General features: G+C 41.2%; 1 protein-coding gene across 2 annotated transcripts; it reads left to right on the top strand.

The window, feature by feature from the left end:
• Positions 1 to 20,005: 20,005 nt before the first annotated feature.
• Positions 20,006 to 114,899, top strand: LOC142436784 (thyrotropin-releasing hormone-degrading ectoenzyme-like). Of its 2 annotated transcripts, none has more exons than XM_075540228.1 (2): positions 20,006 to 20,922; positions 114,697 to 114,899. In XM_075540228.1, exons 1-2 carry the CDS (start codon positions 20,021 to 20,023, stop codon positions 114,758 to 114,760), a joined length of 966 nt encoding a protein of 321 aa, XP_075396343.1. In that variant the 5' UTR covers positions 20,006 to 20,020; the 3' UTR covers positions 114,761 to 114,899. The 2 variants fall into 2 exon arrangements, with proteins under 2 accessions (XP_075396343.1, XP_075396344.1); XM_075540229.1 differs by lacking the exon at positions 114,697 to 114,899 and adding an exon at positions 22,695 to 26,236.
• The last annotated feature ends 27,330 nt before the right edge of the window (positions 114,900 to 142,229 follow it).

The raw sequence follows: 142,229 nt of genomic DNA on the forward strand, positions 1-142,229 counted from the left end.
CACCCTTGGAAACCCATAGGAGCAGTTCTACTCCCTCTGGATAGTCACCATGAGTAGGAATAGACTTGATGGCTAAGGGTTTACTATAGGAGCCCTGGTAGTGCAGTGACTAAAGTGCTCGGCTCCTAAGTAGAAATACAGTGATGTTAACGCACATACGGCAGCCTGCTTTTTTATTTTTTTAAAGGATTTTCAACCTAGGCAACCCTCTGGTTTCAGTTCTACAGGGTCCTAGAAGTCAGAGAAGACTCCAGGCAAGTGAGTTTAAAGGATAGGTTCCCAAACTTCTTTGGCCTACTGCCCTGTGTTCAGGAAAAAACAAACCAAAAACAGCACCCCCAAAACCAAAGCAAACAACTCCTGCCACAATAGCACACAATCCAGGATAAAGTGCAGGTGTCTGACTTTTCCAATCACTTGCAGCAGTCCAGCATCCCCAGGGGATGTACTACCTACTTCGGGAAACACAGATTTAATGCAACAAAAGGCTTGCTATCTTTCCAATGCCTTCAAGTGGCACATGCAGCAAATGCAAGCGACTGTGATGAAGAATTTGTTAGAGGTCTGTGTAGTTGGCTTTGTGTCAGGTTGTTAACCGCGTCAGCAGTTAAAGGTACCAATCTGTGGAAGAAAGATGAGGTTTTCTACTTCCTTAAAGATTTATAGGTTCAGAATCTCAAGGGTTGGTACGAGTAGCAGTTGACTCGATGGAAGTGAGTCTGGCGATTTGTTTTAATGGAGAGGTTGGCTCAACGGTTTCAAAGCAATAGCAAAATTATGTAACATTAAAATGTAAGTAGAAGTAGTCCATGAATCCTAGGTTAGTAAGCCAGTGAGCATATTTTTAAATTAAGCTTTCTGTATTAGCAAGTTATTTTGACATCATACAACTACAATAGTAAATTAGCAGCAGTGTTATTTAAAAAGGGAGGCAGACTAAATGTTGTGAAAATATCAACATTTTCAAAATACTTTACAAAGTCAGTGCACTTGTGATCCAAATTCCATCACAAATTTTCAAAGAAATGGAAAAACTAATTACCAAATTTATATGAGAGAGAAAGGAACCTAGGACAAACACACACACCCACAGACACTATTCAAATTTTTCACAAAGCTAAGAGGGTCTTTCACTCCCAGCCTTTCAAACCTACTTTATTGCCATGCTAACACGCAGCCTGGGACTGGCACAATGGCAGGAAGACCAATGGATGATAATAGACACCTCAGAAGAAGAACCACGTATATACAGACACCTCCATTTTAAAATAAAAACTACAACCTATTAAATGAGTGAGAGACAGCTTTTCAACGAATCATGCTGGAAAACTGGATCTTCACCTGCAGGAGAATGAAACAAGAGCCAAACTTCATCCCATGACCCCAAACATTACCAAAGATGACCCAGAGGTGGCCAAGAACCATATGAAGAATTGTTAAGCTCATTAGCAATGAGAGAAATACAAATGAAAGCAATAAGTTTCCATCGCACACCATCACTTTTCAAAAAATTCAATAAACTAGAAATTAAGAAGTGCTGCAGAGGATGCAGAGCAAGAGGAACGCTGTAACCCTGCTGGTGGGAGGGGGGCGCCGTGCCGGAAGCCAGCGCGACGCGTGCGGCCATCAGCACACGCAAAGCCAAGTCCCTTATGACCTGACCTAGCAATCTCTCTCCTCTCTCCAACTTCTACGAAGAAATTAAGAGGAAAACACAAACAGACATAAGTACACCCATGCTTCTTGCCGCGATTTCTGCAATAGCAAAAACAAAGAACCAAACCCCCAACCCCAGAGCCATGGCTAAACAAGTTCTGGTACATTCATACGATGGAATCTTATACATCAACAAGGAGCAGTAACACTCTTACGCACAGAAAGACATGGACAAATCTAGAGATCTTAGGCTGTCGATATTACAAATTGACATATTTAATCTCCATTGTTATATGCAAAACTAAAGGAGCAATGTGGCTTGGGCACCAAAAAACGACTTGATGCCCGCGAGGAGGCCAGCAACAGGCGTGGGAAAGGGGGAGGGGATACATAGGAGAGGGCAGGTTAAAAAAAAAAAAAGGTTTCCATTAGAGAAAATAAACGCACAAAACCCCTCCAGACTCCCCAGTCTTTAGATGTAATAAACATTGGTCTGAGTGGCTAAACAATGAACATTGAAGCGAACTTGAAGTCTTCAGTGACATACGAGTTCATTTCAAGCATATGGCGGGGTGGGGGAAAGGTAGTCAAATTACTTGAGTGTTTTATTGACCCAAATTTAACGTAATCTAAAATATTGTTTATGTATTACATGTGGCATTTAAACATACATATTGGTATAATGAAACAGGCACACAAAGCTGACTTACCAATTATTGTAGTAAGTCTGAGGTACTGTTTAGGAGTAAATTGCACCGCAGGTGCCTGTTACCTTATAGTCTTTATTTCAGAGTTTAAGTCCCGTGTGAAGTGTAGCTCATTTTGTAATGCCTAACGTGTTCCAACATCTAGTCACATCCTCCATGTGGGAAAACACATTCACTTTGGTTTCAAAATTTGAAACTTCGAGGATCTGATACTAATTTAGATCCTACTGACTTACTGGCTCATTCAGGGACAATGCTGTCATTTCTGTTAGCTTGTCTCCTCCCAAAATAGGTGGAACTGCTTTCAATAAATATTCTGGTGCCAAATCTCTGACGGGGTTGGAGAAGAGGCACCTTAGTGATGAGATCGCCCCCCAAAGGCGGTTCCTTGGGACGGGCGGTAGACGTCCGAGGTGAAGAGCGCCTGCAGCAGGCACGCATCCCGAGAGGATGTGGCAAAGCAAAGGCAGTGAAGGAGCCAGAAGGCCAAGGGAACTGATGATAAGCACTACTGACTTCACTCATGTAACGTATATGTACTAAGGGCTTGGGATGCCCTGGAGTGCTTGCTTTGTGCATACATAAATAAACATGCCTCTTTATTCCATTTTCCTACGAACCCCTGAAGCCCCTTTGACATATTCCTCACCCCTGAACAGCCTGCAGTCTAGTAAGTGAGGTTTCTGTTAACATTTATGATACAAGGTGTCTCAAACATCTCACTGCAGCTGTTTACTTTGGCGAATTTGACAAGCATTTGCCAAACTACTTTCCATAAGGTTTACATCACTCTATAATGAGAGTTGGAAAAGTAATTTCTAAATATTACTTAAAATCCCCACTCCACACAGGATCTTGTGTATTGGGAAGGCAAAGTGGAAGAAGGGTTTTGTTAACAATTTTAGACTTCCTCAGGACATTTTTTCCCTGCACATTTTCTTCTTCTTCCGAGTTGCTTAACAGGTACCAGGGAAGTGGTAATGCTTTTCTGAGAAACAGTGGCTAGTGGCTACATTTTTCTAGATGTTGACGGTACAGGACTGAACTCCAAGGGGTATGGAAATGATCTTCTTGTCCAGAGGTTGGTAAACTGTGGAGACAGAACAGCCAATCCTGTTCCACACCATTAAAAATCAAAGAGCCAAAAAGATACTTTTACAAACAAATGAAATCACAATTATCTGAACCCTATCCAAAATCCTTTACAATTTTCTGTTACTTCAGAGCCACACATGCCTACTCATAAAACGACATATGGTTTGAGAGGCGCAGTTTGCTGACTCGTTCTAGTCAAATCACTATTGGGTTGTTGGCCTGTTTATTGCCTATTAACTATATCCCAAACCATCGAGTCAATTCCAAGTCATAGTGGCCCTGTGTAGAGTAGGATACAACTGGTCCTCTGGGTTCATGAGACGTCAACTCGCTACAGTAGACAGCCTCAGCTTCCTGGATGGAGTGGCTGCTGGTGTCAAATGGCTAACCTAACGGGCAGCTGCCCAACTCAGTCATCATGCCGTCAATTGTTCAGCGACTGGTACATGAGAGGCATTCAGCTTAAAGCTCCCGGGACTTTGCAAAAGCAGGTGATCATTTCATAACAAACGCTTCCCTGAGAGATTACGTGGCTGAGAGAAACCCATTTTGAGGTTATGGAAGAAATTACAGATTGCTCTTAAGTGATCTTCAATAAATAAACGATGAAGTCTGACATTTACACCTGTGCCTATGTATCTTCATTTTTCCCTCTAGAGAAAACACTGGAGAACATAGCAGTTTGGGGGAAAGTAATTAAGGAACTCAGAAGTAACACCGGAATATAAAGGTCCTCAGGCCGGATTACTGTTGGAGTTGGGGAGCAGACAGTAGGGAAGGTGTGCAGTGGGAGTCTGTCATTCTTCGTAGCAGAAGCTCCCCTCTCAGCTAGGAAGGTGCAGACAAAGCCTACTGAAGAGAGGGGAGATGCAGACCATAATTAATTCTCATGGTTAATGCAATTTCAACTAGCTAATAACAGACAAGGCAGTTCAAGAACATTAACACTTTGAGCCATAGGCAATCAAAACGGAGGGCTCATTCTGCTCAAGTCATAATACAGGTTATAGATTATAATGTTGCTGGGAAGCAACTATTTGCATACCCTAAAAGGTATAGCTTCTGCTTAGAATATTTCAAGAGAACTGCTATAGAATTCTGAACATTAAACAGAATTACCAGAGGTAAATCTCATGGAGCTAGAAAGAAATGATTCTACAATCATGGTTTTACAATTATATATTTGGATGATTATCACATCAGTTTAATTTGGCTATCTTGGCAAAAACTGAAAATGGAAGAGTGGCGCAGTATTTTATAATACTACAGGTCAGCAGAGTCTCTATTCAGACCCTATGGAAACATGTATTCCTTTCTCATCAAATGATACCTCTCTCTTATTCATAGATTTAGATACATAAAGTAATATATACGCAAATAAGACACAATGATCACAGAGAGGGTTTGTAAGCATTGATGCTAACTTGTGGGCACACATTGATTTTAAGTGTATCTTTTACTTTAAATAGCTTTGATTTTCTGTCTAGAAGACAAAAGGGAACATTAATAGGTGTCACTTACTGAGTTTTCCTAGTTGAATGTTAGCGCTTTTAAGAACAAGTCAAAATTCATCACTTTCCACTTTGGAAGATTAAAGGAACCAAGATGCTAAAGAATGTCAGGAATATATTTTGTGCAGCCAGACTTTAAGAGGAACTGAACAGAGACCATACATGCCATTTGACTTTAAAGTAGAAGTCTGTTGGTCTATAATGTAATCCAATTAGGATCTGTCCAACTTGAAATCTGTAACAGAGAAGATATGAAATATGTTTCCTGTATCTATTTACCATAAATAAAATAGAACTTCATCACTGCAGTTCAGCAGTCCCTATCTGCTCAATGGCTTTTCTAGATGGCTTACATAGCAGTTTCTGAAGCTTAGGGTATAATTTGCTGAGAGATTTATATCTGTTCCTAGCTGGTCGTAAGGGCGAGAAAGAAGATAGGCTTCTAATGTTAATGCTGAAGTTGAAGCATGAAGGAAAAACTGCTCAGCACTCTTCTTGGTCCAAGGTATAGGAGTCTAGCTCCGGGGTTTTTGATTTTAGGTTTGGATTTCAAAGCAACTTTCCGAGCACAGGATAAATCGAGAACAACGTAACTGACATCATTTGAAGGTATCTTTAAATTTGTTCCTGTATGAAATCTGTGGGAAACAATGAGGGCAAAATGGAACAATTAAAGTTCCTGAAATGGAAAACACAATGTATTAATTCTGGAAGCACAGTGTGAGACTTGATCAAGATCAAAGGTGAGTAGGGAGTTATATTCGAAGGGTTTGCAGTCTTACTGATAGTGTTTGACTGGACTGTGTCCTAGTTCTGTAATTAGACTTTAGCAAGCCTAGAAAAATACTTACATTTTCTTGTTTTGTTGGTGTGCTTCCAGCATTGATAACCAGTAGCTTAAGACATTCCGGTTATAGGTCAGGTCCGAGGCCTTATTGCAGATCCAGGGAAAATTACTTTTTGAATAATACATGGCCCAACCTTCAAATGTTAATAGGTTAGGAGGAGTTCAACTCTGAGCATTTACACATTCCAAGTAACCAGACTATACATGATTTTTACTTTCTCTTAAATGACTCCAAAAATACAATTTCAAAAAGTGTCCACATACACCCACAGCAGTAAGTTCAGACACATTCACTTTTTTTTACGTTTGTCTTTTTTTTTTTCTTTTTTTTACATTTTATTAGGGGCTCATACAACTCTTATCACAATCCACACATATACATACATCAATTGTATAAAGCACATCGGTACATTCTTTGCCCTAATCATTTTCAAAGCATTTGCTCTCCACTTAAGCCCTCTGCATTAGGTCCTCTTTTTTCCCCCTCCCTCCCCGCTCCCCCCTCCCTCAGGAGCCCATGATAATCCACAGATTGTTATTTTGTCATATCTTGCCCTATCCGGAGTCTCCCTTCCCCCCTTCTCTGCTGTCCATCTCCCAGGGAGGAGGTCACATGTGGATTACATTCACTTTTTAAAGAGGATAAGCCATGGATTTTTCTTTGACAATTTAAAAGATTATTATAATATGTAGAAAATGTTATGCCCTCAACCTTCCTCATGCCGCGACCCTTTCATACAGTTCCACATTGTGGTGACCCCCAACCACAAAATTATTTCCGTTACTACTTCATCACTGTTATTTTGCTACTGTTATGAATTGGGCGACCCCTGTGAAAGGGCCGTTTGACCCCCCAAAGGGGTCACAACCCACAGGTTGAGGACCGCCGTGTTAGGGAATATATATTTCCTGTATGTCTGAAAAAAGACATTCAATATATTGTGCGGAATATTTCCTTCTTCTCTCATAGCAGCAGCATAATTGAAAAAAAAACCCTGAGTATGATAACTCAATGCAAATGCAATCTCATGTTAGAAGTAAGCTGCCTTAGCGACGAAATCAGATACCAGAGCTTTTCTACAACAGGATTAAGCAGCGCTGCGAATTACCTAGAATCAATTCTCATGGGACACTGTTGGAAACATCATGATACTGAATTGAGAAAACACTTTTCTTATGGAAAAATCACGTCCAAGCTGGCCAGTTATGTTATCCAAGATAAGTTTGGTGATTATCCTGTAAATTAACATCGATTTTTGTATAGACTCCAATATTGCCGATCTCTGAGAAATCATCCTGGTCTCCAGAAGGGCCAGTTGCAGAGGTATGGCACATACCTTCTGGTGCAGAGGCTGTCTGAGGACACGAATGGCCGAGTTTACCACACCACGATGAAGACTAGCTTAAACACAGCAGAAGACAAAAACTTCCCCCAAACCCCAGAGACTAAAAACTACGTATTTATTGTTACTGGCGAACCCACAAGGTGGCACTAAAGAGAAAAATGACTAAAGTGAATATACAAGGAAGACTTACATAATAAATCCTATACTGAGAATTAACCAATTTTATGAAAGGGTCAACTTTTATTTAATAATTCACAAATCGTCTCCTTCAGGTGCATTGCTTTTCCCCTCCCACAAACTGTTGAGAGGAAAAATGCTTCATTTTATGACACAGTTGGTTATTTTTCAAGAGTCAGCAGTTTGCATTTTCTGTGGATCCCTTTTGCAGGGACGACTTTGTACAGATATAAACTGGTCAACTGTTTGGCATATAAATGATGATCATTGCACTTTTACGTTTTGTATAGTCCCCAGCACTTAGTTTCTTAATATAAAAGGCAATCAGTGTAACAACATATTATATGAGCTGGGGGCCTTTCAAACATTCCTGGGAAAATTCCATTATTTCTCAAGTCCATTTTTTTATGAACTTTTTGAAGATTCTTTTAGTGAGATTTTTAATATTTGTAATAATACCCCATAGCCAAAAGTCTAAATGTTCGAGTTTCAAGAATATTTCTGCATTCCCAAATTCCTACTTTCTTTTTAAGCCATTGAAAAGTGCCTTCTGGGTGTGTGGAAATGTTCTCAGAAAACAATGTGTGTCTCAAACAAATTTGGTGTAGTCTTAGTATCCAATCCTGAGACTGAAGATGGGTTCTGAATTAGGGTATCATGAGCTGAAAGGAAGAGTTTCCCTTTACTGACTATGCACAAGCTTTACTGACTATGCGCAAAGAGATGGAGTGAACCAGAAGCTGCTCTTCAGTTCCGAGGGAAGGAACTATGCTATTTGCACACAGACCTAAAACTGGAAGAGGGAAAAAACACAATAATTCATTCCTGTTTTAGGCTGAGTTGTCTAGAGAAACAAAACCAGTGACACTCAGATATTTATAAAAAGAACTTTCTATCAAGATAAAATTATATATTAAGAAATCATTCCAGCCCAGTCCAACCAACGTCCGTGGTCCTCTTCAGACTCTGGTAGCCCAAGACTGATGACACCGAAAAGTGAAGCGGGACGCAGGGACATCAGCCTGTGAACACTGGGATCCAAGGTCGACGGAAGCAAGGTGGGGCGCCAACAGTTCTCTGGAGAACCACAGGGTGCTGCCCTTGGTGGCAGGCAGAGTCCCAGCAAGGAGGCCAGTCAAGGGCAAGAGAGGGAGTTCTTCCTGCCTCGCTTGCAAAAGGCCATACCCTAATGAGGCATCCTCAGGCTGTGACCTGAGGGATAGGTTGGACTCCACCTCTGCACCTTCACACAGACATAGTGGACTGACATCTAAGCACAACTCCTTTGCCTAGTATCCCGGTAGGAATTTAGTGTAGTTGACAATGTGATTTAAATTTTTAGCATTATTTTGCATGTTCGTCATGAACTATTTTCTAGCAGAAAGTCTGCTTCTGACACAGACATTAAAATGTCCTTGACCAGGAAGCTGACTATGCAAGAACAGGGTTTAATATTACAATATTAAAAATAAGACACCGTGTGCCAAAATCAGCTTTTAAAAAAATCACACCTAGGCATATGACTTCCATGTTAGCTGTATTTTAATACTACACTAATTCACCATATTTTTGTCAATTTATCCACAATGATCATCTGATAGCTAGATTTAATATTCTACTTAGTATAGTTATATTTATATATCAAATAAGGGGCTGTGATGATTTTTTTCTATTAATGTAAAGAGATGGGATAAATTACTGTAAGAAAGATTAACATTTACAGATTAGAGTACGTGGAGGCACTAAAGCAGGATGTGTTTCACCTTTATGTGCGTTTACACTCAGTATGTCTTTTATGCAGATACTGACTGTGGTTTGAAAGTGGTGAGGCGCCGTTCAAATCGTGTAAATTTGATCTGTCAAACCATCTTGGGTCAAAGGGGAATATTTTTAATGCATCCACAAGTTAAGATTTGTAAAGCACATAAACTGCTTGTTCTGCAGTATGAAAATAAGCTATCGTCAACTCTTTCAACTACTTAGTTCTCAATCCAGGATGGATAATGCTGTGCTTTCTATAATCATTATTTTATAAAATTATAATTATTCTGCGGAGGGTCACACTACACTATTCTCTATTTATTCACTTCACGTAACAAACACCCAGGTAGCACTTCTGTACGCTAGTAAGAGTAGAGCTCAGAGCTGTCTGGTTCTGCCCTACACTCCTAGTTCAGTGTCTCACCAACTTCATAACTTATATAAAGAGTTTCAGCTATGCACTCAGACTTGTTACAGTTGCTTACCTTTCTGAGAACAGGATAGCATTATGGTTACCTGTAGAAGTTACAGAACAACATGACCTGATTTGGAATCTGAGCATTGCCACAGCTGTTGATTGAAAAGGGCTCTCACAAAGGTATGTTGCAGTTCTAACCCTTGCTAGGTATGACGGTAGCTTTTTAGCACATAGGATTCTTGCAGAAGCCCTCGGTTGGCATGAGGTCATCCTGGAGCAGCGTGGGTTCTAATCCTGTGTGGCTGGTGTTCTCGTAAAAGAGGAGCAGCACGGACTTAGGGCAGCCATGTGAGGATGCATCTGACAACCCGTGAATTTTTCAATTTTAAAAATGTTAAATTTTTAAAAAATTTTGAAAACTCATGAAACAATATTTATTGTAAATTAGGTGCGTGTTTAATTTTCAGATCACTAACTTTGTATTCAACAATTTAAACTACTAATCAAAGTCCCAATAGTTCACCCTTCATCCACTCGATTTCTCTTCTCCCTCTTGTGGACCGCCTTATTCCATTTCACCTAATGAAACACCTGTTAACAGCCTAGCCCATTGCTTTGTCTTTCCTCCATGGCCTCCCAAATTCCAAAGCCTGTTCCCTTTAGCATGGAAGTCCTCATCTTGGTTTCCCCCCTCGTTATAAGAGTGGTCTCATATCACACTTCTCCGTTTGTGACGGCTAATTTCATGCATCATCATATTCTCTAGTTCCATATGCCAGGACATGATTTGTGGTTTGGTGTTGGTAGTTTTAGTGATGCATACTATTCTATTGTGTGTTTGTGTCAGTTTCTTTATCCGTTCTTCTACACTTAGGTTTTTTCCATCTTCTTGTTCCAGCTTACAGTGTTGCATTGAACATGGATGTGCTTATGTCTGCTCCTGGTACGGCTCTTACTTCTTTATGATTTACACCCAGCAGCGAGATTACCAGGTCCTATGGAATTTTTATTCTCAGCTTGATTTCTTACCGATGACTTTATGGCTCTGGGTTTTACTTTTAGGTCTTTGATCCATCTTAAGTATGTTTCTGTTCATGGGGTGACAGGTCTTGTTTCATTCTTCTACAAAATGGAAATCTAATTTATCTAATGCCATTTGATGGTTTTAGGACCTTTTTTGAAGATAAATTTTCTTTAGGTGGAAGGATTTATTTCTGGCATCTCGATTTGGTTCAACTAGTCTATGTACCAGTGTCATTGTGCCAGTACCAGGACGTTTTCGATAATGTGGCTGTACAATGGGTTGTGAGGTCCAGAAGGGCGAAGCCTCCTCCTTTGCTTTTCTTAAGTATTATTTATTTTTATACCTCCTGGGTATCTTTCCTTACCACATGAAGTTAGTAGTGTCTTCTTCATGTCGTTAAAGAATGCATGTGGAGTCCGGATCTGAATTGCAATTGTATTCATAAATATTCTTTAAGTGGTTCTCTTTCGGCTTCTTGTAGAAGCATAGTTTCGCTGTACACGTCCTAGGTTTTTCTGGTGAGGCTTATCCTTTATTCCTAAGTACGTCTCATTGTTTGTGTGGATATTGTAACTAGTATTGTTTACTTGATTCCTTTTTCTCATATTCTTCCCGTATTGCTCTCATTAGCACACAGGGATCAGATTATGTGTATGTTAATCTTGTATCCTGCCACGTTGCTGAGTCTCCTCAGATTGTTTCTAACAATTTTCTGAATGTTTGGGGGATTTTCTATGTATAAAATCATATAATCTTCAAGTAGTGAGACTTTGACTTCTTCCTTGCCAATCCACATTCTTTGATTTCCTTTGACTGTCCAATAGCTCTGGCTAATCATTCCAGCACAAGGTTGAATAATAAGAGTGATGAGTCTCTGTCCGATTCCCACTCACTAGGCGGGGATCTTTGCCGCTTTCCTACATTGACGAAGAGAGTGGCCTTTGGTTTATAATCTATGGCCTTAATTGTGTTGAGAAATTTCCCATCTAATTCCCATTTTGTTGATTGTTTTCATCAGGAATAAGGGGTGGATGTTGTCAAATGCCTTTTCTGCATCAAACGATATGACCATATGGTTCTTAACAAAAGATCTTAAGAGTAGCAGTTCGCAACCTGTGGGTCGTGACCTTTTTGGGGATCAAAGGGCCCTTTCAAAGGGGTTGCCTGGTTCGTAACAGTATCAACATTACAGCCATGAAGTAGCAACAGAAATAATTATGTGGTTGGGAGGGGGTCACATGTGAGGGACTGTATTAAAAGGTCGCAGCCTTAGGAAGGTTGAGAACCACTGTCTTAGAGACTTGGAGTGGGGGGGAAGGGCTATGGCCTGGTCTACACATTGAATTAGACTTCTAGCTTCTAAAATTATGGGATAACATTTCTGTACTAATATGTTAACCACAGTTTATGATGTGATCTGAGCCTTAGAAACCTAAGACAGTCACCAACTAATTAAATTAGTTTAGGCACATTAATTTCTTTCAGTCTCATTTTTTTCAAATAGGGATCATGGTAGCAATGATCCTGTTGGGGTCATTTTCACGATAAATGAGATATTCTAAAGTCGCTCAACAACCATAGGGCACGTGGCAAGTTCTCGGTGTTGTTAGTTGCGGAGCTGGTTCTGACACACAGGGACTGCATGTACAGCAATGCCGCACCACCTCACAGCATTGCTCTGTTTCACATTAGTGCTGCGGCTGGGGCGCCGCTTTATCTGAGGTTCTTCCCATTGTCTTGCTGCCTCTCTAGTTTACACTGAAGTTCGAAGTTACCATTGATCGGGTCTCTCCTGATACCATGTCCAATGTGCGTCAGGTGACATTTCACCATGCTTGCCTCTAGGGAGCCTTCTGGCTGCACTTCTTCCAGGACCGGTGTGCTTCTTCTTATAGGCCACAGTATGATCTTCACCAAGACCACAATCAAAGGTAACAATTTTCCTTCGGTTTTCTTTATTCATTGACCACAAGGGACTGAAAATACCATGGCTGTGGTCAGGCTCCCCTTAGTCATCAAAGAGGAACCCGCCTTTTGAACACCTTTCATAGGTCTTTTGCAACAGCTATTCCCAGTTCGGTATGTCGTTTGGCTCCCTGCCTGCTGCTTCCGTGGACATTGACGGTGCACTCAGTTAAAATGAGATCGTTGGCACTCCCATACTGCTCTCTTTATCATGGTGTTGCTTATGCTGCGAGGGCCTGTGTTTTCTTGATGCCGAAGGGAAATCCACATTGAAGGCTGCGTTCTTTGTTAGTCATCAGTACGTGCTTTCAATCTTCTTTACTTTTAACCAGCTAGGGTACATGATCTGCACATAGCAGGCTGTTAACGTGCCTTCCTGTAATCCTGAGTTCAGTTTCTCAGGTTACTGGCTGAGCACACAGATGGAGTAAGGATGATGAAAGCATACAGCCCTTCCAGTAACTTAGTCCTGATTTTAAACGATGCGCTATCCTCTTGTTCTGGTACAGCCTCTTTGTCTGCACACAGGCTCAATAGGAGCAATATGAAGTCTTTTGGAATTTCCATTCTTCGCAAAGTTATCCATAATTTGTTATGATCCACACAGTTGAATGCCTTTGTGTAATCAATAAAACACAGGTTGACTTCTTATTTGTATTTTCTGCTTTTCTGTAAGCTCCATCTGCCATCAGCCATAATATCCATCATTCTCCACCTTTCTCTAAATCTAGCTTGAATCTCTGGCAGTTGTCTGTCAATGTACTGCTATGCCCACTTAAGGATATTTCCAGTGAAAGCTTACTTGTACTAATATATTGGTGGATAGTTGCCAGAGTGAGCCGAATTACCTTTCTTGGGAACTGGCACAGATGTGAGTCTTTCCCAGTCAGTGGAGCAGGTGTCTCTCTTTCCCATTTCTTGCTGTAGGTGAATGTGTGCTTACAGTATTATCTGTTTGACAAAACAGCTCAATTGCTATCTGTTAACTGCACAATTCCCAGAGCCTTGTTTTCGCTGATGCCTTCAGTGTAACTTGGACTTCTTTTTTCAGTACTGTCAGTTCTTGATCAGCTGTTCTCTCCTGGCGTGAACTGAACATTGGTTGATCAGTTTTTTTGGCTCTCGATTCCTTCCTTATTATTTTGTTACTTTGTTTTGTTGAATTTTTGTCCATTCAATCTTTCAACATTGCAGTTGGAGGCCTGAAATGTTCTTTCAGCTTGAGAAAGTCCTCGATAAACCTTTACCATTACCTAATTCTTACATAATTAATTCTTGTCATAGTTATGTATTTGAACAACTTAAGTTCATGACAAAAATATGTTGGTATCTTATAGTTTTCCTTTCTTCAGCTAGTAGACTAGTTAGTTCAGACTAGTTCAACATAATGTATCCCTAGAAAATGACCCAATTTCTGTTCTGTGTGTAAAATCTGGTGCCTATTATGCTTGCAAGCTTTATAAATATATAAGATTTCCACAGTACATACTTTGCCTTTTTATAGAGTTTGCCTCCTGAGCTTATAAAACAAAGAACCCAGAGCAAACACTGAAGTTTTAAGTTGTCATTGATCCAGTGTCAGAGTGGAACTGAGCTCCACAGTGCTTCATCAATGTTTTTTTGGGGGGATGGTGGTGGTGGAGGGGGTAGTATACATTAACAGGCCTTTCTTCTGCTATGCCTCTGGAGGATTCGCTGTCAGTGATTTGGTTAGCAGCTGTATCTGTAACTGCACTACCCGGGGACTATAGCCAACTGTGTGTGTTACTGAGTTGATTCCAACTCATAGTGATCCTGTAAGCCAGAGCAGAACTGCCCGATAGGGCTTGCTAGGCCGGATGCATTACTGGAGCAGATTCCTAGGTCTTTTCTTCTGTGGTGTTACTGGATGGGTTTGAACCAAAGAGCTTGCTGTTAGCAGTGAAGCATTTAATTGTTGTGCCACCAGGCCTCCTTGATTAGGACCCCCCAACACCCCACCTTGGTGGAAACATAACTTTCCAGAGATCCCAGTTATCTCTTCTGTGCGTATAGTTTTCAATGCTTGATTGGGAAAAACCCTGGATATTTGGTCAGATTTTTCCTTACATTTCCCATCTATTTTCTGCTTAGACTTAACCTTGTTTTGATGTAAGAATAATCAGAAGACTTTCAATAATTCTATAGCAATGCTAGTGGGGGTGGGGTAATGACAGCTTGAAAGTTATTTGAAAAGTTCAAACCTACCTTCTGCTCCACAAAAGACATGGCAATCAGATTTGCTTCCCCAGAGATTATAGCTTAGGGACCCCGACCACGTGTTCTACTTGGCTCCATGGAGTTGCTTTGACTTGACTTGAGATTGATTCAATGGCCTACAACAAGTAAACATATTAATGCATTAAGGGATTAAGGGACAATTCCATAGTTTCACCAATGTTTATGTGAGGAACAAAAGACAATGACATTTAGATGTAATTTCTATTCACATAGATCTTTAAAAACAAACAGAAGTCAGACAACTCCCAGTTAAATCAAAGGCCTTATCTATAGTGACAAACTACTCACATCATGGACATTTCCATGTTTCCATATTAGGGCTAATTTTAACCAATTCTCTTTCCATCCTCAAGATGGTGAGGAACGTTCTACCCACCAGGGTCGTTCTTGTGGAAATCCCTCACCACTGCTGACAGGTGCAGTGGCGCCACATGTGAAATCAACAAGTTGTGCAATATGAAAAGATTAATAAACCAGACAATAATATGAATTTTTCCAAAATAAAAATTTCATCGCAATTTCACGAAAGGCAGTTCATTTTGATCATTTACAGGGACAAGGTGAAGTATAAATTTAATTAAAAACAACTTCTCTTTGGACTCATGAATATTAAATATTCAGACTGTTTCCATTTTTACAAGTCAACTAGGGCCACAAAATTGACTTCACGGAAAAATCATAATATTATTCAAACAAATTTGTGTTTTCATTTTTCTGTTGTCACATGGCGGTAACCAGCTTCTCCATATTCATGTCAGCATGGTCCCCAATTGCGTGTGGTCTGCAGGACCTCAGCCCTCACAGCACACGCATCGACCCTGTTTGACTGCCAGTGTGGGGAAGGTTTGATCCTTCCTCTCTGCTCCACTGCTCCATTACATAGATGGCTTAAAGAACAGAGATTGTCTTGAAGTTAGTTGTGGAGGTTAGGAGTTCAAATCCAGGGTATTGGATGAACCATGCTCCCTCAGCTCTAGAGCAAGATCTTTCCTTTCCTCTTCCAGTTTCCGCAGGCTCTGGGCGCTTCTCAGTGACTGGGCTTTGAAATGCATCTTTACATGGCGGCCCTCTTCCTCGAGTGACTTTATCCTCTCGCCTGCTCTCCTCTTTTAGAAACCGTCTCTCAGATGGAATCAGAGTCCTCTCTCATTCCTAAGTGACAAACCTCATTTCCAAACAGGGTCACATTTCGATACAAGGATGAGGGCTTCCACCTTTTAATTCAATCCATATCATATTTGCTATTAAACATTTTATAGTGTCTCTTTACCCATTAAAAAGGTAAAAATTAAAAATTTCTCAATGGAGATAATTGAGAAATCTATTGAAAGCAGAGAGGGTAATATATCAGTTTCTAAGTCTTTCATAAAAGTTAAGAACTAGTAGCGTTTGCCTAGTCCCACTTCTCCACAGTCAGTCACCCCCAAAACTGAGCTCATTCAGTCACTGGACTTAGGTTGTGTAAGCAGCTGGGGCTGACTCGGGCTCTATCTAGCTCTTTCTCCTGAGCAACAGCTGCTTCTGGATGAGAAGCAGTAATCGCACTTGAAGGGGCCGAGAATCCAAGGGCACTTAAATTGCACCTCACCATACAAACCAGTTTCCAAAGGAGAGCAAAAAGAGCTCAGGTGTAAACAATTAAAGCATAAAGTCTCTGCTCTGAAGCCAGCACATTCACGAAAGGCAGTTCATTTTGATCATTTACAGGGACAAGGTGAAGTATAAATTTAATTAAAAATAACTTCTCTTTGGACTCATGAATATTAAATATTCAGACTGTTTCCATTTTTACAAGTCAACTAGGGCCACAAAATTGACTTCACTGGAAAAATCATAATATTATTCAAACAAATAAATGTGTTTCTGAGAAAAAACACCATGTACTTGGAAAGCTCGATATTTCCCTAGGGAAATGCATGGCTCCAGAACTGGCCCAGTCAAAAGTGTCTTTATCCCAGTGACTCACAACACAGAAGGCCCATAACACCAATATTCCTTGGTAGAAATATCAGGGTATTATTTCTTGATATTTTTGTTGGACATACAATCTAACAGAAACACAGGATAGAAATAGCAGGTTCTAAGAAGATATTACTATTTTTCCAAAGACCCTGCTTCTGAGGGTGAGGGTGCTAAAACACTTTCAGAAAACACAACACCATAAAATCAAACAAAACCTCACTAGGATGCTTTTATAACATTGATATGAAAGGCAGAAATATCCATACACTTGACCTTGATAGTCAATTTATTGAGTGAGGCTACATTTGGGGAATCAGTGCATTAAGAGGTCATGTCCAGTCTACTTGAATTTCAAAAAAATCATTTATTAATTCAGTCACATTTAGTAAAGCCTTTACTAATTGGTACATATATATTCTTTATCTCAAAATATCTGAGAGTTTCCTTGTTGTAGCACTGAAAAGAACATGAACACATTGAAAAGGCATAAAGAACGGAAATGTGCCCCATCTTTTCATGACGACTAGCACTTCAGAGCAATACTGAGTGTGTAAACTTCTTCATTAGGTGGCGGCTGTCAGACCCCAGCGAATGGTTCCAGACCTTTCTGATCAACGTGTGATGAATCCATGGACTTCAGATCAATAACCTGAATTGGCAGATTAAAACCTGAGGTCAGGTGATCTGAGAAGGGTCCCACCATTCCGTTCCCCTGCTGTGTGATGCTATGAAAGCAAAATAGGTAACACTGCGCCTTGCTTCTTCCAATGCATTTAGCCAGATACATATGGGCAGCAAGAGCACAGCGATGTAAAAACAGAGCAGAAAAAAGTAACTTGAACAGAATGTGGCATTTTCCCTTGGTTTTGCTAACGGCCCACATACAACATGCTTTTAAAAAGCCACCCTAGAACATTTTCTCTTCATCATTTTCAAGCAGCTTAAATGGACATTTAGAATGTATAGCACTGGGCATGTATTCCATCTGGGAAAAATGGAAAAGAGATTTAGCACGATGGGTTGCATTTCTATAATTGTTGTTAGGACAAAGTTGATGTGTACTTGATCTCTTGTCTTTTGGTCATATTTTAAGGTCATCGTACCTTTTCAGCTCTGCAGTAGCACTACATGTTGCTTTTTGTAAGGAAAATAATTTTGAACATAATCAGTACACTTTATATTTAATTATAAATATCGATTCATTTTAAATGCCTTGAGGATTTGAAGACTTGAAAGACACATATAAGAGGAATTCTCTCATTCTCTTTATATTGTGAAAACTATTTTTATGGACTCTAAAGCCAGTAACACTTCGCTTTATTAAACACCAGTCCCCTGCCTCCTGGATGTTAATTTTATTGGGGCTGTCCTCTGAATATTCTTCCAATTCGAGCTATTCCTGCACAGCCCATGCACACTCATAGAAACTCTGCACCACCGTTCAGAACTTCCCCGTGCAGACATGTGTCCACAGCCAGCCAACGCCGCTCCGTGCCTTGATAAATATTGGCCTATTATAACCATTCTTAACAAAGTTTATTTCCAAACACATTTTTGTAACAATCTTCAAGATAACACCGAAAAACTGCACAAGAGTCATCTTGACTGGGTGAAGCGGGGAAAAAATGCCGACCAATTATAGCATTGCTTTGTTTACTCCTCCAGCAAGTCTGAAGTATTGGGGCTCTGAACCCTGTTGTTCTGTCTCAAGTATATGGTCCTGGATGTTATGTTTAGGTATTATGTTTTTATCATTTCTCAACTCTAAAGATACGGGAGGGAAATTCTCTCTCTAGCTTGTACAGCCAGAGGACTCCAATGCTTCCTTGCTAACCACAATTTAGTACTGCACACCTGCACACATCATACTGTATAATATATGTCGACAGTCTATGGAGAATTTATCTCAATTTACATACAGCTCTCCAAATCCTCTGGTGAGCCTGATGTGAAATCTGAGACAGGCCAAATCTCCCCAACAGGATCTTCTTTTCCTCCAGGGGGTTCACCGCCAAAGGCAATACAGATCCTTGGACAGCGCGGTGGGGCTCGAGATTCCGGGAGAGGAGTGGCTGCGGGGCTTGTTTCGCTGAAGATTTACAATGTAGTTCTTGCAGGCGGCTCAGCAACCCCCTCTGTGGCGGTGGGTGTCTGCTGTGACAGAGCGGGGAAAAGCTCTCTAATCTCCCGTGCCTGCCTCTGCCTTTCAGCCGCTCCCCTCTCCTGCCTTCCCTGCCGCCGAGCGCTCTCGCCTCCTTTGCCTTTCTAGGGGAGGGGGGGATGTTCGGGTGGGGTGGGGGGGGTAATAGGTGTTCAGTCCCTGAAGGCAGCTAGAGTAGCTTTGGCAATATAGACCCGAGCCTGTGTGCGCGCACACACACACACACACACACACACGCGCGCGCGCGCGCACACACACACACACACACACTCACTCACTCCAGCTCTCCCCACGGGGATACCAAGCCAGCCCGAAGCTCCAGCTACCTGCAGGGGGTGGCCCGGCCGGGCGCTCAGCGCTTACTTGCCATCTGCGGAGGGCAGAGCCACATCCAAACCAGGGAGGGCGGTTGGCTGTCCGGTTGGCAAGCTGGAGACGTTGGCCGCCACCGCGGCTTAAAGTGTCCAGGGTGGCGAAGAAGGAGTCTCCAGGGCAGATTCCCGGAAGGGCTCCGAAGCTCCCGGACTTCCTCCGGCGCCGGCGCTCCAGTCGGTACCTCCTGGCCATCCTCTCGGGCCCTTCTGCGGGGTGCTGGTCTGGGGCGCCCCGGGGCCGCCGCCGCCGCCGCCAGCGCAGCCCACCCGGAGGAGCACTGAACGCCCCGGCGACACCGGAGTGGGGGGCGAAAGCGGGAGCCCTAACTTCCCCCCGCGGGACCCTCGCTCTGCGTCCGCCTCGCAGTGGCGCGCAGCCCGGGGCCGGCGGACGGGCTCCCGCGGAGAGCGCGGCGCAGGGGAGGGCCCGGCGGGAGCGGCGGGCGCGCAGGGGGCGCCCGGACCCCGCCCAGGAAGTAGCGCGCCGGCGGCCGGCGGCGGCGCCTTCCAAGTTGGGCGCGTCCGCGAGCCCGCCCCGGGCGGCCTGGCCCGGGGGGAGGCGGGGCTCCCGGGGGCAGTCGGGGCGGCCCGCGCCCCGGGCCGGCGCCCGTCCTGCGAGAGCGCGGGCCGGAGGCTCCCGGCTGCCAGGCGGCGTCGCGCCGCGGGCCCGCGTGCGCTGCCGGATGCCCGCGCCGGAGGGGGCTCGGGGCGCCCGCCCGCGGGAGGTGCTGGGGAGGGCGGGGGAGGAGGCGGCGTGATGGCCCTGGACGGCGAGCGGGGGGAGCAGGAGGAGGAGAAGGAAAAGAAGAAGAAGAAAAAGAAGAGGAGGAAGAAGAAGAGGGCAGAGGAGGGGGCCGCGGAGAGCCGCTCACCCTCGCAGGCCACCATGGGGGAGGCCGCCGCCGCCGCGCCCCGGCCGGGCGGCAGGGGGCCCTCGGACCCGTGGGCGGACTCGGTGGGCGTGCGACCCCGCACCACGGAGCGCCACATCACGGTGCACAAACGGCTCGTGCTGGCCTTCGCCGTGTCCCTCGTGGCGCTGCTCGCCGTCACCATGCTCGCCGTGCTGCTCAGCTTGCGGTTCGACGAGTGCGGCGCGCCCGGCGCCGACGGCGGCCCCGCGGGCTCCCCCGCGCGTGACCGCAACGCCAGCCTCCCGGGAGCCGCCCCGCGCAACCACCCCGCGGGCGAGGGCTCGGCGCCGTCCGAAGCGGCCGGCCAGGCGACGCCGGCGACCCCGTCCGCCCGGCCACCATCGGAGGAGGAGCGCGAGCCGCGGCGCCCCTGGACCCAGTTGCGCTTGTCGGGCCACCTCAAGCCGCTGCACTACAATCTGATGCTCACCGCCTTCATGGAGAACTTCACCTTCGCCGGCGAGGTGAACGTGGAGATAGCGTGCCGGAACGCCACCCGCTACGTCGTGCTGCACGCCTCCCGGGTGGCCGTCGAGAAGGTGCAGGTGGCCGAGGACCGCGTGGCTGGGGCCGTGCCCGTGGCCGGCTTTTTCCTCTACCCACAGACCCAGGTCTTGGTGGTGGTGCTGAACCGGACCTTGGACGCCCAGAGGAATTACAACCTGAAGATCGTCTACAATGCCCTCATTGAAAACGAGCTCCTGGGCTTCTTCCGCAGCTCCTACGCGCTCCACGGGGAGAGAAGGTAGGGAGGGGCGGGGCCCCGAGGCGCGGGACCCTCAGGACCCTCTGGGCTGCCTGCCACCCACCCCCCAGACTCGGTCCCATTCCCTCTGGGAAGCAAGGGGTGGCGGCGTAAAGTCACCAGCCCAAACCCTCTACTCCCCAAAGCCCGTCCCCAAAGCCCGTCCGCTCCGCAAACTCACTCACTCACTCAGTGCCAAACAGGGAATTCCGCCCCCCTTGCATAGTTGGGACCTTCTCCTGGGGTAAGCTTGCTGGGCCTTAGAATAGATTCCCACTCCCAGTGCTGCTGCTTTTCTAAGGGGAATGTGTAATTTGAGCGATGCCAGATTGACAGTAAAAGGCTAACAAGTTATCCTCTAAAGAAAATGACTGAGCGCTTAAGGCCAACATAGCAGAGCCTCTCCGTTAAGGTATTGGCAAATTCTTCTTACCAGGTCCACCCTGTCTGACTCTTCGTCCCCTGGCAAACGCTTGGCAGAAGATGGGCTTTGGCTGCGTAAAGTTTTCTAAAAGTAGAACGTCAAGTTCACAGCCCTGCCTAGTACAGCTCAAGGCCGGAGAGGCTGGAGGGGTGGTTGGCATGGTACACGCTGCCAAGAGTGCCCTGCCGCCGGGAGCTGCAGTTTGAGGATCAAGGCATGGTCATTCCAGTGGCTTTTCCTAGAGTTATTGCCCCTGGAGATGTCTCTAGTGGTGAAGGGGGAGAAAACACGGCTAGTTAGTCTTCAAAGCCGAGTGCCTTTGATGCCTTTTAGATTGGTCAGTATTCTACTTATTAGTGCCTTAAAAAACTTTCCTTCACTTGTTTAGAGTTTGTGCTTAAGAATCCAACAGAACAGGTGCGAATTGCACCAGTTCCTCCAAAACTTTATGGTTTGGTGAAGTTGTTTAATTTAGCTAAGCCAATATTTCTGAACCTGATGACCTCTATCTAAGTTCTATCAACCCCACAGCAGCCCTGTAGGATAGGAGCTGATATCCCGAGTTTGACAGATGGGAAAAGGGGAGCATCGGGAAGTCAGGTATCTTGACTGTGATTACATGATGAACCGACAAAGCAGGGATTTGAGTTCAGGCAGCAAGGCTTGGTAGAGCCCATATATATCCCCTGACTTGGGAATAATAACAATAATAAATCCATAATGATACCATACTCTCACAGTATTGCATCAGGTGCCCATGACTCATTCACTTCCAGAGACTCAAGTCTGACTCACAGAGACCCTGCAGGACAGAGTAGACAGAGTAGAACTGCTCCTGTGAGTTCATGAGTTCATGAGACTGTAACTGTGTACCAGAGTAGAAAGCCCTGTCTGTCTGTCTCCTCAGAGCACTGATTCGAACCGTTGACCTAGTGTTTAGCAGACCAATGAGTGAGTACCATGCCACCAGGGCTCCTAGGTGCCTATGAGTAAATGTGTTAAACAACACTCGACCACGTGCGGGGAATATAATCTACCATAAATAAGTGTCTGGTAGTACGAGGTTCTTAGGTATATTTTAATGAAAGAATAAGATTCTTGCTCTTCCCCTGACTCATTGCGTTTAAAGCAAATGATTACTTAAATGACTAGAACAGGTGAGAGTTAAAAAATAACAAAGTAGTAGAAACATAACAAACTTAAAAATGCAAACAACTTGATTAAAGGTGTGCTGGAAAAAAAAATCAAAGTGGATGTCTGGAGAGACATACAAATTTGCTCTATTTGTAGAGTAACTAAAGCAAATGGAAGAAATGAAGAAGTATAATAACTAAATAAAATTTTTCAGGAGACAACTTGAGAAGAAAATATGAAATATGAAATCCGAAAAGAAAGACACCCTCAGCATATCTTAGACTGAAATAACTAAAGAAAAATTCAAGCCTCAACTTGTCATATTGAAAGATTCCATTGACAAAATACAGCACGTTGCAGGAAGCATCAAAAGAAGATGGAAATAATATGCAGAATCCTTTACCAAAAATAACTCGTCAATAGTGAATCATGTCAAGAGGTAGTATATAAGCAAGAACCAGTGGTACTGAAGGAAGAAGTTTAAGCTACACAGAAAGCACTGAAAGACTTCAGGAATTGATGGAGTACCAATTGGAATGTTTCAACAAGCTGATGAAGAACAGGAAGCACTTAGTCCTTTATGCTGAGAATTTTGGAAGACAGCTTCTTGGCAAACTAACTGGAATCAATCCATCTTTCTACCCATTCTTAAGAACTGAGACCCAACAGAATGTGAAAATTATACAGCAATAAAATTGATATCACCTACATGTGAAATTTTGTTGAAGATCATTCAACAGTGTTGCAGCAGGACATTGACAGAGAGTTCCAGAAATTCCAGGAATTCCATAAGTTCTGTCTGGAATTCTGTCAGGAATTCTGGAAATTCTGTCAACAGGATTTAGCGCCAGGGTTATCATTGCTGATGTCAATGGATCTTGCCTGAAATCAGAAAACACCACAAAAATGTTTACTTGTGTTTTGTTGACTGTGCAAAAGTGTTTGGCTGTGTGGATCATAGCACATGGGACCACGAACAGGGGCACACTGCATGCTTTGACATCAAGAAAGTTGTGCCCCAAGGTTGTATCCTCCCATCGTACCTTTTCAGTCTGTATGCCAAGGAGAAGAACGGAGACGCTGAGGAAGAATGCGGTATCACCATTGGAGGAAGGCTTGTTAGCGACTTGTGACTTGCAGATGACACACACCTTGCTGGCTGAAAGGGAGGGGAACCTGAAGCACTTGCTGATGAAGATCATGGATTGTCCCCTTCAGTCTGGATCACAACTCGATGTAAAGACAACCGAAACCCTCCCACTGGAGCAATAGGCAACATCCTGATAAGTAGAGGAAAGATCGAATTGTCAAGGATTTCATGTTGGTCGACTCCGCAATCGATGTTTATGGAAGCAGCCAGCAGAAATGCATTGTGGTCAGTAACTCTGCTGCACGAGACCTCTTTAAATTGGTGAAAAGCAAAGATGTTACTCTGGTGACGAAGGTGCTCCAGAACCAAGCATTGGGATTTTTAATCGACTTCTATGCATGTGAAAATTGGACATTGAAAAAGGAAAACTGAAGAAGAATCTGTGCATTTGAATTGTGGTGTTGTCAAGGAATATTTAAAATACCATGAGCTTCCAAAGAAACAGATAGATTTGTTTTGGAAGAATTACAGCCAGAATGCCCCTTAGAGGCAAGGACGGAGAGAAGTCCCATACTTTGGACGTGCTGTCAGGAGAGCTCAGTTCTTGGAAAGGTGCCCCATGCTTGTTTGAGTGGAGGGGCAGGTGGACGGACACAGTGGCTGCAACAGTAGGTGTAGACACACGAGCAACTGTGAGGTCGGCACAGGACTGGGCAGTGTTGTTTTGTTGTACGCACGGTCACGATGGATCAAGACTGATTGGAACATCAGTGTAAACAGTAACGTGACTTCAAAAGTATCCCTTATCCTTGAAGGGGTAGGAAAATGTATTCATGCATAGCATAGTTAAAATGATTTAGATAATGGGAGAGCTGTATTTATAAGACATTTTCAGATAGCAGTCACGGGTCACCTAATGCTTAACAACTCATCTTTCTGAGAGAAATACCCAGCACACTCTTGTGCCTATTTGCAAGTTTTATTAACCCAGAAATAGAGAGAGAGGAGATGCAGATTTTCAACCTTGGGGATTCACAAGACATACAGAGCCAGTTGTCTAGAGGACAAGATTTCTAGTACAACATATTAGTGTTGTAGAAATAATTAGTCCTAATGTCAAGAACGATAAAGAGGGAAGCCAACCTTCAGTGGGAGCCTATAGGGACATAAGTGAAAAATGGATTGGGTGGGATTGAAGAATATAAGTCAACATGAGACTAAACTGTAGTTTCATGAAATAGAGAGATGAAGTGGATAAGGTAGGAAGATTGTTATAGAGAGTTTTCTAGGTAAGGTAAGCAGATTTCTAAGTAAGCTGGAGGGATTTTAAGTTCTACTGCAAATTGGGTGAATTGGGGCAATGAAGATAAGAGTTCTGGAGTGTACATGGAGAGGTCAGATTAGAACAGACAGTATTATTGAGAAGGGATTGATAAGAAATCTGTAAGCTAGACTTCAGCTCCTTGAAGAAATGCACGGCCAGGGGGCTGGCGCAGAAAGGATTTGTGAATGCCGTGAACTCCATCCAATAAGAGAGAAGGTTTTCCATGAAGTAGAAGAGGAATAGCATAAAGCAGCAATTGAGGGAGCTGGGAATGTGCCCACCCCTGTCTGTCTTTGAGGGTAGGTGAACAAGCTGTTTTCAGTGGGCACAGAAAGGAAGAGGAGTCAGAGGATGAGAACTGTCGGAATGGTAGACTAGAGGGACATATTTGCAGAACAGGGGAGGAGTAAGCAGGCAACATTTCGTTAATGGAGGCGCTGACACAAGCATCAAGCCCCAAGGTTTCCATCGGGATATCGGTGTAATGGAGTGTGCCTCCGCAAATCGCCATCCCCTGGTGGCGGGCCTCGGCTGATGGTGGCTTCAGTGATGAACAATAATGGGTTTTGTTATATAATCCACAATTTATCAACAGCCTTAAGGCTTAGAAGCATATATATTGAGGAGCAGAATAGAAACTAAGGGAAAGAGCTTGAATTGAAAATCAAACGTACAAAACAGAAGAGTTCAATTAGTGTAGAGCATTCATGTTTATGGTGTGTTTAGATATGATAACGCGATAACGCGTGTGCTAGATTGTATAGCGCACAACCAGGTTATTCTCCTTCCTTGTACAAACTGGGAAATGATCCTGGGGGTCTTCCAGCAGGATTTCAGGTGTTTACAGAGGGGACCATCAGTTCCCTTGTCTTCTAGTGTAGTCTCGGCATATCTAGACTAAAGAATAGTTTGTGTCCTCCCTCTCACTCACTGCCATCCAGTTGAGTCCAACTCCTAGCGACTCTTTGGGACAGAGTCAGATAGCTCCTGTGGGTTTCTGAGACTGTAAATCTTCATGGGAGTAGAAAGCTGCATTATTCTCCTCGCTTGAATCCTGATCAGTTTTAAAAAAGAGTCTTGGTTGCCCACTGTTAGGTACTCGGCTACATACTAACATGGTCAGCAATTTGAACCCACCAATTACTCTGGGGTGGAAAATGTGCCCCTCTGCTTCTTTTTTTGTATTTTATTTTATTTTATTAAAAAACATTTTATTAGGGGCTCATACAACTCTTATCACAATCCATACATATACATACATCAATTGTATAAAACACATCTGTACATTCTTTGCCCTAATCATTTTCTTTTTCTTTTTTAATTTTTTTTAAATTTTAACAATTTATTAGGGGCTCATACAATTCTTATCACAGTTCATGCATATACATACATCAATTTTATAAAGCACATCTGTACAGTCCCTGCCCTAATCATTTTTTTCTCCTCTTTGCTCTTTTTACATTTTATTAGGGACCCATACAACTCTTATCACCATCCATACATATACATACATCAATTGTATAAAGCACATCCATACATTCCCTGCCCCAATCATTCTCAAAGCATTTGCTCTCCACTTAAGCCCCTTGCATCAGGTCCTCTTTTTTTTTCCCCTCCTTCCCCTTTCCCCCCTCCCTCATGTGCCCTTGGTAATTTATACCTCGTTATTTTGTCATATCTTGCCCTATCCGGGCAGCGCGACTGTGTCTTGTTGGGTACATGCTGGCTAGATCAGGAAATAATGATTTAATGGCAATCGCGTGCTCATCTAAATGTGAGGGGTACCAAAGCTGGAACGGCGCTGGGCAGAGGGCAGCTCGTGTAGTCTGCATTGTTCCTGCTAGGAGAGCATGGAGCAACTCGCTCTGAGCGAGTTTACCCAGTGGTGTCCCCTGGGAAGGCTCTCTTTGGTTACAGTGAATTTTTTCTTAAAAGCAATTTAGCTCAAACCTCGGATTTTTTTTTTGTGACGGTTGATTTAAGAGAACAGTGTACGGCTGTGAAATTTTGTTTCCTGCTTGGGAAAAATGACACAGAAGCTGTTCTGATGTTGAGCACAGCTCATAAGGACAGTGTTATGGGAAATACTCAAGTGTATGAGTTGTTTTCTCATTTCAAAAAAAAGATGAAATGTCAGTTGATGACAAACCTCATTCTGGATGTCTGTCAACTTCCTGAATGGATGAAAATGTTGACTGCTAGTGCATTGGGAGTTCATTTCACCAGATCAGACTGTTAATCAAGCTTTCCATTTAGAGGTCTGAAAAGATTGCATAGCAGGGTGCAACAGAAAAGGCCTGATTTGTGGCAGAAGGGGACCGGTTTTGCCACCATGCCAATGCTCCTACTTACAGAGCTATCTCAATGTGCCAGTTTTGGGCAACAAAACAGCATGTCTGTCTTGTCCCGTGCCCCTTATTCACCGGGCCTCACTCTGTGCAACTCCTTTTTCTTTCTGCAAATGAAGAGGGACATGAAAGGACAGCAATTTGCTAATGTAGGAAGGTGAAGAAGATAATCAAGGAGGTGCTGTCAGCCATCCAAACAGATGAGCTTGAAAAATGTTTCCAAGAATGGAATTGCAGATTTGGCCAATGTATTAAGTGTAATGGAGAATACTTAGAATGTGATAAGGTTGTTTTGTAAAAAAATTAAATACCTAGCTTTGAAAACAAAATTCACTTTTTCAGAGTACCTCCTCATAGACTTGATTTTCTTTCCTTTGCAGTTGCGTTTATTTTCCTAATTTCAGATTTATTTTTCTTCTTTTTTACCTTTAAGTTCTTTAAGATTTTCGCTTTAAAGGATTGTTTGGCCACGTCTTTTTTCACCCCTGCCTGGGATGGGTGGACTGTGGAGCTCAGCAAGACATGCAGTTGCCAGGAGTTGGTCTCCACTTCACGGCAGCGGGTTGAGACAGGTAGAGAGAAGGGTGTGAGGAGAGATGAGGTTGATTATTTCTGCACGGTCGGGATTGCAAAGGGATTTGTAGGTCATATAAGGAGTTTGGATTTTATCTTTAAGCAGAGAGGAACCATTAAAAGGCTGTGCCGAGAGGCATTCAGATCATATCTGGAGCTTTCTGGAGAAGCACAGGAATAATAGACAATGTCTTATCACCTTTGCCCACATACTTGCAATAGTTCATTTTCTCCATTCTTACTGACCAGTATCTGTTTTCCTATTTGGTTAAGGCTACTAGATTAATCTAGTTTAAGGCTCAAGAAAAAGATTTATTGGCCTTGTGGACTTTCATGTCAAAGCTGACATGAAAACAAAGCCAAAGTTTTGCATCTGATCTCAGACACAAATTGTGTTACAGAGAAAATTTTCTGGTAGGTATCCTATAAAGTGTATGATGAGGCAAAGTCATAGTCTAAAGTTCAATATTACCTAGGTTCAAAAGATTCCTAGAGGATTGGATATTAATTTTTAGGAAGACTTACAAGTATATTTGGTGGAAGGTTGTTTAATATTTCTGGGTCTGGAATTTCCAAGGGGAGAAAAGAGAAAAACCATTTGCTGAAAGATCAAGGAATTATCTTCCTGGAAGGCCTTTCTATTTCAGCAGATAAACAAAGCTGCACATTCAGTGTGGAAGAAGCCATCAGAAGTACTGACAGTTCTGCCTGTCCTCAGCCGTTGCCACTTACTAATGTTTCTGCATGTCCTTATCAGACCAGATGGCAGGCTGGAAACTTACTGGCTCTGTGAGATGCTGCTGTTCTCTGATTAGATTTAATTTAGGGAGGAACTGGCCAGTGTTTGAAACTAATCATTATTCATGTGTACTGTTGACATTAAAATAAAATTATATATTGCTGACCCTATATATTAAAACCACAGAGAGCTATTAATTTATTCACAAACATAAGTTGAACAACTATAACCAATGATGAACTGAGATATTTGGAATACTTTAGCTTAATTAAGCATATTAAAAAGAGAACAGCTTGGGAAGAATTCATAAGCTGTTCACATAAATATAGGAATTTGAATGATAAGAAATGGAATAATTTTGATTAACCTTAATCAGTTGACTAGCAGACACCAGTGTCTTCTCTGAGTGTACTATGTGTAGACCAGCAGGACAATATAGATTTTATGTTTATTGGTTCAGGAAGTAGTTGAAGACACGATAGGCACGCTGCCACTCATGGGGCTTTCTTTACAAGGCACGTAGAAAGGTAAAGTCAGTAGACTGCTAGATGATGAAGAACAGAGAAGAAAGTCAATGAGTGCGGTATGATTACTGAAGAGTCTTGAAGCCTGGGAAGTGAGTGAACATGAGGTGTTAGAAAGCGAGTCAGAGAATGGTGTTTGAGAAGAAGAAAGGGTCAGGAAAGGGAGGAAGGATCATAAGGCTTTCCTCAGAGGGTGAACAGGTTGTGTCAGGACCTGCATTATCTCTGTTTGCTAGACGAGGACAGTGAGACGCTGAGAGAGTGGTGAGGGTACTTGGTCCTGGTTACGTGGTCCATAAGTGGCAGGGGTGAGGTTCCGGCCCAGGTAGTTGAGCTCCAAGGTGTGTACTTTGGACTATGCTGAAGAAGTTGCAGAATGGAGACTCAGAAAATAAAGTTGAGTACGTAGAGGAGCCAAAAACACACTTTTATATTGAAGTGGGAGGAAATGATCATCATAGAAGAAAAAAGATAAATACTTAAAAAATGTTATTTTTTATCTAAGTAGAGTGTCAAATAATATGGAGAAACTAAACTCTGTAGTCCTGAAAGCCCATGGCCGAGTGAAGGCAAATTCATTGAATGCCTGTATACCTTTTTAACATGGCAATGAATTATTTTTAACACACTTTAATTTAAGTGAAAATTAACATAGCAAAATAATCTCCTAAGCATTAATTCATACACACATTGTTCTGTGACATTAATTGAAATCTCCTAATTTCCCCTTGGGTACTCCTTTCCATTGATCTGGCTTTTCTGTTCCATCCTTCTTTGCCCCATTAGTCTCAATATAGAGCATGCTCTTCATGGCTGTTATTTATTTTATAGCCCCGTATTGAGTTTCAAGTTGGAAGATTGCCTTCGGGCAGTGGTTCTCAACCTTCTTAATGCTGGGGCCCTTTAATACAGTTCCTCATGTTGTGGGGAACCCCAACCATAAAACTTATTTTCATTGCTACTTCATAACTATAACCATAGCTGTAATTTTGCTACTGTCGTGAATTGGACAACCCCTGTGAAAGGGTCGTTAGACCCCCCAAAGGGGTCGGGACCCACAGGTTGAGAACCACTGTCTTAGGGAACTAGCCTTGCGGTGTCTTCCAATACCTTTCAGAGCAGTAAGCTGGTATTTTCTATTTTTGTTTTTGAATTTGCCCTACTTTTTAATCATTTTAATCAGGGTCATCTTCCGTGCTCCTAGTCAGCGCCAACTGTGGTGGCTGGGCACCACCTGGTTCTCTGGTCGCACATTATGGCTCATGTGGGCCGTGCGTCCTTTGGACTGGACTACTAATTGCTTCCTTGAGTCTTCAGTTTTCGTCTTCTTTCTAAACTAATTGTGATTAATACACCTATCAAACCAGGCCACAGTTCAATCACATCTAGCAGAATTGTACATTTGCTGCCACGGTCATTTTCCACACAATCTTTTTCTGTATGGACCCCCTTGATAACAGCCTCCCTTTACCTAATCTGTGGCCCCCTCCCCCACAAAACTCATATCCTACTGCTGATGATATAGGTTCATCTGTCCTGGTTTTCATAACCTGAAAAATGAAAAAGACATATACTGCAGCTTCCAGAGGGTGACTGCAATGATACTGCACTCCCAAGATACCCCTGAATATGCACAGTCAGAAACCCAGCCAAACAATACAATCCCCAATGCATACGATTTTGGAGACCAGATCAGGTCCAGCGTGCATCCTAGGGGGAATCTGTTGACAAGTTTTAACTTTTTCAGGCAGGCTTCTGCCTTTGACCTTCTATACTCAACTCACCAATGCCCTCCGTTTAGTGACCACTTTCCTCCTGTCCCTCGATTCTGGATAGAGTCTTATTTCCTGCATAGTTCCACCAATGAATCTCGGGCTCCCATGTCATCCGTAGCATCTGGCAAACCAGATTCTTGGGCTTTAGGCTCTGATACTGAGCCCTCCCTTCAATTTGGATTATATGCTTCACAATCCTTTGGTGACTGGTGATGGTGTGCTTCTTCCATGTGGACTTGGTTGACATCTCACTTAGATCGCTGCTTGTTTGGAGACAAGATTTAAGACCCCAGATGCTATTTTATCTGATAGGTGGCACCATCTAATTTCTTTACCACATTTTGCGATAGCACCCGTCTCCTCCATGTTCCTTTCCTGGAGACGAGTATTGGAGTATTGAGCATGGCCATGATGTACGAACTAATTATTTTTAAGTTGGAACTGGGATTTAGTGTATGCCCAAACCAGTCCTGGATGTATGTTTGTTTGACGTGGTCTTTCAATTTATTCTTACTTTGGAATTAACCCAAATATCATACCACTTAATCTCATCAAGCAGAATTTTACCATTGCTTCCATAATCAGTTCCCAAACATTGGATTTCTCCTGGGTACTCTGACATTATCTCCCTTTTATTGCTATCCCCCTCCCCCACTTTCCTGGGTTTCATTTACCAAAAAAAGGAAAAACTTATTTCACTTCTTCTGAAGGCTAATTCCCTACTCCATAGCACCTGAGGTATGCCCTGCTATGAACAAACAAAAACCAAATATAGCAGAACGATCATCACATATTTGCCAGAACAATATTTGATCTTAGCACAATCTATGAGGCATTGATGTAGCAAGACCTTATTTGTCTACCTGCCAACAATTCTCCAAAATTGATACAGCTGTTTTCTGCTTCCTTGGACACATGTATTTTCCGGTTTAAGTCCACAAGTTCTAGGTGCGTCTGAGGTGGGATTCCTGCAAGGGATCTCTTTGATTCTGCCTCTGGGGCATGCCGTACGACGTAAAGGTCCAGGATTCAGTGTCCCAAGGCCCCGTGACACCCAGCCTGAGTCCCCAGGATACAGCCAGCAGCCTGCGTCAGGGTGACCCATCTGGTGCTCCAGGCTTCTGTGATGGCCAGTCTCAAGCTTTGCAGACTCCAGTAGCTTCTCTTCAAATGAGGATGTAGAAAATTATCTTTATGAGGTATGTTATGCCAATTAACCCAGATGTCCCTCGAGACGACGGTCCTTAACATTCAAACCCAATAGCTCAGTCCTCTGAGGTGTTTGGATAGGTCTAAGACGTTTCCCCAAAAGTGCCCCTATTTGTATACATACGCCCAATTTCCCTAATGATATCTACACGTGCATGCATGTGTACTCTCAGATGCCCTCCCACACTTAGCTAGTATACATGTTAAGAAGGTAACCACTCACAGATGTTTGGTCAATATTACTGTTCTTCCAGAATTGTATATGTTACAGCATTTACATACCCAAGCCAAATTAACTGCCACAGAGCACCCTATTGGACAGGATCGAATTGCCCCATAGAAAGCCTACGGCTGACCTTGGGGCAGCAGCCCGACTTGTACCCATGAAGCCCCTAGAGCCCCATAGCATTTACCACCGTTGTCCTTTCTGCTTACGATGTTCTCAGTGTCTCCCTTTGCCTTGGTCACATTGCGCCGACTTCCTCCATGTTGTATATTGCTTTTTCTTCACCAGAATCATCCTGTTTGCTGTCTAGTAAGTGATTCCCCTTCTTTCCTTGGTAATGATCAAATGATGTTTCTAAATCTGTTCTGGACATTTTATCATGGCAGTCTCATACAATATTTGTACTTTGGAGTTTGACTTATTTCACTCACATTATCTCTTCAAGATTCACCCGTGTTTTGTGGATTCGTCATTATCATTGCAGAATATTCCGTTGTATGTATGTGCCACTGCTTATTTATGTTTCGTCCTCGGTGGGCTCTTTTGTTGTTTCCATCTTTGGTTATTGTGACTGATGCTGCAGGGAACATGGATGTGCTTTTGTCTATTGATGTAATGCCTCTTATTTAGGATCTACATCTAGGAGTTAGATTGCTAACTCTTATGGCATTTCTCGTCCTGGCTTTCGGAGAAGTGTGGATTCCCTTTTTCACAGTGGGTGTGCTGGTTTGTGCCCCGTCATACTGACAGTGTCTGAAAGTCCCCGTCTCCCCAAACCGCTCCAGCATTTGTTGTTCTGTGTTGCTGTTTTTGTTATTGTTCTCCTTTTCTATCAGTGCTATTCTGACTGGAGTGAGATGATATGTCATTGTAGTTTCAATCTGCATCTTCCTCTGGCCAGTGATCCTGAGCATCTTCTGATGTTTGCTAGCCACCTGGATGTCTTGTTTGGTGACATGTCTTGTTCACTTTAAAATGGGTTGTCTTTTTGCTTCTTTTGGATTGAAGTGTTCTATTGAAAACATTAGCGATCAGACCATTTTTTCAGATACGTTATTGCCAAAAAATAGTACCCGACCTTAGATTCTCTTTTTATTCTTTTGGGGAAAGTTATTGATGAGCATAAATATTTAATCTTTAGGAGGTTAAAGTTTTCTAGTTTATAGTCTGGTGTTTGTGCATTTTTATTTATGTATGATAGTGTGTAGGTATTACATTTAGGTCTTTGCTCTATCTTGAGTTTTGGTTTTCTGTGTGATATGAGATACGGGTCCTGTTTCATTATTCTGAAAATAGAAACCCAGCTTTGCCAGCACCATTTAATGAAGAGATGACCTCTTCCCCACTGAATGTAGTTCAGCCTTTGCCAAACATCAGCTGTTCATAGGTGGTTGTGTTTACTTCTGACGTCTCCAGTTTGTTCCATTAGTCTTCTAAAAAAATCACAAGAACACACTGTCACTGCTGTTTACTGTCACGTTGGCTTCAGCTCATGATGCCCCACAGTTCCAGGAAACACTGTGTTAAAGAGGCAGAGACTTCTTAAAAAATGGTCTAACAAGGAAGAATTATTCTGGCACAAGAACTTCGAGGGAAAATTTTCAGTTTCACTTCCTCCTTGAAGCCTTGTGATTTTTCCCATTTTGATTCTTCTCTTTTTATTCATAATTTTTCTCTTCAGGAATGATTCTCATTGGATAGTTATCCCGGTTTATTCATTTTGTAGTTTGAAGATATGCGCTGTTACATGCGATAATATTCCCAGTCCCAGAAATGGTATACAAACTAGCTACTACTCACCGCATGGTCCCTAGCCCAGTGCCATGCCCTCGCTGTCTCTCAGGAGGCATCCAGAGCGCTTAGGAATGGGGCCAGGTACGATTTGAAGGGAAGTCATGTGGACGTGATGAGTGCCTTGATTTCGGTGACAAAGGGGTAAAAAGGGAATCAAAGAGAACTTAAAGATTTTAGACCATTTTTCCTGAGAGGATGGCAAATTATTACTGTCCCTGCACTTTAGGTTTATTTTTTTTCCCTTTTGCTTCCCCTGCCTCCCTTATCTCATACTTTTTCTTACTACTCTTGTCTGTGAAGCCTCAGGTAGAGGGCCGGTCAGAATGCGATACTCCTTTCTCTCTCTCTCCACTTCCAATTTAACACAGCGCAATCCTGTCATGCCAGTGAAAGAAAATGAAGAAGTATGGCAGGTTATCTTTAATATGGAAAACTTATAATATGTGTCTCTGATCAAATGTAAATCTTTCAAATGCCAAGTCAGGCTGAAAGTTAGGTTATTTCCACACATGCCTAGAATTAATGCCGAAGTCTCTCACAGAATTTCATATATGTATATAATATATATATACACATACGCGCGCAAACACACACTAACTGTTCAAAATCAGATTATTTTTCCAGAGTGAGTTTTATTTACATATTTATTCAGTAGTTCATTAGACAATGAAAAATTCTACCAGAAAGGCCTTTATATGAACATAGGAGAAGTGTGTGGTGGAGACAAAGAAACAGAAGATGCAATGTCCAGGCTCAGTATGTGGCTCTGAAAGAGTCCTCTGTAAAAGAATCAACTGAGCATACAGTGAGTCTGTTCAGTGCTGTGGGGTTTCTGGGGGCCATGGAGGTTCCAGTGTAGATTGGTGAGAGGCTCGTGGAAATAGCGTTGGCTTTTGGCACAGTGGGGTTGGACTTCAGATTCTACCATGAACCAGCATTGGGTCTCAGACACCAGAAACTCACTCACTGCCATTGAGTATATTTTGACTCAGAGTGGTACTAGAGGACAAAGTAGGACTGCCCGTGTCAGTTTCTGAGACTGTAAATCTTTAGCGAGTTGAAAGCCTCATCTTTCTCTCTTGGAACAGCTGATAGTTTTGAATGACTGACCTTGTGATTTGCAGCCCCAAACCAGGACTAGAACCTTAGTCTTCTCTTACGAAGATGAGGATAACAATAAGTACTCTGTAATGCAGCTGAGAGGCTTAAAGAGAGACCAAGGAAGCGAAGCACCCATCCAAGTGCCTGATATGTAAGGGCTCTTTCTCAATGTGTAGCAACTATACAGACCAGAGTGCGTGTGTGTCTTGTGAGTGAACAGGGTAGAGCTGTGCATGGAATAGGGGAGAAAGTGCACAGGAGGCTCAAATGGGGAGCTTTGTGGGAGCAGGTTTAAAGATGGAGTTTGCAAAAGGGAAGGAGGCATAGATTGAGAGGACAATATACCCAGCATAATGCATCTGTGGATAATGCTATAAAAATGCATAGTGCTTATTATTCCTATGATAATCAACCTCGTTATTGGAGCAAATGAGCTAAGTTCTGTCATATGTTGGATGATCAGATCTTCTTAGGTTCAAGGCACTTTGTTCTCAGTAATATACTAGAGACGAAGTATTTAAAGAGATGGAGATTTGTAATGCTTCCTCCCCCCGTCCCTATCATGATCCAAATTCTACCTTATAAATCTGGCTAGACCAGAGGATGTACACTGGTAACTGGAAACACAGGGAATTCAGAATAGATAAACCCCTCAGGTCTAATAATGAGAGTAGTGATATCAGGAGGGGAAGGGTAAGGTGGGGTAGAAAGGGTGGACGAATCATAAGGATCTACATATAACCTCCTCCCTGGGGGATGGGCAACAGAAAAGTGGGTAAAGGGAGATGTTGGAGAGTGTAAGACATGAAAAAAAATTATCAAAGGTTCATGAGGGAGGGGGATGGGGAAGAAGAAAAAGAAAATGAGCTGATATCAAGGACTCAAGTAGAAAGCAAATGTTTTGAGAATGATGATGGCAACAAATGTGCAAATGTGCTTGACACGATGGTTGTATGTATGGATTGTGATAAGAATTGTTAGAGCCCCAAATAAAATGATTTTAAAGGGGGAATAAAAATAAAGGACATGAGGCATGGACAAGAACGAGGAGGACGGGGTTTTCCTGCTAATGAGTGTGAGCTTTTCCATATAGGTAATTTGTAGTGATTATAGGACTTTTATCAGGGGGGAAACAGGAGAATCAGTACTGCACAGTGACACCAATATCCTTTAACCAAAGCCCATAAATAATGCGTCTGCAATGGAATAACCTGGACTTATTCTTACTGTAGAGTATGTTAGAAAAAGTTAAGATATGATTTGGTGATTCAGGGTAGGTCAAAGGAACCAGAGTTTCACCATGGATTTGATGTTATCAGGAACCAGAGGTAATTCTGTAATTTGGTAATTTTATAAATTGGATTTAGTAGGAGTGCTGAAAGAAATCTGACACTGTGATTGGTCTCAGAAAAAGCAGAAATTATTCATATTAGCTGGGAGAGGGTGTGGTTGGCATTTTTTAACGGAGTACACGATACATCTGTTTTTTTATATGCTTAGGCAGGATTATGAAGTAGACTTGGCTTTGCTCTCCCTTCATCAAAGTCATAGTGACCTTGGGTGATGTTGGTGTTCCCTGGGACTGTTTGTGCCCACAGGACAACACTGCAGCTGTGCTGTGAGGGCCAGTCCGGGGTGTCTCTTCAGCCAGATTTTAGTGGTGCAAGCTATGTATTCAGACTCCACTGTCTTAGCTGAGTGAGCTTTGGCAAGCTATTTAGACTCATTATGCCTCCGTTTCCTTTTCTGAAAATAGGATTAGTTCATGGAGTTATGATGGAATATATGGGATGATAATATATGTAGTTAGAATCATGTCTGGGAGATAGTAAAATTTCAGTAATTATAATCGTTTCTATTATTTTGGAAATATTACTCCATCAGAATTGGAACCAAAGGCATGAGGAAGGAAATGCTTAGGAGAGCTGGTTGACTGCTCGGCCAGGGTGCTAGAAGTAGGCTCTGAGAGAGGCAATCCAAACGGACGTTAGACAAGACTCGGCCTCAGATGGTGGCGCGAAGACAAGAAGAGGCTATACGACAGTCTCCCTATGTTTATCCCCGAATGTGCGGTGGGAGGTGAGATTCTCACAATAGATCTGGAACACAGGAATCGCAAGGAAGATTAAAGGGCAAGAATGATAGCCAGCTGGAGATGTTCAGCAGCTGCTGGTGATACATAACCGAAACTCAGGGACAGGCCAGGCGCGCTAACCACTGTGCTTTCTGCTGTCTTAGAGAGGGCCTAACTGTCCACAGGTGAGAAGTGCCACTCATTTCATCCTTGCCCCCCTCCCCCCTTTGCTCTCTGCAGGTCTGAGGGAGGAGGTTTCCATGATCTCATATATAATACCAAACAATCAGCAGACTGTCAAAAATGATGGATTTGCTTTTTGTCAACAAAATGGAACATTCTTTTTTAAAAAAAAAAATCATTTTATTGGGGCTCATACAACTCTTATCACAATCCACACATACATCAATTGTGCAAAGCACACTTATACACTCATTGCCCTCATCATTCTCAACATTTGCTTTCCGCTTGGGTTCCTAGAATCAGTTCCTCATTTTCCTTTTTCTCCTTCTCTTTCCCTTCCCCCGCTTCCCCCACCTTCATGAACCCTTAATAATATATAAATTATTGTTTTATTTTATCTTACACTGCCTGGTGTCTCCCTTCACCCACTTTTCTGTTGCCCATCGCCCAGAGAGGAGGTTATATGTAGATCCCTGTGATTGGTTCCCCCTTTCTACCCCCTTTTCTCCTAGTATCGCCTCTCTCACCCTTGGTCCTGAGGGGTTAATCTGTCCTGGATTTCCTGTGTTTCCAGTTCCCATCTGTACCGCTGTGCATCCTTTGGTCTAACCAGGTTTGCAAGGTAGAATTGGGATCATGATAGTTGGGGGGAGGAAGCGTTTAAGAACTAGAGGAAGGTTGTGAGTTTCATTGTTGCTACATTGAACCCTGAGTGACTCGTCTCCTCCCCACTACCCCTCTGCAAGGGATGCAAAACAGAACATTCTTATGCCAAGAAAATCTTGTCTGGGGCTTTTAACTTTGAATAATTCTGCATGATACTTTCACAAATGCTTAGATGGAAAACATAAGGTGTTCTTCTAGATAGTTCCTTAGATAATTTTATATATCTGTCTACACATCTGTCCTTCCATCCATCTATGGCCATCAGGTTTGCTGAGTAATGGACCGTATTACTTTGGTTCTTAATAAGGTTGCTTCTACAAACCATGATTTGGCAGGGTGCAACCAATTTTTACTGAGAGATGTTATAAGGAACTGGCAAGGAACCATGGTTTATTTTTTAATTCACTTTTGGTTTTGTGAATAATCTGGTTCTCGATAGTGTACTAGGTAGACTACATGAGGACTCTGGGAGAAAAGTAACTTCCAGTGATCAATGACAGGAAGTGCTCTACTTCTCTTGAATATTCACCGCCCCCCTCCCTTGATGGTGAATTATGTAGCTGCTGTTATTTCCTTCTTTGAGTTAGTCACTGGGAAACTCAGAGGAAAGCATATGGTTCTGAATGAAGTATCTGTTACCAATAACAGTAATTATAGTGCTAATCAAAATTCTGGCTTTATTCTCTCCTCTTTTTACTTCCTGTTACACACCTTTTCTCAGTTCTCTTTAGTCTCATTACTCGAGTAAGGTACTCGGAAGATGGTAAGGCGCTTACATTCTTGTTTGTCCTATAAATACCTGAGTGTGTATGTGTACCTACACGACAGTTTTGTTGCTACTTATAGGTGTTGTGTGTTCCACGTGACAGAGTAGAGCTGTCTCGTAGGCTCAATCTGTATGGAAGCAGATATCTGGCGTTTTCTTCTGTGGAGCCACTGTGGGGACCGGGGAGTATTGCATGCTACAGATATTTTCGTTGGAAGCTAAGCTGGAAACCATTGTGCCACCAGGGCTCCTTTGCACAGGCTTACACACATGTCATTGTAAAAGCACTAACAAGGACCTGACAAACCGTCTCTTTATTCCACTGAAATGGGCTCTTTTGTGTGGCATATGTAAGAAACATCCTAATTTCATAAGATGGGAGTTTTATCTTTATTACAAAGATATATATATATTAAAGAATAATGGAAGCAGGGTAAGAGGTTTTCTAGAGTTAAAAGGAACCAGAGGCAAATACTACTATAGACACCATCGTGCAATCGTGGAGATCTACAAGTACATGCTTGTGTAGACACAAAGGCTGAACAGCTATGTGAGGTGGAGGGGGAAGTAAGCCCATGTACATACAGAGATTTGACAGAGGTTATTTGTATATGTGATTTTACCTTGAATTCAATGACAGAAATGAATGTGGCTGAGTGTACAGGGGATCAAGCTATCAAAACTTTTTAGACATAACCAAACAACCTCAGGGAATGGACCTGCTCTCTCAAGAAGGTAGTCTTGGGAGATACCATGGTCAATTGGCATGACAAAGACAATGTTCTACATCCTACTAAGGTGAGTAGTGACTGGGGTCATAAACACTATCAGCATCCATCTAAGGTGCAAATCTTGGGGTCTCCTCACCTGAGGAAAGAAGAGTGATGAAAATCAAGAGAAACCATTAGTCCAATGGACTAACGAACCATGCAGACATCAGTCACTATAATTCTGAGAGCAAAAGAACTAGATGTTGCCCACCACCACTGCCAACTGCCCTGAAAAGGATTATGTTCGGTCCTGGATGGAGCAGGAGAAAAATGTCGAACAAAACTAAAAATCATAAAAAAAGATCAGGCTTTCTAATGGTTGGATAGATACAGGTGGAACCCCCGTGATTATGGCCCTTAGTCCTTCTGTGTGTTTTGAACTGAACTCCTTTGTTAGAATCATCAACCATTTAAGAGCAACAGGAAATACTCAAGGCAAAGCTTAGCTGACGGGGAATGAAGAGGAATGGAAATAGGACACACAGGAAGGCAATGGTGTACGTGAGAGTACCTTGGGGGGAATTGCAACAAAGTGTGTAAGAATTGAGTATAAAACTGATTTCTGCTGTAAATCTCCATCTCATGAACAGTAAAAAAGTATTTTAAAATGCTATATGCAAGAAAAATGAGTTAGCTGTGTAACTCATGTGTAGATTGTGTTAGGAAAAGCTATGGATTTGAAATCAGAAGGATTTCATCCTTCTTGGTCTTTTAATAGCTGTGTGGCCTTACACAGCTACTTAATCTGTGTGAGCTTTGAATTTCTCGGTAGAATGAGAATAAAAATATCTGTTCTACCTACTTTTCCTTTATTGCAAAGATTACACTGGATAATGCATAATCCTCTGTAAACTGCAAAGAGCTAGAGGTAATATTGTTATCCAAGTTTTGATTTTCACTTCTTAGAAGAGTATCTGTCACAGCGTTAGAACAGGAGCCACCAACTTAACACCAATGTGAACGATCAGGGGTCAAGAAAACGAATCCTGTGATTCTCTGCCTTTTTCTCATCATCGATGGAGGCATTAGTAAAAGAAGTACTTCTCTCAATATTAGAATAGAAAACTCACTGCAACATCAGGGGTAACAGCAAGTAGCAGAGAAACAATACTTAGAAGAACCATCTGCCCTGTTCTGTAGGAGTTCCTGGGTAAAGCAAATAGTTAATGATCTTGGCTGCCAACCACAAGGTTGGCAGTGAAGGTCCACCAAGTAACACCCCCGATGAAAGGGCTAGCAATCTACCCTTGAAATAAACTTGTGGGACATCATTCCACTATAGCACACACAGGGAGGCTTGCCGTGAGAGGGAGTCAACTCAGTGGAAGATCGTTGATGCGTGTTTCTGTATGTCCTGTACAAGGAGCGCAAGTGGGGCCGGTAGGTAAGCATTGGACTGCTAACTTCCAGCTTCTCAGTTCAAACCCACCAGCCAAAGACAGCTGAGGTCATCTTGTCGCATAAACACACACACAATCTTGGAAACTGACTGGAGGATGACTGTGAGTCTAAGTTAGCACAGTGGCAGGAGGTGGGTTAATGTCAGATACAGCCAGCAGCCACGAGTCAGTGACTCCTCGTGGTTACCAGGCATACATGGGAATGGTTTTGTTTTTAAAGAGAAGGCAGAAAAAAAACCTTTAAAAAAGTCTTCCCAATATAGTTTTTGGTAATTAATTCAAAATTTTAAAAATACATATATTGGTGAACACTGTTCAGGGAGGACAGGATAAGTTGTGGTTACTAGGTCATGACCTCATTACAGAAAGTATTTCTGAAATTCGGCTCATGTGTGAGGCAACACGGACCCAAAAAGGAATAAATTTTTAAGTTCTTTGTAGAAAGCAAACGCACATCTATTTTTTAAGTGTTACAAAGCATTTCTCTGGTGAATATTCATTAAATTCTATACATGGTGTTCTAAAAATATTCAAATTTGTTTCTAAAAGGCACTTTTTACTATGAATGCATTACAAAGGTATATTTTTAAATGCACAATTAATATATTCATGCAGCATACAAAGGAAGCAGTATTTATAAATAATTATTTGTGAATAATGTACAGTTTTGTTAGGTGTTGCTGTCTTCTGCCTAGTTGTGGTAACATGCTGATATCAAACAACAGGTATTCCTAGGGACTGTATTCCAGGAACATCAAAGGACTGTTGGCTGCTTATCTTATTATAGTAGGTCCCCGGGGTAAGATATCAAAAAATGAAATTGAGAAACTAGCACATTACCCAGATTATATATAAATATATGAACACCAGATAATAGACTAATTTCCACCATGTATTAGACTTGTTATCACTACTTTAGAATTAAAAGGGATATCTGAAAACGTCAGTAATCACCATATGATAAATTATAAATGAGCTTTTGAGCTTGAATTTATCAGGTATGTCTCAAAAAAAAAAGTAGATCAAGATTTTCTGTAATCGCCACACACTAAGCTGGGAGTGAGTTTTAAAAACCTGTTGCCCTTGAGTTGATTCCGACTCACATGACCCGTTAGGACAGAGTAGAATTGCACCTTTGTGTCTCCAATCCTGTGCTCTTTATGGAAGCTGATTGCCACATCTCTCCTGCAAAGAAGCTGATGGATTCTGTGTTTCGGTCACCACCTGAGAGCATTAACCTGTGTCCCTAGCACTCCTTTAAGTGAGCTCTAGGACCTGGGTTCTCCAGGGCTGGTACCATCAGCAATGGATGCTGGAAATACACGAGCACTGTTTGGAGCCCTTGCCGACCTAGTGCTAATCTTTGCCTCCTAACAAATTAGCCATTGTCAGTTTCTCAGGTTTCATTTTTAATCTTTAAAAGGATGGCGTAAATGAAGATTTTCAGAGTTCTATTCTTACAATTATATTTGTCTGTGAAAATATTACCACTTGTGTTTCCCCATGCTCTAGGAGAAGGGAAAAAGAAATTCGGTTACAAAAATGTTTCTATAGAAAGCATAGTACTTACAGTGAGGAAGGTCACCACCAGTTGTAAGAGAACATACTGAAATTGAAACACAAAGATCAGAGATGATGTAACGAGATCAATTAGAGCCTATGGAGCAGTGCTTTCCAGCCTAGAGGAGGAGGAGGGCAGAGAGTAGCTTGTTAGAGTCATCTGGTGAGAAGCAGAATTTTTCGCATTAAAAACACACACCGCTCCTGTCGACTCTTTATGTTGGGTTTGAATAAGGTTGAAAACCATTTGTAATGAATATTGTATGAATTGCTAGAACAAAACAACAACTTACTTGCTGTTGGTTCTGAAGGCGCTGTGCTCATACAAACTACAAACAGGTTTGTTCCAGGTGATCCCAAACCCATCCTATTGCCCAGGTACACAAATAAATAACTGAGCTATCTGTCAAAATCTGACCCAAAGGAAACCATTTTAAAATAATTGACTATGATGGCTAATAGCATGACATGGGTCAAAAAAGTGTACTGGGCCAATCACATTGCTTCATCGTAAATTTTAAATAAGCCACATGGAGTTGCAGCTAAAAGGCGTCATGGTGTTGAGAGAGGTTGGGTTTGTTATGATGGGTATTCTGCAAGAAAAAAGTTATCAGAAAAACATAAACACAGAAAAATGAGGGTGGTGGGGAGTCTGGTTGACAGAGGATGAGAGAATAGACAGAGTGGGCGAGTCACACTGGCGGCAGGGTATTTACCGCAGACCCCATGACTCATCTCTGCCACTGATTTTGTTTTTCCCAGATCACACATTGCCCATAGTCATTTTACCAGTCTTTGGTACAAAAAATAAACAAAGAAATTTTCACACCTATTTTTATGTTGACTTCACAACATCACATTGTTATAAAAATGGTTTAATTCCAATTTAAATGTTATCTTTTTCCATTTAAGCCTGTTTATCCAGTTTTATTTGCACATAGTCACCATTTTTTCTCCGAACTATTTTTTTTACATAATTTCAAGTACTGTCCACTAAAGAGATTTAGACTTCATCTTGAGAGATTTATATATCTGTATGTTTCTACTCAAATCTCAGGGGGAAAATAGGAAAGAAAGCCTGTAAAACAAATGAACATTTCTGTTGATCAAATAACTTTTGTGAAGAAAGAAAACAAGGGTGATTTTGTTTTTGTAAACAGAATTTTGTATTTTTAAGAGTAGAGTAACTATGCTAATAAGAAAAGTACAGCAATCAACAATCCTTTTTTGCTGGAGAGGAAAAAGTAATAGAGAAGAATGTTTTACTTATATCACTTGTAGTGCCTTTCGCACTGTTTTGGATGGGTCCAAACTTGGTGATGAAGTAAAAGATACTCGACTTTTAAAATTTAGTGGGATCTAGAATGCGAACAGGCATTGGTAAAAACATGGTCAAAGCATTGGAATGGCAAGTCTCAGAAGAGGCCTGATGTTGTTACATGAAATGAGGCCAGTTTTGACTCAGAGCAACGGTTTGTACAACAGAACGACACACTACCGGGTCCTGCTCCAGCCTCACCGCCGTTCCTTTGTGTGCCCATTGTTGCCAGCCACTGTGCCAATCCATCTTATTGAGGGCTTTATTTAATTTATTTATGCATCTCTACTGAGTAGGATGCCCTGTGGCAGGATCTTGTCTTTCCTGATAACATAGCCAAAATACTTGAGACGAAGTCTGACCATCCCTGCCTCTAAAGAGCACTCTGGCTGTGCTTCTTCCAAGGCAGATTTGTTTGTCCAGTTAGCAGTCCACGGTACCTTCAATATTCTTCCCCAGCACCACAATTCCAATGTGCAGATTCTTCTTCAGTCTTCCTTATTCATTGTTCAACATTCACATGCCTATGAAGCAAATGAAGAAGATCATGGCATGGCGCTGGGGCACCTTATTCTTCAAAATAGCAGCCTTGCTTTTCACACTTTAAATAGAACTTGAGCTGCGTATTTACTCAATGCAATGTGGCATTTGATCTCTTGACTAAGCTGCCCTCAATGTTGATTATGGATCCAAGCAAGATGAAACCCCTGGCAACTTCAATGTTCTTTTATCATGATGTTGCCTATTGGACTAGATGTGAGGATTTCTGTTTCCTTGACACTGAGTTGTAATGCATAGTGTAGGCTGCAGTCCTTGAACTTCATTTTCAGTATGCAAGGTTGTATCATCTGAATATCATAGGTGTTAATAAGCCTTTCTCCAATCCTGATGCCATATTCTTCTCCATACAATCCAGGGTCCTTAATTATTTGCTCAGTTTACAGATTGAACAAGTGAGGTGAGAAGACCCAACTCTTGACACACACCTTTCTTGATTTCAAATCATGTCATATACAAAGGGATACCCCCTAAAACCAGAATTGGGCTGGCAGAGCTTTCTTAGTATGTGTTTTCCCCACTGGGCAAGCATTGAGCAACTCTCTCTGAGTTAGTGTATCCAGTGGTGTCACCTGGGGAGGTTCTCTATGGTCTCAGTGGATTTTTTTCATAAAACCAGTTTCTCTCAAACCTCATTTCTTGTGATGGTTGATTTAAGTGAACAGCTTGTGGCTGTGAAGATTTGTTTCCTGCTCGGGAAAAATGACACAGAAACTGTTGCGATGTTGAACACAGCTTACAGGATAGCACTATGGGAAAAACTCAAGCGTATGAGTGTTTTCCTTGTTTCAAAAAAAAGGTGAAATGTCTATTGATGACAAAACTCATTCTGGACATCCATTAACTTCCCAAACAGATTGAAACATTGACTTGTAGTGCATTTGGAGTTCATTCCACCACGTCAGACCGTTAGTCAAGTCAATCTTTCTATTTAGAGCAGTGGTTCTCAACCTTCCTAACGCCACGGCCCTTTGATATAGTTCCTCATTATTTTTGTTGCTACTTCATAACTGTAATTTTGCTACTCTTATGAATCGGGCGAACCCTGTGAAAGGGTCATTCGACCTCCAAATGGGTCGCAACCCACAGTTTGAGAACCTCCGATGTCGAGGTTCTATAAGGATAAATGTAATTACTTTGAAATGAAGGTTTATTTAGTGAAATTGAAAATATGACTGCCAGTTCTTTTTAATGGTACATTTTATTTGCCTTAACTACCGTATATACTTGAGTATAAGCTGACCTGATTAACAACTGAGGCACCTAATTTTACCACAAAAACTGCATAAAAAATGTGCTGAAAAATTTGGTTTATACACGAGTATATAACTAATTATTGTAACATGCATTTTGCCATTTACAGAATATTTGATTCTTGGTTATGGGACTACAGGCTCAATATTGGATGCAGTGCATACAAGAAAATAATTGTCTAGTTTTGGAGGGAGAAAATGTATTCTTGCTGACCATTAAAAACAAATGTCAGTCTGGGTGTCAAATTGTTCCTTGTTACTGATGAAAGCCATCTTTATTAATATTGTTATGTGAAGTGTATATGGATGTAATTTAAATAAAACCTTCCAACCTATTTTTTCTGGTTAACCTCCTGTTGAAAATTTCCTTTTTTTCCTCCAGATAAATTGAAACTGACTCTATAGTTGGACAAGATATTCATGTGATTCTTTTAGACCCTATTAAAATGTAGATTCTGATTCAGTGTACGTGAGATGGATGTTGAAATTATCAGCAGTGGGTTGAACTGGAATTCCCGATGTAAACACCCTGATTTAGACCTCCACCCGATTGTTAGTTTGCTGTGCTCTGATGGCTGCGTGTTGCAGTGATCCTAGAAGCTATGCCTCTGGTCTTTCAAGTACCAACTGGGTCATCCGCAGTGAATAGGTTTAGCAGCGCTTGTAGACTAAGACAGAGTAGGAAGAAAGGCCCGATACAAACATTAACCAATGAAGACCTTAGTGATATGAACTGATCATTTTAAGACTAGTTTGATTTGAACTGGTCGAGTTATGGAATAGAACAGCACTTCTGGTCAAGTAGAAGACCACTAGAGTATCTAAGGAACAATTTGGCTGTACTTCTTTGAATACTTATTTATTTGTTCTTCTCACAGTCCACAATACTTTCAGTATTCTTCTCCAACATATTAATTAAAATGCATCAATTCTTCCATCTCCCTTATTCATTGTCGAATTTTCACTTGCATATGAGGAAATTGAAAACACCAGGGCCTGGTCAGGCACACCTTAGTCTTCAAAGTGACCTGCTTGCTCTTCGACACCTTAAAGTAGTTTTGTGTGGCAGATTTGCCTAATGAAATACTTCACTAAATTTCCTGGTTACTAAACAGAAGGCAGCTATACCAAGATTATTGGACAGTCAGTAGGCTGACAATCATTGTCTTACCACATCAATGCCCCATATGCTATAGGAAGATATATATTATTCTAGCAAACCTGTGACTGACATTCTCAGTGAGTATTATTTTAAGTTTTCCCTGGCAGCCAACTCCCATTGTTTGTATAAGTAGCGTCCAGCCATGAAACGATTGATTCTGTACAAGCGAATAATTCAGGTCCTGCGATAGGGAGTTAGTCTACATTGGACCGATATCTCTATTTAAAAAAAATTAGGTACCAGGGGCTAATCAATGACAATATTAACAGAAGATCTTTTTGCCTCAAGGAGGTGATCAATAAGACTCTCTAACATAAATTGACAATGCGGTCTCTAAAGGGAGCCAAATGCAGATAAAAATCCATACATCCAGAAATAGATTTTGGGTTCATACGATATCCTATAGAGAACAATTAGTGCTTACATCATGGCCCTGCTTGATAGGGAACCGAGGATATATGAATGCTATATCAAAGTGTGGTGAAGAAATTAGATGGTGCTTTACTATCAGAAAAAAGATAACATCAGAAGTCTTAAAGGATTGTTTCCAAATAAGCAGCCATCTAAGTGAGATGTCAACTAAATCCACTTAGAAGTACACCAATATCAGTGACCACCAAAGGATTATAAACCATATCATCTGAAGCCAAAGGAGGTCAACAATATCAGAACCTAAATTGTGAGACATTAGTTTGCAGAAGGCTATGAGTGATGGGGGGCGCCCAAGATACGTTTGTGAGTTCTACATAGGAAATAAGTCTTCCTTGATTCCCTAGATCCATAATTGAGTGATGGGACGAAACTGGTTGCCAAACCAAGTGCATGGCAAGATGACTCTAGGGAGATCAAAATGATAACCTAACTTGAGCAGTGAAAACCTTGGCAGCTGATTTCCCCTCTGTTAAGCCTGATCTGGTTTTCATCATTTTCTGTAGTTTCTTTCTTTTTTTCATTACGGGGTTTATCTTCGATGTATTTTATCATTGAGGGTAAGCTCCTGTGATGAATGTTGGGCCTGATCTGGTTTTCAATATTTTCTGTGTTGTGTGTGCGTCTGTGTTTTTATACTGGGTTTTATTTTAGATGCAATTTGTCTTTGGGGGTAATTATCTTGAATTTTTGTTACATTTTTCTGTTGATCAGATCCAGGAATGATGAACCTATAGAGACAGCAGGCAGAATAAGGGTTTCTGGGAGTATGATTGAGGGTGATGGGAGAAGAGAGAGAGATGATGTCAGAGTTCAAGAAGGAAGCGAATGTTTTGAACCTGATTGTGGTAGCAGTTGTACAATATTGCGCCATGTGATTGAACTATGGGATGACAATATATTAGCCCCCAATAAAATGGTTTTTGGGGGGAAAACCAACAAAATAAAATTTTTGCAAACACTGATCTTTCCCCTGTTTATTGTGATGTTACCCATTGGTCCAGTTGTGAGTATTTTTGTTTTCTTTGCATTGAATTGCAACCTATACTAAAAAGCGACTGTCCTTCATCTTAATCAGCAAATTCTTCCTCCTCCTCACCTTCAGCAGGTAAGGTTGTATAATCTGCATATCACAGGTTCTTAGTATGCCTTCCTACAATCTTGATGCCAATTTCTTCTTTATATCATGCAGCTTCACAGATCTTTTGATCAGCATGCTATTGCATAAGTATAGTGAAGGATACAACCCTAACACACACCTTGTTTGATTTTAAACCAATGTGTACATCCATTCATGTTCCTATGGCTGCCTCTTAGTCCATGTACAGGCTTTGCATAAGCACTATGATATCAGTATTTTGGAATTCCCGTTATTCTCAATGTTACCCAGAGTTTGTTATGATGCACACAGCTTCATGACTCTGCATAGTCCATCAATAAAACACAAGTAAACATCTTTCTGGGATCTTCTGTCATTGTTAGTCTTGTTGCATGTCCTCTTCTGAATCCAGCTTGAAATTCTGCCTGGTACCTGTCAATATGCTGCATTGACTATTGTTGAATTATCTTTGGCAAAGTTTTACTTCCATGTGGTACTTATGGTTTTATTTGATAACTTCCATCTTCATTTTGGTCACCTTAAGCTCTTACTTTATCCTCTCTGCAGTTTTCTATAGCTGTATATGTTCAGGAGTTAGCTTTAGAGTCTATTCTGATATGGATTTTGATCTCTTTTTGCTTCCTGTCTTTTAAACACCTTTTGTTTTCTTCATGTATGAGCTTCATGTCAACCTACAGATGACAGATTTTCTCTCATTAGTTTTCTATGGAGCATATCTGTTCCACAGGTATTCTTGAAATTCAGATGGGATATACTCAAAGTTGTATTTTAGCGATGTCAATTTGTTTTCATTTTCTTTAGTTTCAACTTGAACTTGTGTGTGAGCAATTGGTGATCTGTTCCACAGTTGGCTCATGGCTTCACTTTGGCTGCTGATATTGCATTTCTCCAACTTCAAAATGTGGTCCCTTTGATCCCTGTGTACTCTACCTGTTGAGATCCATGTGTACAAGTCACAGTTTATGTTGTTGAACAAGGTATTTGCATTGCAGAATTTGTTAACTCAAGTCCATAGTAACCCTGTAGGATAGAGTAGAACTGCCCCTTTGGATTTCTGAGACTAAATCTCTATAGGAGTAAGACAACTTCATCTTTATCTTTCAGGGCTGCTGGTGTGTTTGAACCACTGACCTTGTGGTTTGAAGCTCAATGCATAGCCCACCATGCCTACAGAGATCCTTAAGGAGTCATTGTTCTTGCAAAATTCTGTTACTGTTTCTGTCAGCAGGGTCATAGTTCCCAATGACTGCCCCTTTTTCTTTGTTGCCAGCTTTTGCATTGCAATTGCCAATAACTGTGATGGCATCTTGATAGCATATTTGTTCAGTTTCATACTGAAGAAATTGGTACAGTTCTTCAATGTCTTCACCAGTAGCTTTAGTGTTAGTTTGTAAATTTGGATACAAGTTGTATTAACAGGACTTCCTGTAGATGTATAGATAATATTTTATCACGGACAACATTGTTCTTCAAGGGAGCGCTTCAAGTATTCTCTTTGATGATGAGTTTGACACTATCCCACTTCCCATAGCCAAATCACTACCTGATTCAAACTGATCAAAACCATTCCATTCAGCTCACGAATATGTAGGATATTGATCTCTGTGTGTTCCATTTCATTTTTGGTGACTTTCAACTTTACTAGATTCATACTCTGTTGTGGGGGAAGCCAGCCCCCCACAAATAATCATGGGTTCAGTAAGCACAGTTGTACTGTTGAGCTATATAAAGATTATAATAAAGTCATAGAGAAATGGGAGAGAGTAAAATAAAGAAGTCAGACACATTTCTTGGTAGCATGCTCACCTCCTGGATGGCCATGATCTCAACAGCCAGGTCCATGCACAGCGCGGGCAGAGAGGGCAGGAGGAAGATTTATTACTAACCAAGGCTTATATATCTTTTGGGGGTGTGCAAGCCCCCTAATTACAGGTAAAGACATATGTCACAGGAAAGGGTTGTACTATAGGTACTACAGTAATGAGGGAGACAATCTAGGGGATACGCACAATAGGAAGGGGAGTTATTGGGGGTACACATGTGACAAGATGGGCAGATCCTAGACTCATGATGGTGGGCTAACCTTGATTGCCCTTGAGCTGCAGACTCCAAGCTTTCAGGGGAAGCATTCCATTGTCCCTAACAGCAGGGAGTGAGCCCCACCTGTGGTGGGACCAGACAGTAGTCTGATGGCTGAATGCCTTCAGGGCGGATATCTCTTAAGCATCTGACCTCCCACCATGTGCCTGCAAACAGCCTCTAATGTCTGGCATATCTTTGGGGGAGACAAAGCTGGGGAGAAGTCTTTTTTATATCCCACACTCTGTACATTCTATGTTCTAGTTATTAATTGATATTTGTAGCTCCTTCTTATTTTGATGCTCTGTCTGTAAATGAAGTTTCCCAAAGCTTTCCTCTATCCACATTATTATGGTGGACTCTGCCTTGAGAAGGCAGCTCTTCCTTATCTTATTTTAAGGGCCTTCCAAGGTGAGGGGCTCAGCTTCTGGCACTTTAGCGAGCAGTGTTCTTAATCCCTCAGCAGTGGGAGCCTGGTCCCCTTCAGGTACGCAGCTAACAGTGTTCCCCTCGTTATAGTGGTCAGTGGCTAATACCTGATTTCTGCTTTGGGGTCTCTGTGTGGGAACGCTCGCTGAAATGCGTTTCCTTTGATGGCCCTGGCTGCATTTAAAGTACAGTGTCACAGCCACCGGTGAGTCGTCCATTATCTCAAACTGACACGCGAGGGGTGGGATCGCTCCTTCGGAGGAGCCTTATTCATTTCCTCGCTTACAGAGGCAAAGATGTTTCATAATGTGCACTGACCAGATGTGTCCAGTGAGAGGAGGTGCAAGAAGGTGGAGACCTTAAAGAAACAGATTTTAATTAGAGGGAATAGAGTTCGGAGGGGAGGGAGTCAGGGGCAGTGTCCGTATTTCTCCTTAATTCACATTAAGACTTCTATTGAGGAAGTGAGAATATGATGTGAACTTGAGGGTGGGACCCTCACAGGGGTAGGAGAGTTTCTGAAAAAATAAGTAGTGCTGGTCAGGCAAGTGAGTGAGTGAAAGAATGAACGATTGTTCTTATACCATTAACCCGTGCTGTTAACAAAAGTAATTAGGTTATGTGCACGAGTGATATTCTAAAATTATTAGTCTTTGGGAAATTGTCATTATTTTTTTGATCACCTATTAGAACACACTTACCAGAGATATTTCTTCTCAGAATTCAACGTCTACCCATCATGAAATTGCCAGTGTGGGAAACTGCTGAGACCACAATGAAGACATATCGTACAATCTCCACCCCTTGCCATTGTTAACACTATTTATTTTCCTTTTAAAGCTCCTTAAATCCAAGATGAAGCTAACTTTTAGCAGTTATTCTCTTTTATCGGATTAATAGTAGAAAGAAAGAAAATGTAACACATAAAATTAACACCTAAGCTATTTGATTACCTATCAGGGTGAAATATAAAAGATATAGCTTTGACTTTCAAAAGATTGTTTGGGGAATTCGTTCTGCTCAGACTTCCCTTTCTGCTTGTCTCCCACACGTTTTCTCATCAGTTTTCTTGCTAGGAGTGTATGCAGGGCAAGCAGCCCAGTTTTAGTAATTGTGCGTGTTTTGGCTTTTGCCTAATCAACACCAGGCACTCTGGTTTTTGCATATTGACATACATTGTAAATTACCCAGGGGTATCAGAGAGGAAAAAACTGCTCTACTAGGTTTGAACAATGTCAGGTTATGAATTATATCATTCGAAGCCGAAATACTCCAACCCAATCTCGCAAATTCCATTCTGAATTTGATATGATTATAGTATGCTTTTGTGATGCTGTGTATAAGGAGGCTTCAAAAAGTTTTTTGACAAAATGGAAGTGAAAAATAATATAAAATTTCCATGAACTTCTTGGATCACCTCATATGGACACCTACTAAAATTAAATTCCTGTGAAGGCAGTCACTGATTGGGTGGGGTGCAGACTCAAGGAGATTTAAAATAGAAGCTGAGTGTTACTGACGCGTTCCAAGTAATTTCCTAATTTGGAATTTCTTTTCTGAAGTAGGGTCACTTATTACACATTAATGGGTCAAATTTAAGTTTGATCGATATTCTTTTCAGAAACAACGTTCCACTCATTTTCTTTGCAAATGCTGGCACTAAAGTGTTGTTACAGAGATATTTGTATATTTTCTTTTAGATTATCAGTGATTTAGTTCATTGTAATCATGGACAGACACAATAGGAGAATACTTTTTACTTTTATGACCTGGAGACTTTCATAGGCAAACAGACAATCTTTACCCTAGATACTTGTGAAATTTTATTAAATTTTCACCATGTTATATTTTAGAGAGAAATGGTACTACACATGAATCATAAGTGGTCTGGGTGAGAGATAAATTTGTTGAAATAGTTTAACCAGGCAAGATGAGATTGTAAGTGGGATGAAGTAATTTTACAGAGAGGAAAATTGTCCTTCTTTCTGACTTGCTTGCATTGCTATACTACGGTTTTTCAAGTGGCACAATCTCTAGAGTTTTTGCTATTGATGTAGCTTATAATTTGTATGAACATGTTTAATAATATCTAGTGTATTTTAAAACCTTAATTATATATGCATCTATATATGAGTCATAATCAACTGACAGTAAGAAATGTATGTATGTATATATATTTATATCATATATATAATTTCTGACATCCTAATTTTATGTCACTGGAAATATATATGAAAATATGAATACTAGTTTCAAGTTCTTTTATAAAGTTCACATTTCAAAAATATTTATGGAAAGCTCACCAGATTCTTGTCTTTTGTTAGGCTTTGAGGTGCTAGCCCATATTTCCCTACTCACAGTTGACTGATTGGAAGTCTGATAGGAAACTAGAGACCGTTGTCAACTCTGCTGAAGCCAGCAGAGGGGATTATGGGAGGTTAAAGGTTAAATAAAAAACAAGGACAGAGTCCATCTAGGTCAGATAAATCCTTAGAGGCTTCAATTAATAAAAATAAAGATATTCAAGTTTTGAAAATTATGAAAATACCATTTGATTTAGAAATACATATTGGGTATGACTCAAGCAGAGTGGGAAATCAGAGTGACTGTAATTATAGTAAAACATTGAACCCATTTTTCCTTACAGGTTGGTAATGCCTACCTTTACCTACCAATTCCATGATAAGAAAGTGTATTACATTAAAACAAAGCATATAGAACTTATCAAAGAACATCAGTTTTTGAGGCTATTGTACGTTGTTTCTGTTGTGCTTTACAGCTACATCATAGGGTGCAGCGCTAGTTGGTAGCATGTTGCATCTCCATTTTAAAGGAAAATAAGTAGTGGGAGTGAGTGGAACAGTCTCTCTGATTATCATTTGTTCCATTTGGATGGAAAAAGGAAGTTCTCTTCTGATTTATGCCTTGAAATAATGTTTTATTTATTCCATCTGTTTATCACAGAGGAGACGGATAGCTTGGGGCTTGTTACCCAAAGGAATCACTTGTCCTGCTTTCCCCCAGTTTGGTCTCATCAAAATTCAAGAACACTGGTGCGACAGGAGTAGGGTGTGGAGGGGACAGACAAGGGAAACAGGAGGGAAAGAGGAGAGATGGAAGTGGGGCTGTAGAAAAGATAAATGGTTTTGCTGTCAGTGCAGTGGAATGAAAATGAAATCAGCGTAGGCCATGTCCATTTCCCCCATCATTCCAAACCCCAAACACTGCTTTAAATAAAACATATTTCTTTTATTTCCCATTTCTTGCTTGCTAACTTAAAGATAAATGACTTGCTTGCAAGTGCAGTGAAAAGGAAATAAAATCAGTAACAGGCAGTGCCCAAAAATGCCCCAGCTGCTTAACGGTCTGGCCTTGAGCAATACACAGTTTTTATGGAAAAGTTTTACTATTCGGCTGTTAAGGAAACAAAAGCAACTCTCCCCAACTCAGGCCCCTAATCCTCAAAAAATAAAAGCAAAGACAAAATAAAATCTAAACCTCAACAAATCCGAGCAATCCAGAACCCTGCATGTCGTGTACGTAGGGTGGTGACATTAAGGGTACGAGAGGAGGTGTCCAGCCTGGAGCTGCGTGAGCACCATTCTGAGGCCACTGGTGCTCGCCCCTGTGATGGGCTAGCTGATGGTCATGCGCCTACAGCCAGAGGTCAGGTGCTGTAATTAGACCCAGGGGTGTTCCTAGGCAGGCAATTGGATATCGTTTGTGAGCAGCAGTTTGGAGCAGCCTCAAAGGTTGGTAATTAGGCAGCGAGGTAACTGAATCAACTAGAGAGTTACTGATATACAGGCCAGGACATGTGTTCAGAAGTAGAGTGAAAGCACTTTTAGATTAAATATATCTTAATAAAAATAATAGGAACCATTTAGCTAGTATCTCTTTGCTTGTCACTAAGCGAAGCGGTTTACACATATGATCTAATTCTTACAACTTGGTGATTTTCTGGGGCAGTATTTAGTGTGTAGTAGATTTATCTGGAGGGCTTTTCCCAACATAGATTCTTTGGTTCCACTCCCAGGGCTTTTAATTCAGAAAGTCTGGGATGGGGCCTGGGGGGTTGCCTTTTTAGATGGTTCCCAGGTGATGCTGCCACTGCATCTCTCAGGAGTGTATGTGGAGAACCATTGCCTACATAAACTTGTCTGTGGTTGTCGTAGCCAGGTTAACATTTGAGGAGTTTATATGCAGCATGTATTCTGTAGGCAGCTCGCATGTATTTTATCTCATTTACTATTTATAATGGCTTTGTGAGGTATCATGTGCTCCTTTCAACAGAGCCTCTTGGCTTTACAGAAGCTATAGGACTTGGCCAAAGCTATCGATCTAATAAGTAGGAAGCCGATTGATCTTTAAGTGCTGGTCTCTAAAACCCTTGTTGTAAGTACCACACCTCAGAATTTTGAGTGTCTTTTAAAATAAAAAAGAAAATACTTAAAAGAGTTCACCTGCCCGTATAGCCCACGCAAGGAATGAAAAACGCTCGGATGGTTACATTTCTTTACTCTGCATGGACAGTGCAAATACAAGACATTGAACTCGCAGGGAACTTTTTACACCAATAGAGCGCATTTCATGACTTTGCTCCTAAATAGACTAAATGTCTCTGATCTGAGATGCTTCCCATGCATTTTGCTCTCTTAGAGTGCCCTCAAAGACTGATGAGGTACACATTTCCTGAGGGGCAGAATAATGTCTGGTATGACTGAAGAAACTGGGCAAGACTTTATGGAGGAGGTAGGACTTGAGCGAGTGTAAGTGGGAAAGGGAGCAGGTGTGAAATGCTCGAGAGATGAACGGGCAGTTCAATAGATAAGTGCGGTGAGAAACATGGCCCCAGCTAAGGGAATGGTGTAGAACAATGCAAGGGGATAGGGATGCGGAGTTAAATGTGGGTGACCTTGATGGCCAGCATGGGAAATTGGATGCAGAAATGATTTGATCAACCCTCAAGTTTCAATCTGTATGCTGAGCACATAAGTTGAGAACCTGGACTCTAAGAAGAAAAACTTGCCATCAGGATTGGAGGAAGACTCATGAACAACTCTTGATATGCAGATGACGCAACATTGCTTGCTGAGAGCGAAGAGGACTTGAAAATGTTCACTGGTAAAGGAAGACAACGCCCTGCAGTAGACTGATGGTTGCCGGGGGCAAGGGAAGGGGCTGTGGGATGGAATAGGGAGTCAACAACAATGGGAACGAGAAGGAAGGAAAGGTTCCAAAATTGACTGTTGTCAGGACTGCACAAACCTTCACGTGGCTGAGTTATTGAACTGTACGTTAATTATAATGAAATGAAATTATAAAAAAGAAAGACAAAAATACTCACAAACAGGAAAAATCATAAGTAGAGAAAAGAGAGAAGTTGTCAAGGATTTCATTTTACTTGGATACACAATTAATATTCATGGAAGCAACAATCAAGAAATCTAATGACATATTGCTTGCATTGGTGAATCTGCACACGACCACTTTAAAGTTTCATTTTGAGGTCTAAGGCGTGACTTTGCGGTCTAAGCGATGGTCATTTCAGGTGGGTCCCATGCATGTGAAAGCTGAATGATGAGGACAGAAGATTGATGCCTTTGACTTTTGATATTGCTGAAGAATATTGAGAGTACCATGGACGGCCAGAAGAACGTACACGTTTGTCCTGGAAGAAGAGTAGCCATAATCCTCCTTAGGCCTTCATCTCATGGACGTTGGGCATGTTATCAGAAGAGACCAGTCCCCGGAAAAGGGCATCGTTTTTGTAAAACAGTGAGTCAGTGGCAAAGAGGACGACCCGAACAAGGTGGATTTACACAGTGACTGCATCAATGGGCTCAAACAGCAAACACGCGACGATGGAGCAAGACTGGGCAGTGTTCCGTTCTGTTGGGTGTAGAGTTGCCTCAGCAGCGTCTAGCAGCAGCACACACAGGAAAGAGCCCTGGTGGTGTAGTGGTTAAGTGCTCACTGTTAACCAAAGGTCACAGACTGAACCCACCATGTGGTCTGCAGGTAAAAAGACTTGATCTGTTCCTGGAGATGTTCGGTTCAAGGAAGTAATGACCGTAGTCAAAGGCTTTACTTTCTTCACAGCCTCATTTGTTTCTGTTTACTTTGCTAGTTCTAGGGGAGCACGTCAATTATCTTTTTTTCCTTTAAATAATTTGCTTTATCTGTTTTTAATTTTTTTTGAACAGTTTTATTGGCATATAATGCACATATCATACCCTTCAGTAATTCAGCCATCTTAAGAGGAGTTGTACAATCCTCATCACCGTTTTAAAATATTTTCTTTTTTGTTGTACTCATTGTCATTAGCTTCCCATTTGCCCCAGCCTCTCCAGCCGTACCCTCAAGAAACTATTAATACTGTGTCTATAGATTTGTATATCCTAGATTTCATATGCAGAAAAACATACAAAACAACACCGCCAAAGCTAACAACAATAACAAAGGAAAACAGAGAAAAACTTCAGTTGAAAAGGGGATAGAAAATAGAACTAGAACACAAAGGAGCTCAAATGATAAGGTGTTTTAAATGACCATTTTAAGTGAGCTTCATCTGCGCTGACCTATTTCCCATTGCACTCTGGATGAGAATAAGGCTGTTCACAGCCCTGATCTGTGCTCTGAGAGGATTCACTGGCAGCTCTGTCCATGAATATTGTCTCTTCACTTAAAAAAAAAACAAACTGAAAAAACTGGACAATGTGTCAAAAGGGTAATCAAATGATAAGATATTACATTTTAACCTAAATATACCCACCATAATCAACCTTACGATGCTCTTTGTCGGATAACAAGTCTATTCATATCCCTCGACTATGGTCAGAGGGGACTCAGGAGAAGCTTATTCCACACGTGGGCTCTGCAAGTGGATTTGGACTTCTACTCTCAGCACAGCCTTCTGCAAACCAGGCAGGTGTTCAGAACTTGGCTCTGAGAACAGGAGGGGAGGGAACACCTTTAGAAAGATTTGAGTTTTATTGCTTACCATTTTTTTGAATCACACAGCCTGGTTTGCTTCTTCTATGTGGACTTCGTTGGCCACTTACTTACATGGCTGCTTGTTTGAAGACAAGCCTTTAAGACTCCAGATGTGAGTCTTTCTGATTGCCAGACACTATCTAGTTTTTTCGTTTTTACCACACTTTGCTCTTACTTCCTTATCTTCAGTGATCTCTTCATGTGGATGAGCATCCAGCGGGGCCATGTCATAAAAGCTAATTGTTCTTAGATCCGGGCTGGCATTAAGTGCAAGCTCCAGATCCATTTATGTCTCTATGGTTAATACATGTCACTGGTTCACCTTAGAGACATCGTTATCATTTTATGATACAGAACAGGGGCATCAGACAAATCTATTAATAGTGTCATTCATTTGTTCACTAGAATCAAAAACACCATCGAGCAAAGGAAATTACTCAAGTATAGGCTAGCTAAGACCAACAGTACATAAATTGTTGATTTGCACATGTTGAACTCTTAAGTGACTGGACACTACATACTCAATGGAGGTTGGCACCAGGGTAAATTTTCAATAATATTCATTCCTCACAGCATAACCAGGGCTACCAGATTAATGCATGTCATAATCATGAAAAGAGGACATTAAAATAGTAAGTATGCGGTAGTCTTGGACCACCGTTAATTACACACCTTCCTTTTTTATCTCTTCCTCAGCACCTACTTCAGAGCAAAGCACTTTAGTTGAACTCTGAGCAGAATGAAGATTATTGGAATCACGGATACACCTAATACAAATTACATCAGAAACTGTAGATTGTCTGAATATTTACCAAATATATTGGTGCTGTGCTGAACCTGGCGGCACATTGGTGGCGCTTATAGTTCAAGCCATGCAGTTGCTCCACAGGAGAAAGACGAAGCAGTCTGTTTCTGTAAATCTTTCCACCTTGGAAACCCCGTGGAGCAACTGTCCTCCATCACTGTTAGTCCGAATCAATAGCCCCAGGTTGAGTTTTGCTCTGTGTTTATCAGAAAGAAAGTTTTAGCAGATAGAAAGTTATCTGAATGAGAGAATGTTAAATCATAGGAATTTGAATTAGAAGAGAATGAATCAAAGATGATTACACATTGGGATGCTAACCACAAGGGCTGCAGGTCCACAGGAGAAAGCTGAAAGTTACTATTCCCGTGAAGGCTTCAGTCCTAGAAACTCCCAGGGACAGGGACAGCTCCACCCTGTCCTAGAATGCCATTATGTGTTGGAGTCGACTCAGTGGCAGTGAATGAGAATCAGAGTGAACATAATTCAGATCCACTTAGGAAACAAGGCAATTTGGAAAGTCTCTGGAATTTGTGACATTAAGAAGGTTAAAACAGTAGTGTGGTACTAAAGCATTCTTGCTCTAGGCATTAAAAGCAGAAGGATATAGATTGAAGGGCCCAGGTAATGGGGAAATTCACAAGCATTAATTATTAGCTCCGTTTGTGTCCTTAGTGAACCATGTCTGACCCTCTTGTCCATGTAGCCTAAATATACTTCAAGTGATGGGAAATAGGGATAAAAATATCTTCATACCATTTTTTAGGGTCAGTGATTTTGCACTGAGGTATAGATGAAATGTATCTTGTTCATTGTTTATTTACATCATATTTTGAATAGACAATATTGGAAAAATTTTCCTTTAGGAACAGGTTTTTTTATAAATAAAAAAAATGAAAATATTGCATTGGATAATTCAAACACAAGTGTTGATGCACATAGAGAAATAGTGTTTTATGGTTCAGTTGTTTGGAGACTAAAGTCAACCTTTGATTTTTTTTATCTAGTGGAATGGGTACAATTCTGGGTTTACAGAGGCCTCTGGGCGGTTTTCCTAATTATTTTCTCTTCTTCTAATCTTTGTAAAGGAGAAGGAGAACTGAGGTCGTTCGCTCCGCCTCTCCAGCGTGGATTGTATCTCAAGGGGTCTGGTATAAAATAATCACATTCCGATGCTCACAGAGAGCAGAAATCTCTGTAACGTTTGTTGTTCAGCAAATCATTTGTCATCCTGATTGCCTCAGTCGGCACTTTGCTCATTTGTAGATTTTTCCTTTCTTGCCAGAATTTTGCCTTAGTAAAAATGACTTAGGGTGTAGTTATAAGGTTCACTCTGATTCTTCATGATAGAACAGGTACAAGAACTGTGTATTTCCAAATCCACTCCCACTCAGATTCTGTTATTGTGACTATGTGTTGCTTAGAGCTTGCCAGTCATAGAGTGTTGACTTTATATTCTGCCGAGGACGACATCTGTGCTCTGGCAAGAAAGTTTAGGGAACATTAAGACTGCACAGCCCTAAATGACATTTTATATTTACTTTATGAGGAATTAATTTTTTGGACTACAGATATGAAATCCAGATAAACTGATGAGCACATATACATATGAAATGATTCTGGCATCTAGAGATATTTTATTTCAGCGCCTTTTTTGTTGGTATTTTGAAGTCTTTTGTGAAAAATTGCAAAATTTTGAAAGTATAATAACTTTTGGGGTTTCATGATAACAGCACCTATGTAACCATTATCTATAGTTCGGCTTTTAGAAAATTAAAACTGTTCATTGAATTGAGTTAAGAAGCATAAAAGCAGAGCGAGTGCAAAGAGAATGAGGAGGAAGAAGCAGTGCGCGCGTGCCCCTGTTCATTCCCCAGAAACCGGCTCAGTGCAACCACCCACCCACCGCCCTTGAGTCGCTCTGACTCAATCTTATGTAGGTTTTCTGAGGCTGTCAATCTTTATAGAAACGGTCTCAACTTTCTCCTGTGGAGATCTGGTGGGTTTGAACTGCCAACCTTGTTGGTGGCAGGCTAACTCTAATGTGACCCTGTTCAACGAACAGTGAATAAATACAGCATGGATGGAAGCCCCAGAATTCTGGGCTGCAGCTAAGAACCTGGGAGTTGGGGTGACTCCAGCAGCAGGGACGATGAGGACCAGCGATGGCAAAGCAGCCGAGAGAACCTTCCCACTAACGTTGTATGACTCCTTCTTCACAGCCATTTTGAGCTGGGATTGGGCAGTCCTCCAGAGAAGGGACATCAAAGAGAAACTCACCTGAATAAGCTGTCACCTGGTATGTTAAAGCAGTGTGGCTTGGTGATAGGAATTCATAGGCCTTGAACCTGAGAGGGGTTAACAGGAGGCTGTGCCGCTACGAGAGAACACTTGAATCTTGCTGAGGTTCGAGACAAATGGACAGCAGGACAGGGAGGAACTGCAAGCAGCAGGGTCGGGGGAAGAGTCCACACCGTTACTGACACAGAGAGAAGGAGCCTGTAAAGGGGTACTCGGAGGGTAAAGGGGCACCCATGAGGGAAAGAAAGAGCCCTCTAGTCTTTGCCCTGGAAAGTCAAGCCCTGTTGCTTACATCACAGTCCAGGCAGCTAAATATTCCCGCCATTTCCATATATACCTGTTGTCTTTCTGAATTCAAGCATCCGGAACTGAATCAGCACTGAATAATGACTTCTTTCAGGAAAAGATAGCTAGTCCATGGCTGCTCTCTTGATTCGGATACACAGGGACCTGTGGACAGAGTGCAGCACCCCGCTGGTTTCCAAGGCAGGGGTCTTTCCCCACGCAGAGGCTGTTGAGTGTGGACCCGAGTCTTTTGATTGGCACCTGGTTATTTGACCTTGGTGCTACCAGGTCAGTCAATCAGAGACAGTTCCCACCGAAAACTAGAGTATGACATTTAAAGTTAAAAAAGAAATAGGAAAATGACCAAGGTTTAACTAAAAATAGTAAAGCACGCAGAATTACAAGAGAAGGATCAATCAAAAGAAAAGCATGGAGGAGAGAGATTTTATCCTATGAGGTCAGACTACTGCCAAGAATCAATCATTTTCAGACTGTGGTGCTAAATGTGTTTGGAGGAAGCAAAAGTCACAGAAAACAATGGAAGGAGTGTATTGGAAAGTGGATTATTAAAGATACAATTAGGTTAAAAATGTATCACCTTACCACTTGATCTCTCTTTTGAGCCTTTTAAAATTAGAACAAATTTAAACTAAACTAAGTACAACAAGGTTTTTTAATATTTCGACTGAGATAGAAATATATCAAGTAAGTAATTGGATGAATGGTTTCCTCATGGCACAGTGGGGGAGGTTGTAGGGAAATGGCGAGCTAATGACAATGGATACACGAGGTAAATGTTCTGAAATTGATTGTGGTGATGATTGTATTACTTTTAAAAAATATGATTGAATTATTGTATTATATGTGAATTATATGCTAGTAAAATGGTTAAAAAAGAAAATGGAGGAACAAAATGAGAGATTCAACAAGGAAACTGAAACTTAAAAAAGAAAGAAAATTGGAAAACAAGGCAAAGTAGTAATATAATAGGAGAGAGACCATAGTAGAGGTCAACAGACAAACTGTAGAATGAGTGAATTAAAAGACAAAATAACAAGCCTCAAGAACAAGAAACAAAAGAAAAGGTAATATTTGATTTAATTAGGAATCAGTCTAATATAGACATTCCAGAACTCTATAGTAATAGTAAAGACATAGATATTATTTTTCAAGCGATAACCATAGAGATGATCAGAACTGAACAGAGAAACAAATACGAGAAGCTACATGAGCAGAACTTTGAGCAGGAATCAGAGGAGGGATGACATTGATGTTGCTGGATCTTAGATGAAAGAAAACATCCTTACCAGTAGTTTACTTGTGTTTTATTGATGTGAGAATGGCGAGACTTAGTTTTGTGTACTCTGAACATGTCACCAGTAGAGACTGGTTCCTGAAAAAGCACAATGTGATAGTTAGGGTTTTTTTTTTTTGTTTGTACCTGGCTCCTGTAAGAAGATGTGGGTGGAGGATAGCCTGCCAGCCAGGTTGCAACTTGATGACCTCCTTAGGAGGTGCGATGAAATAAATGGCTGCCTGGAGACCGGGCGCCTCTTTCTCTATCCTTTCACCTTCCTGCTGGTGAGTCACTATGAGAACTCTCGGATCCACGGCCATTGGAACCACGAGACTTTGCACCCACCGGCCTGTGATCTTCTTGCATTCTGCATCATGGCATGTGACTGCATGAGTCCAATGAGGGACTTACGGACTCGTGTCGGCACAGTGAAAAAGCAGAAGGCCCTCACAGAGATTAACTGACACAGTGACTGCAACAATGACCTTGAAAAGAACAATTGTGAGGACAGTGGAAGACCAGGCAGTGTGTCCTTCTGTTGTACACAGGTCACTCTGAGTGGAATTTACACCACAGCCAACAACAACAACCAACAGCCACAACCGCCCAACTACCCAACCACAACCAGTCACCCCGCCCAAACCAACTGCAACCAAACACAATCCATGGATGTCAACCAAAAGAGACAAAGATTAACTCCCAGCCGTCTTCTAATAAAACTCTTCAAAACCAAAGCAAAAGAATTCGGAAAGCAGCAAGAGACAAAGATCAGTGTAACTTACTGAGAAGCATTCATAGAATCAGTGTACATACCCCCCAGCAATTTTAGACAATGGAACAAAATGTATAAATTTTTAAACAAAAATGATCTCTAACTAAGAATCCTCTACCCAGAAAGATGTCACTTAAAAACAAGTGTGGAAAATCAAGATATTTTCCGCAACCAAATGCTCTGGGAATTCGCCACTACCAGGCCAACGCTGCAAGTATGAAGAGAATGCACCAAGGGAACAGCAAGGCCATCACATAATTGCCTGGATTTATGCACTGCAAGAGGCAACATGAAACAAACTTCTAACTAGGATCACAATACTTTGTTCCATGTAGAATGGGAGAGAAATGGGGAGCAGAATGCCTAGACTTTCTTTGTTTGGCTGGCAAGCAGAAGATGGAAACCAAAATAAGAGAGTCAAGTGTTGTCTGTGGGTCACTGGAAGAAATAACTGCCTTCAGCACACAAGAAGGTGCCCTGGTGGCATAAGGGTAATCCATTTGTTGCTAACTACCAGGTCAGCAGTTTGAAACCAACAGCCACTCTGTAAGCGAAAGAAGGGGCTTCCTTCTCCCATAAAGAGTTAGGGTCTGTGAAATGCACAGTGACAGTTCTACCCTGTCCTTGTAGGGTCACTGTGAGCTGGAATAGACTCAATAGCAGTGAGTTTGGTTTGGGGTTTGGTATTATGCAGACCAATTCCAACATTGTGGCAACCGGTTTTGCAGACTCACCCCCCAACCCCCAGATTATACACAATCTGAGTACAGGGTTAATATGGTAATCATGGAGGTTTACCCCATCATACCTTATATGTTAGGAATTGAAGACAAACATTAGAATGAGATTATTAAAAAAATTTTTTTTTAGTAAAACCCTTCCGCGGACCCATGGTGGCAATTTATTATGCTCTGTTTTATGTCAGTGGTAGCCATTTTTTAAACCAAAAATTGGTGATCATTATTTAATGAGTGGGCAGAATATTTGAAATCCAAGCTCCCTTGAAAAACTTAAGGCAGATATACGATGACCACATCTTTACTTATTTTGAGGAATAGGCTTATGAACTATTATTTAAAGAATAATAACAGTGAGCAAGTGGAATAATACATTTAACTCATTTTTCCCTAGAAGACAGAAAATTTGCAAATTCAGTGTTTTTTTAGAGACATAAGCACATTTAGAGCAATCAGAAATGAAAGTAACTATAAAGGATGGAGGGTGGGGAGAGCATTTATGGTGAGGTTGGAGTTGCCATTGATTTTAGATGCCAATAAAAGGGGAGAGAGCGTGACACATGTTAAGAGCTCACATTTGTTATACCTTCTACAACCCCAGAGACAGGTTTTATTGTGCCCATTTCCCCATGGGAAACATTCGTTCAGAGATGTTACCTGATTTGAAAGCCCGTGCTGTTCTGCTCCATACTGTCTTCTGTTCAGTCACTGTAAAATCCCAGGCCAACCAACGTCAATCAGGATCTAATTGAATCCCTCTTATTCCTCAACTTAGTCATATTAACTATCTGTGAATGGAAATGTCACGAGAATTTCTTGAGCGTCCTTTCAAGATCTTTAATAACATCATTTTTCAGAACTGAATGAAGAGTTTTCTTCTCTGGGAAACTGCACTTCCTCAGGCTTAGTTAGTGACCTATAATATGTTGTTGCTGTGCTTGTTATGTGCTACTGAGTCAATTGTGACCCACAAGGACCTCACGGGACCCCGTAAAGCTGTCCATACAGCGTTGTCTGTCGTCTTTATAGAGCAAATGGCCTGGTAGTTCTTTTGTGGAGCAATGGGGTGGGTTCAAACTACCGCCCTTTCAGTTAGCAACCAAACCCCTCACTCTTTTCATTACTAGGGCGAATTCTATTATTTGTTGCCGTGTCGTTAGATTAGTTTTATCTCTCTGTGCCTGTCTCTCCCACAAAACTCTCAACTCCTCCGATGCTTACTATTAAAGAGTGGCCCATAACACGGCAGCCTCAGGATCATTTAGGAGCACTAAGAAAAACAGACTCTCAAAGTCTTTCCCGGATCTGTTGTTGGTATTGTGGGTTGCCAATTTAATGGAGCACAGAGCAACCTATGTACAACAGGTGAAACGCAGTCCAGTTCTGGGTTACCCTGAAACACTGTTATCTTGGAACCCACTGTGTAGACTTCTGTGAGAATCGGTCTGTGTTGACCAGGGACCGGACCTTCTGGATCACATGTCCAGAGTACGCGAGACAAAGCCTTTTCATCCTTGCATCTAAAGAGCATTCTGCCTGTACTTCTTCTGAGGCAAACTTGTTTTTGTTCTGGAAGTCCATGGTTCTTTCAGTATCCTTCACCAACACCATGATTTATAGGCATCAATTCTTATTTATTGCTCGGTTTTTACATACACGAGCTAATGGAAAAGAATATGGCTTGCGTCAGGCACACCTTAGTCCTCAAAGTTAGCTCTTTAGCACTTTAAAGAACTCTTTTTGCAAAAGATTGCCCCAATGTAATAGATCATTTGATTTTTTGATTGATGCTCCGATGGACATTGATTATCGGTACAAATAAAATGAAAGCCTTGAGAACATGAATCTTTTCTCAGTTTATCATGATGTTGACTTGGGTCCATTGTTTTCTTCACATGGATTTGCAGTCTGCTGAAGGCTACACTCTGATCTTCATTAGGAAGTGTTCCAAGTCCTCTTCACTTTCAGCAAGCAAGCTTATCTCATTTATATATTGCAGGTTGTCAATCTACTTCCAGTCCTGACGCCATATTCTTTAAAACATCCAGAATCTCAGATTACTTGCTCAGGACACAGATGGAATAGACACAACCCAGACACATTTCCCTTCTGCTCTAAACCTCACAGCATTCCGTTGTTCTGTTCTAACAGTTGCCTTGTGGTCTCTGACAGCTTCTGCATGCCTTCAGTGAAGTGTTCTGCAGTGGTCATTGTTTGCAGTGTTCTCCATAATTTGTTAGGATGCTCACAGTCAAATGCTTCTGTGTAGTCAATAAAATACAGGTAAATAAGCTTCTGGTCTTCTCTGCTTCTTGCCAGGATCCCCCGACTCCCCCAATGGCGTCTCTAATTCAGCATCGTCTTTGGGACGCAGCTTGAGCTTTGGCAGCTTTCTGTCCACTCACTGCTGCAGCCATGGTTGAATTATCTTCAGTAAAGCTTTAACTGCATGTGATACTCGAAGGGGCACTGAATGATTTAATGTGGTTCTTCTGGCCAAAGTCTCTAACTCCCATAAACAACCTTTCCATGCATGGGTCTGGTAAGAAGGTGGGGATAATACTGATCAGATTCACTTGTGAGTCATTGAAAACAGGATTCCTGGGAGTGCCATCCTACTGTGTATCACCTGAGAAGGAAGAGTAGGGATGTCCTTATCAGCAGGACGCAAGAGTGGACCAGAGATGACTGCATAGGGTCCTTCTGGATCCAGATGACAGTTATCGCAGCAGAGGGGCAGCTGTCACACCAGGAGCTAGAGCATGAGAGGGGAGGGCTGGGTTTCCGAGCTGAGATTAGGGCTGTTGTTCAGGAGGCAGACTTCTCCAGTGGGGCACCTCTGGGTTCTTAAAAGAGCTGGGTTGCTGATCCATAGAGCTTGAGCTGACTGCCTTTGGATTGAGGGTTACAGCAAAAGGGTACGCCAATTTGGCCGTATTAACAGACCTGTGACTTTGTCACACACATGTCCTGGTTAGCAACTACCCTGAGCACCTCTTATGGGCATTACAATTTGTTAACTTCTTTAATAAATCATTTAATCGTGGATTTGGTCTCTGAGTTGCTGTGTAGCCACTTCAATGGATATTGGAATCTAGAGAAGTAAAATAGAGAACGCTAAGACAATTCAATATTAAAGATATTGTTTGATAATGTAGGTACAAGGGGGCTTTAAAAAGTTAGTGGAAATTCATTTTCCTAATCTCTTTTCTTTTTCACAAACTTTTGAAAAGCCTGGTATTCAATTGGCTCACCTTTCTTTGGAATGGGAACAAATAGGCATCTTTTCAGGCTGTAGTCTGGTTACTATCTTCCAAACAGATAGCCATCTTCTAAACAGATGTGTGAGTGTGTCCAGGGTTGGAGCCATTTATTGAAACTTCTGAATGGGTGTGTCATTAGTTTCTTAGTGCTGTCAGTTCTTGATTATATTTTTGTTGTTCAGTATCTGGTCTATGATGTTGGTGTGATATTGCCAGGTCATCTTTGATTTATTACAACACTATATGTAGCAGAACACTATCTGGTCTTGCACCATCTCCATAATTGTCATGGATGAGCCCATTGTAACAGCCATTCTGGCAAGCCATCTTTTGTAGGGTTTCCCTCTTGTTTTGCCGAATCTTTCAATATTATGACTGAACCCTTTCCTTTTCAGTTCTTTCAACTTGAAAAATATTGGGTATGTTTTTCCTTCTTAGTTGTTTATTTCCAGGTGTTTGAATTTTTCATGATAACAACCTCTAGGTTTTGAAACCTTCTGTGTAACTCTTTTGATTCAGCATCTCTCTATTGGCTTTAGCTACCATTCTGTGCCCCAAAGCACATTTCCGGGTCCCCTCTGTTTTTAATTTTTAAAAATTTTTCTGACTTTGCCTTTTTAATGTATGGTATCCTTGATATGATCCCACAACTCATCTGGTCTAATGTGTCCTATCTATTTTTGAGATGGCCTTTTAAATCCACGCTCTATTTTGGCTTTCATGGATTTCTTTTTTCAGCTTCAACTTGAACTTGCATATGAGCCATTGATGATCTCTTTTCATGGCTGTTCCTTGACGTTGTTTTGTCTAATGAAATTGAACTTTTTCCATCTTGTCTTTACACAGATAAAGTTGATTGATTCTTGTGTATTCTAACCAACCATTTCCACGTGTGTAGTTTATTCTGTTTAAAAAAGGCATTTCAATGAATAGGTAATTGGTCTTGAAATGTTTTATCAAACAATATTCAGCATTTTTTCTATGACCAAAGTCATATTTTTAAACTGATTTTTCTTTGTTCTCAACTTTCACATCTAATCCCCTCAGACCTACTTAGAATTGCACTTTAATGAAATCTCTAGATGTTTTACCTATACTTTACAGGTTGCTAAATGCCATGTTATTACATGGTGAGCACTCATTTGAGCAAATAGAATATATATACATATATGCATATATATACATACATACATACATGCAGTAGACCCACTGTTACTGTGTTTCTTCCTTTGGATAGTTGTGGGCAGTGCTATTCTAAAACGTTGGTCACCTGGAGCTCAGTGCACATTAAGTCCTTACTTTCCTTCCCCCCCCTCTGAGCCTGAGGACCACTGATATACATTCTACGCTGTACATTTGCCTACTTTATTGCTTATTTAGGTGGGATTGTGCAACACCTGTCATTTTCTCTCTGGGTTATTTCACTTTGCAGAATGCTTTCTAAGTTCATCTATTGTAGTATGTGTATGTTAACTTCATTTATGTGTATGGAGTAAGTAATATTCCATCGTATGTGTGTACCTTCTTTGGGTGAGACACATAGTTGTCAGTTAATAATTACAAGGCTGGCTGTCTGAAATTATCAAGAAACTCTGCAGAAGAAAACCCTGCCAGTCTATTTCTGTAAAATTTCAGCCATGGAAAACTCTATGGAACAAACTTCCCCTCTGACATCCACGGGGTCCCCATGAGCCAGCGTAGATGACAGCAGATTTCATAGGTATGCACAGACATTTTGCTTATCCATTCATTTGTTGACAGGCATTTTGGTAGTTTCGAGTTTTTACTATTATGAACTAATGCTACAATGAACATTGGTATATAAGTATCAGTGTCCTGCTTTTAATTTTTTGAACATATGCCTAGGAGTGGAATTGCTGTCTTATGTGGTCATTGCATTTTTTAAAATACTTTTATTGGGGACTCTTACATCCCTTATCACGATCCGTACATTCATCCAGTGTGCCAAGCACATTTGCACATATGCCGCCACCATCATTCTCAAGGCATTCTATTCCCAATTGAACCCCTGATATCAGCTCCCCATTTCTTCCCCTACCTCCCCTCCGCACCCACCCTCACAAACCCTTGATAAGTTATAGATTATTATTTCCATATCTTACCTTGTCCCCCGTCATTCCTCACCCACTTTTCCATTATTTGTCCCCCTTGGAGGGGGTTCTTGTTGATCATTGTGATTGATTCCCCCTTTCTTCCCCCACTATCCCCTAATCCTCCTGGTATCGCCACTCTCATTGTTGTCCCTGAGGGTTTATCTATCCTGGATTCCCTGTGTTTGGGGCTTTTATCTATAGCAGTTGGCATGCTCTGGTCTAATCCAATTTGTAAGGTAGAATTGAGGTCATGATAGTGGGGTGAAGGAAACACCAAAGAACTAGAGAAAAGTTGTGTGTTTCATTGGTGCCACACTGCACCCTGACTGACTCATCTCTTCCCTATGACCCCTCATTTTTAACTTTTTGAGAAGCCACAAATCCAATTTCTTTTTCTTGTGTTTAGGAGGGTTGGACACTGGCTCCCTGGGGTGGTTAGAGGCATGCTTCAGAAGTGTTGATTGGCAGAGGTCTAATCCCTCCACTGCTGGGGGGTCTGAGCTGTATGGTCTGTGGGACAAAGGAGAGTCCTTCTTCTTATGCAGGGCCGAGTAACTATAGCCACATGTTAACTCTTCTGCCCCAATGTGTCCTGGGCAGGAGCAACCAACTCTCAACACAAAGCTGTTTTGATGCCAAGAAGTGGGAATAGAGAAGTAAATCTAAAACTTCATTTTTAGAGCTCCTTCAGAGATGACGAATATTTCCTCTCCTTAATTATTTATGGTGTTACCTTGGTGGTATTTATAGAGTGTGATCAGCTTCCCTCCTTGATGCTCATTCTGGAGACTGTGTAAATTTAGTTTCCCCGAGTGTGTCTCATATGTCTTTTCCATGGAGCCAAGACTGACATGCATTCTATCTCCCTTTACTGACGCTGTGATTTATCTTCATTGTTACTAAAGTGCTGGGGTCAGAAGAGCTCCAGCTTATGGTCTTTGGCTGGTTTAGATTCACGGCTATCTGCCTGATTGTTTTAAATGCCTTTCATAAGAGACATATCTGAAAGTTGCATGCAGATTTCTTTTATTATTTTCTATTGCCAGTCTATGCAAACTTTGAAATGTCATAGAGTGGGTAAGTGTACCATTGTCCTGCTGCATGCACTTAACTATGGTTAAGCACAACACTAATAAGCCTTTTAGGTAGGAACTTGAAAAATGTGAAAACATCAACAAAATCCAGTAAATTCTCAAACCAACACAGTGAATAGAGTAACTTGCAGACATTTCCAATCTGCAGGATTTTCTACTAATTGGATTTCCAAAATATGTTTTATATGACTTTGTGAACAAGTGACACTGTGCCTGCTTATGTTTTCACACAGTGTTGGAAAGCAAAGCTTTCTCTCTTTCTTGGCGATACTTATTTATTAGCTTGATGCCAAGCTTTCTGCTGGAGCCTTTTATTGCCAATTTAAGGCTTTATTTCATCATCCCTCCTCAGGCAAAAATCCTGTTATTTTCTGAGGATGGCAGTGATGATGGTGTTTTTGCTGGGAAATTATGACAAAGGTGAGTCGGTGATGTAAATAGAGTGTCACCTCCTCAGTTGGATAGTTTCTCTCTGTAGCTTTTATCTAGTATATTTTAAAGAATTCCAGGAAAGTGAAGCGATAGATGTTTACTCTTTAAGTTGGCCTTTAGAATGTGGAATTATTGTTAGTAAAGAAAAGCTTGTTTGAGAATTGAAGTGTGGTGGGAAGTGTTAGACTAGGTGTTAGACAGTATAGGTTCTCCCTTTAGATCCCCAAGTTATATGACTTTGCCCAGTTTGTTGATACCTGAGGATAAGTTTTTTCTGGTTCAAAACTCAGTACATAGAATTTACTAATTGATATATGTAAGCCCTAACCAAACAAAATCAAACCAAAATGACAAAACTAATTGATCCCGACTCAGGAACACAGGAGCGCAGAGTAGAACTGCCCCATAGGGTTTTTCTCAAGGCTGTAAGTCTTTGAAAGTAAGGCGGCTGGTGTATTCATGTTACTGGCTTCTGAGTTAGAAGCCCACCCCTTCATGTACTCACAGCCTTCTGCACACAGTGATGTGTGGTAAACAAGTGGCAGATGATGATGAGGATGTTCCCGATGTAATTTATTTTGGTAATGTAATTGATGCCCCACGAGAAAGACATATTCTAAGTAATTATTCAGAATGTACAACTTATCTTTGGAAAGATGAGATGTAAACACAAAGAGACTACTAATGTATGCCCCACTCCCACTCCTCACCTGTGCCCAGGAATTTAAGACACAACAGATAAGATACTGAAAACTTTTAAAAGAAGAAGTGATGTTGAAACGTTTTCTCTTTTTAAGAAGGTTGCATAACTTCTTCTTGACCTTTGGCAAATATCAAGAATAATATCTGTTCTTAGCAGTTTAAAAAGACTGTCTTTAGTTGGAGAATATATATTATAAATCTTTTTATTGGGGGCTCATACAACTCTTATCACAATCCATACATCCATCCATTGTGTCAAGCACATTTGTACATTTGTTGCCATCATCATTCTTAAAGCATTTTCTTTCTACTTGAACCTTTCGTATCTGCTCCTCATTTCACCCCTCCTTTCCAAACCCCTCTCCCTCACGAACCCTTGATAATTTACAAGTTATTATTATTTTGTCATGTCTTATACCGTCCAACATCTCCCTTCACCCACTTTTCTGTTGTCTGTCTCCCCAAAGAGGAGATTATATTTAGATCATTGTGATTGGTTCCTCCTTTCTCCCCCACCTTCCCCTTCCCCTCGTGGTATCACCACTCTCACCACTGGTCCTGAGGGGTTTATGTGTCTTGGATTCCCTGTGTTTCCAGCTCTTATCTGTACCAGTGCACATCCTCTGGTCTAGCTGGATTTGTAAGGTAGAATTGAAATCATGCTGTGGGTGGAGGGGGAGGGAGGAGAGAATCATTCAAGAACTAAAGGAAAGTTGTATATTTCATCCTTGCTACACTGCACCCTGACTTGCTTGTCTCCTCCCTGTGACCCTTCTGTAAAGGGATGTCCAGTTGCCTACAGATGGACCAGATGGACTTTGGGTCCCCACTCCACACTCCCCCCCATTCATAATTATATGATTTTTTGTTCTTTGATGCCTGATACTTGATCCCTTTGACACCTCATGGTCACACAGGCTGGTCTGCTTTTTCCATGTAGGCTTTGTTGCTTCCGAGCTAGATGGCCACTTGTTTACCTTCAAACCTTAAAGACCCCAGACAATATATCTTTTGATAGCCAGGCACCATCAGCTTTCTTCACCACATTTCCTTATGCATCCACTTTGTGTTCACCAATCATGTCAGGAAGGTGAGCATCATAGAATGTCAGTTTAATAGAACAAAGTGTTCTTGCATTGAGGGAGTACTTGAGTACAGGCCCAATGTCCATCTGCTATGTTGATACTAAACCTATAAATATATGCACATAGATGTATTTCCCCATGTATAAAATATATATTTACATATTTTGAGAGAAAAACTCTATGGATTACTTTTGTGAGAATTGGACATTGTAACAAATTATTTTATTTGAACTTTCTGCTTGTTTGAATAACTGCATGTGGAAGAGTGTACTTTCTTCATCTCTCTCAATAGCCTAGGACAATCAACTAACAATTTTTATAAACTTTTGCCCTGTGGAGCTCATAAACACCTTTATTTGGTTTTTGCTAATTATTTTAACAACTAGTTTAAAGAAAATAGTGAAGCTTTTAGTCTTAAATTTTTTTAGTTTTATTTTTCTATCTTATTTTCTATTCTGCTTAGGACCAACATTACCTATTTTGTGATTAGCCCAACAAATGACATTTCATTCTTTATATTTAAGCTCATTTTCTGAGCATTAAGTCTCAACTTGCACTCCTACTGTCTAGGTCATTTCACACTGAGTATGAACCTCAATAATGTCATTTAACCTCTTTGAGGTCTCATTTGCCTCATTTTTAATGAATGTCAGACTGAGACATATATGCTGTTTCAACTTTGATGGTCCTTTTGGCTATAGCAGTTATTTCCCTCTCTAGTCTTCTAGCTTTCACAGATAATTTCAATTTCTTCTTAATTAATATCATCCCCTTTGCTTGAAAAATATACATCCTTTTTCATTCATCTCTATTTCTGTCTATCTATTCACTTTAAGTAAATTGTTTTAACTATACAAGGAATTTGTTTCTTGAAAAAAGAACAAGACATGGGTGTACAATCTCTGCCGGTAATGGATACTGACTAATTGATATAAAGATAGCAAGCCATGTCTCTCATCATAACTGTGACAATTCTGAAGGGCATCCCATCTCCCGAGCACCCCATAGGATAGCCTGACACTTGATTTACAACAGCACTGCAAGGGAAATTCTTCTTCAGACCAATTCATTTATCTCACTTCTTTTCAATTTGTCTTTTGAGAAGACATGCAAACAGACCTCTTCATTCACCTCTCCTTCTCAGAGTTGGTTTCTAGAGAAACCATTCTAAGATGGTACCATTCAGAAGTTTACACTTCAATTAGGATTGTAGACAATAAAACTAGTGTTTAGTGTACACTGAGCTTCTGTTATAGGTAATGGGGAAATTTGAAACTAGATCCACTCAGTTGTGATCAGTCGAGCAACTTGGCGTATTTTGAAAAGAGACAGGGAAAAGTTGGTTGTACACACACACATGAGTGAGTATACATATATGCCACTTTTTTAAAGCATGGTAAGCACAATGGTGAAATTACATTTGGTTTTATGGGAATTTGCATGGGGGAGTGTGAAAAACATACAGCAACTCATCTTGGGACATGAGGATTCATGAGACAACAGGGGAAGTCCTGACCATTGATATATGTTGAGCTAGCCACTCCAATGAAGGGATAAAAGTACTTTAGTAGCCAATTGCTTTCACCAAGAGAACTTGAAATGATTCTCACTGAAGTGAATTCTGGGTGGAGGGAATATGTGAACAGATTCAGAGCCATGAGTGGCTCATGTAGAGGACATCTGCTGGTTTGCTTGTTTTCCTGTCCAGCATCTGTACTCATCTATACTCTTCCAATATTAGCACTTTGATTCCAATTAGATTTAGCTACAAAAATGTGAACTCCACAAGTAAGTCAATTGGAAACGGACCTCACTCTCTTACACACACGCACACACAGTGTAGAGGTGCTCCTCTATTGTCTGAGGCCTAGCTTCACCTAATGCTGTTACTCTACCACATATGATTTCCATTCCCAAAGCTACTTGATGGGTGCACTGGCTGCTGAGCCTACAAATAGTCCTTCTGTGTTTCAGCCAGCCATTGGGAGAAAGAGGAGGAAAAGACATGTCATCTGTTGCTAAGGATACTTCTTATATAACAATGTCCATTTAGGTACCATTGGACAGAACCTACCTATGAGGGAGAGTAGGAATATAGTATGTATGCAACAGATCATCTAGGACATTAAATAAGTGAAAGAGAAAATATTGGGAAGTCTTTGCCGGAGAAACTGTCGCCTCTCAAAAACACAGTCTTGCTAGACTCCAAAGGGTAGGCATGGGATTTAGACCTGCTAAGCCATGCTCCGTCCACGGGATTTGAATGCAAGTTGAATGAATGAAGAGTAGTGTGGTGGGTGCTCTGGGGAGATTGTCCATGGGGCTCTGTCAGCTGGAACGCTCTGTTTTCACCAGTTTCCCCTTTGGCTTTTGTCAATGAACCTATATCTTTCTTAAGTTAGAAAGTTTTTTCATCACTTTTACCTACACACACACAAACCTCTAACACATTATGTTATCTATATAAAATTGTGACATTTTTGATAGGAAGAATGCACTGAAGAGTTTTAAGCAGAAAAATAATATCAATTTTTCTGTGTTAGAAATTAATTTTTTTTTAAGTGGAGCTCAAAATGAATTGGAAGGAGTTAAGTTTGAATGAATTGGAGAGTCCCAAGATTAGTTCATGATCTAGATGAGCGGCAGAATCTATGATAGCAATGTGATTAGATCCATGAAGTATGATTTGAAGGTTCTTGGGAGGTAGTACTTATTGACAAATATTATTCATTAGCAAAAGATGAATTTGTGTTTAAAAGACACTTCCAATAGAATCTCCTAAAAACAAGTGCAATGCTTCTTTCAAATCTTTGTCTAGTGAATAATAGATGTAGAATGTGAAAACAAATTTGAAAACATTTTTGGAACAAGTAGTCTAGAGAAATGGCAAGCTACAAAAAGACAGCACATATTAAGTAGCAAGGAGGATTGAAACAATTCGAAATCAGTTTTCAAGATATAAATAAATATCTTCTACGTAAAATGAAAATACCTTAAAAAGTCCCATGTTTCTGTGAATATGGAAAATTTGAAATAAAATCAGAGCTCATTTAGAAAAACAGTGCCAAAGTTTAACAATTCTTCTTCTGGATTGTCAGTATGTTTTATTGTTATATTTTGATTGTTTTTCTTTCTTTGTGTCATTACATAAATAAATGAAAATTTAAACTTATGAACATAACCTTTTTGTTAGATTGGAAAATATTTGAGGAAAGTGGTATAAATGAAAACAAGCTAAATCTACCAGAGCTAAACATTTCTCAGAACTCTTTTGTCTTTAGATGTGTTCTATAGATTTTAGTGTTTTGAAGGCACAGAAACAAGAAGAAAGTTTCCTGCCCTTTCTGAAAATGCAAGTGTATTCCTGTTCAATCAGTGATTTTGAATGAACTCTGTTTCCTAAAGAGGGCAGTAGTATAGAGTATATGGTTACTCTTGGTGATTGAGATGAAGAACTAGAAAAATCAATTTTTACTTTCATTAGCTAGGTAAATAGCAGTTAATAAACTGGATACTATTGAAGCCTGATTTTATAGTATTTATGTCAAACTTTCTCAAATTTAGTTAATAATTCGAAGGAAGAATTAGTTCTATTGTATTTTTTAACATTACAGGATGATGAAATAGTTGTATGTATAGAATTTTGAACACATTGTTTTTCTTCATTTGAATGGCATGGAATATAGTTATGTCAAAAAGATTCCTGGATTGAGGTTTTTATTTTCTTTTTCATATTTTTTAACACAGCCATTATAGCGGCTAGAGTTTGAAATCTTATTTAATTTTAATGACAATACTAATAATCACAGCCAACATAAAGATTTTCTTAAAATTTTCCCATTCTTCTCCTGGTATTTGGACAATCATAAAAACAATAAATCAGTTTTTCAGTTACTGATTTTTGTGGGCCACATCTGGTCGCCAGGGCCATCTTCAAGTTCCTGTGGTGATGCCACGGTATGTGGAGTCCAAGATACATAGAACACCATTGTTCATATGAAGGGGCTTCAAAAGTTCATGGAAATATTACCCTGCCTTTTATGTTAACGATTTCATAGGCCCATAATCCACATAAGCATACGATCTGGTAGTTCCAGCACATCTACATTATCTTTGAATTCACATTTTTTCAATAACTTTAAGGACATAAATCATGGTGGACTAATGAGTACATAATGTTTTTTGTATTTTTTATCTTTGTTTTAAATATAACTTAGTTGTACGTTTATGTAATTTTTAATAATGAGCACATTTACCATTAAGCTTCCAGAATTTATAAAACTCTAAGTGGACTTTTTCAAAGAGTAGATTTGACCTCAGCAAACTACTGCCTGGGTTGCTGGCCATGAAATGACAGTCATTGAGCTTTGGGGGTGCCTGGGTGCCAGGTGAGCAGAGTCTCTTGGCCCCCAGAATTCTCACACCTGTGAGAAGTGGAGCCGGAGGAGCAGAGAGACTCCCGCACTCCCCCTGCCGCCTGTATCAAAGGACTGCTCTGGGAATGAAGTAACAACACAGAGACTTCTTTCTGGTCTGCCCAAAGTGACAAGTGTTCCCTAGGTGGGTGAAGCTATAGAATAAGCATAGCACATCTTGATGGAAAATCAATTTTACTCATATATTTGATAGAAAAATCCATGATTTTTCTATTAAAATAAGAAGAACTTAGCATGCAAAACCTTATTTTTCAAAAGAAAATGCCAGCCAGCCTCAAAGTCTGCTGGAGGAGGGGGTGAGGTTTGGGATGTGTCGGCGGAAAGGGAGAGGCACTGCTGAAGGAATCTGCTCTAGTTGCCGACTAGTCTGGGCCGTTTGTGTTCTTCTGTCTCTGCAGTTGGTCAGGATTCACTGAAGGACGTTCGCAAAGGTCTTTAGGGGCAGATAGGTAGAACCCTTCACTCAGGGCTGCCAATTGGTGTTTCAAGTGCAACTTGTATGAAAACACTGAGTCAAGAAGGCACGCATCCAGGATGAAAGCCAGTTGGCAAACCCTGTGAAGTAGAATTCCTCTGGTCAGATGGATGCGTTTGTGGGTTGTCTGCCCAGGTGAGATGCGTCCCAATTGTTTCTTCCAGAGAATCATCTTTATGTCACCTCACCCTTCAGGAGGGGGTGCCATTTAAAATGTGGGTGCTTAGAATTGGGTCCCCTGTTTCAAGCACCTTGTTGGCAACCTGCGTGCGAGTAGGTACTGCAGCTATATTTCTTATGTGTTGTGTTGTGTGTCCAGTGTGCAATTCAGAGCCTGTCACAGAGGAAGCACTGAGTATATATTGAATGAATGAATGAATGAAAAGGTGGAAGATGGATTTGGAGGAGACAATAATAAAGGAAGACACCAACTTTAAATGAGCGAAACTGGAGTCCTACAGTTATGTAAGACTAAGAACAGAATGAGGATCTTCCTATTCCCAAATCAGTAGAATGTCCTTCTGTAGCTAGGAGGCTGTGCAAGCAGCATAGTGTGATTATTATCACCTACTCGGTAGTAAATTATCCACCCATCTTGTTTCTAGTTGCTGCTGAGTTGCTTCTGACTGCTGGTGAGCCCTCGTACACCACGGTGCAGCACTGCCTGGGTCTGCGCCATCTTCACAACTCCAAGTGTGCTCGAGTTCATGGTTGTGGTCATTATGCACTTTTGAGTCCTTTCCCACCGAGGAACTTACCTTGCAGCACTATATTGGGCAATCTTATACTGTCATTCTTAGTATTTTCTTTGATTTATTTTTTCAGAAGTAGCTTACCAAGCCTTTCTGGCTAGTCGGTCTTATTTTGGAAGTTCTGCAAAAGCCTGTCCATGGTGGACGACCGCCTCATGTTTTAAACACTAGTGGCACCGCTTCCGCATCATCGCAGCAAAGGAGCCACCCAGGATGACAAGTAGATGGGTACCTGCTGTGTAACTTAGTAGCTGAACACAACATTTACTATTGCACATTTTCTCTGGGTCAGCAAAATAATCATGGCTTAACTGGATCCTCTGGCTTATGGTATCACACAAGATGACAATCAAGGTGTTTGCAGGGACTGCAATCATTTCAAGGCTAGAAAGGGGAAATTTACTCATATTGTTGGCAAGAGTGTGTTCACCGTGAGTTGTGTTGACTGAGGGCTCTGTTCCCTGCCCTCATTGGTTGGAGGTTGCCTGTAGTCAGAAACCGTGAGATTCAGTGATGGAGCCACCACGCATCCATTTGTCATAATGGGTGACCTGTTTATTGCCATCATGCTAGAAGCTAGGTGGCCTCTCCACAGAACAACCCCAAACATGGTAGCTGGTTTAATGAGCATGAGCAAGTGAAAAGAGCCAGAGAACCAGCAAGCTAGAAAGCAAGTGTGAGAGCTAGATAGATGGAAGAGGGCGGGGCTATAGGAGAATGATCGAAGAGCCAGTGGCTTTTCTAACCGAATCTAGGAGTTGACATTCTTCATTTTCACCAGACTCTTTGAAGGAGCTCTGATGGTGTTTTTAGATACACCTTGGCTGGTAACTACAAGGCCAGTGGTTCAAACGCAACAGCTATTCAGTGAGAGAAAGCTGAGGCTCTCTGCTGTCATAAAAATGTACAGCCGTGGAAGCCCTGGGCAAGGTGACTAGGAGTGGAATTGACCTGATGGAAATCGGTCCGTCCCCCACCCCCAAGAAGCAGTTTGATAGGTATAGCTAATATGGGAGAAGAGGGGATTGGACTGGGGCAAATACCAGCAGGCAGGGTTCGTTGGAAGCATTGCAGAGGCTGTCTACCTCGTGTGCCCCATTGTTCGTGCGAGTAAAGCTTTGAACTTTAAGTAGTTGTTCAACTTTTAAAAAAGTTGCTATGTGCCAGTCATCTGGAACTGTGTTTCTTTAATCCTGTTAAGGCCATAGAAATCCTCTGGTTCCTGGTCCAATTCTCAGTGTGTGTATGTTTCTCCCCCTTCTTCTGCATCACCCTGGACCACTGGCGAGGCTGCTAATCACTTTGATCCCTGACTGTGACCTTGATCTTTTCCTTTGGGGAGTTAGCTATAAGAACAACTTCTTAATTGATTCAGGCCATCTCTTTTCTTTTTGGTGTGAAACATTTTTATAAGATTATTCTAGGAGTCATATTAAGTCTTGGCAAGTAGAAGTACAAGATTGAAGGAAAAATCTATTACTTCTTTCTCTTTTTCTGTTGGTGAGACAGAGACTAACTTTTCAGATTAAAAGTCATTTGAGTGATTCCAAAAATGGAAATAAAAACTTGTGGTGGCTGCAGTGATACTGTCTTAAGCTAAAACAACAACAAAAAAAGATGAATATGCCTGAATGCCGGTCAACACGCACTCTTTTGAGTTCCATGCTCTCCAAAGAAGTGTGTTAGCACGTTGATGCATGTACGTGGCCAAAATAATATAAAAGAATGAAGTTTCTGCAAATTTTCTTGACTTGAAATCATTTAATTTTTTTTATTTTTTAGCTGGAAACATTTTATTTGTTTGTTTGTTTTTTACATTTTGTTTGTTAAAGGTCTTTTTCACTAATAGGTTTTTCCTAGTAGGATATGGTATATGGAAAGTTTGATTTTTATTTTTTGTTTTCCTATTTCATGGTTAATGGATTTTTCTTTTTCAAGTTGAATTGTATGTCTTTCCCCTCTGACATGTTTCTAGCTTCAGGGAATTTAGTCCCCTCTGGTCCATTAATATTAGCAATCATAAGTGATGTAATCCTGTTTCATTTCCACTATTGATTTGATACTGTAGTGGTAACTTCTCATACATAAAGTTGAATTTATCTAAGCATGCATTTCCGTCATTTTTCCTATGAATATCTTTGCATTCTTAAAAGTGTTAACCATATATATATATATATATATATATATATATCAGAAATCTGTTTGCTCATGCAGTCATCACAGAAATACTTTGCTTTATTTCTAAACTTCCTTTCCTTTCTTTTCTTCTATGACCCACACTAGACAACCAGGTGTTCTTTATGTTCCTGAAAGGCTGGCCCATTATAGGGCAATATAGTGAGGCATGTGGCCAGCAAAGCAGTTGTCAGAGTGACTTGATTTGATACCTGGGAGCAGTGGATTGAAATATGGCTGTGCTTTCCTTTCCTATGTTTTGCTTCTAGCGAGAAGATTTCCTGAGAGGTAATTGGCATGTCTTTTGGTTCCTTTGGGTCTTTTTTGGCTTCTAGATAAAATACCCTTCTAGTGTCCTGTGTAGCAGACCCGGCTTACTTTCCACTGAGGCCAAATATCATCCACTTCTTATTGGGAATCATGATTTATGACAGAAATTCATTGCACATACAGCTTTGGAGCGGAGAGGCCCAGCCTTGTGGTCTTGGGTTTACTTTGGTCTAGAAGAGCACACCTGGGTGCTGAACATGAAAGCCTGGCTTATGGAGGCATTGCCTATTATTTTCTAAATATGTGATATAAATAAATCATTGAGCATGAAGTAGCTCCTCTGTAAAATCGTAACAGCAAACACATGTTTTTCATAGGGTTGTGACGCTCAAATCAGTATTTAAAAAAAGTTTTACGGGAAAAAAATGAGGAGCTGATACCAGGGGCTCAAGTAGAAAGCAATGTTTTGAGAATGATGAGGGCAACAAATATACAAATGTGTTTGACACAATGGATAGATGGATGAATTGTGATAAAGAGTTGTATGGGCCCCCAATAAAATAATTTTAAAAATAAAGTTTTAAAAATACAGATTAGAATATGCATATTCATGTGAAACGCTGAGTGAGACTAACCAATGGAGCTATTGTTTGTAAGTCTGCTGTCATCATTTGGTGTGCATGAGTGGTACACCACAACTACTTCTGTTGTTCACACACGCTCCTCTTCAGGACGCAACTTATCCCTTCATATTCCAGCACATGGGAGGGCACTGCTCCCTTCCTTCCCCTCTCACCATGTATTTTTGTTGAATTCACAGAGTTCTTAAAATGTGCAGCTGCTCTGTGACTTACTCCATCTTGAATCTTTGATGTGCCAGAAGGCAGGAATCGTTGACAAAGCCTCTCCCTCTTAACTATCTCTGCTCCTTCAGTGGGTGATCAGGCTTGGAGGGCAGCAGGCCGATGACAGTGATGGACATCTGTGCTAAGCTTTGTTTATACTACATGTGCGCATTATTTATGCTATATGTCATCTTGTTATGTATTTTAGGTAATATTGTTTGCTATATCTTTATATTATTTTATATAGTGTAATATATATTCTAACCTGCCTTTTACAATTGAGGAAAAAAAGTGTAAGTAGATTAAAGGACATCCCCAAGTCTATGTAGCCGATCTATATGAAGATCCATGTTTTTAACCAGAGCCAGCCTTTGCTGATGTGAAACATTTTGATAAGATCATTTATCTAGGAGCCATTTTACGTCTTTTGGTGTCATGGTTATGCATTGGGTTGTGATCTGAATGGCCAGCAGTTCAAAACCTCCAGCCGCTCAGCCCGAGAAAGACTGGGCTTCTTACTCTAGTAACAGACACCGTCTGTTATGTTATGTCGCTATGAGTGAGTCAGCTTTGGCTTGATGCTAGCGAGGTTTTCTTTAAAAAAAATTTTTTTTTTTGTTGAGTCCAGAACTCGGGTAGAGGATTGGCATAGCTAATTCTAGTTGACTAGGTTTGGATCTTCTCCCTTTAAACTTTCTTCCAGGGATTGCTCATGAAAATAGGTTCGATAGGGGAAAAATGTACAGTACAGAAATATCCTAAAGGAGATTAAAAATAGGTGTGTTTTCAGAGCATATGCCCGAATGTGAACAAATAAATCAGAAACTGCAATTGGCGGAGAACATGGCACACATTTACATATAGCTGCTTGCGAGCCTGAAGGGAAAATTGTAGCAAAATCTTAAATATGTTTGCATTTCTGTCATTCACAGTTTGTTAAACTGATGGAAGCTGCAGAGAAAAAGCTTAGAATATTTTTTAAAATTTCTACAAGTTTTATAGACTTTTCATAAACGAGAGTAAATCATTAAGGAAGGCGTGAAGTCTGGGGCAGTAGACATCCTCTCTGTGATAATCCAATGTGCTGAAGAATGAAATGAGGTCAACAGCGATGAAAATAGCTCATGTCTCACAGGTGAAATAGGATCCTATTCCGTCTGCAAAATTAGTTCTGGCCTCTTACAGAAGTGTAAGCTCTGGACAGAATATCTACAACTGCAGGAGTTCTTTATATTGTAAATGGCATTGACCCTCCCTCTTTAATGAAAACATGGGCAACTCTGCCTGGTTTCCAGTTTCAAGAGAGTGGCGCCCTTTTAACCAGCAGGGATGTGACTACCTGGCAGCCAGACCAGAAATAAGGGCACTGGAAGAAAACATTGTTGGAGAAATTATGAAAGAGGCTCTTGTTAAATCTTTCCTTTCTTGTCTAATCATATTGATTTTGCCCTTTCAATATCGCTTACGTTCCTGGATCGCTCTCTGTCTCCATCACCACATCAGCCCAAGCTACTATCTCTCATTTGAATGGAACTGTGGGAACATCCTTAAAGTGCTTTCCATTGCTGCTGTCCCACCTTTCATTCTCTCCAGTAGAGTCTGTCATCGAAAAGTTCGTCATTATCCTTCCAAATCATTCAAAGTAAAGAATTAACACTTAATAAAGAGCCAAGTATCCAAGCATATCTGGGACAGACCTCTGTCCCCACAGCTTTCTCTTGAACTGTTATTCTTCTGTCACAGCCACCGTTTGGAACTCACTGCTCTTTCTTGAATTGTGGCTTCCAACTTGCTCTCTCTGGATTGATCATCAGCTCACCTCTTCCTCTTCCTATAGACATTGACTTAAAGCAACATTCTAGAACATTCCACATGCATTCAGATTTCTTCTGTTGTACGCTCTCAGAACCATAATGCTCAGTGTTCATTCATGGTTTTGCTATTTTAAAAATTAATGTCTGCCTTCCTTGCTAAATCATGACCACAAACATGGCAATGTGTTTTGCTCATTATTTCAACTCCAGAATGTAGTCAAGGCTCATTAAGTCTAAACTGAGAAGCTTTGGAACAACTTATATCCTAAGTTTGGAATTTTTTTAGAAAGGAAAGATTTGGCTAATGTTTTCTTAATTGTGTCCATTTTATCTACTTATTGTGAATATAGTTTAAAAACATATTGTTCATCAGGGTACAGACACTGTTATATGGATTGTTGCCTCCCTCACCTACGCTTGCCATGGGAATTAAAGCATAGTACCATCAGGCCATAAAAAGCCATCTTGGTGAAATATGGAACTGGTGGTGTTTGCTTATCATTTCCATTTGAGTTACAATTACTTTGGGTTAAATGCCTAAAAATCTGAAATGGTAATTATGGACTTCCTATGTAGGACTAAGGTTAGGCTGTTTGCTTGCTGCTAGGTTACCCATTTGAATGTTGTTTTGAGTTGGTAGGAAAGTGGTCATAAACTTTTGGGTTCTCTGTATGCATTTCCCGGTTCTTCCCACCAACCTCACTTGTATCAAATGTTTGTTGGTGGTGTATTATGAACTTTTCAAAGACTTAAAAAAAATAGATGATTCTTAAGGAGCACTTACAAGTGGCCTTTTAACAGTAATAATACTTAGTCTTATAAAAGGAGCCCCATCCACACAGAACTTAAGGGGCACAGCTGAGTTTTCAGTCAAACAATAGACATGTCTCAGGAGAACAGGAACCCTAGTGAGGCAGCAGCACAGTAGAATATCCATCCATTTCCGATCAAAAGGGCAGCATTTGCTCAAGGCCTAAGGTCAGAAGGGTTAGTTAGAAAAGGAAGAAGAATTGAAATAGGAAACGGAAGAAGTGAGATGAATGACATACTGCTCTGATTGTAACCAATGAAATGAAACCAAGTATGTATGCATGGTGGAATGTAAAACTGACCCACTCTGAGTCAACCAGGGTGCAGTAAAGCATCGATGAGACACACTATCTTCCTCTGGTTCCTTGAGGCCTCCTCACCCCCCACTACCATGACCCCAGTGCTGCTTCTCAATTCAGACTAGAGCGGAACATACATGCAGGTAGAGATAAGAGACGGGAGCTCACGACACACGGAATTCAGGAACAGGAGTGGGAACTATGATATCAGAAGTGGAGAAGGAAGAAGGGGAGAGGAGGGGAGAAAGGGGGAACCAATCACAATGATCGATATATAACCATACACCCCTCTCCAGGTGGAAGAACAAAAGAAAACATGTGGGAGAAGAGACACAGCGGGCGGTGTAAGATATGAATATATTAACAATGTACAATCTATCAAGGCATTATCAGGTGCATGGGGGAATGGAGGGGAAAAAAGAGGGGCTGGTACCAAGGCCTCAATAGAAAGTAAATGTCCAGAAAAGAATGAAGGCAACATATGTACAAATTCTCTTGATGCAAGCTATGTGTGGATTGTGACAAGAGTTGTAAGAGTCACCAATAAAATGAAAAAAGAAATAGTAATGTTTAAAAATAAAACTTCAAGTCAAGGAAAACAAAGCAAAATGACCAAAAATAGGAACGGGTCCGCTCTGTAAGCTATCACCCAGTTTAAGGTAAGCCGTTTAAAAAGGAAAGCGCCGCGCTGTTCTTTTAGGGAGGTTGAACCTACCAGGTGCTGCAGGGTCAGATCCCAGTGAGGAGTCCTGCTCTGCCCCGTGAGGAAGGTCCTTCTGTGTCAGAATTGATTTGGTGGCCGTGATTTTTGCGTAGGCTTGCAGAAAACGATACTGTTTGACAGCACATTTTCGGGATTGTTCCAGATGAATAATGAGTTCGAAATCGAAACAGATTACTTATCACCGAGAAGATTTGGTGGAACCCATAGCTCTGTACATGCTCTCTCTCCCTCTCTAAAAAATTATCCCTAAAACCCACAGACAGACTTATTTTATGTTTTCAGTCCATAGCTGCGATGGTTTTTACAGTGTATTGCTGACTTAGAAAAAATGGAATACAAATTTAATTTTATTTAAAGCATATTGACCAGATTAAAAATATATTGAGATTTTTTGTGAACAAAAATCACCCAGCAAGGCAGAAAAAGGAAGTAATCCGAATTCTGTGAAACCAATCTGGCATGTTAATCTGTGATCACTCACCCTGGTCTATTTAGATGAAACTATACTAGGAATCGTCAGAGGAATGATGGTGAGAATATGAGATAAAGGGTAAAATCAGTAATAAACCGTGAAACAGAAGCAGTAACTTTCACAGGCCACTGTTGAAAGCATGACATGACATAAGCTTAATGTGGGCAGAAAGTTAATTGGTTTTGTTTACTGTTCTGTCCCTAGTGTTTGAATCAGTACCTGAGAGTTAGCAGGTACACGGATAAGTAAAAGGTCAATGAAGATCTCTACGTTCTAGGTATATGGCGTCTAATCCTAATCCCCTCCCACAGTTCTTTCCTAACAATGAGGTTGCCTATTACAAGAGGGTGTAGGCCAGATGCTGGACATTTAAGCATATATTAATTCTATTTCCTGCCCTCTAGAGACTCATAATTTAGTTGGATAAATTGAATGGAAAATTGATTTACACCAATGATGGTAAATAGTTTAAGACAGGAATTTACAGAGCCGGGTGGAAACATAGAGACTGAACCCCTAGACACCATTCATGCACTCCCACATTCATTTGACCAGTAATAATCGAGTTCCTTCTTTGTGCCAGTTCTAGATACTGGGATGCAAAAGGGAGTAGTCCTCGTTGCTTGTGGCAACTGGCATTATTAAATCGCTCACAGCCAAGTAAGTGGAAGGTGCCGCGCTGCAGTTGTGCCATCTTTTCTCTAAAAGTGACGTAGATTTAGATTCGAGGAGTAGGTTTCCTAAACGAAGGATTAGAAATACACAGTTGAGTCAAAGTTCATTATAAAGGGGTTGTAGGGTACAACAGGGTGGTTGGGGAACTGTTGAATGTTAGGTGAATCGTTTATATGTAACTGCTTAGAGATTTACCACATAGACCTCATAGGCTTTTAAAATTTAACCTGAGAACAAATGGACCAAATAAAAGTAGAAGTTACATAACCAAAATTTGTATCTACAAAGACCCTCTGGCTCTCTAACGAGGAGTTTGTGAAATGACTGTGAGAAATTCCTATAGGTGACCAGGTGAGAGATGGGGGTCACAGGACTGGGGTGGTGGCTCTAGAGAGAAGTAATGGGTTCGAAAACAAAGAGGTAAAAGAAAAAGATTGTGATTGGAGTAATTTCTTGATCTGGGGTTAAAAAGTATCACAACCTAGGCGGTTAAAAACAACAGATAATAGGTTTTTTTTTCCTTTCAGAGTTCTGGTGGCTGAAAGTCCCAAATGAAAATGTTACCAGGTTGCTATCTCCTTGTGAACGCTCTAAACATACAGTTCTCTGCTTTCTTCTTTCAGTGCTTGAGATTTCTTGAGCGCTGGTGTCTCAGTAGGTTAAACATCGGGCTGCTAGCTGTCGGGTCAGTGATTGTAATTCACTGTTTCTAAGGAGCGGTCTGCTCCTCAGGAGGGTTTACATGACAACCTGGGAAACCCTGTGGATCACTTCTAGTCTAAACCAGCGTTCCTGTGGCTTAGAATGGACTCGCTGGCAGTGGGAAAGTTGGGAGGGTTCACACCATCTTTTATTTGAAGCACACACCTCTGCCTCCATGTTTGTAAGGCCCTCCTTACTGTATGCTCCCCCTATCTTTGTGGTTCCAGATCTTACGAGGACACCAGACATTGGATGTTGGGGTGTCCTGGTGTAGTATGATCTCTTCTCAATTATACTACGTCCACAAAGACTCTGGATCCCACTAAATTTACATTCTCTCTCTCTTTTTTTCTCTTTCAGTCTCTCTGTCTCCTGTTCTCTGTCTCTCACTTTCTGTTATTGAGTTGATTCTGACTCATAGCAACCCTTTAAGAGAGAGGGGTACTACGTATGTGGACTTCCAGGGGTGTAAATCACTATGAGGACCAAAGGCTTCATCCCTCTTTCTTGGAGCCTCAGGTGATTTGAACTACTCACCGTGCAGTTAGCAAACCAGTGCATAATCCACTATGCCACAGAGCCCCTAAGCTCACATCCACAGTGTACTTCATGAGGGATCGAACCCGCCATTGTGTTCAACAGTGTGATACGCATGAATCAAATCTCCAAAATGTGGTGATTGGTCAGTCCTTACCTTCTCACATCTCTAGCCCATTTGCCAGCGCCCCACAGGGCCTTCTCTCTGATCCTAGGCACTTGGAGCTGGGTTAAAGCTCACCGATTAGAAAACCAGCATTCTGCAGACAAACTGGTTGTAGCCACCTGGAGTGAGGCTAGAGCTCACAAAGGAAGACACGACCAACTCTTCAGATTACCAAACAGGCAGATGCCAAGTGCTATGTTAAGGAGTTCACTTTATTTCCCAACCTAAAGCTTTGCTGACTGCAGATTCTGGGCTCTCTGTCCCACTTCTCCTTCAGGTTGCAAGCCACGAGCTTGGGAGGGCACAGGACACCCTTTCTTCCGAATCTGCTGGCTCCTACTGCCCCTTTATTCCTTTAGGCTTGATAATTTGCTGAAACAATTCACAGAATATAGGGGTGAAATGGAGGCTTTCCTATAATTGCAACAAAGGTTTTGTTTTTTACCATAAAGGGTATGAGCAAAGAGAGGCCAGGGCAGGGTCTGGAGGGTCTCAATGGAGAATTACCAAGGGATGTATGCTGCTCCTGAGAACTGATGTTCTTGTCAGCCAGAACACCCTTTGTGTCTGAGGGTCGCAGACTCTTATGCATGCGCTCACCATGATGAGTTAAATCAGGCTTTCTGTGCTAGTGGAGATCAGCCTCCCAGTGAACGCTAACTGGTATGGCCAGCACCCATGGGCCACCTCCAATCATCAAGTGTGGCCTGGAATGCCAAGGCTCCACAGTTTCTCCGAAGGTTATTTCTAAGAAACCAAGGAAAGAAAAACAACGCAGCAAAACTATCAGAATTATTTCAGAACCTTGACTTGTTTCAAAGTCACTTTGAAAAAATCAATAAGAATTTAATATCAGTAATAAGAGATTGAAAATGCTTTTTCAAATTCCAATCCGAGTGACAGCAAGCAAGCCATCAGGTAACTAGAAGTGAATCTAGATACAAAAGCTATGGGAAGTATATATGGAATATAAACTTGAATAAAATATATGGAGGAAATGATAACATTTTAAAGTAGGACAAAGATGGTCATGAAAGAGAACTATTCCATGGGCATACATATTGAGATCTAATATTGCAAGGATGTAAAATTAGTCTATAAATTCAATGAGAGTTGAGCAAAATTTCTAATAGGGCATTGTATAAGTGCAAAAAATGACCTTAAAACTCATACGAAATCTTAAGGAATTAGAAATGAAGCTGGAGATCACATGACAGGATTTTGCATGATCAATCAATTAATCATATATGTATTTTTCCCTTTTAAGTAGTGACTATACATTTGAACCCTCCCAAATGGAGTACATGGACAGCCAATTGACTACCTCTGTGAAAAGAGATGATGGAGAAATTCTAAATAAGGCAAGAGTAACGGTAAAACATAAATTATCCATAATCAAGTTCTGATTGAAACTGAAGAAAATTCCAAGTCTTTGAGAGCGAAACCCATGATCGTGTGTGTTTTTAGATGCCATCAAGTCACTTCCAACTCACAGGGGCTCGATGTACAACAGGAGAAACGCAGTCCGTTCCTGCACCAGTCTCACAGTTGTTCTCATGGTTGAGCCTGCCGTCACAGCCACTGGATCATCCATCTCATAGAGGATCGTCTTACCCTGGCTTTTCTCCTTTAGAAAGCATGGCTTCCTTTTCCAGTGATGGTCTCTCCTGATAATATGTCCCAAGTATGTGAGGAAAAGTCTTGCTACCCTCGATTCTAGGAAGCATACTGGTTGTACATTTTCCAAAACAGATTTGTTTGTTCTTTTGGAAATCCATGGTATTTTCCATATTCTTCACTGGCACTGTACTTCAATTGTATCAATTTTTCTTCTCTCTTCCTTATTCAAGGCTGCGGGAATCGATGAAATGCCAATAGAAATGTTTCAACAAACTGATAAAGCACTGGAAGCTCTAGGCCTAGAAATTTAGAAGTCAGCCTCCTGGTCAACTGACTGAGATTATTGAACAATGTTAAAATTATTATGATTATTCAACAACACTTTCAATAGTGCATCAACAGGCTCCTGCCAGAAATTCAAGCCAGATTCAGAAGAAGACAAGTGGGGGATAACACTGCTGATGTCAGAAAAATCATCAGAGTATGTTTACTTGTGTTTTATTGACACTGCAAAGACATTGGTTGATGTGGATCATAGCAAACTATGGATAGTGCTGAAAAGAATGAGAATTCCAGGAAAATTCATTATTCTTATGTTGAACCTGGAAAATGAACCAAGGCACAGTCTTTCAAAAAGATCAAAAGAATATTGTATCCCAATTAATATTTGAAGATTTCCATTTTTTCCTAGGTTTATACTTAATGCACTTTGCATTTCAATTGTTATTGGATGTTAGCAGGTTTTTTGCCCTTCTCATTTTAAGTAATGCCCATGCAGAAATGCAGGACTTAAAGGCCTAGCTCTACCCGCATTATGGTTATGGTTGCCTCGACTTTCGAGGATGCAGCTCTCCCCCAATTGTATTTTGAGTATCTGCTTACCCGACTGGTTCATCTTCCAGCACTGGGGAAGTTCCATTGCTATTCACAAGCTTTTCAGTGGCTAATCCTTCAGAAGTTGAGTGCCTATAATTTCTTTATAATTTGTTCTTGGCCTAGAAGTTCAGCTGAAACCTGTTCACTTGGCTAATCCTGCTTTTACGTAATATACAGGTGACATAGCATTCAGCATTGCAACAGCATGTAAGTCACCACAGTCTGGCAAAAGGACAGAAAAGCGGGAAGAACATTGTGATAAATGGAGAAAAGGTTGAAGTTGTTAAGTCTTTCACTTTATTGAGATCAACAATCAATCGTCATGGAAGCAGCAGTCAATAAATCAAATGGTTTACTGCATTGGACCAATCTGGTATAAATGCCCGCTTTAAAGTATTAAATAGCAAAGACATCACTGTGAGAACCACTGTGTGCCTGAGTCTAGCCATGGCATTTTAATTCATTTTAAATTCATTGAAGAAGACTCTTCATATAGGCAGCGAAAGAATCTCTGCCTTTGAAGTACGGTGTTGGTAAAGAGTATTGGATGTACCATTGACAGTCAGAAGAACAAACAAATATGCCTTTAAGGAAATAAGACCATAATGTTCCTCAGAAGTGAGGGTGGCACTTCCATTCTCACTTAGACTCATGTAGCTTGAACTTACCATGAGGGATCTACCCACATCCAACCCACTGCCTTCAAGGCCATTCCAACCCATGACGGCCCGAGGCTTCGGGTAGCAGAGGCTGTAGACCTTTATGGCAGTCGATAGGCTCCTCTTTCTCCTACAGCGTTGCTTTGGGGTCTGAATTGCTTACGTAGCAGGTAGCAGTCCAGCACGTACCCAACAGCACCACTTCTTTTTATTCTTTATTAATTAAGAGTTAATAGGTGTATCATAGTCCACAGTTCAATCACATCAAACAGAAGTGTACAATGGCTACCAAAATCAGTTTCCTAACATTCCTTTCTTCCTGGACTCCTTGACATCATCTCCCTTTGACCTTCAACCCCTGAAGTTCTTCATCTACTTGCTGTCCTCGTAGGTTCATCAAACTGGATTTCATATACCAAAGCACAGAAAACCATATAGCAAACTTTATTAGAGTAACCTCCAATGACGTGACACCTCTGAGATATACCCTAATACGAACAAACAGAAACGAAACAACAGTACAGAAAAGCTTGAAAACCAGATCAGATCCAGCATGCATCAGAGGGGGGATCAGGTGACAGAAGTTTTAAGTGTTCCAATCAGATTGATGCCTTTGATCTTCTAGACTCATCTTTCCCATGCACGCTGTTTAGTAACCACTTTCCTCTCATCCCTCAATTGTGGGTAGAGGGAGTTCACCAGAGCTTTGTGAAGTTCCCACAAATGAATCTTTGGCTCCCTTTGCCATCCATAGCCTTCTGCGCGCCTTTTGAATTTAGGCTCAGATGTTAATCCCTCATTTGATTTTGGATTATATGATTTACAATCCTTTGGACAGCTCCACTTCTTATCAAAGGGGCCAGAGAGACCACTTGTCTGAAAGGGACGTCATGCTTGGTAACGCAGAGGGTCAGTGACGACGAGGAAGACCCTTAAGAAGATGGACGGCTTGGGTGACTGCAACCATGTGTCACAGTCATGAGGAAGTGCACGTCTGGCACTGCTTCCTCTGTCACGCATAGTATGACTGTGAGTGGCACTCAGCTTGATGGCACTTACAATACCAAGAATAGCCGGAACTTCTGGGGGATGCACAAGGTCAGAAGAAAGGTCCATTGATCTATTTCCTCAGAAAATTAGCCATTGAAAATCCTACTCTGATACACACCTGGTTACCATAAATTGGAATCAACAATTGGTTGCTCGTTATAATAATAATAAAAAAATAAGAATCGCACATTGCTCCCACTAATTTTACGTTACATTACTTACTTTTAGTGATACAGAATGTTTTATTGACTTACTGATGGCCATACTTAACAAAGAAAAATAATATGATCCTATTATATATGGGAACATGGTCATGAGAAAAGAACATTAAAATTAATGGGCAAGGTCAGACTTCTCAATAACTAGTACTAAGACAATGACTATCCACATTAAGGAGAACGAAATGAGAGCTTTCCTTTCCAACTCACAAAAATATATCCCGTATGGATTAAATCCCTGACTTTGAAAAGTGAACTTTTAAAACTTTCAGAAGAAAATATGAGAAACGTATCCTTTTGGCCTTGAGAACAGTGAAATAAAGAACTTTTTTTTTAAACACCCAGAAAGCACAAACCCTAAAGGGACCTTTTGATCTTTGAGTACATCCAAAGTTAAAAAAAGGAAAAAAAAAACCTGTTTGATCATCAACATACTGTCCAAGACTAGCACAGCCTGGGACAGGGCTGCTGCAAATCATACATTGGCAAATGATTACTCTTCAGAATATACAAAGAACTGCTCCAAATCGTGAGAAATTGATCAGTGATAGGATGGAAGACTAGGCAAAGGAACAGAGCAGTCTGGCAGAAAGAACTATTTGAACGAATGCTCACCCTATGATCACAAGCACAGAAGTTACAGTTAGCTTTAAGACACCATTTTATGCTCATTGATTAACAAAAAAAAAATCAAAATAGAACATTTAATGAAGATGTGGGGAAGCAGGGACTCTCATTTGTTGCTGGTAGGATGTATATTGGTATAATTTATTTTTAAAAGAGCTTGATAATATTGAGTAAACTGAAGGAGAAATATTGCATTAATTGAAAATATACTGCACAAATGACTACAGAAACTCTGAATATAGAAGACTCTGATGTTGAATATAGAAACCATTATCTTGTCCACAGTGGTACATATGGAGGGAGGGAAAATGATGGAGACGACATGCTACCTTAAGGGGAGGTGTAGTCTTTTACATACTTAATGCTTATATAAAATAAAAAATTGAAAAAATAGCAACATTATGAAGGTCATGCTACTAGCTTCATACATGCATACACATCTAAACATGTCTTTGATGCTTGTGTGACTGAGAAGAATCTCAATGTCTCCAGCCTTCCCAGACTAGGTTCTTATCTCACTTGAGAGAAAGATTTTAGGCAAGAGATAAGAGTCAGAACAGAGTCAGAGAAAAGGTTTTGACAGGAAGAGTGAGTTTATTGAAGGCGATACTTTGAAAAAGAAATCCGAAGGACCCTTCGTTAGTTTAAATGGCCTGGCAAAATGTAGGGCTGACCCTTAGAGTTTGCTTACGGTGGACCTCCCACCATTGCCTGGTTTCTGGTACATCTTCTGCTATCGGCTGGTCTTCTGTAGTGCACCTCCTCTTTCTAGGCATGTGCACCCCGCACCCCACACCTGGACTTCTTGTTGGCCTCTTCTCTGCGCTCACAGCCCGAGTGCCTACTCAGTCCCTGTGGGCATAGTGTGACTAGTCTGTCTTGTCCAGAAATGTCTCTTATTTGATCTTCCTCTTCCTTTGTGCTGGAGGGGCCTGTGAGGAAATATGTCTCTAGTGCTCCGTTGTGTTTCCATTCCTGCCATATTCCTGCCATCATTGCCTCTTCTCCCTTTGCCAGCCTCTGTCGGGCTAACATCCCCATCCTCAAGTGATACCATGCAAAGTCTTTGGTAAGTTTTGTTAGGCTGGGTTGACTAGAGAAATCAATCCTGTGACACTCATATATGTGTAAGAAAGAGCTTTATATCAAGTATTATATATCAAGCAAACACCCCAGCCCATAAGTCCTCTCGCACATAAGTCCTAGAGTCCAGAGTCCTGTAGACTCATGCGGCCACATGCCGGGTTGCGGACTGCAGGAAGATCACAGGCCGGGTGGATGCAAAGCCTTGTGAATCCACTGACAGTGGCTCTGGCCGCCATCAGGGTCAGCAGGAAGGTGAAGTCAGAGAGAGAGGGAGCGGTCCCCAGGCCTCCTTATGAGAACACCATTGCCACAAGGCGTCACCATCAGCCTGTGACCTGACTGACAAACTAAACTCCAGCCTACACACTTATATATCTTAACGTTGACAGGAAATTGTGTAGTTAGCACAGCAGTTGAGTGGTGAAGATCGTCCTCGTGGAACTACTTCATGCCGAACACAGACGTAGAGCTGAGCTGATCCAGTTGCCACCACTTTTGTTCCTTATTTGGGCATGGGTTTGGAGCCTGGTAGCAGCCTGATCTAGGTGGGTGAGCTGCAGGCTGGGCTCCATGATTATCTTAGCCTCACAGTTTCCACCTGGAGAGACCAAACGAACAAGGGCATTAAACCTACAAGGTCCAAAATGAAGTAGGAGAATAGTAGAGGCCAAGAGGTCCACAAAAGGGCGTCACAAGCCCATGACCAGACATATGATCAGGAGATCCATCCTTGTGCAAAAGAGCCTGCAGTTCCCGTGCCCAACCCAGGAATGAGCAAGCATGTTCTTGAATGCGGTCTTGTCTGACTTACCCAGAAACGGCTTTCTTCTTTGAGCATGGCACAAGTTCTGTGCTGAGCCACGGGCAGCTGGCCTAGGCCCCGCCGCGCTGGAAGAGAACTGCCACGGGGAACCAGTCTGTGCCTGTGTGGTCACGAATCCGCAGTCTTGATGCTGAGTTGTGCTAGTTTGGAAGAAAGCTGAACTGTTTTCTGCAGAGACCACTCCAATGGTTCCAACAGCATCGCACTGATCCCGAGGAGAGGTGTGTGTGTGTGTGTGGGGGGGGGGGGGGTGGAGTGTTGGGGGTGGGGTGGGGGCACTCAGAGGCCCTGCTCTTTCGCTTAAGGGAGCAGATATAGGTGCTGGGGCCTTATCAACAGATACAGTAGGCACAAAATAAGATGGCTGCAGACAAGTTCTCTCAATGGTACACTTGTCACCTTAGGGTTAGAGAGATGGAGACACTGCCTTCAGAAGTGTATAGACCGAGATATAGCTCCCCCCCCCCCCAATAGCTTTCCGTTTTGATAATTTTATTTAATAATTTTTTCTATGATTTTGTATTAATACTGGAGAGGGTATAAGAATACTGTCGCATTATTCCCTCTACTTTTGTATGAATCTGGATCGTTTTATACTTAAAAATAATTGAATAGAGAAGTTTAAGGAATTAAAAAAATAAAGATTTAATGGACTTATTAATAGCTAGTGCTGAAATGCATGTTCCATAGGAATATATGAAAGTGCTTTCAAAAGTTTGTGGAAAAGAATAATTAAAATACAATGAAGATTTTCCACAGACGTTTAGATGTACCGTCCATCTTGCTCGTGTTCTCGCTCATGTCAGATATTTATTCAAATATCACCTTTTCAGTGAAGCTTTCCTCGACCTTCCACATTCCCTAACTCCTTCTCTTAGTTACGTGTGTGTAGGAATCTGACCATTTCCAACTTTCAGAATGAAGGGGACACTCCATGTCCACACCAGTTCAAGGTGGACTGCCACATGACCGAGGTTAGACCTGCCTCCACCCTCACTTTTCTTACCCTATTTTGATACCTTCTGTCCCTCCCACAGCACACTCCTTTCCTGCTGGGTTCAATAAGTCATTACGATGCCACCCAAAACTCTCAGACAATACTCATGATGAGTGGGCCTTATCATGGAATTGTGTTCGGCTGGGTTTTCTAGCGAGACAAAACTACATATATGTATGTGTGTGTATACATACACATATGAAAGAACTTTATAGTAAGAAATAAATTTATGTCAAGGAAACGGCCTAGCTAAGTTCAACTCAAGTTCTTCGCTCAGCTGCAAACGGGAGGCCCTCAGGAAGCAAGCAGCGACCAGCTGATGAAACAAGGAGCTGAGAGCCCACCGGCCGGGAGTGCAGTTAGTCCCATGGGTCTAACATGCATGGTGCTCCCAGTGCCTCCCCAGTCCCAGGGGTGAGACACAGGGCCCAGTCAAGCAGGAAGGAGAACAAGAGAGAAGTTTCTCCTATGTCTCTTGAAGACCACACCACCAAGCAGGCATCATCAGATTGCGACCTGATGGATGCATTGGAGTCCAGCCCTCCCTTCACTCAGACGCATTAAGTTGGCATAGAATCTAGTCATCACAGGGCGTTAACAGGTTACCAAATGTTAGGATCATAAACATTAAGGATGCAGTCTTTGTATCATAACAGCACCTCTCCTCACCCACTGCCAAGTTTTCTGTCTGTTGCTCACCCTCTCAGATTCATGGTTTCTTGGCCTCTTCCTTGTTCTTTTTTTGATGATCCTGGTGGTTTTTTTTTTTCTTCCTTCCGAGATGGCTTTCTTATATGCAGAGGAATGGTTTAGATAGAGGTGTCTGTTTTGCCTTTTAGCATACCATACCCACAAGGAAACAGAGTGGTAGCTTGATTCACACCTTCCAGTAAGGTGCGGGTTAGGAGTCCTGGTGTTGTAGTGTTTATGACTGGAGCCACAAGCCCCATGTCAGCAGTTTGAAACCACCAGCCATTCCTCGGGAAAAAAGATGGGCATTTCTACTCCTACTAACAGTCTCAGAATCTCACAGGGGCAGTGACCCAAGAGGGTCACTAGAGTTGGCATTGCCTCTATGGCAGTGAGTTGTTTTTTTTTTTAAGGAAGGTGGGGATTCAAAATACATACCTCTTAATCCTATCTATTAGCAAGATCAAGGACTTCTTCTAAAATGAGATTAAAGGCTAGAATTTACAACACATTACAAAGAGCTCATGGATCAAAGATCCGTGCTGTCTGAGTGTTCTGTACTGTACCTCTGTGAGGGATCCCGGTGGTGTCAGGGTTATGCATTGGGCTCTTACTCATAAGGTTTGACACTGAGCCACTTCGTGGGAGAAAGTTTTACCTTGCCCTACGAGGTTACAATGAGTTGGCGTTGACTCAATGACAGTGCATCTGGGCTTGGATTAGAGCCTCTGGGCTCTACTATCCATTGCAATGGCTACACTGAACTCGGATAAAACTCATGATTGAATGGTTTATTAAGAAAGTTAACAAGTTGTAATGCAAATGAGAAATGCACACGGTTGAGTTGATTATCAGGACATGTTACACAGTTCTTTTAGGTCTTGCTACTAAATGCCAAAAGGGTCTACCGCTCCCCTATAGGCCTCAACCCAAAGGCATTCAGCGCAAGCTCCACGAATCAACAAATCCAGCTGCCTGAATTAAGTGTCCAGAGGTACCCCACTCTAGTAAGCATCAGCCTGAAGGCACTGAGCTCCCTCCTGTGGGTCAGCAAGTCCAACCTCCTCAACTAAGTGCCCACTCCACAAGCCCGCCTCCTGCACCCAGGCACTCAACTGCATTGCTCTGTGGGTTGGGAAGTCAATTACTCTGGACCCTGGTGCTGTTACCACTCCTCCAGTGTTAGACATGTCTTCTGGATCTCGGAGGTTCACTGTGCAGGGATCTTGGGCTTCAAGGATACATTCCACTCCTGGCTCTTGCTAATAATGAGATCCCTCCTGCTGCGACTCAGAGGAAACCTTTTATACATAGCAGGAGGCACTCCAGGGAATTCTGTGAGTAATTACTCACAGGAAATTCCTATCCCTATCTTCCCTCACTCCTTTCCTGATCTATGCAGCATAAAGTTGTCTGATGAGAGTTAGAGACTTTGGCTAGACAGTCCACATTAAATAATTCACTGCCCCTGCAGAGCCACATGAAGAAATTTCACTTCACCACACAATTAATGCCATTTAACATTGTATATTTCATCTGTGTTATTTTTTTGTCTTTTCTACAAGACGAGGCGCTCTCCATGAGTTACCCTCATTTGGTTCACACTGTATCCTCAGTGCCTGGAAGAGTGACTAACACAGAATAGGCTCTCAAATATTTTGGTAAGTGAATGAATTAAAAAGCCAATTCTGGAATTTCCCCCCATAGTTCAAGAGCCCTGGGGATGCAACTGTGAAGCACATGGTTCATAATGGAAAGGTTCTTGGCTTGAACGGCTCTAAGTCGTCCACCCCAGAACTCCTTATAGAAAAATTAGAGCCAAGAAAGCCCTTTGAAGCTGTTCTGTGCTATCACGGGGTCAATGTGAGTCCGAATGAACTCCTGAAGACCCAGTAGCAGCAAACACAGCACTTACTTGCAAATGGATGCCAGCAGCTTTCTCTTCAATAGAAGAGAGGTGAGTGGTATGGGGAGCTGGATGCATTTGAAATAGATGTTGACTTAGATGGGTGTGATAGGTTGTCAGGCCAACTTGGGTGGGTCAGGATTCTCTCATGATGTGGTCGAACATAGCGTGCTCAACTCCATGGCGGGCTCTGCCATGAAGCAGCCGACCTATTTTGGAAGAACGGGCTTCTTTTGGGAGAGCAGGGGTTGGCCAACTTTTGAGATGCAAGAGCCAATCTTGTCCCTCACAACTCTTCAGAAATTGTTTGAGAGCCAGAACCTATGTTTACAAACCAATGAAACCACCATTACCTGAATAATATCCTACAGAGATTTTAATTTTTACACCAGAGCCACACGTGTGTATCGGAAGAGGTGCTTATGGCTGGAGAGCCTTGGTTTGCGAGCCCACGCTGTGCATATGGCTTCCTCTATCTGGCCACAGCCTTGATACAGTTGAGGGAGTTTCACTTGAACATGGCCCACTTTTCAGACAGATGGACACTATGTGTAAGCTAGCTCACTTCTGCTGGATCTGGATTCTGCATCTGGTTCATCACCTCCTGTTATAATACCTGCCGACCCCAGAAGCCATCAGTTGCCTGGGGACCTTGGATTCCTGTGGCCAAGTTGAGATTCATTCCATTGGCATCCACCAGCCTGTGGTCTTCATATTTCCTGTTGGTCAGTCTCTGCAGGCGCTCGAATCAGGAGCAGCCCCTAGTTCACATCAGCGGCACAGGCTCGAATCACACTGGGCTTTGCACTTCTGCAACTGCGTGAGCAATAGCTTGATGTGAACCTCTTTCTATGTGCACATTCACACAAGCATCGCTGGCTCTGCTTCTCTCGAGATGCCAGCCAAACCCAAGGGGAAAAAAGGTGCACATAAAAGTGAGGTCAGCAGGCGGTTGGAAATCAGGGAATAAAAAGACAGATGGGACAAAGTAAATTGAAACCGAGTCCAGCTGTGCACCGAGCCCCTGGATTTACAAAAATATATACTTATCAGCCACTCTTGCTGAAGATATTTGACCAAGGATAAAATAGATATCTTAATAAGGACACTTTATAAGTTAATTCTATCTTGATTAAAAAACAACCAAACCAAAACAAAAACCTTGTGATTCAAAGGAGATACTTATCTCCAGTCACCCCCTGCCGTGGAGTCAGTTCTGATCCTTAGCCAGCCGAGGACATGAATCGCTGCCGCCGCCATGTCTGTGGGCGGTGGCAGTTCTAAACAACTTCTTTCCAACCATTGGGTATGTTTCATCTGTTCTTCATTGTTTATTGCACAGGGGGGAAAGTAGTCATTGTAAAAAATAATAGTGGGCATGTTAATTATATCTGCTTTGAGGATACAGAAGTTGCAAGGGATTTAAGGAATAAAGATGTATACGTAGATACACATTTTCTTATATGTTAGGCTTCGGATACATATTTCTTTTAAGGATTTATTGAGATTTGCTTGCTGTAGTGCTAAATGAACAAAAGAATGGTTATGTTGTGGGTTGTAATCACTGCAAGGTCAGCGGTTCAAAACCACTGCTGCCACTTGGGAGAAGAGAAGGGTTTTAATACTGATGAAGAGTGACAGCCTCAGAAACGCACAGGGACAGATCTGCTCCAGCTTAGAGGCTCACTAGGAGCCGCATTGACTTGGAATTTGCTAAATGAAGATTTTAAGGCCTTGCCTGAGAGAGATGACTCAAAACTTTTGTGTGGTGAAACCTAGGAATCTGAGTTTTAAACAACGATTCCGGGGAATTCTGATGCAAAACATTCTGAGACCACACTTGGAAAAACATCACTGCAGATCATTCTTACTGTCATTCAACTAGTGCACGTTCTCTTTCTTGTGCGCGCCTATGCACATTGGTATGTCGTGTGACTGGTGATCATGTGAAATGATGTGGAGGTGCCGAAACAACACCTTGAGAGCCGTAAGGCACAGGAAGAAGCATAAATTGTGCCCCAACTTTCAAAATCCGAAAAGAAAAAATGCTGTATTTAGTGACACGGAAATAAAAAATGTTGTACTGCAGTACAAATGATCATAAATTCATGCCTTTAAGCAATACAGATTATAATTTTAACAGTTCTGGAGATCAGACGTCTAAATGAGTCTCAGAGAGTGGAAACAAGAGTGTCTCTGGGCCTTATTTCTAGGTTTTTCCCATCGTAGCGCCTGTAACTCTCTTCGCCATCACCTACCACCTTCTCTTCTTTTATTGCCTGCCTCCTTCTTTTAGGGTGCTTGTGATCATGACTAGGGTCCACTTAGGTAAGCTAGGGTAACCTCCCTATTCCAAGATCCTTAATCACGTCTTCCAAAGTCTCCTGTGCCACATTAAGGAGTCGTCTCGGAATCCGGGATGAGGATGTAGTTATCTTTGGAGGCCACATTCAGTTTACCACATTTATAAGAGGTTTCAAAATGCTCAGGGGAAAATGGAATCAAATGATAATGCCATTTGTTCTCAAATCTTTGGACACCTCTCTATTTTCACTCCCCATGCACATAGGAAAATCCCACTGTGGAATGCGTGACTGCGATAAAGCCTGTCTTGTCGTGAAGTGCCCGTACGTAACTTCAGCTTGGAAGTTCTACAGTGAAGTGGCAAATACTACGCTTAGGAATAAATGCGAAGTGATCTTCAAGAAGAGACTGCACAGGTTGCCACAGTGCTAATTTCCTTGCCTGAAGCAAAATGCGGTTTGGAGATGCAATCAATCTATGATAACAGCATTTTAGTACCAGAGTGGACAAGGACTTTGAAAGTTTATTATCGGTTTATGGGAGCTAGCAACATGTAGTCAATCCATGCTGAGTGCAAGGCATTGCACTGGACAATGGACAGCGAAAAGAGAAATTTAAAAAATGCACTTGCTCTTTAAAGAACTTAACATCCTATTGAGAAATATAGGACACACTTTAGAGAGCCTGTGAACCCGTGTTCAGGACCTCTTGTGGTCTAGTGGGTGACAAATTGGGTTGCTAGTTCTAATCTGTCAGTGATTCAACAGGACGAAGATGAGGCGTTCTGTTCTTGTCACACTTTATACTCTTGGCAGCCCACTGGGGTAGTCCTATAAGGTCAAGATGAGTCTGCTACGACTTGATGACAGTGAATTTGGGTTGATTTACGAACCATGTTATCAGGAGAGACCAGTTCCTTGGGAAGACATCATGCTTAGGAACGTAAAAGGGCAGAGGAAATGAGGAAAGCTCCTGACAAGATGGATTGATCCAGTGGCTGCAACAATGGGCTCAAATGTAACAACAATTTTTAGGATGGTGCAGGGCTCAGCAATGCTAAGTTCTGTTGTACGAAGGGTTTCCATGAGTAGGGACTGACTCAACAGCCACTGACAACAGTGGCCGCAACAACGACAGCAAACAGCAGCAGGATTCTGCAGAGTAAAGGCTGTGAGATCCAGAATTAACGCCATAAAAGTAGCAACTCATAATTTTCAGCCAATGCTTTACTAGGGAATTCTTTGTTATCATATTAATGGTAGCCCAGTGGTAGAATTTCCATTCCATGTAGAAGACCTAGTTTAGATTACCTGTCTATTCATTTCATATCACTCAACCACAGTGGAGGCTTTTGGATATTGATATGATGCTAAACACATTTCAGTGGGACTTCCAGACTAAGAAGGACTAGACAGAAAGGCCAGCAGATCTACTTACAGAGAGCCAGTCAATGGGAACTGTGGAATCACAATAGGTACCCAAAGTGGTATCTAGAAGCAGTGTGCGAAGCAAAAGGGGTAGGCACAAGAACCAGACGTTAGAGCAGCTTTATCAGTACCAATACTCCGGATTGTCTTTATGACAGTTAGTGATAAGATGGAATTTATTATAAGTCTGGCTTTAACATCTCTTGGTGACCCCACATGTTACAAAGTACAACTGTCTCACAGGGTTTTCCAAATGCTTATGGGAACATATCTTGATACTCTAGGCAGGTTCAAACCAGGAACCTGAAGTTAGTATTTGAGCCCAAACCATTTGCACACCTAGGGACTCAGGGCGAGTCTTTGTGAGATGTTTAAAATGATTAAGGTATGTTTTATGAAACGATCTACCCGAAAGGTGTATGGTTTTGGTTCCAAGTGAGACTCCTTGAGGAGGCTTGGTATGTACTTCTGCTTTGTGATTTGACGTCATGTTAGTTTTGACATCGTTGTGTGTCAGACCCTACCATGTGCCTCACCTCCTCATCGTGAGCTATTTCTGATCCCTTCACCTCTGATTTGAAAGTCCCCTCCTCAGAATTAAGACTTTAACTAAGGTGATAGTGCCTATTGCTGACGGTTTTCTCATTAAAATCTATAGGATACATCTATGTGCATATATTTATAGGTTTACTATTAAAGTAGCAGATGGACATTGGGCCTCCACTCAAGTACTCCCTCAATGCAAGAATATTTTGTTCTATTGAACTGGCATTCCATGATGCTCACCTTCCCGACACAACCACTGAAGACAAAGCAGGTGCATAAGCAAATGTGAAGAAAGCTGATGGTGCCCGACTATCAAAAGATAGAGTGTCTAGGGTCTTAAAGACTTGAAGGTAAACAAGTGGCCCTCTAGCTAAGAAGCAACAAGGTCCACATGGAAGAAGCACACCAGCCTGTGTGATCATGAGGGGCCGAAGGGATCAGTTATTAGGCATCATAGAACACAAAATCATATCATTGTGAACGAGGGAGGAGTGCAGATTGGGGACCCAAAGCCCATCGGTAGGCAACTGGATATCCCCTTACAGAAGGATCAAGAGGAGGAGATGAACCAGTCATGGTGTATTGTAGCAACAATGAAACATACAACTTTCCTTTAGTTCTTGAATGATTTCCCCCTGCCTCCCCACTATCATGATCCCAATTCTACCTTACAAATCTGGCTAGACCAGAGGATGTACACTGGAACATATAGGAACTGGAAACACAGGGAATCCAGGACATATGATCCCTTTAGGACCAGTGTTGAGAGTGATGATACCGGGTGGGTGGAGGGAGGGTGGAGTGGAAAGGGGGAACCGATTACAGGGATCTACATAGAACCTCCTCCCTGGGGGACGGGCAAAAGAAAAGTGGGTGAAGGGAGACATCGGACAGTGTAAGATATGACAAACTAATAATTTATAAATCATCAAGGGTTCATGAGGGAGGGGGGAAGCAGGGAGGGAGTGGTAAAAGTAAGGAGTTGATGCCAAGGGCTTAAGTGGAGAACAAATGTTTTGCGAATGATGAGGGTGATGAATGTACGAATGTGCTTTATACAATTGATGTATGGATTGTATGAACCCCTAGTAAAATGATTTTTAAAAAAAGAAGAAAAAAATCTATAGGATACATTTTTCACTTTTAATAGCATGATTTTCTATACTCTAGCCTCCCTGGCTCAAGATATCTTAAATTCTGTTGCCTACATAGTCTCTCTTTGTTGCTTTCAATCACATTACTCTGCTTTAGACTGAGAACTGGCTCCGAGCTTCTCCAGGCAGCGCCTCCAGACTCTTCACTGGGGTGTTCAGGCCCTGGTCAGTTACCTGATCCTTGGCTGCTCCTGCCAGGCCGGCCTCCTGCCTCTCCTTCTTCCAGGCACCTCTTTAAGTTTATTGCCTCCTGAGCTTAGCACTGGTCCCGTTTCTGTCAGGTTTGTGTGTATTAACTCACTGTACTTAGCTAAAATGAGATAAACATAAAACTATAAAATGTTTGGGTTTTATTTCTTGTTTACTATCTCCTTTTGTCGTTGTATCAATTTATTTCTCTGCGCTTAGTACCTGAAGCACCTGTGTCTTTCTCCTGGCCTTGTTACGGTTTAGTATTTTCTGTGAAGAATTCCCAAATCAAATTATATTCACGTAGGTGCATTAATTCAGCTTTATTGGTTGAGAATTTAGGGACAGTACATTGTCGCTTTGCAGTTATTAAAGGGACTAAGCTTTCCATTAGAGCAGAAAGGAAATGTAAACTTATTATTGTTATTATAGTGATATTTTAAAGGTGTGAAGTAATTACTGTCTCCCAAAATTCCTAACATACTCTTGCAGTGTAAAATTTTCTCAGAGAATAACTCCAGCAAGCCAGAAGGTTTATTTAATTTAAATACAAAATTACAGATGACAAATCAGAGAAAATTTCATTTAACAAGTGTGCTTCTGGTGTAGATTCTGTTCTTTGTTGTATGGTGTAACGACACACTGTTTCATACAGTTCATTTTCGAGCACAACAAATAACGAAAGCCGTCTAGTAGAAATGCTTTGGGAAGTTCAGCGACTATTAAAAACCCTATCTCCATCTTCTTCATCTATAACACGTGAATTAATTACTTAAATCCCTATCTGTTACTTAGGAATTTTATAAAGAGAAGTGATAAACTATATGAAGTGTTTTAAATTGAGATGATACTGTTTGGGCACTTGCGAGTGTGGACTTGAACTTTTTTGCATTATGTTACAATTGCGTATGTACTTTTCCCTACATCTTTATCACAGAGAAAGGTATCAGCACTCTGTCCCAGAATCTGAAACTGTGTTTCTCCTGATTCCTCTGGTCCACTTACCCTGTTTTGCTGAATCACCACCGCTGTAGGGAGGCTATATTTGAAAAGCTCCTGTAACTGAGGTCCACTTTCTGCTTCTCAATATGAGTTCTTGTAGTTCTGTGTTCCCGCTAGACTGTGCCCTCCTGCAAAAATGAGACCCGTCTCTCTCGCTTCCCTTTGGACACTCAGCACACGCATGGCAGCCTGACCATCTGTGTTAGACAGGGTTCTCTAGAGAGACAAAACCAGATTGCTGATAATTATATATATATATTTACAAAGATAGGTAGATATATAACACAAGAAATGAACTGTTAAATTATATACAGACAGATAGATATATAATACAAGAAATGAACAGTTAAATTATAAATCAGTACAAATAGCTCAGTGCAACTCACTCCTGTGAGAGTGTTGTGAGCCACTGGCAGTCCTTCAAGTCTTGAGGGCCACCAGGTAGTCCTCTGTAGAGCGATGTGGGCTATCCCAGCACAGGCAGCCAACAGCAAGGCAGGTCACCAACAGTCAGTCCCCAGCTCCAGAGATGTACATTCCAATCCTCTGGCGAGGCAAGTCTTAAAGGGACCTCAAAGTACAGCGACACAGTTCACAGGTTAGGTGTCCCAAAGGTAGTGTAGCTTGAAAATTGAGGCACAGAACAAGAAAAGGCTCTTCAACAGGTTCAGGCTGCCGTGCATTTGTTAATAGAGGCTCATTAACTATTAATTAATAAACATAAATAAATGATGACGTTCTTAATCAGCCTTTGCTGTCCTTTCTCTAAATCGCACAACCACCAAAGGCCAGATCAATTCAAGTCTATGCAGAGTTGCCTTCCCTTACACCTCCCTGAAAGGTTAGTCTGTCCTGATCATGCATATGTCCCGCACCACCACAACGGCCTTTATCTGTAAATGCACAGCAGGAATTTCACAGATCCCCCTGCTGGGTCCAGATGTAGTTTTAGGATTCCTCCCAACATAGCCTCCAGGCAGTCACTCTCAGTCCTCGGGATAACTGAAATGTATCTACTCTTTGTGGGTTGGTTTTTTTTTTTATATAAAGGATTGAAAGATGTCGTTAGCATCCCTCCCCCCTTTTCAGGAATAAAAAAAATGAAAATACTACAGATAAATGAAACTTGCATAAAATATGGAGAGTCCAGGAAACTACACAGTCAATCCCACTGGGTCTAAGGAGAGACACTACCAAAAGAACACTGATTTGGGGCATTGAAGTGCTTTAAGGGATCAGTAGCACCCCTGATGGTACACTGTGGGCTGCTAACTGCAAGGTCAGCAGTTCAAAAACACTATCTACTCCTTGGCAGAAAGATGGGGGCTATGTCATCCTATAAAGAGTTACCGTCTCAGGAACTCACAGGGGCAGTTCTTCCCTGTCCTGTAAGGTCACTGTGAGTCCGGCGTCAACTCAGTGGCAGTGAGTGAGTTTATTTTTTTTTAAGGGATCAAAAGTCTGAAGTTCTTAAACTTTAGCTCTTTTTATGATGCATCACCACAGGATTGGAGCCATAAGGACACGCCTCTTCCATTTGTGTTGGTTACTACAGCTATTTCTGTCTTCCCCGTCTCAAGTTCATGGAATAGAAGAGGAATACTCAAGGACAACAGATAGAGAACGAGAGCAAGATAGTTTATTTTCAAGAGAAGTGAAAGATGTAAAAATAGCCAAACTATACTGAGGAAATAAAAACCTTTTCTTTTATTCTGCTTGTAAATGGGGACTACACAGGGGAAGACAATAGGTTTATATCGCTGATCAGTCCCCTAGGCTTAAGGGGATTCTAGATTGTTGCTCCGGGAAGACACTGAGGAGCCGAGATTCAGAGAAGTTTGCTGACTCTCTTAAGCTGACACAAGTTGTCAGAGAGAAAGCCATCCCTGCAAATTCCTAGTGCATTGTCCTCCACATGGGACTCAGTGGCAACCTGGTTGACATTGGTGGTCGGAAAAGCTTTTAGAAGGAGAGATAAAGCCTGCTCCGGGAAAAGTAAGCAATTTGCCTCTTTAGCGCTTCACGCTTATCATGGCATGTCAGAAAATGCAAATAGGCAGGTGTAATAAAATTATATTTCAGTGCTTTTGAGTGATAAACGGGTTTATGAAGATTTAGTTTGTTTGTAATGATGAGGTAGAATCTAGTTACTCTAGAAGAAGAAAGCAAATAGAAATGTTTATGTATGGTCACGTAAATTATTATACAAAATGTTATTGATTAACCACAAGGTTATGCAATATTTTAAACTCTTCCCTCCACAGTTCAATCCAGATTCACTTAGTACAACAGAGTAAGGTATGTGCATGTGTGAGTGGCTAGTTTTCAATGCGAATGGTCCTAAAATTCACCACGCGCAATATCTCAGTGACTTGTTTAAAAGCGAGTGAGAGCAGTTGAATAGCTCCATCTTTTCTCTGCCTCTCAATTGCTCTTTCTAGATCAAATCACTGTTCTCTTTCATCTGTCTTGCTGGCATAGTCTCAATTTATTTGTTTCACTCATTCCTAGCCCCTATAAGACATATACACTAAGATTTGTATCCCTTGTGGTGTAGTGGTTACATATTGGCTTGAGAATCCCATGGTGGGCAGTTCAAAACCACCAGCAGCTCCAGGAGAGAAAGACTGGGTTTTCTCCTCCCGTAAACAGTCATTGTCTCAGAAACCCACCCTGGTTCACTTTGTGTCAGTGTTCGCTCCACGGCAGTGGATCAGTTCATGTAATCGCTTAACATAACTCTAGTCACGCCACCCTGTTGCTTCAAATCTTTAACTGATATATCTGTGCCTTAAATTCCTATTCTTTATTTCAGTTTACAGTCTATTCTGTAACATGCACGAGTAGATGTTCCATACTCCCCTAGCCTCCCCTTTCAGTGTTTATCTCATTTTTGTGAGTTTTGAAGCCTGAAGCCATCCCCTGTACTTCAGTTCACTAAGGTTTAGGCCCCTAAAACGATATTTCTGAAATGCAAAGGAATGTTATCACTCTGCGGCATCAGAGCCTTCGTGAGTGGAGGGCGGTATTACCTGTAAGGGAGCCCCGGTGACCGAGTGGCTGCTGCAGCAGGCTGCAGACCACCAGGTCTGCAGTGGGAGCTGACCTGCTACTCCCAGGGACAGAGGAGATGGCGTTTTTTTTCTGTCAGCATGTACAGTTCACAGTCTTGGAGATCCTGGAAGTAGTTTGACTCTGTCCTACAGTGTCACGATGAGTCAGAATTGATTCAACAGTGGCTGCTTTGTTTTTTGGATTAGTTTTAAACAGGATGAAACAGACTATAGGAGAAGCAGGATGTGTGTGTGTGTGTGTGTGTGTGTGTGTGTGTGTGTGTGTGTGTGTGAGAGAGAGAGAGAGAGAGAGAGAGAGAGAGAGAGAGAGAGAGAGAGAGAGAGAGAGAGATATCAAGGTATCAAGGTTTGGTTTTAATATGACTGATAGATATTTGAGTGGAGGTATCAGTTGGCAGCTGCATTTACAAATCTGAAATTGTAGGGAAAGTCTTCAGTTTTAATATCTGAAAACTAGATATGATATATGATTAGCAAGATCTTAAGTGTAGACAGCCTGTGGAAGAAGCCTATGGCTTGCAATCCGGATCTCTCTACCATTGAGGGAAGAAAGAGGAGGAGCCAGCCAAACTTGGGAGTGCTTAAGTGGGAATAGAAGTCAAGTAACAAAAGTGTTTCAAAGAGAACACATGATCGCCTGTCCCAAGCACTGCTGACAGGGCAAGCATGCATTGTGAAGTCATTAGTAGGGTACTTTTGGTGCGTCTAGTTCTGGTAGACTGTTGGGGGCCCAGGTGGTGCTTTGGGCTGACTACCAACCAGTGTCAGGGCTTCAAACGCATCAACTGCTTCATGGAGGCAAGTTGAGGCTTTCTGCACCCTTGAAGATTTACAGCCTTGGAAACCCAACATGGAGTTGGAATCAACTCAGTGACATTGGATTTAGTGTTGGTTTTCTGGGTATAAAAGCCTGGTTAATGAACTGTGAAAAGAATTGTATGAGCCCCAATAAATTGTTAAAATTTAAAAAAAAAAGAAAAAAAAAAAGCCTGGTTGTAGTTCATGAGCAACTTAAAAGCAGGGGATATACGTTTCAAAACACCCCATTTATAATTGTCTCTATATTATATGCCCACTTTCATGCTGGTTCATATTACATTTTATGTTGTTTATTATAATATAGGAAACTCTTTTGAGTATCATTGATATAAAAGGGAATGGAAATATGGGACAATAATTGGAGGAACAGAGGTTAAGGGTTTTTCGGTTTTTAATTTTAACAAAGGAGACAAAACAGAGTATGTGCCTACCGAGGAGAATGATCCAGGAGGCAGGCATCAGTTGGTGATGCAGGAAACGGGGAAGGCATTTTGGCAGTGACATCTTTGTTCAAGTAAAAGGGGATGGAATAAGGACTTGGCCTTGGACAAGAGATTAATCAGTTGATCTGTTGGAATGAGAGGAAAAGCAAAAGATGCCCTTTTGATGTTCATATTGTCCTTTTGCTGTTAATCTGTGTGTCATTTAAGATGCCGTGAAGAGTAGTGGTGCTACAACACAGCTTAAGCACTGGGATGGCTTTGACAAGTTCGTTTATTTTCTCATGGTTTCAGGGCTAGAAGTCAGAACTCAAAATGCCAGATCTAGGGGAAGGCTTTCTTCCTCTGTTGACTCTAAGACAAAGTCCTTGTCTGCCCTCAGCATCTGTGGGCTTGGCATTCCTTGGAGATTTCCATCTGTATGGACATCCCTCTTTCCCTGAATCTAGGCTCTCAGGGCAGGGATCCCGGTGAAAAAGACACACTCTGCTGGCTTTTCTTTCACTGTGGTGGGGAGGGTCCTCTCTCTCTTCTTATCTCCCCGGAGGATTCTCCTGACACTGGACGAGGGGCCTTATCTTGACTAGGGCTGTTGCCTCCCACTGAATCCTGCCTCGGTGACATAACAAACATAACATAATCCTCATCACCATGACCTAGTCCAGCTTCAGCTATACATAGAAGATCACGAAGTGGGGGAGTAATAAAATCACAATACAGGAAATCATGATCCAGCCAAGCTCACCCATCTTTTGAGGATACACAACTTAATCCATGCCATTACTTATCAACATCTAGGCACTGCTATGAAGTGCATGGTATGAATCTAGTCAATTCTGACTCACACTGACCTTATAGGACAGAGCAGAATTGCCACTTTTGGTTTCCAAGGCTGTAAATCTTTACAGGAACCAAAAACTTATCTTTTTTCCATTGGAGCGGCTGGTGAGTTCAAACTTCAGACCTCGAGGGCTACGCACTCTGTGGTCTTGTTTTATTTGTAGGCTCCCGTAAAGTGCCTGGTACACAGCAGGCATGCAATACATGTTGGAATGAATAAATGAAGACACTGCTTCTATGTCTTATTTCCTCACCTGGAATTGGATCATTTCCATCAATTCTTAACAACCAGATTGACTCAATCATGCTTTTCTTGTCTGGTCCTGCAGATAGCTTGACAGACTGGTGGAGTTGATTGATAGAAATAGCTGCATTTTTACCAAAATCGGTGATGGTGCTTAAGATTAAAATCAGTGACCCTTACTCTGTCATTTTGTAGTGGTCCTAGTTATAGTTTTAACTTGAATTTATTAGTTACTTCATTTCAAACCTTCTGAAAGCTATATATTTTTCTCATGATACATTTGCCATTTATATCACAGGAAAATGTTACTTGTACAATGTGTTTGCTGGACAGAGTGGATTCCAAGGACACTCATATATGTGTAAGAGAGAGCTTTATATCAAGAAGTAATTCTGCATAAATAAAATATCCCAGTATAGTCCTGATAAAGTCCTTATGTCCAATACTAGTCTGTAAATCTGATCTTAGTCCATAAATTCCTCTTCAGACTCACACAGCTGCAAGCAATGATGCAAAATGCAGGAAGATCACAGGCTGGTAGGTGACAAGTCTTATGGATCAAATGGTGGTAGAAGCATCACAGGGCTCTGGAAGGTCTCTGAGTGGCTTGCCAGCAGGAGGGTAAAGGCAGAGGGAAAGAGAAAAAGAGAGAGCGAGAGAGAGCGAGAGCGAGAGCGAGAGCGAGAGCGAGAGAGAGAGAGAGAGAGAGAGAGAGAGAGAGAGAGAGCGCCCAGGATCCTTCATATGAGAAGACCATGCCCAACAGGAGGCATCATCAATCACCTGATTGACAGACTGGACTCCACCCCTACATTTTCATATCTTCAAGTTGATATGAAAATAATGTAACTAAAAAATACAAATACTAAATTACTGAATATATGTTAAGCTTTTTAATAATGATGATTATATTATCTCTGATCTTTGTACCTTAATGCTTTGTACCTCATTTAACTAGAGACCATGTTTTCTTCATCATTAAATAAAAAATACTTAGCCTTGACCATGGTACAAAATTCCCCCCAAAGAACAAAACACCCACTGCCATTGAGTCATTCCTCTCTCTCAATCTCTCACACACACATGCACACCTGCTCCTCCTGTAGTCTTTTTCATCCCTATTAAAAATAATCAAAAAACTAAACCAACTGCCATTGAGTAATTCTGATTCATAGTGACCCTGCGGGACAGAGAGGCAGGCAGTGTCCCTTAGAATTTCCGAGGCTGTAAACCTCAATGGAAGCAGATGGCCTCATGCTGCTCCTGAAGTGTGAGTTTGAAGTGGTGACCTCTCAGTTAGCTGGTGGCTTTGAACCACTGACCTTTTTGTGAGCAGTCCACCACTTCTCGGATTATTATGGCACCGAGCACGTGCTAATTAAATATCTGTTGACAGTGAATTAGTTTCTATGACAGTTGCTGTTGTATAGGCTAGATCCCCTTCCCTATTTGATGTCCCTATTGCTCCGTTTTAGTGATTTTACTCCTAACTGCTCACACCTGAGAGTCCCAAAACACGAGCAATTGACTGGGGGAGCTCCTTGCCCAGCTGTCTCAAGAACAGGAAGTGCCTGAGGTTTTATGCCCGCCCTTAGCAGTGAGCAGCCAATGAGGCCTGGTCCAGGCTCATGGGAGCCAGCCAATCACGCAGGACACACTTTCCAGATCATCGAGGCCCTTGTGGGTCAGTCTGTGCTCCAGATTTCACCTGAAATTGCAGCCTCGCTTGGATTCTCACGTTTCTGGATGCTGCTTTGCCTATTCCCTCGGAGGTATCTCCTGGGCACGCCTCTTTCCTGATCACCCACACACCCTACTTGTCTTGTGGCCTATCTCTTGGGAATTCCACCTAAAATACCGAATGTATACAGAATAGTTGATGCCAGGCACAGCAGGGACTCAGAATGATTGCATTTCCCCGAGTGTCAAGAGTGGCATGTGCTGCTCTTTCAGATGGGCTTTCCTGAGAGTGTCGGCTTTCTACCGCTGCCGACTAAATCTGTGGTGACTGGACCCAATTTTATATCTAACTTAGTTGCTGCATGAGAAGCAGCTTCATCATTTTAGTAGTTAATTGTTATTGAATTCATTGCAGATATCTTGACTGATTTGTGGAATTGATTGATGGAAGAGGTTATATTTCTGTCAGCCATTTTTGTTGGAAATGTGTTAGTCAGTAAATCTGGTATTGAATTATAGGTCTTTCAAGCTAAAGTCAAAATGTGTTTTCCTCGATTTTCTAGGCTTTTAGATTGTACTTATATCTTGACTGTACAGATAGTTTGCGATTGGCTCACCCCTACCCAGAAATTCTGTTGAAGGAAGTCCCGAGGAACGACTTCCAGACGAATTACCGTGATACACTTCTATGGAGCGGGTCTGCTCTGGGACATATCGAGCCGCTGCTTCAGAATTGACTTAAGAGCAGCTGCTTTGGTTTTCCCTTCTCTCTCCTTTTAATATAGATGGTAAAGAGTCACCTGTACAATCATGTGTTATATTGCGATGGGGTAGGCTAGGGTGTCTAAAGAAACAAAACCAATGACATAGATTGTTTATGGATTTGAAATCAGAAAAAAAAAACCCTTGATATCAAGAAACAATTTCACATCAAGAATGCATCCCAGCTGAGGCAGGCGGATGAAACAGAACAAGTACCTTTAGCGGAAGCAGGGGGATCACAGGTGGGCGCAGAGTCCTGTGGATCCAGGGTTGGTGGGAAATGGCAGGGTGTTGAAACATGCAGGGTCTGCAGTCCACATGGGGCTGACGCTAGAGGCAGACACAATCTTGGCAAGCAGGGAAGGCGGCGGGCTTGAGAAAGAAGTTCTTGCTGTTCGCTTATAAAAAGCCACGCCCCCAAGGAGGCGTCACTAGGCGACTACATGATTGACAGGTTTGACTCCACCCCTGCCTCCACAAAAGTACCAAGTTAGTATAAGATCTAACCATTACACATGGACTACAGTTTTCCTTTGTAGTCTTTATGAACATAAATATCCATTTACATATACTAAATAAAATATTTTATACTGATTTGGGAAAATCACCAGTAAGAAAATAAATCCTTTTATCTGTAAAATGGGATTGGGAATAGGTGTTTTAGAATTGAAAAACACTGTAGAACTATCTGGTGGCAAACACCTTTATTTTATAAATGAGAACATTTGAGACCCAAGCAGGTTAAGTAATTTGCTCACCAACATCCCACGTTCTTAGTGGCAGAGTTGGACTAAAATCCAACTCCCAGGACACTGCTCTCCACTGCTGTACAAAATACACATTTCTTATTCACACAATTGATATGAGGATTAGGGACCACATCTGTGAAAAATAGACTTAGCCTTTGGAAAGAAGGATGCTGGATAGCTTTATGAAAGCTTTATGGAAACTAATCTCATTTTAGCCTTTTCTGTACAATTGTTAGTTTTGTTCAGTTTTATGTTACTTGCCTTAGGATCCTTCTTGGCTGAGGACTAGATAATATACAATGCTTGATTTAAAATCCATATTAAGGGTCCAGATTGTGCTGGAATATGAATGATGTTCAGCTGGGTTTGAGCCAGGAGCACTTGCAGAGTGCCCACCAGAATGAGGATTGTTGATGTCCAGGCAAGAATTTTCTATCCCTGGTTTGCAGAATGGGAACAAGACAGGTTTTTTCCAAAGAAAAGAAGGGGGCATAAATTATATTTCTGCCCTGCTCAGTAATACTTTCAAAGTTTGTTATAATATGTCTTTAACAAACCATGAATTTTCTCTCCTGCTGAGCCACCGTATCCTGACTATTTTCAGCATCGTTAGGGACCCATTATATTAATCCACCATACCTTCAAATCTCTAACAGGCGCACATAAGTGATCACTTTGAATATTTATTTTGAAGCAAGGTATAGAATTGTTCTCTTTGTCGTCTTGCAAAGGGAGGAAATTGTAACTTGCTCACCTTGGTTACTTCAATTGTTGTAGTTTGATTCTTTCAATTACAAAGTGCCTTGATATAATGGACAAAGGATATTGTTTAATTTTTGTAGTCCTTGAAGTAATTTGTGTAGGTTCATATTTGCACGATAGATACAACTTGAGACCAAAAGGCTAAAGTGCTGCGTCTGCATATGTTTTAGGTGCGGTTGTATGCAAGACCCGACGCCATCAGAAGAGGATCCGGGCACTACGCCCTCCATATAACAAAGAGACTAATTGAGTTTTATGAAGACTACTTTAAAGTGCCCTATTCTTTGCCAAAACTCGGTAAGAATTTTCTTGTTTATTTTTTCAGAAGGGCTCCTTGAAGGTGGAGTTTATTGGTTAAGATGCTTAGGACGCATGAACAGTCTAAGGGTTATATTTTTAGAGGCTATGATTTCACAAGAGGTAAAATAAAGTTTGGTGCTTCTGGATTCTTGCCACAAAGTATGTGTATAATTACTTAAGAACTGATGTAGGTTTAGCATTTTAAAAGATAGCCAAAATAATTCTACTTTGTTAAAAACATGCGTAAAAGGTTCTTGGCAGTGTCACACTTCATGTTCTTAACTACCGTGTACAGTAGGCACTGCTACACGATTATTTTTTATATTAAGGAAATTGAGACCATGAAGTTTCCTATTCCTGCAGACAGCCATTAAATGAAGGAGCTGGGATGTCAAACACATTCTCTGTGATTCCCCAAAGTCTTCACTGTGACACTATGAGGAGGTACCCATTGATTAGTGCTTGTTTCCTAACTCTCACATGCCGGGCTACAGTGTGTAAGCTGCCCCTCGGTTTTTTTCATTCAGCCACATGTTGGATGCCGAGTTATAGTAAGTTAAATAAAGAGAAGAGAGAAAGGAATTGCACTGGTCATGGGATTGTGTTCTCAAGTGTTCTTATGTTTCTTCCATGCACGAAAGTAGTATACTCAACACTGTTGGTTGAATGAATAAATTAATTACTTTTATTACTTTAACTTCAATGAGGCTGCTTTGGCAACGTCATTCTATGACTTTCCAGAAAAGTAGAATGCATACCCATTTTGAATGCTGAAGGTATTTTTTCTTCTGAGAAAATCTGTTTTGAAATCTCACATCACAACACTCCTTTGTTCCCCCCTCCCCACCGCTACACGTTTTTCCTTCCCAAGGGGATTTTTGATCAGGATCCACATCAAAAGTATTGCTCATTGGCAAGAACAAAGTGCTTTCATGATCACAGTGCTAGCGTTTCAACCACAGGTTCTTGTCCCCAGAGAATAGGCCTGTTTCATTAAAGTACCTGCCTGCTGTGTAGCTTTACTGGTCATACAATGAGCTGTTTAGAAAATAGACAGAATAGTTGACACTCTTACCACTAGGTGTAGCATGTGATGGAAAAGAATGAGATTGTACATATTTGAATTCATTTTAAAACATAAATAACTTCAAATCCATAGGCAACGTGATTTTTTGTTTTCTGTTTTGTTTGCGTTTTTGTTTTATCCTCTCTCTCAAGTCCTCAGTTAGCCCCGGTTACGCTGACATCTCCCTGGTGGGAACCCAAGGCAGGGAGGTGTACCTGACCTTATTTGCGCGGGAGGTGACACCATGCTCTGTACTCGGTCAAACAAACTGGAGCTTCCCAGCTTGACCCTAATGTCCCATTCACGAGTGCTTGTTGCAAGTTCAGCAGAGAATAAAATGTGGATCATTCTTTGTCTCTTTCAGGCCGGTAATTAGCAGAGGAACTCAATTTAAAACTTCAGGGGTCCCATGTAACTGTCAGCTTGCAGCAGGGAGCATTTCTGCTCCTCTGCTTCACTCCCAGCCGAACCATGTACGCTTTCTCTGTAGAAATGGACGCTGTTCACTGTGATGGTGACTCGCTAACATACTTTAGGGTGTATGGCATGGAATGATTTGACTTTACCCCGGCACAGTCAGTGTTATCTTGGGAAGATATCACAGCCCATGTGCTTTGTAAAATTTCTCTCAGTTTCTATGCATTCTATAGATATTTTCATATGTCTGTTAATGACATTATAAGTACATTTTCTATATAAAATCCTACATAAAGTTTGGTAAAAGCAGAAGTAGTTTGACAAGGTCTTAGCTTTTGTTATACATTGTGAATTGTATTTTCAAAAAAGGAATATTTTGGAATCAACTCGGTTTTTATGAATGACCCAGGCAGACTCGTTTTGGGTATTCGCTGTGGCTGTCTTACTATAGAGTCTATTTCACCCATCCTCTCTTCCCTTACCTATCTTCCCTTCCTGCCCTCTCTTCGACCTTCCCTCCTCCTCTCATTTCCTCTGCAGGTGTTCGTTGGGTCACTCACCTGTTGTAGACACTTAACTTTCTGATAGCCATAGAGTTGTGGATAAAAAATGCAAAACTTCATTCTATACTAATATTTAAAACCTATTAATTTGAGGCAAGTTAAATCATTAAGTAAAATATATAGCCTATCAGCTACAGATTAAAAGACAAAACAAAAACAACTCAATGCCATAAGATTGATGCAGACTCACAGCGACCTTGTAGGATAGGGTAGAATGCCCCTGTGGGTTTCCCAGACTGGAGCTCCTTACAGGAATGGAAAACCTCATCTTTTTCCCATGGAGTGGCTGGTGATTTTGAACTGCTGACCTTGGGGTTAGCAAAAGCAGAAAGGATGAATAGAAAGTGTGTGTGTGTGGTACTGTAGATGAAGCTCATATTTTTACTTGTTTTACTTTTTTCTTTTTGTAAATTGATTTTGTTGTGAATTGGGTGACGGTTTACAGAGCAGATCATCAGTTTTTTTCAACAATTAAACACATTTTGTTTCATCTCATGTACCATCACATATGTACTTCCTTTCTGTTACCCGTTCCCATCCATGCTTCTTTTCGAATGCTCTGAAATTTGTCCTTGGGGAAATGCTGCCCTTTGGGTCTTAATTGGTTGATTATACTCAGGTGTGCCTACCACACTAGCACTGTTATCCCTCTTGAGACCTGTCTGATGTGTGACTGAAACGTGAACTACAAGGGTGAGTCCAGTTACAGACCTGAGGAGTGACTAAGGATCATAGACTTCAGGGTGCCACCAGTCTCTCTCCAGCCTGTGAGCCCGGTCTCTTTTGTGATTCTGGAATCTGTACTGTATTCTCCTCTGCTCTACCCGAGCCTTCTGTGTAAGCCTTTCCATAGCAGGTGGAAGTGGTAGCCAGGCGCCACCTAGTGCTTTGTGTTTCATGGATGTGAAGGCTGATGTGTGCATGCCCCATACAACTATTAGACTAATTGTTTCCATGAGAGTTTCTATTTTTATCAGTCTTCTCTCCTCCCAGTGGGGGAGCAAAGGAGACCAGTAATTGTACCCTAGATGGCCACATGAGTTTTTCAGGCCTCAATCTCTACTCACCAAAGTAGGCCTTAGAACATCGCCTTCATGAATTACCTATGTCACCCTAACCATTGCTAATAAGTGTTTGGTTATGTCTAATAAGGTGTTGAGGTTTTTAAATGGGAAATCACAGAAGACACCATTGGGAAAATGGTTTTTGAGCAAAGGACTTAGGGTAGTAGAAAAATTAGCCCAATACATGGAAGAAATGATGGACACAAAGAGATGAACAGAAAATTTCAAAGGACAGCTTGAGAAGACAAAATAAATTATTATGATTAAATGTGCAAAGACTTAGAGTTAGAACACCAAAAAGAAAGAACATAGTTGGCATATCTTTAACTGAAATAACTCATTATTAAAAAAGTCAAGCCTTCAGTTTCAATCTTGAAAGATTCTATCTGCAAAATATTGAATGATGGAGAAAGCATTGAAAGAAGGAATACACAGTCATTGAACCACACTAATCAACATTTGTCCATTTCAAGATGTAGCATGTGACTAAGAACTAATGACACTGAAGGAATAGATCCAAGCTGTCCTGAAAGTATTAGCCAAAAACAAGGTTTCAGGAATCGATAGAATATCAATTGAAATGTTTCAACAAAGTGATGAACCACTGGTAGCACTCCTCTAGAAATTTGGAAGATGGCTGCTTTGTCAACTGACTGGAAGAAATCCATATTTATAATCATTCCAAATAAATGTGACTCAACAGAATAAGAAAATTATCCTTGATATCAGATGCAAGCAATATTTTGCTGAAGTAGTAAACAACAGTTGCAGTAGTTCATTGATTTGGAGCTGCCAGAGGTTCAGGCCAGATTCAATAGAGGATATTGAACAAAAGATATCATTGCTGAAATCAGATGGATTTGGCTTAACACAGAGAAGACCAGCTGTTGTGCAGCGTGTTTCATTCACTATGTGAAGGGATTCCACTGTATGAATCACTGCAAACTATGGATTACCTTGAGAAGAACAGGAACTACCTATTATGCTCATGTGAAACCTGTACATGGATCCAGAGGACATTGTGTGCACAGAGCAAGGGACTGCTACTTGGTTTAAAATTCAGTAAAAGCGTGTGTCAGAATTGAATCCTCTTGTCCTACTTACTCAATTTGTTTGCACAGCAAATCATCAGAGAAACGGGATTATGTGAAGAACTCAGCATCAGGATTGGGAGGCAGGCTTATTAACAACCTTCAATATGCAGATGACACACCTTGCTGGCTGAAAGACAGGAGGACTTAAAGCTCTAGTTGTTAAAAATCAAGGATTTCAGCCTCAGTATGGATTACAACTCAATGTAAAGAAAACCAAGATTCTCAAAACTGGACTAATAGGTAACATCAGGAAAAACAGAAAGATTGTAGTTGGCAAGCATTTCGTCTTGCTGGGATTCATCATCAACACTCATGGAAACAGCACTCAAGAAATGAAGCAACACATTGAATTATGTAAATCTGTTGCATAAAATTTCTTTCAAGTATTGGAAAGTAAGAAGGTCACTTTGAGGACTGAGGTACAGCGGACAGAAACCATGGTATTTCAGTGACTTTTTGTGCGTGTGAAAGTTGGATATTGGATAAGGAAGCAGAAGAAGATTCTCTGCATTTGAGCTACGGTGTTGGCAAAGAAGAATGAAAGTCCCACGGACTGCCAAAAGAGCAAACTGGTCTATCTTGGTGAAGGACGGCCAGATGCTCTTTAGAGGAAAGATGGTAAGACCTTGTCTCACATACTTGGAACTTATTATCAGCAGAGACCGGTCCCTGGAGAAGTCCATCATGCTTGGTAAAGTGGAGCAGCAATGTAAAGAAGGAAGGCCCTCAATGAGAGAGAGGGATTGGCAGTGACTGCAACAGTGAGCTCAAAGTGAAGGACAGGCGTGACGCTGGGATGGAGACGAGTGCTTTGTTCCGATGTGCATAGGGTTACTGTGCAGCACCGACTTGATGACAACATTCAAGCGGGTATCCAAAAATAACCCAGGTTTTTTTTTTCTAAGCTATGCATTTAAATTTTTTTACAAAACAACCTTTTAACCTTCAAAGTATTATCCATTATACTTAATACATTAGTCAAATCTGTGATTCCATTCTTGGAAACATTTTCAAACTCATCTGTTTGGATGGCTGAGAGCACCTCCCTCGTTATTTTATTCTACTGGACAACAAAGTGAATCACGGCCCATTCCTATGTCATCCTCGCCATCATTTATTATTTTTGAGCCCGTTGTTACAGACACTATGTCAGTCCATGATGTTGGGGGGTCTTCCTCCTTTTCTTTGACCCTCTATTAAACATAATTTCCTTTGGCATGGGTTAATCTCTCCTGGTAGCATGTCCAAAGTACATGAGATGAAGTCTTGCCTCACACACTTCTGAGCAGCATTCTAGCTGTATTCTATTTTTTAAAAATTGGTAGCTCTTATAGATATTATAAAAATTTATATTTCAATTAGATCAAGCATATTTGTACAGTTGCTGCCACCATCATTTTCAAAACATGTTCTCCGTGAACTTGTTGATATCAGATCCCCTTTATCCCCTCCTTAGCCCTCCCTACCCCCCAGGAAACCTTATTATATTATTATTATTAAATTGCCATATCTTACACCATCAAATGTTTCTGCTTACTACAGTTTTGTTATTTGATCCCCTCAAATGGGACACAGTCATCATTGCTGTCCATCTCTTAGAAGAGAGCTTTGTTTGTTCTTCTGGCAGCTCATGGTACTTTCCATATTGTTTGCCAGCACCATTGTTCAATTGCATCGATTCTTCTGTGGCTTTATTCACTATCCAACTTTCATGTGTATTTGAGGTGACCCATGGCTTGGATAAGACATGCTATATAGTATTGGTTCTTAATCATGGGTAAATTTGTTGCCCCATCCAAAAACCAAAACATTCGGAGGTATTGGGGACATTTGCAATGGTCCCAAATGCGGAGAGATGATATTGACATTTAGAAGCCAGAGGTGCTGCTAAACATTTTACATCGTGAGGCCAACTGTTCATCTGAAAATGTCAGCAGTGGTTCACATAAAAGAACTGTGTTGTAGGTGGAAAGGGCAGAGGCATGAAAAGCAGTTAAAATTCAGGCCCAAAATGATGGCCACTTAGTGTAGGCTGTTAACAGTGGCATAGACAGGAGTAGAACAATTCTGGTTGGTAGCAGAACCATTTGGAATTTGTTGACGAAGATGTATGAGGTGTGAAAGAGAGAGAAATCAAGGCACCAACTCTAAGGTTTTGAGGAAAGAACCATAAATATATCAATAAACTCACTGACCCTGAGTCAATTCCAATTCAGTGACTCTGTAGGATAGAGTGTAACTGTCCCTTTGGGTGTCTGAGGCTGTAAACCTTTGTGGGAGCAGAAAACGTCATCCTTTCTCCTCAGTGTGGGTGATGGATTAGAACTGCTGATTTTGTGGTTAGCTCCACAAGCAAGTCACTTTGGCACCAGGGCTGAAGAATGAGAAGGGTGGAATTTCCATTTGCTGAGACAAAAGATCGTCTGTCCAAGAAGGAGATCACTTAGAGACTGACATATCTATTAAACATTTAGGTAGACATTTTATATCTGCTAGAAATTTAAACAGATGTTGGATTTGAAACTGGAGTTGACTGAGTGGTTTGGCTTGAGATATACATTTGTCAGTATCTAATGAAATGTGAAGCTTCGTGCACTCACCCTGGTGGTGAAAGAAGGTAGAAAAGAGAATGGGACAAGGCAGCACTGACAGAGATCAGTCATCTGAGGCTATCATCTACATGCCCTTGAGTGGATTCCAGCAACTGCAAAGCTGCTAATAGAGGTGCTGAGGAAACCAGGAATAGACAATGTCTAGAGAGTATCTCAAATAGGAGCAGACAATTCTGACACGTCATGTTACAGGCGGACTGACTGAGAATTAACTTTAGCAACGTTAAGGTAATTACTGACTGTCTTACAGATAAAGAAGCAAAACTAGGGACACTTATAAAGAGATAAATTGATATCAAGACAATGCCTCATACAATTGTAGACATGGGTAAGTTCAGTCTAGCTCAAGTGCATGGATCAGATGTTAAGCTGGGGGCTTCTCCTGACTTGCCTAACTATAGTGACTGATTACACAGAAAGAAAGAAGACAGAAAGGTCAATGACTACAGGGGAGGATGAGTCTGAGGTCCGAGGTCAGGCTTGTGGCTGCAGAGTTCATAAAATCCATGCACAGAAGGCCAAATGGCAAACTATTGGTGACGTCGAGGGTCATTAATGTAGATAGTGGGTCTTTGGTTGAAGTCCAAAGAACCCCAGGGGTTGATGAGCCAGATGTAGGATCCCCACCATCAAAAAGCGAGGCAGTTTCCCACAGCCTCAACTGACCAGTACATGAGTAGTAGGACACATTCCCCAAAGAAACCTCCTTCCCATTGCATGAGGGCTGTGACCTAAGTCAGGAGGTTGCATCCCGCCTTTATGTTCTCACCTGTGCTTGTCTACTCACAAGCAGACCCCAAGATGGGAATTGTTGTGCTGTGTTAGATCACATCGTGGAGGATTACTGGGAACTTATTGAGAATCCCGACCCAGCCCAGATGAGGCGAGACTTACCTGTCACAGTGACTTTGACAAGTTGCAGGGGATGTTGGCAACAAATACCTGATAGATGTGTTGAAGAGACAATGGATGTGGGGCATGGCTATAGACAATGGGTTTCTAGGAATTCCCAGTGATTTTCTAAGAGGAGGAGGGGAAGAAAGGCTTATGTTCTGATAACACTTATCTCTGGTGGACAAAGGCTGCTTCTGCAGAGCTGAGAGCTGAGAGCTGCCTTAACTTGCTTTCCCCAACCAAATCCCAGAGGAATAAGGAGCTTGCTACTTTCCATTAGAAAGTCAAATTTTAGACCAATTGAGCCAATAATAAACTACTAGTTGACCTGATTTTACTTAAGCTATGGAGGCGAAATGTGCATGTAAGGGTATTATATGACCAATGACCTTAAAATAAAATTTTCTATTAATAAATATTAAAATTTTAAAAATCTTAAAAGTAATTTTTATTTCTCGATTATAAACTCTGCAATGCCTTCTCTCCTCTCTTTTCCTTCTTTCCCAAGTTCTTTTTCAATTGTAATACTGAGCAGTCTGTTTTTCTATTGTGGTCTCATCTGTTAACATACCCCCAAGGGTTTGAATTTTCTCCTCATGTGGTTTATCCAGGAGAGACCCCAGAGGAGAATTATGTAATTGGTGTTCACCATGTGAGGATTTGGTTTTAAATCTCTAAATTTGATAATTAACCTATCTGTAGGTAATCTATTTATATGAGATTGGCAGATCTTTTCTATTTCTAGCTGTTCAATTATAATTAAAAGTGTATCATCTACTTGATACAATACAGCAAGCTATCTTATTTATATTTTATCTTCATGAGAACCCTCAGAGGCATGGAGTGCTTCTTAAAAGGATGTGTTGTAGAAATTTGAAGAATGAAATTGTCCTCTTTCCTCCTATCCCAAAGACATACTAAAAATAACAACAACAAATACTTATATCACTTTTACTATATATGAGTCACTCCTTAGGACATGGAACATTTTGACCCATTTAGTGTTTTACTATGGCCTTAGGAGATAGTCCCTCTTATATTCTCATTTTCCAGATGAAGAAAACTAGGCATTTGGTGATGAAGTAAAGTACTCAGATTACACACTTGGATCTGGAATTTCAAACTCCATGATCTGTTCTCAGGAATAATACAAGACTTTTTCCTTTGTTGTTATTGTTGTTTTAGTTCCTTAAAGGCAATACATGTTCTTTATAGAAAAACTGGAAACTTAACTAGCTAAAAGTGCACACATGATAGCTCCTAATTTTATCTCCGAAGATATATTTGAGTATTTCAAGTGTGATTTCTTCATGGACATTTCATAATTAATTCAGTGATAGATAAAGTGAGTCAGAATTTTATTGGAATATTTTGTTATTCACCCTGTTTAAATTTCAATTAATTATAGACTGATAGTTTTCAGTTTCCTTTTGGTGCTGCTCAAAATCTGTATATCAAGAAGTTCTCTAAAGCGTATGCTCGATTACTTCTTTTCAACACTTTATGCTTTTATGAAGATCCATTACCCACCTGGCACAGAGGTGCCATCTTAGAGGAAGAACTGGTATTTTGTAACAAGAATATCTGCCTTCAGGGAGATTGTGGTTTTGATGAGGAAGCAATGAGATATTTATAGGAATGTGTGAATTAGAGACTTACACAATATGGGATGTAATTAAGTACCAACGTGTACGGTACAAATGTACGGTACAATTACCTGCTAGCCAGGCTATGAACAGTGACTCATTGTACTATATATCCAGAACATGAAATACCTATTAAAAGCAGCCTTCATTTTACTTAAGTCCAGAAAAAGAGAGGGGAATTGAATGAGAAGAAGAGATAGAAGTAGATGGGAGATCAGTTTTCATGTTGTGTACTAGGGAAAGCTCATAGATTTCACTTTATACATTTGGTTTTATATAGTATGTTGATCGATTTACTTTCCTATAGTAGACAAATTATGAGATATAGTACCTTTTGAATTTTTGTAAATGAGAGAGGTTAGCTTGTGTAGTTTCTCAAGTTGTCACAGATGTATCTATGTCTTCATGCTGACAGCACTGATGACAACGACAGTCCTTCTCCTTGAAGGTGGGCACGCTTACTGTCTCTCATCCGGTAGCGTGGTTACAGTTCCATACTTACTCTGTGATTGGGTCTTCTCCCTGTATCAGTGGCTGTATTGTTGTTTTTAATTGGAGGTAATAGATTTATAATACTTGATTATGCATATTATAGTGATTATTTGTGATCCTTTCAGTGTGTTTTTTCTTCCTCCGTATATATTTTTTCTGCTTTTGCTTAGCTATTGGAATGTACAAATACTGAATACCATTTACCATATATACTTGTGTATAAGCCGAGTTTTTCAGCACATTAAAAAAATAATTTTATTGGGGCTCATATAACTCTTATCACAATCCATACATACATCAATTGTGCAAAGCACACTTATACATTCGTTGCCCTCATCATTCTCAAAATTCGCTTTCCATTTGGGTTCCTGGAATCAGCAACTCATTTTCCTTTTTTCCCTCCCAATCCCTCCCTGCCCCCCTCTCCCTCATGAACCCTTAATAATTTATAAATTATTATTTTATCCTATCTTACACTGCCCAGTGTCTCCCTTCACCCACTCTTCTGTTGCCCATCCCCCAGGGAGGAAGTTATACGTAGATCCTTGTGATCGGTTCCCCGTTTTTAACCCCCATCCCTCCTGGTATGGCCACTCTCACCAATGGTCCTGAGGGGTTCATCTGTCCTGGATTCCCCGTGTTTCCAGATCCCATCTGTACCACTGTGCATCCTCTGGTCTAACCAGGTCTGCAAGGTAGAATTTGGCTCATGATAGTTGGGAAGAGGGAGCATTTAAGAACTAGAGGAAAGTTTCATTATTGCTACAGTGAACACTGAGTGACTCATCTCCTCCCCACTACCCCTCTGCAAGGGATGTCCAGTTGTCTACAGATGGGCATTGGGTCCCCGTCACACGCTCCTCTCCTTCACAATGATATGATTTTTTCCCCACCTGTCTTTGTTGCTTGAAACCTGGTCCCCTCGGCCCTTCATGATCACACATGTTGGTGTGCTGCTTCCATGTGGGCTTTGTTGCTTCTGGGCTAGATGGCCGCTAGTTTACTTTCAAGTCTTTAAGACCCCAGACACTATATCTCTCGATAGCCGGACACCATCAGCCTTCTTCACCACACTTGCTTATGCACACATTCATCTTCAGCGTTTATGTGGGGAAGGTGATCACACAATGATGGTTTTTGTTCTTTGGTGTCTGCTACCTGATCCCTTCAATACCTCGTGTTCACATAGGCTTGTGTGCTTCTTCTCTGTGGGCTTTGTGGCTTCCGAGCTAGATGACCGCTTATTTGTCTTCTAGCCTTTAAGACCCCAGATGCTATATCTTTTGATAGCCGGGCACCATCAGCTTTTCCCACCACATTTGCTTATGCATACGTCTATCTTTAGCGATCATGCTGGGAAGGTGGGAATCATGAAATGACCATTTAGCTGAGCAAGGTGCTCTTGTATTAAGGGAATGCACGTGAGGAGGCCAAATGTCCACCTGCTACCTTACTACTAAACCTATAAATATATGCACATAGGTCTATTTCCCCCATAATCATAAATATATTTACATATGTACATGTCTGTATTTAGGCTTCTGGGTATGCCCTTTTCCTCCTACTCCTTCCCTCTATTTCCTTACGCCTTCCTCCTGTCCCACTACCATGTTCAGCCTTCTTTCTGGTTTCAGTAATTCCTCTCAGTACCTTGCCCTTGGTCACTCCCTACCAGTCCTCCCATCCCCTTCCCTGGCACTGGTTTTGAACCACTCCTTGTTCCCTTGTCCCTGAGTTGGCCAATACCTCCTCCTTTCCCCCACCTCCCACACTCTCATTTCCCTCCGGGACCTTTGGTCCCGTTATTTTCTTCTTACATTGTTTGTCCCGCCTATCTTATCTAGGTGGACCTGCAGATATAATAATATGTCAGCACATTTTTAATGCAGTTTTTATGATAAAATTATGTGCCTCAGCTGATATTCAGGTCGGCTTATATTTGAGTATATGGGGGTGTGTGTTTTCTTAAGTTGATCAAGTAACACTTTTTTTGTCGGGGGGAATAAAATTTCTGGGAGGTCTGTATAGCCTAGTCTAATTCTGACTTCAACCTCAAAACACTTTATTTCAACTAGAGCTCTTCAAACTTACAATAGAGCTATTTAATCTAGTGGGTTATTGGTGGAAACTAACATAAGCTGTCTCAGTGGGCTCTCAGGGAAACAGGTGAGGCAGTCCATCTCGTTTCAGTTTTCTAAGTACCACCGGGAAATACTTTTGTGCAAATGACTATCCTTGCTCCCCATTTGGAATCAAGTAAATGTAGACGCCTCCTGCCTCATGGAGCTAATTTATTTCGTCAAAGTCCTTCATAGGGTGATTTTTCTAAGGAAAAAGAAAGGCAGTTCCCATTAATTTCAATGGCAAATATTTTTATGCGTTTCCTACCCCCACTGCCTTATGCTAAAACAATACCAAATCCAAGTCACTTCAGGATTTATCAGCCATTTTACAACAATCCAGCAAGGCAATTTTCCCTTCATTAATTATAATATGATCATTTAGCAGTCCTTGTTAAGATATTTTGCATTTACCGCATAGTGTACATTTCCAAGACTACACTAAAAATGCAAAACCAAAAAATAGCACTGTGACAATGAGAGAAATCAATGAAAACAATGCATTTTAGTGGGGACGCTGCATGAGATTATTACGGCTATAAACCAGCAAACCATGAGTTCATTGAGAGGAGCATGTAATGCAACACAACAGAATTGAATTAACTAATTCAACTAGTATTTATTGAGTAGTGACCAGATAACGTTGTCCTCAGCGATGATAATAAATGGTCTCTTCCATTAGGAACCTAAAACCTAGTTGATTTTTATGACTGTGCAGCTTGCCAGCATTGTTTGATGTTCAGTTTGCTTACCACCCTCCCCTATGCGTTCGTTTTTAAGAGTGTCTGGCCTTTACAACGTTGGGTTTGTGCCCAAGCATATTTTCATTAATTTAGTATTAGTCTTGTGAAAGAGTGCTTCTCCTCCTGAAACTACATGCAATTTCAGAAAGTGCTTAACTTGCTCGGGTGTGTTTGTAAGGAGCCCCCCAAGGCGTTGTTTACAGACTCCAGCAGCAGTATCCGGTCCTGACAGCTCTGCAGTGAAGTGAGAGAATGGACTGGCTCCACTATGTTGACTTGAATCATTGCTAAAGTCTCATGCTCTGTATTCTTCCCCCCGCCCCTATTCCCATGGCTTTAATGATGCCACGCCAGTGATGGGACCTTCTCTCAGGATCACCCGAGCCCAGCCTCGCTCGCCTACTCCCAGACATCTCTCGGATTTCTGTCCCTGCCCTAAATCCTTGATTTTCTCCTTTTATTGGGTCCTTTTCTGTTGGCACTAAAAATGGGGAACTGTTTCTCTTCACTTAAACACACAGACCCACACACTTCCACTCCCACTCATTCCAGCCACTGGACAATTTCTCTCCTTACTTTTATAGCCAAACTGCTTTAAGAGGTTAGCTGTCTGTACTGACTCCAATTTTTCTCTCTCCTTTATCTTTTGAATGCACTTAACACCAGGCTTTTGCCCCCTACACGCCACTAAAACTGTGCTTGTCAAGTGCAAGAATGCCTCTCCATTGTGAACTTCAGTGGTCAATTCCCAGTTTTCATCTTGAACTGCCAGCAGATTCTGACACAGTTGTTCTCTCAACTCCTTAAGATACTTTTTTTTTCACTTGTCTTTTCAGACAACACATTTCTCTTCCCTGCCCGCCATCCCTCCTGCTGCTCATTGGGAATTCTCTTCCTATGTATTTACTTTCCTTTCCGTCTCTCTTCACATTTTCTCTCGAAGTGTCCGGGTCTCAAGTTGCGTAGCTCTTTTCTTAACTACCAACTTTAGTCACTTATTGACTTCACCTAGCTTCTTTAATTACTATCTGCTGATAGCTAACAACTCCCAAATTTGATCTTTCCAATTGAGTTCGCTCTCAATTTCAGATGTCTACTTTGTACTATTTGGCATCTGTTTGAGTGTCTAAAGCGTATATGAAAATTACCATGTTCAAATTTGAGGTACACATTGTAAATCACTGTCTTTTTCCTTCTGAAGTTTTGCCTATCTCAGAACAGGGCAGATCCATTCCTCCAAAAGTTGTTTGGTGTTCTTGCTGGCTGCTGTCTGGTGATTCATTCTCACGGTGGTCCTGTGTGTGTGTAGACTAGAATACGACTCCGTTTGCTTTTCGTTGTTGTGAACTTTTGGAAGTTGATCGCTAGCACTGTCTTCGCTGGTATCTCTGAGGGGAAATGAATCGTTAGCTTCTCAGCTAGGAGCCAAGCACTGAAGTGTGCTAGCTAGAGAACCCCTACATTGTTTAGAAAACACACAAACAAAGTAGCAACCTTAGATTTAAACTTTGTCTCTCATGTCACACACCCAAGTCATAATGCATCTTTTTGGTTCTATATTATAAATATCTTGGAAATCTGATCACTTCTAGCCATTTACCATTGTAACAGCTCATACTGTTATCTGACTCGCCGTGCTTTCTTTGTCTTTGTGCACCTTTTAACTGAAATGGATTCTGATGTTAAGTGGTATGTGAATGTGATATGTCCTGAATTTTAAGATTCTGTTGGACAGATGTTAGATTTAGCTGCTGCTGCTGCTCTCCTGTTTACACCTTGCCTTGGCACCTAGTGCCCATTCAGGGATTCTTTGGTGTTTCAAGACCCTGGATGGTGTGGCTGCCGCTCCATCCTCGTCTCCGATTCCTCTCCTCCTTGTGCACACCTGTTCTGGTTACACTGCCAGCCTACTGTTTCTTACAAGCACTACGCAGGCTCCTTACTTGGGTGTTTTCACTTGCCCTTCTTTCAGCCTAAAGCCCCCCTTCCTTCAGATGTATGCGTACTTAAAATAATCTGTTTTTCAGAGTTGTGTTTTCTGACTTCCGCTTTTTATATTATAGCGTTGCGGTCACTCCTTATCTTCCTTCTTTGTTTTACTCCTCTCCCTTTCCCTCATTTCATGCAGCATTAAGGTTATCATTTCCCTTATTAAATCTTGGTCTCTAGCCCTTGTCCCACAGCAGGCACTTGGACGGCGGGGAGAAGAGTGTCTTAGTCGGAGGGAAGATCCATTGCCAAGGCTTTGAGGTGTGCAATGTTTTAGTCTGATTAACAGCAACAAGGCCAGTGAGGTTGGACTAAAGTCAGTGGGGAAAGGGGTAGCAAGAGATGAGATCAGAAGGGGCCAATTATATATGACTTTAGGGGTTTTCACTCTGTGTTTTTTTAAGAGTTTGGTTTTGGGTGTTAGGAATGTGACCTCAAGATAGGCGATACAAGAAGAGATGGTTTTATTTTCTTGTTTGCAGCTCGATTTCCACTGCCGAGTGCCGTGCCTGACCCAAGGGAGGTACTTAACAAATCTTTCAGTGTTTTCCCATCTTCCATTTTAACCCTTTGTATTATGTGGAAGATAAGAAGCAAACCTTTTCTTTTACTGTTGTTGAAAGTATATACCAATTCCCCATGTTGACCTCAATGCTAGTGAGTACATACCCCAGGTCTGCAACCTTCCTCATTCTCCTTTGCCGAGTCATTCCCCTCCAGGAACTTGAACGTTTTGCCCCTGAGGTTTCTAGTTAATATTTCATGTTGCTTTGGTCAGCTTGATCTCATGCAGTTTCAAGGGCTCCAGGTAGTGTGAAGCCTATGAGCATTTGAAACGCTGGTACACACTTTTCTCCCGTTTGGTCCAGTTATTCCACAGAAGCTTTGGTCAAGATGTTCAGTAATGGTAGCTGGCTACCATCTAGTTCTCGTGGTTCATCTTGTTTGAGAAAATGATGACGGTTTTCCTCATAATTGCAAAAGCTGTGCCTTTTCGGTAAATAAGATGTCAACGAGACTAAAGATGTGGTATCTCTATTTGCAACAGCCCTGCCATTAGGGCCCCCAAGTAGAGTTTGCTGTGAAGACTGGGGGCAAATGCATTGAGCTTTGTTTACCATCAGAGCAGTGTGAGGGTGGAGCTGTTAAGAAGGGTGGTTTTGCATGAAATGCTTTTTTCTTCTGAAAATGCAGAATCTCGCTTTTCTTGGGCATTAGAACCACATTAATTAATGGATTTGACATATGTTTATTGGCTGTTTACTAGATACTATTCTGCCAACTGGTGGAAAATCAGCAGTTAATGAAACAGATATTCCTGTTCTCCTGGAGCATACTTTTTAATGGGAAAAGACAGGTCGAAAACAAAACATTTATGATGTTAGAAAGTGATAACTTATATACGAAAAATAAAATGTTGGCAGGTCGGGCTGTAGTTTTAAACAAGGTGTGTGGTCAGGAGAGAAAGCTGCTCAAAAGGCATGGAGGAGGCCCCACCTGACCCCTGGCCTGCCTGTTGACATGAGGCAGACGTCAGCCATGCCTCGACCTTCCGTCCTTCTCTATCCTATGCTGACACGGACCATTCCTGCCATGACACTCTACGTTCATGCTGCGTTTCATGCTGAGGCAGAAGTCACACATAGGACCCACAATTGTGTATTAGGGGAATTGGGAGGTAATCCCAAGTCAGGATCAGCAAACAATACAGTTATGGTCATTGGTCCACAGCAGCATCTTCATAGCCAATAGCCAGCTCTCTCTATAGTATCAGCCTCTCGCCACATGATCTCTTGGCCTCTGGCTCTTGCGGCCAAGAAGCTGACCTGCTGCTCTGCCTCGCAGTCTCAGTGTCTGCTCTCTCTCTCATGATCTCTCTGCTTCAGCCTCTGATGTTGGGTTGGTTTCTTTGCTAAGTACCATGGTGTCTACATCATATCTTCTGGTGTATCTGGTGTCTTTGCTCTTGGCTTGTGCTACTTTAGAAAGGGATTTCAAACATACTCCTTTGGTAGTTGTTCTTCTGATGGGTGATCCTGGGACTTCTCTCTCTGCTCCTGCTTTTGAAGTGTCTCTTATATAGAGAAAATGATTTTGAGGTGTGGTGTTTAATCTTTCAGCAGACCATAGCCCCAAGGAAACAGGGTGCTGGCTTGGTTCACCCCCTCTGCTGCAGTGGAGACTTCATCCCCCTAATCTACTGTCAGTGCAGTAGAGAGCTCTCTCCAAAATGGAATTCGAGCCAGCAGCGCAGAGGCCAGCAGTTTTAGTACATCATGTAAGGATTGTGGCCAAAGGACCATATTCATTGATGCTATCTCAAAGGCCTAATGGTGAAATGGTTCATTATTCAGCTCCCTACCAACTGGTTGGCAGACGGAACCCACCCATTCATTCGGTAGAAGCAAACACTGGAGATCATTTGATTGCAGCTAAGATCATTCTAGTGCAGGGGTTCTCGATCTTTCTAATGCCATGACCCTTTAATACAGGTCCTCATGTTTGATACAGACCCCCAACCATAAAATTATTTTTGTTGCTACTTCATAACTGTAATTTTGATACTGTTATGAATCATAATGTAAATATCTTATATACAGGATGTATTTTCATTGTTAAACAAATTGAACATATTTAAAGCATAGGGATAATCACTGTAGTAATTATATATTGTGAAACATTTATTTTTAATGACAAATAAAAGAAATTTGGTCTTGAAGCATGGTGTAGCATGGGTAACAGTCTTCATGCCCAGTACTTGTATGTGGGTGTATCTGCATGTGGGCGGACCTGCCTGGAGACAGATAGAGAAGGGTCTCGGTTCCTAAGACCATTGGAAATGTGTTGAGAACCGCTGCTCTATAGGGTAATTTTACTTGGTCACATGGCATTACTGTGAATTGACATGGACTCAATGGCACCTGAGAGAAGCCTGAAGGAGAACATTGTCTGACTCCTTGGAGAAAAGTCGGGGGACCGGGTCAGACTGCATGGACCTGAGAGTAGGATTTGTAAACTAACTGTTGCTGACAATCAAAGATCTTCCATGGTTAATGAAAGGCTCACTTTCATTTTGAGCAGAGGAGCAATTGAACTCTGCTTTGAGTTAATATTAAGTGGTCACTTAAATAACCCTGATAGCATGGTTGTTACGCATTGGGCTGCCTAATTGCTAGGTCAGCAGTTCAAAACCACTAGAAACTTGGTTTGAGAAATATAGGGCTTTCTACTCCCATAAATAGGTCCAGTCTCAGAAACTCGCAGGGGCAGTTCTACTGTGTTTTCTAGGGTCATTGTGAATCAGCATAGACTCAATAGCAGTGAGTTTCAGTTTTTAGCTGCTTCATATAATATGGCTTTGGAGGATAGAGGAGAATCAAGGGCAGAAGCTGAGAGGCTCCTGCATTAATCTGAGAAAGAATGGAATTTTCTACAAGAGTGCTAGCAGTAGAGGTAGACAGAGTGAACTTATTTTGGATGGATTTTGAGAGGAGACCCACCACAGTTTGCTGCATTACATCTGGAAAAAAGGAAGTTGGGTGCCTCTTTCTCTGAACTGCTTTTTAGTGTAATCTGGTGGCAACTAGTTTGAAAAACGATGCTCTTTCTTCTTTCCCTTGTAGCTTACACTTCTGCATAGCTACAGTGAAGGGGCGCAATCTTTTCATGCTTCCTTATTCCCTCGTGGTTGTTTGAAATTAACATAGTGGGATGAGTCATTTGTATTTTCAGTTTTGTCCAAACAGAGCAGCTGTACTTGGAACAAAATAATGGTTGTAATAATCTTTTCTTGGAGTAAATTGTTCTTTCACTGGCCATTGGTCAATCCGGAGTTAAATATAACCAAATAGCTATCCTAAGCCTCAGAGGACAAGCGCAACATTTCATTAAAGTCTAGGCTGGGGAGTACTGCTGACAGAAGCACTGCCAATCAGGCAATTTGAAAAGAAAGGTGACCATTCCTATAAACTTGAGAGCTAAAATAGCTTATATTGAGATCAGTAGGTTTTTCAAAATAGCTTCATTACAAGAAACTGAGACTGAGGGGTCGTTATGTAAATTAAGGTTACCCTTCTAAAAGCCAATAAAGGCAGAAAGCTCTCTAAGAGAGAAATAGTCAAAATATATTTTTTGTCTCCCTTTTCCCAGTGTTATTTTAAGCATTCTTTATCCAGTTCTGAGCTTCTCAGAAAAAAGACAGGGACTACTTGTTGATTGATGATCCTTTCTGCGGTTTAGGGGCTTCGAATGACCATGATCATGGCTTTCCTTTACCTTCAGCATTTAGGCTGTCTGATCTGATACAATAAAGAAGAGTAACAAAGATCTTTGTTGTAAACCATGGAATATTCACTCCCAATCTTGTGGAGCGAAAAGCAGATGTCCCTCTCTCACCTGAGTGAGGTATACTTTGTTTACTTTTTATTTTTTGTAATCTCAGAGGGGATTGTCTCTCAAACCATATTAAAATTAAACTGGGATGGATATGAGGAAATTATCACAAGAAAAATAAATTGAAATATTTTTCCAGTTAATAACAAAGGTACAGTCTTCTAAATAGTGATCGATGCTGTCATCATTAGGAGTCATTAAGTTGACACTAACTCAGAGAGAGTGCAAGTATGCTGTTAGGTACATGGAGTCAGTGACCACCCATAGTGACCACTATACACATCAGAATGCTACACCGCACGGCCCTGTGCCATCTGCACAATAGTTCCTACCCTTGAGCCCATTGTTTCAGCCACAGTGTCCGTCCATCTCCCTAAAGACTTTCCTTTTATATTGATGCTCCTCCACTTAACCAAGTTTGGTGTCATTCTCAAGGGACTTGTTTCTTTTGATAATATGTACAAATATGTAAGATGAAGTCTCTCCTTCCTTGCCTCTAAGGACCACTCTTGGCCATATTTCTTCCTCAACAGATATTTATTTCTCCTTTGGGCAGTCCAAGTACTTTCAATATTCTTGACCAGCACCACAGTTCAAATGGATCAATTCTTTTTTGGCCTTCCTTATTGCATATCCAACTTTCACATGCATATGAGGCAATGAAAAATACCATTGCATGGGTCAGGCACACTTTAGTCCTCAAGGTAACACCCCGCTTTTCAAGACTCTAAAGACGTCTCGTGCAGCAGATTTACCAAATGCAATGCATCAGTTGCTTCCATGAGTAGCGATTGTGGATCCAAGCAAGATGGAATCCTTGGCAACTTCAGTTTCTACATTTACCATGTTGATACCCGTCAGTTTAGTTGTCAGGATCTTGGTCTTCTTGACATTGAGTTGTAATCCATACCATAGACTGCAGTTCTTGATCATCAACAGCAAATACTTCAAGTCCTCCTCATTTCCAGCAATCTAGGTTGTGCCATCTGCATGTTGCAGGTGCTCGAAGCCTTCCTCTACTTATCGCAGGGGTTAATAAGCCTTCCTCCAATTCTCATGCCACATTCTTCTCCTTATAAGCCAGCCTCTCATGATTTTCACAGCATATATATTAAACAAGTATGGTAAGAGGATACAACCCAGACGCATAACTTTCTTTATAGAGAGAGCAGAAGGAAACACTGCCTAGCTACATCCTCCTATCAGTTTTTGTTATCTTGAGCTTAATGTTGAAGCCAGGGTCAATCCATCTTGATGAGGGTAGTAATATTTTTGTGCTTCCTTCTTCTTTAGCAAACATGAAGCCCTTTTCCAGGGGCCAGTCTCTCCAGGTAACATGTCCAGAGTATGTGAGATGTCTCACCATCTTCGCTGCTGAGGAGCATTCTGTTCTTGAGCACTTCAATCTTCTCTCTGTTTCACATGATGTTATGTATTGATCCAATTTTAAGCACTTGGGGTTTTTGTTTCTTTTTTCAGATTGAGTTGAAATCCATATTGGAGTGAATTATATTTATAAAATAAGATTTTTGCAAACTACATTTTTACTTGATTGACTGTACCACTGCAGTATCTGAGATTGAGATTGAAACATTATGATTTTCAAATGGAAAATATATTACTACGTCAGTTTTAGCCTTACAACCTCTTTCACGATCTTTGAGAACTGTGATGCAGCTGCAGCACATGTAAATGTAAAACAGACTGAAGTGTAAAAAAGAGAGGTGGCCTGCATGGGAGGTTGCCATACATAAGCAGAGCGGATCCAATATGGCAGTCGTAAATGATGCCCCTGGGGCATCTCTAAAGCTTTAGGGAGTCTAATTTTGAAAGAAGGAGTGAGTTCCAAATGCCATTTTTCAACTGGAGGAATTTTAATGGTTTATAGTTTAGATTTATTCTTTATTGGCTTTATTTTCTCCTATGGGTTTAGTCTCCTTATGAGAAATAATTCATGAATGACCTAAAGTATCTCTTCAATAAGATAGAATAGCATGTTTTTTAGCTTTTAAATTGTTTAGCATTTTCTTCTATTTTACAGACTGGAAAAACATTCACTTGACTGTAAAATAATTGGTAGGTTTATAATGTTTAGGATCATTTAGCTTAAGTACATTTAGATAGACCCTGCAAGTTTTTATTAATATTAATAAAACTAGATAGTGAGTGGTATGAATCCTGGTGAGCCAAACTTCTCCAGTGGACGAAACCAACACTCTGTAGCTGTAGCAGAAGTTTGGTTATACTTCTATACTTATGCATGGACTTGGGTCACATTCAGTGCTACTTGCTGAGATTTGAGGGATTGTCAAAGACTATATGGCCCAAATGTAGATATGACAGCCATAAAGTGTATAAGGCTTCCCTTTCACAGTTTCACTTTATATTAATTATTTAATCATTTAAGAGATTTAATTGGGTTATCATCTTAATATCTGTTAAACTACCTTACCCTTTCCTGGCATCTGTATTGAGACAATTTATAAGAATAAATTTCAATCAAGGAAATAAATCTCCAAAATCAATATGATAGTGATTAGAGGACATTCACTGTAACAGATCAGACACTAGATAAATATTTTACAGTTTGGGAGCCATAACATGACATCGACAACTACTCAACTTCGTAGAGGTGGCAAGAAAGCAGCCATAAATAATTTATAAGTGAATGAGGATAGGCGTCCCAGTAAAATTTTACACAAAAACAGGTAGGCATGTGGATTTGGCCACGGACTCTACTTGATTGCCTCCTTCATTCAACAACACAAAAACCTATAGTTTCTTTAAACTAAGAGGTTATAATCAGGGATGTATTTTCTTTCTACATTTCTATATATGCTTAAAAATAAAACTCAACTGTCACATTAAAAAGAACTGGTACATTTAGGTTTTAATAAGATAATCAATTTGTCTATAAATATATATAATGGTACCCACATTAATTGAGTATACATATGTATCAAAATTATAATCATATGCTATATTATTTGTATATGATAAATGACTATATTTGTTTCTATATAACTTTTGAAAAGTTTAAATTATATGTATGGGTAAATTAATTTATTTGTATGTACCATATTAAACATATTTATGTACAGTATATTAAAAATCAATATTGCATATTCATCTAAAGACTTATGTTGATACTTTTGTCTAATTTATTTAACATTCTCACCTGGAATGAATAATATCTGGAAACTTCAGGATCGATAAACCCATTTTTCTCACCACTTTGAATAATGCTGAAAATTAAGAAGAGCGGTAGTAAAGCATAATGACTGATTCTATACTGCTGACTCAGGGAACTGGATTTAAATTTCAGGTCTGCTACTCAGTGTCTGTGAGATCTCTGGCATTCAGATATTTAAATCTATAAATGGGAATGTTTCCAAGTTAACAGATTTACTGTGTCCATGGTATGTTTCAAGGAGCCCTGTGGTGTAGTGATTACACGTTGGGTAGTTGAAAACTACCAGCCCCTCCTGGAGAGGGAGATGAGGCTTTCTACTCCCATGAAGAGTTACAGACCCGGAGACTCACAGGGGCAGTGCTACCCTGTCTTACAGAGTTGCCGTGAGTCAGAAGTGACTCAATTGCAGTGAGTTTGGTTTTTGATTTTCTTTTTGTAGGTTGTAAGTATTTTAATATGTGTTTGTGGTAGTCACCTAATCTGGTGTCAATTTAAGGATTGAGAGTGTACGGGTTAAGTTTAGGTTGTCAATCTGGAGATAGCCAATGAGACTTCTGTGTGGGCATGGGCTTCTCCTGAGAATTCTGGGAAATCTGGTACTTCCTCCTTGGAGAGCTGGAAGACACCTCTCTCTCTCCCATTTCCTGGGAGACATTGCAGAAGACAAGTTACATGGACACAACCAGACCTCGGAAGCTGGAGAAGCCACAGAGAAACCCCTGCCAGCGCTGAGATGCTTACAACGCCACTGGACCCGGAGACTTTCTACCCACTGGCTTGTGATCATCCTGCATTTGGCTTCATTGCATGTGTTTCGTGATTCTGAAGAGGACTTTATAGATTGATATCAGACATATGGGCTTATATCAGACTACGGACTTGATCTGGACTGGGCTGGGATGTTTTCTCCATGTTCAATTGCTCTTGTACAGAAACCTGTCTCTTATATACATATACATGTTTGTGAATATGTTTCTCTAGTCTACCCGAACTAATACAGTATTTTTATTGTTAGTTGCTATCAAGACAGTTTTGGTGCATGGCTACTGCATATTTTCAGAGTTAAAAACCCTTTTAAATTTTTTAAGATATTTAAGAGTTCAGAACGAGAGTGCTAGGTTTCTCTTCCAAAATAGCTTTGGGTGGGTTCTAACCAGCAGCCTTTTGGCTAGCACTCAAGATTTTAACTATTTGAGCTACCCGGAGACTTTATAATATGTGCTGTCTATTTTTATTTTTATTGGTTCAATCTTTCTTAAAAGTTTAAGTTCACTAAGGCTCACGCTTAGGCATGTAACGCCCCTGCTTCAGAACTTGGCCATAGGAAGAATAGAGTTCTTCCCCACATGGCAATGGATTTACCCCTGCGAAGTGCGGGTGAAGTGAGGTCAGAGTAGGCAAGGGATGTCTTTAATGCAACAATCTTAGAGAGAACATAACATGTTTCAGAATGAATTCTATTTTTCAAAGCTAGAGGATATAAAAATTGAGGATCTGTACCCAGTGTCATCTTTTATATATATGTTGTCAAACATATCAGTCATTTGAAATTTAAGATTAAAAAACCCTACAAATAAATGATCACAATAAAGAAAATGTACTGATCCTCATTTTTTGATGGCAGTTGATTTATTTGGGCTGATATAATGCTGTTGTATTTTGTGTTTTTGTTTTATATAGTGAGCCTAGAAAGTGAATCTTTATGGTGGATGTCATGTGTGAAGTGTTAGAAATATAATGAAGATATTACTTTAAACTTCACAAAAATATTAAAGTTTTCTATTTATTAGTCTTTTTGTGCCCTTCAGGATATAGTAGAATCAAAGTTAATATGCAATGTATCTTTCATGCATGTGTTTCTAAAATTCTTTTGAAGACAATGAAAAGGGTTTGGAGTAAAAATAATAAATGTGCACTCCTTTCTTAAGTGAACACACTCAGGCGTGATATTTAGTTATCTGTACTGAGACTGGTAAAATTTTTAAGATGTTAAGGTAGATAGTTGCAAAAGCAGTAAAATTTATATATGTGTCTAAATAAAGAAAGAGACTTTTTTTTTAATCTTAAGGGAATGATTCATAGTGTTGCTGTTAGCTGTTAGGGGCCATCGAGTTGGGCCCAGCTCATAGCTCCGCCGCCTGGTGCTGCGCCATCCTCCCTATTGTCTTCTGCTTAAGCCCATTGATGCAGCCACTGTGTCAATCCTCTTGCTGAAGGTCTTCCTCTTTCTTTCTGCCTTGCTACTTTACACCAAGCATGATGTCCTTCTCCAAGGACTTGTCTCTCCTGAAAACATGTCCAAATTATGTGAGAGAAATCTCACCATCCTTGCCTCTGAGGAGCCTGCTGGCTGTACTTTTTCCAAGACAGATTTGTTGGTTCTTTTGGCAGTTCATGGTACATTCAGTATTCTGAGCCAGCATCATAGTTCAAATGCATCAAGTCTTCCTTAATCTTCTTATTCACTGCCCAACAGTGCATATGAGGTAATTAAAATTACCAGGGCTTGGGTCAGGTGTACCTTAGGTACATAGTTGAGAGGCTTGGAATTCCCAAGTCATGGGTGAAAAGTCAGTATGGCGGCTTCTCTTTACTCATGAAGCTACAGGGTTGATGAACCTAAGATTGGCAGGTCAAACAGACTGCTGACATCTATTGGAAGCAGATGAGTCTTAAGAGCAACAAGCAATACAATAGGCCTCTGGTTCACATCCAAAGAATTAGAAGTCAGATGATGTGGTCCCGATACATGTCCTATACCAGTGGTTCACAACTTTCTAATGCTGCGACTCTTTCAGACAGTTCCTCATGTTGTGGTGACCCACCACCCATAACATTATTTTATTGCTATTTCATTACTGTAATTTTGCTACTGTTATGAATCGGATGACCCTGTGAAAGGGTCGTTCAATTCCCAAAGGGGTCACGACCCACAGGTTGAGAATCACTGCTCTAGAGCGAGAAAAAACCTAAAGATATTTATCTGAATGTCTGTATGTTATTGTTCTTAAGTGCCTTCAATTCGGTTCTGCTTCATAGCAACCCTACGCTCAACAGAACAAAACACTGCTCAGGCCTGTGCCGTTCTCACATTTGTCCTTATGTTTGAGCCGTATTGCTGCAACCAATGTCAGTCCATCGCATCGAGAAGTGCATCGCATCGACAAGTGCATCGCATCGACAAGTCCATATTGCTGCAACCACTGTGTCAGTCCTCTCATTGACAAGTCCATCGCATTGACAAGTCCATCGCATCGACAAGTTCATTGCATCGACAAGTCCATCACATAGCAAGTCCATATTGCTACATCCACTGTATCAGTCCATTGCATCGACAAATTGCATCATCAAGTCCATTGCATCGACAAGTCTGCTATAGTTGATTGTGGCAGCCTGGCTGATAAACACAAGTAGGATTAACTGAAGGGCAGAGGGATAAATGGCTCGGTGACCCTCACTTTGGTTGTTCTGTGCCTCAGTTTAAAGGGGTACACTACCTGTGGGATGCCTAGCCTGTGGACTGTGTCGCTGTAAGTTGAGGTCCCTTTAAGCCCACACGATTGGAATGTTCATCTCTGGAGCGGGGGACTGACAGTTGATGACAGTTCGGGACAGGCCTTGCTGTTTGCTGCCTGGATATATGTAGCCCAGCTCTCTCTACAGAAGAGGACTGGCAACTGGCAGCTCTCAAACCTTAAAGGACTGCTAGTGTCTCACTGCTTTATAATTTAACTGTTAATTTCTTGTATTATATAGCTGTATATAATTTAACGGTTCATTTCTTGAATTATATGTCTATCTTTATAAATATATTTATATATAATTACTAGCAATCTGGTTTGTCTCTCTAGAGAACCCTGTCCAATACAAAGTCCATCGTACTGACAAGTCCATATTGCTGCAACCACAGTGTCAGTCCCTCGCATTGACAATCTTCTGCTGTCACAAGCATATGCCCTCTTTCGGGCACTGGTATCGCCTAATAACATGTCCAGAGTATATGAGACGAAGTCTAACCATTTGCTTCTGAGGAGCATTCTGGCTGTATTTCTTTCAAAATTTGTTGGCTTATTTGGTACTCCATGATATTTTCAATATTCTTTGCTGCCACCTTAATTCAAATGCATTGGTTCTCCAATCTTCCTTATTTAATGTCCAAATATTATACGCATATGAGGTAATTGCAAATACCATAGCTCGGGTCAGGTGCAGATTAGCCTCGAAAGTGACTTATTTGTTCTTCAACACTCTAAAGAACTCCCGCGCAACAGAGGTACCGGCGCAGTGCATCACGGAGCATGTTGAGTGCTGCTCCGTCAACATACATAGATGTGCATTTAAGTCAAATGGAACGCTTGACAATGCCAATCGTTTCTCCGTTTATCACGATGCTTTCAATGAACTCAGTTGTGAGGATTTTCATGGTCTTGAATATCCATACACATATATTCACTAGAACTTTATTAGTAGTCTAGGTAATAGATTATGAAGACATCACTTTCAACTTCCCATTTCACTCAGGTGAGATTATGTGATGTCGCACTGTAATCACTCCTCTGGCTTTTGTCTTTGACTCCTTTGCCTGGTCTTTCATCATAGTCATTATTGTTGGTATGGTTGATTCCATAATTTGTGGCCATTATGTAGTGTTTTCTAGTCTACATGCAGGGAGGTAAAGTTCTGGCAGTATATCAGAAATATTGTGTTGTGACCCATAGTGTTTTCAATGGCTAATATATGGAGTTAGCTCACCAGACTTTTTCCCTAATTTATCTTAGTTTGTGTGATAGTTAGGTATTGTGTCAACATGGCCAATGAGAACATGTGGGATTAATAAAGTTGCAGTTTGTTTGGAGGGCAAATAGATAAATGGCTCGCCAAACCCTGGCCCCTCTCTCTTGCTCTCTGGTGATTGGACCAGCATAAGGCTGCTTTAGCTAGCTCTCAACTTGTGAGCTACACTACCTGTGGGACAGCCAACCTGTGGATCTTGTAGCTAGAACTTGAAGTTCCTGCAAGACCTGCTTCACCACGGAGCTGGTGTATACAGGGCTTGAGCTTGAGGCTGTTGGATCCTGTGTCTTGCACTGCTTGAGTTTGATGTCCCATCTGGGCCTG

This window comes from Tenrec ecaudatus, unplaced genomic scaffold, assembly GCF_050624435.1.
Source record: "Tenrec ecaudatus isolate mTenEca1 unplaced genomic scaffold, mTenEca1.hap1 Scaffold_63, whole genome shotgun sequence".
Taxonomy (NCBI): domain Eukaryota; kingdom Metazoa; phylum Chordata; class Mammalia; order Afrosoricida; family Tenrecidae; genus Tenrec; species Tenrec ecaudatus.

Bases quoted from the DNA above. Each gene is read 5' to 3' on its own strand.
- LOC142436784 (XM_075540228.1), top strand. From the start codon at position 20,021: ATGGCCCTGGACGGCGAGCGGGGGGAGCAGGAGGAGGAGAAGGAAAAG. The intron at 20,923-114,696 runs GTAGGGAGGGGC...CATATGTTTTAG, and splicing joins GCGCTCCACGGGGAGAGAAG to GTGCGGTTGTATGCAAGACC.